We start from the raw sequence: 144,179 nt of genomic DNA, 5'->3' as shown, positions 1-144,179 counted from the left end.
TTGCAGGCTAAAAGATCATTTTTGAGAAAATAATTTTTTATTTTTTATTTTCATGGCTCTGCGTTATAAACTTCTGTGAAGCACTTGGGGGTTCAAAGTCCTCACCACACATCTAGATTAGTTCCTTTGGGGGTCTAGTTTCCAAAATGGGGTCATTTCTGGGGGATCTCCAATGTTTAGGCACACAGGGGCTCTCCAAACGTGACATGGTGTCCGCTAATGATTGGAGCTAATTTTCCATTTAAAAAGCCAAATGGCGTGCCATCCCTTCCGAGCCCTGCCGTGCGCCCAAACAGTGGTTTACCCCCACATATGGGGTATCAGCCTACTCAGGACAAACTGGAAAACAATATTTGGGGTCCAATTTCTCCTATTATCCTTGGCAAAATAGGAAATTCCAGGCTAAAAATCATTTTTGAGGAAAGAAAAATTATTTTTTATTTTCATGGCTCTGCATTATAAACTTCTGTGAAGCACCTGGGGGTTTAAAGTGCTCAATATGCATTTAGATAAGTTCCTTGGAGGGTCTAGTTTCCAAAATGGGGTCACTTGTGGGGGAGCTCCAATGTTTAGGCACACAGGGGCTCTCCAAACGCGACATGGTGTCCGCTAACAATTGGACCTAATTTTCCATTCAAAAAGTCAAATGGCGCGCCTTCCCTTCCGAGCCCTGCCGAGTGCCCAAACAGTGGTTTACCCCCACATATGAGGTATCGGCGTACTCGGGAGAAATTGCCCAACAAATTTTAGGATCCATTTTATCCTACTGCCCATGTGAAAATGAAAAAATTGAGGCGAAAAGAATTTTTTTGTGAAAAAAAAGTACTTTTTCATTTTTACAGATCAATTTGTGAAGCACCTGAGGGTTTAAAGTGCTCACTAGGCATCTAAATAAGTTCCTTGGGGGGTCTAGTTTCCAAAATGGGGTCACTTGTGGGGGAGCGCCAATGTTTAGGCACACAGGAGCTATCCAAACGCGACATGGTGTCCGCTAACGATGGAAATAATTTTTCATTCAAAAAGTCAAATGGCGCTCCTTCCCTTCCGAGCCTTACCATGTGCCCAAACAGTGGTTTACCCCCACATGTGAGGTATTGGTGTACTCAGGAGAAATTGCCCAACACATTTTAGGATCCATTTTATCCTGTTGCCCATGTGAAAATGAAAAAATTGAGGCTAAAAGAATTTTTTTGTGAAAAAAAAGTACTTTTTCATTTTTACGGATCAATTTGTGAACCACCTGGGGGTTCAAAGTGCTCACTATGCATCTAGATAAGTTCCTTGGGGTGTCTTGTTTCCAAAATGGGGTCACTTGTGGGGGAGCTCCAATTTTTAGGCACACGGGGGCTCTCCAAACGTGACATGGTGTCCGCTAAAGAGTGGAGCCAATTTTTGATTCAAAAAGTCAAATGGCGCTCCTTCCCTTTCAAGCCCTGCCGTGTGCCCAAACAGTGGTTTACCCCCACATATGAGGTATCAGCGTACTCAGGACAAATTGGACAACAACTTTCGTGGTTCAGTTTCTCTTTTTACCATTGGGAAAATAAAAAAATTGTTGCTAAAAGATAATTTTTGTGACTAAAAAGTTAAATGTTCATTTTTTCCTTCCATGTTGATTCTGCTGCTGTGAAACACCTGAAGGGTTAATAAACTTCTTGAATGTGGTTTTGAGTACCTTGAGGGGTGCAGTTTTTAGAATGGTGTCACTTTTGGGTATTTTCAGCCATATAGACCCCTCAAACTGACTTCAAATGTGAGGTGGTCCCTAAAAAAAATGGTTTTGTAAATTTCGTTGTAAAAATGAGAAATCGCTGGTCAAATTTTAACCCTTATAACTTCCTAACAAAAAAAAATTTTGTTTCCAAAATTGTGCTGATGTAAAGTAAACATGTGGGAAATGTTATTTATTAACTATTTTGTGTCACATATCTCTCTGGTTTAACAGAATAAAAATTCAAAATGTGAAAATTGCGAAATTTTCAAAATTTTCGCCAAATTTCCGTTTTTATCACAAATAAACGCATAATTTATTGACCTAAATTTACCACTAATATGAAGCCCAATATGTCACGAAAAAACAATCTCAGAACCGCTAGGATCCGTTGAAGCGTTCCTGAGTTATTACCTCATAAAGGGACACTGGTCAGAATTGCAAAAAACGGCAAGGTCTTTAAGGTCAAAATAGGCTGGGTCATGAAGGGGTTAACATCCGCCAACGGATCTCATGTGGCAGTACTAACGTCATATATTACGCCACACGTGGGTGTCCAAAAATTTACATTGGCCTTACCTTAAGGGAGCTGAGGGTGAGAGTGCGGAAGCATGTGCGGGACATTGGCGCAGCCAAGAAGGTGTCCGATCCCTCTGACCTTAAGACTATTCCACGCCACTTTCTACAATATCATAACTGTGATGCCAGGACTTTTATGGTCAGGGGGATCAATGTGTTACATCTTGGTATCAGGGGGGTAACAATAAGAAGATCCTGGCCCAGATGGAAACCAAATGGATGGTGATTCTGGATACTGTGACCCCGAGGGGTCTTAATGAGACATTGACAATTTTCTCCCTTCCTGTGATAAAAATTCCCCATATTGAAGTATTATTACCCATGTACTAGATGGTGGCCCGATTCTAATGCATCGGTTATTCTAGAATATGTATGTATATATGTATATAGCAGCCACATAGTATATACCACAGGCCACGTAGTATATAGGAGTACTACATGGCCTGTGGTATATACCAGGTGGCTGCTATATACATACATACATATTGTAGAATACCCGATGCGTGAATATAAGCCAAGCAGTAAAAAACACTGGCCACGTAGTATATAACACAGCCCACACACTATATAGCAGCCACGCAGTATATAACACAGTCCACATAGTATGTAACACTGGCCACGTAATGTATAACACAGCCCATGTAATATATAGCATAGCCCACATAGTATCTAACAGTGGCTACGTAGTATATAGCATGTAGTATAGAACACAGCCCACATAGTATATAGCACAGCCACGTCGTATATAACACTGCCCACATAGTATATAGTAGCCATGTAGTATATAACGCAGCCCACGCAGTATAGAACACAGCACACATAGTATCTAACACTGGCCAGGTAGTATATAGCAGCCACGCAGTATCTAACAGCCCACGTAGTATATAGCAGTGTGGGCACCATATCCCTGTTAAAAAAAATAATTAAAATAAAAAATAGTTATATACTCACCCGCCGGCAGGATCCAGCGAAGCTCTGGCGATGCGCACGCGGCTGCAGCCATCTTTTATTCCCAGGATGCATTGCGAACTTACCCAGATGACTTAGCAGTCTCGCGAGACCGGTAAGTCTTCTGGGTAATTTCGTAATGCATCACTGGGAACGGAAGCTGACGGCAGGCGCGAGCGCATCGTAGGACTACGTAAGGTGAGAATAGCAGGTTTTTGTTTTTTTTTATTATTTTTAACATTAGATCTTTTTACTATTGATGCTGCATAGGCAGAACAGTTAATAATTTAAGAAATAGAAGTACAGAGAGGAACATAAAGTGAATGTATACTAATGCCAGAAGCCTCGCCAACAAAATGGACGAATTAGAACTAATGTTGTTGGAGCATAATTATGACATGGTGGGGATATCTGAAACGTGGCTGGATGAGAGCCATGACTGGGCTGTTAACTTGCAGGGCTATAGCCTGTTCAGAAATGACCGTACAGATAAGCGAGGGGGAGGGGTGTGTCTATATGTAAAATCATCCTTAAAACCCATCCTGCGCGATAATATAGGTGAATTTAATGAAAATGTAGAATCCCTGTGGGTGGAGATAAGGGGAGGGGGAAAAAATAATAAATTACTGATAGGGGTTTGTTATAAATCTCCAAAAATAATGGAAGCAATGGAGAATATCCTCGTAAAGCAAATAGATGAAGCTGCGACTCAAGGAGAAGTCATTATTATGGGGGACTTCAACTACCCTGAAATAGATTGGGGAACAGAAACCTGCAGTTCCAGCAAAGGTAATCGGTTTTTGACAATTATGAGAGACAATTACCTTTCACAACTGGTTCAGGACCCAACAAGAAGGGGGGCACTGCTAGACCTAATATTAACCAACAGGCCAGACCGCATATCAAATATAAGGGTTGGGGGTTACTTGGGAAATAGCGATCACAAAATAATAAGTTTTCATGTATCCTTTAAAAAGATGTGTAGTAGAGGGGTTACAAGGACACTAAACTTCAGGAGGGCAAATTTCCAACGGATGAGAGAGGATCTTGGTGCAATTAACTGGGACGATATCCTGAGACACAAAAATACACAGAGAAAATGGGAGACGTTTATTAGCATCCTGGATAGGACCTGTGCACAGTATATACCGTATGGGAATAAACATACTAGAAATAGGAGGAAACCAATATGGCTAAATAGAGCTGTAAGGGGCGCAATAAGGGACAAAAAGAAAGCATTTAGAGAATTAAAGGAAGTAGGTAGTGAGGAGGCATTAAATAAATACAGAAAATTAAATAAATTCTGTAAAAAGCAAATCAAGGCAGCAAAGATTGAGACAGAGAGACTCATTGCCGGAGAGAGTAAAAATAATCCTAAAATATTCTTTAACTACATAAATAGTAAGAAACTAAAAAATGATAGTGTTGGCCCCCTTAAAAATAGTCTGGGTGAGATGGTGGATGAGGATGAGGAAAAAGCCAATATGCTAAATGACTTTTTTTCATCGGTATTTACACAAGAAAATCCCATGGCAGACAAAATGTCTAGTGATAAAAATTCCCAATTAAATGTCACCTGCTTAACCCAGCAGGAAGTGCGGCGGCGTCTAAAAATCACTAAAATTGACAAATCTCCGGGCCCGGATGGGATACACCCTCGAGTACTGCAGGAATTAAGTACAGTCATTGATAGACCATTATTTTTAATCTTTAAAGACTCCATAATAACAGGGTCTGTGCCACAGGACTGGCGTATAGCAAATGTGGTGCCAATATTCAAAAGGGAACAAAAACTGAACTCGGAAACTATAGGCCAGTAAGCTTAACCTCTACTGTGGGTAAAATCCTGGAGGGCATTCTAAGGGACGCTATACTGGAGTATCTGAAGAGGAATAACCTCATGACCCAGTATCAGCACGGGTTTACTAGGGACCGTTCATGTCAGACTAATTTGATCAGTTTCTATGAAGAGGTAAGTTCCGGATTGGACCAAGGGAACCCAGTGGATGTAGTGTATATGGACTTTTCAAAAGCGTTTGATACGGTGCCACACAAAAGGTTGATACATAAAATGAGAATAATGGGGATAGGGGAAAATATGTGCAAGTGGGTTGAGAGCTGGCTCAGGGATAGGAAACAAAGGGTGGTTATTAATGGAGCACACTCGGACTGGGTAGCGGTTAGCAGTGGGGTACCACAGGGGTCAGTATTGGTCCCTCTTCTTTTTAACATATTTATTAATGACCTTGTAGGGGGCATTCAGAGTAGAATTTCAATATTTGCAGATGACACTAAACTCTGCAGGGTAATCAATACAGAGGAGGACAAATTTATATTACAGGATGATTTATGTAAACTAGAAGCTTGGGCTAATAAATGGCAAATGAGCTTTAATGGGGATAAATGTAAGGTCATGCACTTGGGTAGAAGTAATAAGATGTATAATTATGTGCTTAATTCTAAAACTCTGGGCAAAACCGTCAATGAAAAAGACCTGGGTGTATGGGTGGATGACAAACTTAAATTCAGTGGCCAGTGTCAGGCAGCTGCTACAAAGGCAAATAAAATAATGGGATGCATTAAAAGAGGCATAGATGCTCATGAGGAGAATATAATTTTACCTCTATACAAGTCACTAGTTCGACCACACTTAGAATACTGTGCACAGTTCTGGTCTCCGGTGTATAAGAAAGACATAGCTGAACTGGTGCGGGTGCAGAGAAGAGCGACCAAGGTTATTAGAGGACTGGGGGGTCTGCAATACCAAGTTAGGTTATTACACTTGGGGCTATTTAGTTTGGAAAAACGAAGACTAAGGGGTGATCTTATTTTAATGTATAAATAACATAGTAACATAGTAACATAGTTAGTAAGGCCGAAAAAAGACATTTGTCCATCCAGTTCAGCCTATATTCCATCATAATAAATCCCCAGATCTACGTCCTTCTACAGAACCTAATTGTATGATACAATATTGTTCTGCTCCAGGAAGACATCCAGGCCTCTCTTGAACCCCTCGACTGAGTTCGCCATCACCACCTCCTCAGGCAAGCAATTCCAGATTCTCACTGCCCTAACAGTAAAGAATCCTCTTCTATGTTGGTGGAAAAACCTTCTCTCCTCCAGACGCAAAGAATGCCCCCTTGTGCCCGTCACCTTCCTTGGTATAAACAGATCCTCAGCGAGATATTTGTATTGTCCCCTTATATACTTATACATGGTTATTAGATCGCCCCTCAGTCGTCTTTTTTCTAGACTAAATAATCCTAATTTCGCTAATCTATCTGGGTATTGTAGTTCTCCCATCCCCTTTATTAATTTTGTTGCCCTCCTTTGTACTCTCTCTAGTTCCATTATATCCTTCCTGAGCACTGGTGCCCAAAACTGGACACAGTACTCCATGTGCGGTCTAACTAGGGATTTGTACAGAGGCAGTATAATGCTCTCATCATGTGTATCCAGACCTCTTTTAATGCACCCCATGATCCTGTTTGCCTTGGCAGCTGCTGCCTGGCACTGGCTGCTCCAGGTAAGTTTATCATTAACTAGGATTCCCAAGTCCTTCTCCCTGTCAGATTTACCCAGTGGTTTCCCATTCAGTGTGTAATGGTGACATTGATTCCTTCTTCCCATGTGTATAACCTTACATTTATCATTGTTAAACCTCATCTGCCACCTTTCAGCCCAAGTTTCCAACTTATCCAGATCCATCTGTAGCAGAATACTATCTTCTCTTGTATTAACTGCTTTACATAGTTTTGTATCATCTGCAAATATCGATATTTTACTGTGTAAACCTTCTACCAGATCATTAATGAATATGTTGAAGAGAACAGGTCCCAATACTGACCCCTGCGGTACCCCACTGGTCACAGCGACCCAGTTAGAGACTATACCATTTATAACCACCCTCTGCTTTCTATCACTTAGCCAGTTACTAACCCATTTACACACATTTTCCCCCAGACCAAGCATTCTCATTTTGTGTACCAACCTCTTGTGCGGCATGGTATCAAACGCTTTGGAAAAATCGAGATATACCACGTCCAATGACTCACCGTGGTCCAGCCTATAGCTTACCTCTTCATAAAAACTGATTAGATTGGTTTGACAGGAGCGATTTCTCATAAACCCATGCTGATATGGAGTTAAACAGTTATTCTCATTGAGATAATCCAGAATAACATCCCTCAGAAACCCTTCAAATATTTTACCAACAATAGAGGTTAGACTTACTGGCCTATAATTTCCAGGTTCACTTTTAGAGCCCTTTTTGAATATTGGCACCACATTTGCTATGCGCCAATCCTGCGGAACAGACCCTGTCGCTATAGAGTCCCTAAAAATAAGAAATAATGGTTTATCTATTACATTACTTAGTTCTCTTAGTACTCGTGGGTGTATGCCATCCGGACACGGAGATTTATCTATTTTAATCTTATTTAGCCGGTTTCGCACCTCTTCTTGGGTTAGATTGGTGACCCTTAATATAGGGTTTTCATTGTTTCTTGGGATTTCACCTAGCATTTCATTTTCCACCGTGAATACCGTGGAGAAGAAGGTGTTTAATATGTTAGCTTTTTCCTCGTCATCTACAACCATTCTTTCCTCACTATTTTTTAAGGGGCCTACATTTTCAGTTTTTATTCTTTTACTATTGATATAGTTGAAGAACAGTTTGGGATTAGTTTTACTCTCCTTAGCAATGTGCTTCTCTGTTTCCTTTTTGGCAGCTTTAGTTTTTTAGATAAAGTATTTTTCTCCCTATAGTTTTTTAGAGCTTCAATGGTGCCATCCTGCTTTAGTAGTGCAAATGCTTTCTTTTTACTGTTAATTGCCTGTCTTACTTCTTTGTTTAGCCACATTGGGTTTTTCCTATTTCTAGTCCTTTTATTCCCACAAGGTATAAACCGCTTACATTGCCTATTTAGGATGTTCTTAAACATTTCCCATTTATTATCTGTATTCTTATTTCTGAGGATATTGTCCCAGTCTACCAGATTAAGGGCATCTCTAAGCTGGTCAAACTTTGCCTTCCTAAAGTTCAGTGTTTTTGTGACTCCCTGACAAATATATGAGGGGACAGTACAAAGACCTTTCTGATGATCTTTTTAATCATAGACCTGAAACAGGGACAAGGGGGCATCCTCTGCGGTTGGAGGAAAAAAGGTTTAAGCATAATAACAGACGCGGATTCTTTACTGTAAGAGCAGTGAGACTATGGAACTCTCTGCCGTATGATGTTGTAATGAGTGATTCATTACTTAAATTTAAGAGGGGACTGGATACCTTTCTGGAAAAGTATAATGTTACAGGGTATATACACTAGATTCCTTGATAGGGCGTTGATCCAGGGAACTAGTCTGATTGCCGTATGTGGAGTCGGGAAGGAATTTTTTTCCCCAATGTGGAGCTTACTCTTTGCACATGGGTTTTTTTTTGCCTTCCTCTGGATCAACATGTTAGGGCATGTTAGGTTAGGCTATGGGTTGAACTAGATGGACATATAGTCTTCCTTCAACCTTAATAACTATGTAACTATGTAACTATGATGCTATTTCATGACGATTCAATGGGACGTCCTGTTAACGAGGTCGTTGGTAAGGTGTCAAACACAGCGATGTGTGCTACCCAGCGGGACCTCAACGATCAAAAAATGGTCCAGGCCATTCCGACACGACCAGCGATCTCAAAGCAGGGGCCTGGTCGCTGCTACGTGTCACACATAGCGAGATCGTTACTGAGGTCGCTGTTGCGTCACAAAACTTGTGACTCAGCAGCGATCTCGCTAGCGATCTCGCTATGTGTGACGGGGGCTTTACACCTGCTTCAGACTGGGCGGCCTCAGCTGATCCCTTCTCGCATGCCGCGGCCATAAGGCCACACAGTCTGAAGAAGGCGGAAGGAGATGAGTGAAGACAGGCGAACATATGCACTGCATATGCCCATCAATCACACCCGCGCAGTCAAAATAGATAAGACAACGAGGGGCGTTGTGTCGGGCAGGGCGGACGCACAGGCACAGCCAGCCAACCAATGATGTCAGAAGACGGGCAGCCCTAACAAGGGGGGTGTTGTATGTCATTAAAAAGGAAAGTCACACCTCAGGGACATTGTAATGGTCTCTAATGAGACACATTTTGTACGTGTTAAGTTCCACGTTGGCAAGGAGAAAAAGTCAGCCACCTTGTACAAATGCAGCAGTACTGCTGTACAAGGTGGCTATTATACATAGAAACACCTGGGGGGGGAGGTTCCCTTTAATTTCAGTTCAGGTGCCTGCATGGCGTTTGCAGGACACGTTGCCGGCTACACAGCAGGGGAACAGCTGGCGGTGCTGAACCCCACTGACACATTGACTGGTGTTTTTCTCTGTGCAGCTAGCACGTCCGGGCAGAAACTGGCGGTGTTAGAGCCCAGGGTCAGCAGGAGGAGGAGAGGAGCAGAGTGTAGGCCGAAGCCTACACTGGTGGCAGTTTTTTGTCTGTTGTGCCAGCGTGGCTTGTGCTGGACACGATGCCGGCTACACAGCAGGGGAACAGCTGGCGGTGCTGAACCCCACTAACACATTGGCTGGTGTTCTTCTCTGTGCAGCTAGCACGTCCGGGCAGAAACTGGCGGTGTTAGAGCCCAGGGTCAGCAGGAGGAGGAGAGGAGCAGAGTGTAGGCCGAAGCCTGCACTGGTGGCAGCTTTTGGTCTGTTGTGCCAGCGTGGCTTGTGCTGGACACGTTGCCGGCTACACAGCAGGGGAACAGCTGACGGTGCTGAACCCCACTGACACAATGGCGGGTGTTTTCCTTTGTGCAGCTAGCACGTCCGGGCCCCAACTGGCGTAGTTAGAGCCCAGGGTCTGCAGGAGGAGCAGAGTGTAGGCCGAAGCCTAATTGAACCAATTTCAAAGGTAACCTTTAACCCACCCTCAGGTGTTACAATGTAGAAGAGCCACACCTTGTGCAGCAGTAATGCTCCACAAGTGAAAGGTTGCTCTTTAAATTTTGCTCATTGCCCACGCAGAATGAAAGACGTACACAATTTTGCCCATTGTACAGTAGAACTGTATTGGAGGCGTGACTTGTGTTTTTAAGGAGACGCAGCACAGGTATCCAAAAATAACGCCTTGGTGCTGGGCGCAGCCTCCTGAGCGTTGTTATTTGCTGTACAGGAGTCTGCGCTATTGTGATCCCTTGGCCATGCGCTGTGAGCGCTGCCTGTATTCTCACATCATTTCATGTTAGCCGGTGCGGTTACCAATGGCCATGAATCCCAGACCCGCAGTGTCTTTTAATAAAGTCACACTGCAGAGCTGGGATTTGTGGCCTTGCGCAGTAAATATGTTCGCCGCTCACACATGTCCTTACACCTGCTTCAGACTGGGCGGCCTCAGCTGATCCCTTATCGCCTGCCATGGCCATGAGGCCGCACAGTCTGAAGAAGGCGGAAGGAGATGAGTTAAGACAGGTGAACATATGCACTGCACATGCCCATCAATCACACCCTCGCAGTCAAAATACATGAGACAACGAGGGGGGTTGTGTCGGGCAGGGCGGACGCACAGGCAGCCAACCAATGATGTCAGAAGACGGGCAGCGCTACCAAGGGGGGTGCTGCGTGTCATTAAAAAGGAAAGTCACACCTCAGGGACATTGTAATGGTCTGTAATAAGACACATTTTGTACGTGTTAAATTCAAGGTGGGCAAGGAGAAAAAGTCAGCCACCTTGTACAAATGCAGCAGTACTGCTGTACAATGTGGCTGTTATACATAGAAACACCTGGGGGGGTGGGGGCAGGTTCCCTTTAATTTCAGTTCAGGTGCCTGCATGGCGTTTGCAGGACACGATGCCGGCTACACAGCAGGGGAACAGCTGGCGGTGCTGAACCCCACTAACACATTGGCTGGTGTTTTTCTCTGTGCAGCTAGCACGTCCGGGCAGAAACTGGCGGTGTTTGAGCCCAGGGTCAGCAGGAGGAGGAGAGGAGCAGAGTGTAGGCCGAAGCCTAATTGAACCAATTTCAAAGGTAACCTTTAACCCCTTCATGACCCAGCCTATTTTGACCTTAATGACCTGGCCGTTTTTTGCAATTCTGACCAGTGTCCCTTTATGAGGTAATAACTCAGGAACGCTTCAACGGATCCTAGCGGTTCTGAGATTGTTTTTTCGTGACATATTGGGCTTCATGTTAGTGGTAAATTTAGGTCAATAAATTCTGCGTTTATTTGTGATAAAAACGGAAATTTGGCGAAAATTTTGAAAATTTCGCAATTTTCACATTTTGAATTTTTATTCTGTTAAACCAGAGAGTTATGTGACACAAAATAGTTAATAAATAACATTTCCCACATGTCTACTTTACACCAGCACAATTTTGGAAACAAAATTTTTTTTTGCTAGGAAGTTATAAGAGTTAAAATTTGACCAGCGATTTCTCATTTTTACAACGAAATTTACAAAACCATTTTTTTTAGGGACCACCTCACATTTGAAGTCAGTTTGAGGGGTCTATATGGCTGAAAATACCCAAAAGTGACACCATTCTAAAAAATGCACCCCTCAAGGTGCTCAAAACCACATTCAAGAAGTTTTTTAACCCTTCAGGTGCTTCACAGCAGCAGAAGCAACATGGAAGGAAAAAATGAACATTTAACTTTTTAGTCACAAAAATTATCTTTTAGCAACATTTTTTTTATTTTCCCAATGGTACAAGGAGAAACTGAACCACGAAAGTTGTTGTCCAATTTGTCCTGAGTACGCTGATACCTCATATGTGGGGGTAAACCACTGTTTGGGCGCACGGCAGGGCTTGGAAGGGAAGGAGCGCCATTTGACTTTTTGAATGAAAAATTGGCTCCACTCTTTAGCGGACACCATGTCACGTTTGGAGAGCCCCCGTGTGCCTAAAAATTGGAGCTCCCCCACACGTGACCCCATTTTGGAAACTAGACGCCCCAAGGAACTTATCTAGATGCATAGTGAGAACTTTGAACCCCCGGGGGCTTCACAAATTGATCCGTAAAAATGAAAAAGTACTTTTTTTTCACAAAAAAATTCTTTTAGCCTCAATTTTTTTCATTTTCACATGGGCAACAGGATAAAATGGATCCTAAAATTTGTTGGGCAATTTCTCATGAGTACACCGATACCTCACATGTGGGGGTAAACCACTGTTTGGGCACATGGTAAGGTTCGGAAGGGAAGGAGCGCCATTTGACTTTTTGAATGAAAAATTATCTCCATCGTTAGCGGACACCATGTCGTGTTTGGAGAGCCCCCGTGTGCCTAAACATTGGAGCTCCCCCACAAATGACCCCATTTTGGAAACTAGACCCCCCAAGGAACTTATCTAGATGCATATTGAGCACTTTAAACCCTCAGGTGCTTCACAAATTGATCTGTAAAAATGAAAAAGTACTTTTTTTTTCACAAAAAAATTCTTTTCGCCTCAGTTTTTCATTTTCACATGGGCAATAGGATAAAATGAATCCTAAAATTTGTTGGGCAATTTCTCCCGAGTACGCCGATACCTCATATGTGGGGGTAAACCACTGTTTGGGCACACGGCAGGGCTCGGAAGGGAAGGCGCGCCATTTGACTTTTTGAATGGAAAATTAGCTCCAATTGTTAGCGGACACCATGTCGCGTTTAGAGAGCCCCTGTGTGCCTATGCATTGGAGCTCCCCCACAAGTGACCCCATTTTGGAAACTAGACCCCCCAAGGAACTTATCTAGATGCATATTGAGCACTTTAAACCCCCAGGTGCTTCACAGAAGTTTATAATGCAGAGCCATGAAAATAAAAAATAATTTTTCTTTCCTCAAAAATGATTTTTAGCCTGGAATTTCCTATTTTGCCAAGGGTAATAGGAGAAATTGGACCGCAAATGTTGTTGTCCAGTTTGTCCTGAGTACGCTGATACCCCATATGTGGGGGTAAACCACTGTTTGGGCGCACGGCAGGGCTCGGAAGGGAAGGCACGCCAATTGGCTTTTTAAATGGAAAATTAGCTCCAATCATTAGCGGACACCATGTCACGTTTGGAGAGCCCCTGTGTGCCTAAACATTGGAGATCCCCCACATATGACCCCATTTTGGAAACTAGACCCCCAAAGGAACTAATCTAGATGTGTGGTGAGGACTTTGAACTTCCAAGTGCTTCACAGAAGTTTATAACGCAGAGCCATGAAAATAAAATAAAAATTTTATTTTCTCTAAAATGATTTTTTAGCCTGCAATTTATTATTTTCCCAAGGGTAACAGGAGAAATTTGACCCCAAAAGTTGTTGTACAGTTTCTCCTGAGTACGCTGATACCCCATATGTGGGGGTAAACCACAGTTTGGGCACATGTCGGGGCTCGGAAGTCAAGTAGTGACATTTTGAAATGCAGACTTTGATGGAATGCTCTGCGGGCGTTACGTTGCGTTTGCAGAGCCCCTGATGTGGCTAAACAGTAGAAACCCCCCACAAGTGACCCCATTTTAGAAACTAGACCCCGAAAGGAACTTATCTAGATGTGAGGTGAGCACTTTGAACCCCCAAGTGCTTCACAGAAGTTTATAACACAGAGCAGTGAAAATAATAAATACGTTTTCTTTCCTCAAAAATAATTTTTTAGCCCAGAATTTTTTATTTTCCCAAGGGTTACAGGAGAAATTGGACCCCAAAAGTTGTTGTCCAGTTTCTCCTGAGTACGCTGATACCCCATATGTGGGGGTAAACCACTGTTTGGGCACACGTCGGGGCTCAGAAGGGAAGTAGTGACTTTTGAAATGCAGACTTTGATGGAATGGTCTGCGGGCGTCACGTTGCGTTTGCAGAGCCCCTGGTGTGCCTAAACAGTAGAAACCCCCCACAAGTGACCCCATTTTGGAAACTAGACCCCCCAAGGAACTTATCTAGATATGTGGTGAGCACTTTGAACCCCCAAGTGCTTCACAGACGTTTACAACGCAGAGCCGTGAAAATAAAAAATCATTTTTCTTTCCTCAAAAATGATGTTTTAGCAAGCAATTTATTATTTTCTCAAGGGTAACAGGAGAAATTGGACCCCAGTAATTGTTGCCCAGTTTGTCCTGAGTACGCTGATACCCCATATGTGGGGGTAAACCACTGTTTGGGCACATGTCGGGGCTCGGAAGTCAAGTAGTGACGTTTTGAAATGCAGACTTTGATGGAATGGTCTGCGGGCGTCACGTTGCGTTTGCAGAGCCCCTGGTGTGCCTAAACAGTAGAAACCCCCCACAAGTGACCCCATTTTGGAAACTAGACCCCCCAAGGAACTTATCTAGATATGTGGTGAGCACTTTGAACCCCCAAGTGCTTCACAGACGTTTACAACACAGAGCCGTGAAAATAAAAAATCATTTTTCTTTCCTCAAAAATGATGTTTTAGCAAGCAATTTTTTATTTTCTCAAGGGTAACAGGAGAAATTGGACCCCAGTAATTGTTGCCCAGTTTGTCTTGAGTACACTGATACCCCATATGTGGGGGTAAACCACTGTTTGGGCACACGTCGGGGCTCGGAAGGGAAGGAGCACCATTTGACTTTTTGAATAAAAGATTGGCTGGAATCAATGGTGGCGCCATGTTGCGTTTGGAGACCCCCTGATGTGCCTAAACAGTGGAAACCCCTCAATTCTAACGCCAACACACCCCTAACCCTTATCCCAACTGTAGCCGTAACCCTAACCACAACCCTAACCGCAACACACCCCTAACCACAACCCTAACCCCAACACACCCCTAACCCTAACCACAACCCTAATTCCAACCCAACCCTAACCCTAAGGCTATGTACCCACGTTGCGGATTCGTGTGAGATTTTTCCGCACCATTTTTGAAAAATCCGCGGGTAAAAGGCACTGCGTATTACCTGCGGATTTACTGCGGATTTCACCTGCGGATTCCTATTGAGGAATAGGTGTAAAACGCTGCGGAATCCGCACAAAGAATTGACATGCTGCGGAAAATACAACGCAGCGTTTCCGTGCGGTATTTTCCGCACCATGGGCACAGCGGATTTGGTTTTCCATAGGTTTACATGGTACTGTAAACCTGATGGAACACTGCTGCGGATCCGCAGCGGCCAATCCGCTGCGGATCCGCAGCCAAATCCGCACCGTGTGCACATAGCCTAATTCTAAAGGTATGTGCACACGCTTCGGAAAACGCTGCGGATCCGCAGCAGTTTCCCATGAGTTTACATTTCAATGTAAACCTATGGGAAACAAAAATCGCTGTACACATGCTGCGGAAAAACTGCACGGAAACGCAGCGGTTTACATTCCGCAGCATGTCACTTCTTTCTGCGGATTCCACAGCGGATTCCGCGCAGAAAAACCGCGGTAAATCTGCCATAAATCCGCAGCGGTTTAGCACTGCGGATTTATCAAATCCGCTGCGGAAAAATCCGCAGAGGACCAGAATACGTGTGCACATACCGAAACCCTAACCCTAGCCCTAACCCTAACCCTACCCCTAACCCTACCCCTAGCCCTAACCCTAGCCCTAACCCTACCCCTAACCCTACCCCTACCCCTACCCCTACCCCTAACCCTACCCCTAACCCTAACCCTAGTTCTAACTCCAACCTTAGTGAAAAAAAAAAAATTCTTTATTTTATTATTGTCCCTATCTATGGGGGACAAATGGGGGGGGTCATTTACTGTTTTTTTATTTTGACCACTGTGATAGATTATATCACAGTGATCAAAATTCACATTGGAACGAATCTGCCGGCCGGCAGATTCGGCGGGCGCACTGCGCATGCGCCCGCCATTTTGGAACATGGCGGCGCCCGGGGAAGAAGACGGACGGACCCCGCCAGGATCGGTAAGTATAAGGGGGGGAGATCAGGGCACAGGGGGGGGAGATCAGGGCACGGGGGGGCGTCGGAGCACGGGGGGGAGGGATCGGAGCATGGGGGAGAGTGATCGGTGTGCGGGCGGGTGGATCGGTGTGCAGGGGGGGTGGATCGGTGTGCAGGGGGGGTGGATCGGAGCACGGGGGGGGATCGGAGTGCGGGGGGGTTTGATTGGAGCACGGGGGGTGTGATTGGAGCACGGGGGGAGCGGACAGGAGGACGGGGGAGCGGAGCACAGGACGGAGGGGAGCGGGCCACAGATCGGGGGGCTGGGGGGGCGATCGGTGGGTTGGGGTGGGGGCACATTAGTATTTCCAGCCATGGCCGATGATATTGCAGCATCGGCCATGGCTGGATTGTAATATTTCACCATTTTTTTAGGTGAAATATTACAAATCGCTCTGATTGGCAGTTTCACTTTCAACAGCCAATCAGAGCGATCGTAGCCACGAGGGGGTGAAGCCACCCCCCCTGGGCTAAACTACCACTCCCCCTGTCCCTGCAGATCGGGTGAAATGGGAGTTAACCCTTTCACCCGATCTGCAGGGACGCGATCTTTCTGTGACACAGCATATGCGTCACAGGTCGGATTGGCACCGACTTTCATGACGCATACGCTGTGTCACAGGTCGGGAAGGGGTTAACCCACCCTCAGGTGTTACAATGTAGAAGAGCCACACCTTGTGCAGCAGTAATGCTCCACAAGTGAGAGGTTGCTCTTTAAATTTTGCTCATTGCACACGCAGAATGAAAGACGTACACAATTTTGCCCAGTGTACAGTAGAACTGTATTGGAGGCGTGACTTGTCTTTTTAAGGAGACGCGGCACAGGTGTCCAAAAATAACGCCTTGGTGCTGGGCGCAGCCTCCTGAGCGTTGTTATTTGCTGTACAGGAGTCTGTGCTCTTGTTATCCCTTGGCCATGCGCTGTGAGCGCTGCCTGTCTTATGACCTCGTTTCATGTTGGCCGGAGCGGTTATCGATGGCCATGAATCCCAGACCCCCAGTGTGTTTTCAATAATTCACACTGTGGGGCTGGGATTCATGGCCTTGTGCAGTAAATATGTTCGCCGCTCACAAATGTCCTTACACCTGCTTCAGACTGGGCGGCCTCAGCTGATCCCTTCTCGCATGCCGCGGCCATAAGGCCACACAGTCTGAAGAAGGCGGAAGGAGATGAGTGAAGACAGGCGAAGATATGCACTGCTCGTGCCCATCAATCACACCCTCGCAGTCAAAATACATGAGACAACGTGGGGGGTTGTGTCGGGCAGGGCGGACGCACAGGCAGCCAACCAATGATGTCAGAAGACGGGCAGCGCTACCAAGGGGGGTGCTGCGTGTCATTAAAAAGGAAAGTCACACCTCAGGGACATTGTAATGGTCTGTAATGAGACACATTTTGTACGTGTTAAATTCAACGTGGGCAAGGAGAAAAAGTCAGCCACCTTGTACAAATGCAGCAGTACTGCTGTACAAGGTGGCTGTTATACATAGAAACACCTGGGGGGGGTGGGGGCAGGTTCCCTTTAATTTCAGTTCCGCTGCCTGCATGGCGTTTGCAGGACACGTTGCCAGCTACACAGCAGGGGAACAGCTGGCGGTGCTGAACCCCACTGACACATTGACTGGTGTTTTTCTCTGTGCAGCTAGCACGTCCGAGCAAAAACTGGCGGTGTTAGAGCCCAGGGTCAGCAGGAGGAGGAGAGGAGCAGAGTGTAGGCCGAAGCCTGCACTGGTGGCAGCTTTTGTTCTGTTGTGCCAGCGTGGCTTGTGCTGGACACGTTGCCGACTACACAGCAGGGGAACAGCTGGCGGTGCCGAACCCCACTGACACATCAGCTAGTGTTTTTTCTGTGTAGACAACACTTCCCGGTGGCAACTGACAGTGTTGAAACCCAGGGAATCAAAGAGGAGCAGAGTGTAGGCCGAAGCCTGCAGTGGAGCAAGTTGAAAGGGAACCTTTAACCCCCCCCCCCCCAGGAATTTGTTGCTGAAAGAGCCATCTTGTACAGCAGTAATACTGCACATGGAAAATGGTGGCTCCTAAAATTATGCTCCTTGCAAACGCTGAAGTACACACTCATATAATGTGTCCCCTCACACTGTTAAACCGTCCCGGAAGTGGGACTTTCCTTTGTAATGTGACACAGCACAGCCGTCATTCCAACCCCCTTGGTGCCGTGCGCCACCTCCTCAACGTTGTTTGGTTCTGTCACGGAGCCCGCGCTGTAATGTTATCCCTTGGCCATGCACAGTTAGCGGTGCCCATCTTCTGACATCATTTAGGTGTCAGGCTGGCAGTGCCTGTGCGTCAAAGCTGCCCGAGATCCAACCTCGCAGTGTCATCTAATGTAATCCTACTGCGGGCCAGGGATCCATGGGCATTCGCAGTGCATATCATCGCCTCTCACTCACCTCCTTCCTGCTTCTTCAGACTATGCGGCGTCACGGCTGTGGCATGCTATTAGGGATCAGCTGACGCCGCCTAGTCTGAAGAAGCATGAAGAAGGGGAGTGAGAGGCTAGTATATGCACTGCGCATGGCCATGGATACCAGGCCCACATTAGACGACACTGCGAGGTGGGATTTCGGGCAGCGTGGACGCACAGGCGCAGCCAGGACGACAACAAATGATGTCAGAGGACGGGCAGCGCAAACTGTGCATGGCCAAGGGATAACATAACAGCGCAGGGTCCTTGACGGAATCAAACAACGCTAAGGAGGCAGCGCACGGAGCCAAGGGGGTAGGAATGACGGCTGTGCTGCGTCACATTACAAAGGAAAGTCCCACCTCCGGGACGGTTGGACAGTGTGAGGGGACACATTACATGAGTGAGTAGTTCAGCGTTTCCAAGGAGCATAATTTCAAGAGCGACCTTTTCCTTGTGCAGTATTACTGCTGCACAAGGTGGCTCTTTCAGTAACAAACGCCTAGGGGGGGGGGACAGGTTCCCTTACATTTTTGTTGTGCCAGCGTGGCGGTCGCATGACACGTTGCCGGATACACAGCTGGGGATCAGCTGACGTTACTGAACCCCAATAACAGAGGAGCGACTGTTGACTGTGCAGACAGCACTTCCAGGCACCAACTGGCGGTGTTAGAGCCCAGGGACAGCAGGAGGAGCAGATTGGAGGTATTGCCGCACACACAGCTGGGGATCAGTTGACGTTACTGAACCCCAATAACAGAGGAGCGACTGTTGACTGTGCAGACAGCACTTCCAGGCACCAACTGGCAGTGTTAGAGCCCAGGGATAGCAGGAGGAGCAGATTGGAGGTATTGCCGCACACACAGCTGGGGATCAGCTGACGTTACTGAACCCCAATAACAGAGGAGCGACTGTTCACTGTGCAGACAGCACTTCCAGGCACCAACTGGCGGTGTTAGAGCCCAGGGACAGCAGGAGGAGCAGATTGGAGGTATTGCCGCGCACACAGCTGGGGATCAGCTGACGTTACTGAACCCCAATAACAGAGGAGCGACTGTTCACTGTGCAGACAGCACTTCCAGGCACCAACTGGCGGTGTTAGAGCCCAGGGACAGCAGGAGGAGCAGAGGAACAGAGTGTAGGCCGAAGCCTGATTGGAGCAAGTTGAAACGGAACCTTTAAACCCCCCCCCAAGACGTTTGTAGCTGAAAGAGCCATCTTGTGCAGCACTAAGGATGCAAAAGGAAAAGGTTGTTCTTTTAATTATGCTCCTTGCAAACACAGAAGTAAACACTAAAAATGTGTCCCCTTATACCGTAAAACCGTCCCGGAGGTGGGAATTTCCTTCGTAATGGGACGCAGCACAGCTGTCATTCCTATCCCCTTGGTGCCGTGCGCTGCCTCCTCAGCGTTGTTTTAAGCTGTCACGGAGCCTGCGCTGGTCTGTTATCCCTTCGCCATGCCCAATTTGCGCTGCCTGTCTTCTTACATAATTTGGTGTCAGGCTGTCAGTGCCTGTGCGTCCACGCTGCTCCAGATCTCACCTCGCAGTGTCGTCTAATGTAATCCCACTGCGGGTCTTGGATCCATGGGCATGCACAGTGCATATCCTCGCCTCTCACTCCCCTCCTTCCCTCTTCTTCAGACTGTGCGGCGTCACGGCCGTGGCATGCTATTAGGGATCAGCTGACGGCGCACAGTCTAAAGAAGGTGGAGGGAGAGGAGCGAGAGCCCGAGGTGAAGATATGCACTGCGCTTGCCCATGGATCCCAGGCTCGCAGTGTGATTCAATCAGAAGACACTGCGAGGCGGGTTCTCGGGCAGCGCGGGCGCACAGGCGCAGCCAGCCTGACACCAAATTATGTCAGAAGACAGGCAGCGCAAATTGGCCATGGCCAAGGGATAACAGAACAGCGCAGGCTCCGTGACAGCTTAAAACAACGCTGAGGAGGCAGCGCATGGCACCAAGGGGGTAGGAATGACGGCTGTGCTGCGTCACATTATGAAGGAAAGTCCCAACTCCGGGACGGTATAACGGTATCAGTGAACACATTTTATAAGTGTCAAGTTCTGCGTGTGCAAGGAGCTAAACTAAAAGAGCTACCTTTTTTTTGTGCAACATTACTGCTGCACAAGATGGCTCTTTCAGTAACAAACGCCGGGGGGGGGGGGGGGGGGGGACAGGTTCCCTTACATTTAGGTTGTTGTGCCAGCGTGGCAGTCGCAGGACACGTGGCCGGCTACACAGCTGGGGATCAGCTGACGTTACTGAAACCCAATAACACTGGGTCGTATGTTTTGACTGTGCAGCCTGCACTTCTGAGCCGCAACTGGCGGTGTTGGAGCCCAGGAATAGCAGTTCAGGTGGTAGAAAGATGAACACATCAGGAGACCTGGATGACACCCAATTACTTAATCAGGCAGAGGAGTGGCAAATTCCTGCGAGATCCAGGCCTGGTTCATTTTCAGGAAAGTAAGCCGGTCAACATTATCGGAGGATAGTCGCATGCGACGGTCTGTTAGTACACCACCTGCGGCACTAAAGACACGTTCCGATAAGACACTAGCCGCAGGGCAAGCCAGCACCTCCAATGCATACTGGCTTAGCTCTGGCCATGTATCCAGCTTAGAGACCCAAAACTTGAAAGGGGAAGAGCCGTCTGGGAGTACAGTAAGAGGGCAAGCCATGTAGTCTGTCACCATCTGACGGAACCGTTGCCTCCTGCTGACTGGAGCCGCCGGTGATGGTGTAGACATTTGGGGAGGGCACACAAAAGTTTTCCACAGTTGTGCCATACTGGGCTTGCCTTGGGCAGAGGCACTGCTTCTGCTCCCTCTTTGTGCAGAGCCTCCCCCACTGCCTCGACGCACTGAGCTGCTTTGTAAAGCACTAGCAGCACTCCTCTCAGTTGGACTGGAGAAGATGATGGAATTCACCAGTGTGTCGTGGTACTCCCGCATTTTACGCTCCCAGGTCAACGCTGGGATGAGGTTTTGGACGTTGTCCCGGTAGCGAGGATCGAGGAGGGTGAACACCCAATAATCAGGCATGTTGAGAATGTGGTCGATGCAGCGGTCGTTTCTCAGGCACTGCAGCATGAAATCCACCATGTGCTGCACACTGCCAACTGGCCCAGAAACGCTGTCCCCTGCTTGAGACATGATCTCTGCCCGCTCGTCATCACCCCACCCTCGCTGTACACACTGACCACTGGACAATTGTCTCACTCCCTCCTCTGGACGGAGCTCTTCCTCCTCCATTGACTCCTCATCCTCCTCACAAAGTGGCCCCTGCGTACCCCTTTGTGAGGAACCACGTGGCGCTGACTCTCCAGAAGCTGATGGAAAAGGTGACTCCTCATCCTACACCTCTTCCACAACATCATCCCTTAACGCTTGCAAAGTTTGCTGAAGCAGGCAGATAAGGGGGACAGTCATGCTGACTAGTGCATCATCTGCACTTGCCATCCGCGTGGAATAATCGAAAGGACACAAAACCTGGCAGACATCCTTCATAGTGGCCCACTCTGTGGTTGTGAAGTCTGATCGGCGCTGACTGCGACTTTTTAGCGCCTGATGCAGCTGGTACTCCATTACTGCTTGCTGCTGCTCACACAACCGCTCCAACATATGTAACGTGGAATTCCACCTGGTAGGTAGGTCACATATGATGCAGTGTTCCGGAAGGCGGAATCGGCGCTGCAGAGCAGCAATGCGGGATCTTGCCAAGCTGGAACGCCGCAAGTGAGCACACTCTAGGCGGACCTTGTGCAGCAGTGCATCAAGATCCGGATAGTCCCTCAGAAAACTCTGCACAACCAAATTGAGCACATGTGCCAGACATGGGATGTGAGTGAGGTTGCCAAGGGCCAAAGCTGCCACCATATTTCGGCCATTGTCACACACTACCATGCCTGGCTGGAGATTCGCTGGCACAAACCACACATCGCTCTCCTGCTTGATGGCATTCCAGAGCTCCTGCGCTGTGTGGCTTCGATTCCCCAATGAAACTAGTTTCAAGACGGCCTGTTGATGTTTGGCCATGGCTGTGCTCATGTCGGTCATAGGTAAACGTTCACGGGTCCATGTGGAGGTGGACTGTGACGGCTCCTGCAGCGATGATTCTGAGGAACTTGTGTATGAGGAGGAGTGAATGCGTACAGACTGGATTCCTGCAATCCTTGGAGTGGGCAGGACACGTCCGGCGCCACTCGCACAATCTGTACCGGGCTCAACAACATTAACCCAATGGGCATTGAGGGAAATGTATCGCCCCTGTCCATGTTGACTGGTCCACGCATCGGTGGTGAGGTGGACCTTGCTACTGACGGCGTTCAGTAGCGCGTGTTTTATTTGTCCCTCCACATGCTTGTGCAGGGCAGGGACAGCTTGCCTGCTGAAGTAAAAGCGGCTGGGCTCCTTGTACTGTGGGACTGCCAATGCCATCAAGTCACGGAAGCTGTCAGTCTCCACCAGCCTGAATGAGAGCATTTCCAGGGACAGAAGTTTGGCAATGCCTGCATTCAGAGCCTGTGCTCGGGGGTGGTTGGCCGAGAATGCCCGCCTTTTCTCCCATGCCTGTACTACCGATGGCTGTAGAGTAGACTGGGAGTGTGAGGATGACTGGGAATGTGGTGCTGTGGGTGGAATTACACTAGGTCTCTGGACAACAGTGCCAGAGGTTCTTCCATGGCGATCCAGGGAGGATGCCAAACCAGCTGTGCGTGAGCTGGAGGAAGAGGCAACACGAGCTGAAGAGGTGGTAGCTGCCGCTGTTGGTTGGCCTAGGTCTTCAGTGTGTTTTTGTAACTCCACCGCGTGCCTGGTCCGCACACGTTTCCACATATTTGTGGTATTGAGGTTGCTGACACTTTTACCTCTTTTGACTTTCTGATGACACAGCTTGCATTTGACAAAACAAATGTCATCTGCAACTGTGTCAAAAAAGGACCAGGCACTGCAAGTCTTGGGAGCGCCCTTTTTGGCTTTTGAAAGAGACAGGCTCCTAACGGGTGCCAAAGTGGAGGCTACAGGCTCCGCAGTCTTCCCCCTCCCTCTCCCTCTTTGGCCCGTTAGGGGAATCTCTTCCTCTGAGCTGCTCCCACCACCTTCCTGTTCCTCACGCCACGATGGGTCAAGGACCTCATCATCTCCACTACCCTCTGCCACCAACTGCTCCTCCTGGGTAGTCTCGGCAGCACAGTACACACCAGAAAGCGGCACCTGAGTTTCATCATCAGATGCGTACTGCGCTGTGGTCACCGCAGGCACTGACCCACCCGCCTCTTCAGAGTCAGAGAGACAAAGCTGTTGGGCATCACTGCACACTGCCTCTTCTTCCATTTCTCCAATACTGCTTGGCTGGCCCCCTGTTTCCAAGCCAAGAGATTCAGAGAACAGAAGTAGAGACGGCTCCTGTCCTGGGCTCTCTGACTGCCTGGCCAATTTGGCAGGTGGTGAAGAGACAGATGGCTGCTCTCCAGTGGTCTGTGCCTGAGAGGATGTGGCACTAATTGAAGTCGATGCCGATGCGTTAGCTGCCATCCATCCGACAACGGCTTCAATTTGATCTTCACGCAGCAGCGGTGCACGGCGCTCTCCGACAAAGCTGCGCATGAAGGACTGTTCCCTGCTGAAACTGAGTGATGACGAGTCACCGGTGCCCGCAGCAGGCACAGAATCACCACGTCCTCTCCCTGCTCCTCTCCCTGCTCCGCGCCCATGCCCACGTGCCTTACTCCCTGCCCTCTTCATCTTGGTTGACAGATAAAGATAAGCAGAAAAGTACTAAGGCCTTAGTGTGCTTATTCCTGAAATGCTCCTCCTAACAGGTGTAAGAAACACTAATGTTGTAAAGTGTAGACTAGATTTTATTATTTATAAAATGTGGCCTACACAAGTGTTAAGTGGTGTTTGGTGAACTTTACTTTTTTTTTCTGCAGATCGGGCTACAGAGCGACTTTAACTCACACGGGGACCGTGCAGACAGCCGTAAACGGCGCTGCAAGGCCCAAAAACCCTCTTCTAGGTTATCCTATGTAGTGTTTTTCCACTATTTAGCTGGAGACGGGTGGAAAGACACTAATAGGAATTTTTAAGAAAAAATTTCAACAGGCTGCACTATTTGAAAAAAAAGGACAAGTTACTCAACGGTATGAGGCAGTGACGAACCCTGAGCTGAATACAATGGGCTGTGGCTGCACACAGACTACAGGGCGAGCTGCACTCACACGGAGAACGTGCAGACAGCCGTAAACGGCGCTGCAAGGCCCCAAAACCCTCCTCTAGGTTATCCTATGTAGTGTTTTTCCACTATTTAGCTGGAGACGGGTGGAAAGACACTAATAGGAATTTTTAAAAAAAATTTTCAACAGGCTGCACTATTTGAAAAAAAGGACAAGTTATTCAACGGTATGAGGCAGTGACGAACCCTGAGCTGAATACAACGGGCTGTGGCTGCACACAGACTACAGGGCGAGCTGCGCTCACACGGAGACCGTGCAGACAGCCGTAAACGGCGCTTCTAGGCCCAAAAACCCTTCTCTAGGTTATCCTATGTAGTGTTTTTCCACTATTTAGCTGGAGACGGGTGGAAAGACACTAATAGGAATTTTTTTAAAAAATTTTCAACAGGCTGCACTATTTGAAAAAAAGGACAAGTTATTCAACGGTATGAGGCAGTGACGAACCCTGAGCTGAATACAACGGGCTGTGGCTGCACACAGACTACAGAGTGAGCTGCACACACACACACACAGAGACCTTGCAGAACGCTGTTAAAACAGCGCTGCAAGGCAAGAGCAAGGTGAACAGTGAACAATACACAGCGTTTTGCTAAATTAGCCTTGGGAAAGCAAAATAAAGCAATTAGCTATCTCAACTGGCCCTCAGTTAGAACACAGCAAAATGGCAGCAGCGTTTTTTATAGTGCAGAGTGACATCATTTCAGCAGCCAATCACAGCCTTGCCAATACTTACATGCCCACCATGCTAAACAGGATGTGCCCACACTTCCATTCATTCCTCATTGGCTGCTGCGTGCAGTTTGAATTCTGGGAACTTCCGATTCCGGTATCCGATACGCGGGAAGTATCGGAATTCGGTATCGGAATTCCAATACCGCAAATATCGGCCGATACCCGATACTTGCGGTATCGGAATGCTCAACACTAGTCATGAGGTTATACAGTACCCCGGATGGACCCTTACTACTAACCATGTCAGATCACATCACCCAAGAGCATCTGTGATTGTGAAGATGCCTTTTCCAATAGGAAGAACTATGTTATTACCATGGGTGTATTATTTTAAATATTTGTTATCCATGGCTGTGCGCATCCATGTGTTGCTCGTGGTGTCCGGCGTGCTGCTGGGCGTCCAATGGCCTCCTACACTCGCACCCGTGCAGTGACGCTGGATGCATTTTCAGCATATGCCGCGACCTTTCGGGCCCACTGTGCATGCGCCATTGATACCACTGTGATTGGTGAATTTCTAACATGTGATTGGTCACGTGGGGCTTAAGAAGGTCCTGTGCATCTAACACAGTACATTCCCTTGAGAAAGCAGGACTTTACACCCGCAAAACATACGTTGGGACTGCTTCACCTGACCAGGGGGGTCACTGTCTTGTTTCTGGGTAAAGATCAGTGAGCGATAGGTATATTATATAGTTTAACTAAATACATTTGCTCCATGGTATGGCACCTTCCCCTGGCACACTACACTATAGCACTTTATTTTATTTTTTTTTTCTTTCTTCCCTCTTTCCCTTTTTGGGTAGATTGCGGGGCATGTGCAATTTTGTAATAGACAATGGTTGCAGGACCTTCATGCCTCAGGTGGGATACATCTTATCAGGTTTTGACACGGTTTTTTGAATTCTGATGCAAATTTTGACACAAATACATATATAGATACGATTTCCTGACATAGTGCCTTTTCAACCCGTATTGGTGCATTGACATAATAACACTGAATCCTTGTGATTGTTTGATATCATGTGCGAGTGCATGGTTATACAACTATAGACAGTGACCTCAATATCGCTGTGTTTCCCTGAATGTGTTTTTTGTATTGTAATGTTTTATATACATATATTTTTTGATAGACAAATAAAATTACAAAAATTGTTATATGCACTTATGTACTCCGTGTCTTCCTATTTTGTTATGTGTGTGTGTGCATACAGGTGTGTGCGTAGGCAGGCATCGTCCGATAGGACTACTAGTCCCATCCGGCTATGCCTGCTATATGACAGGTAGCCGGATGATGGGACAGTAGTAGTCCCATCATCCAGCTACTGTGTTCAAGTGTAAAGAAAACAAAAAACACATACACATACCGTACATACATATAGACATACAGTACATACAACATACAGTATATACTCACCATACAGCTAATCCCCAAAGCCCTCGATCACCTGTAAAAAATAAAAAAAATAAACCAACAGTATGCTCCCTGATCTGATGTAATCCATTTAATAACGAGTGTCCCATGACGATCTCCTGTGGAGAGCTGTCACATCGGCAGATGCGACCGCTCTCCAGGGGCTCCAGGATACACTGATGGAAGGGATCCTTCCGCAATGTATCCCTCCGCTGCTGTGAGTACAGTATAGTTCATACTGTCACTTGCGGCACCACTACATGGGAAAATTCTCATGCAGCAGTGCATAAAGTGAGAGGCCATTGAACCCTCAGTGATAACACTGCAGGAGCCATTGTCTCCTGTCAGTGTGTCAATGGAGGCCTATAGAGTAGTCACATCTCCTAATGTGACAGCTCTGTAGGAGAGATCGTCGTGGGACTGTGTCGGACCAGGGAGTATTTGTGTTGGTTTATTTATTTTTTTTTTTTCCAGGAGATGGAGGGCGTCACATGGATTGGCAGAAAAATAAAGATGGCAAAACTGTGTGGTGTTTTATTTCATTAAAATACTTTATTCTGCATGTGTGTGTTTATGTAACCCATTAACAACTATAGGATTAGTAATGGATAGGTGTCTTGTTGACTCCTCTCCATTAATAAGCCAGTTTGAGGTCACCTTACAATTCAAAGGTTACATTAACCCCCGATTATCCCATTTGCCACCGCTACAGGGCAGTGGGAAGAGAAAGGCTAAGTGCCGGAATTGGTACATCTTACATTTCTGGGTCGGCTGAGTGCTAGTGTTTGTAGCTGGGGTGGGCAATATCCATGGTCCCTTCCTAAGCTATGAATATCAACCCGCAGCTGTCTGTATAGCCTTTTCTGGCTATTACTTATAGGGGAACCCCACATCATTTTTTTTGGGGGGTCCCCCTATTTAAATTGCCAGTAAAGGCCCTCTTTTGAAGTCCACTCTGTCCTCATCTACTCCCCCTACAACCTCCAACTGGCCATCATATACCGACCTCCGGGCCCGACCACTGCCTTTATTGACCAACTTTCCACCTGGCTCCTTCACTTTCTGTCTGCTGACATTCCCACCATCATCATGGGTGACTTCAACATCCCCATTGACACCCACCAGTCAGCAGCCTCCAAACTCCTGTCCCTTACTTCATACTTTGGACTTACTCAGTAGTCCTCCTCAGCCACCCACAGAGACGGACACACATTAGACCTGGTCTTCACCCATTTATGCTCCTTATCTAACTTCACAACCTCCCCTCTCCCTCTATCTGACCACCATTGACTCACTTTCTCATCCCTGTCCTCCTCACCTGTCACCCATGTCCAGCACCATGCGCCACCCACGCAGGAACCTCGCACACCTAGACACCAACACACTCTCTGACTCTATCCTACCACTGTCCTCTATATCCTCACTCCACGACACAGACACTGCCACTGCTTTCTACGATGCCACTCTTGCATCAGTTATTGACACGGTCGCCCCTGTCATGCATAGCAGAGTGCGACGAACCAATAGAAAACCCTGGCACAATAACATCACTAAAAAGCTTCGGCAAGTATCCAGAATTGCAGAACGGCGTTGGAAGAAAACGAATTCACAAGATGATTCCACTGCACTAAAACAAGCAACACTGGCATTCAAATCAGCTCTCACCTCTGCTAAACAGGCCTACTTCACAACCCTCGTATCTTCCTTATCCCACAACCCCAAACAGTTGTCAACACTTTTAACTCCCTCCTCCGCCCACCACTGCCCCCTCCGAGTTCCCTAATCATTGCCGAGGACTTTGCCACGCACTTCAAAAAAAAGATAGACCAAACAAGGCAAGTCTTTGCTGTCCAACTACCACAACCCCTTTGTATGAGAGACCAATGCCCAAACCCCATAACTTCACTCTCCAAAAATCTCTGAAGGGGAGCTTGCTCATCTTCTCTCCAAATCACACCTCACCACTTGTGCACTTGACCCCACCCCATCCCACCTCCTCCCCAACCTCACCACCACACTAATCTCATCCCTAACCCATCTCTTCAACCTTTCACTAACTTCTGGTACCTTCCCCTCTGCTTTCAAACATGCCACAATCACACCTATCCTCAAAAAGCCATCCCTTGACCCAAGCGGTATGTCCAGCTATCGCCCCATATCTTTGCTCCCATTTGCTTCCAAACCCCTTGAGCAGCATGTCCATGCTGAACTTTCCTCTCACTTTGCATCTAACTCTCTCTTCAACAACCTACAATCTGGCTTCCGTCCCCACCATTCCACTGAGACTGCCCTGACCAAAATTACTAACGACTTATTTACAGCCAAAGTTAACAAACAATTCTCTATACTCCTCCTCCTAGACTTGTCCTCTGCCTTCAACACAGTTGACCACTGCCTCCTACTACAGATCCTCTCTTCCTTTGGGGTCAAAGACCTTGCCCTATCTTGGATCTCCTCATACCTTGCCAACCGCACATTTAGCTTTTCCTACGCCCATACTACCTCTTCATCTTGCCCCCTCTCTGTTGGAGTCCCCCAAGGCTCTGTCCTAGGACGCTTACTCTTCTCAATCTATATACTCGGCCTGAGACAACTCATAAGGTCCTATGGCTTCCAGTATGCCGATGACACTCAGATCTACCTCTCTGGCCCAGATGTCACCTTATCCTCCCCTCTTTTGAAGTCCACTCTGTCCACATCTACTCCCCCTACAACCTCCAAATGGCCATCATATACCGACCTCCGGGCCCGACCACTGCCTTTATTGACCAACTCTCCACCTGGCTCCTTCACTTTCTGTCTGCTGACATTCCCACAATCATCTTGAGTTGGTCAATAAAGTCAGTGGTCGGGCCTGGAGGTCGGTATATGATGGCCATTTGGAGGTTGTAGGGGGAGTAGATGCAGACAGAGTGGACTTCAAAAGAGGGGAGGATAAGGTGACATCTGGGCCAGAGAGGTAGATCTGAGTGTCATCGGCATACTGGAAGCCATAGGACCTTATGAGTTGTCCCAGGCCGAGTGTATAGATTGAGAAGAGTAAGGGTCCTAGGACAGAGCCTTGGGGGACTCCAACAGAGAGGGGGCAACATGAAGAGGTAGTATGGGCGTAGGAAATCCCAGAGTGTCTAAAAGCCATATCCTCCTTCTCCTCTCGCTTCCTCAAGCTCAATGTTGACAAATCTGAACTCATTATCTTCCCTCATCACGCATATCTTCCCTACCTGATCTATCTATCAAAATAAATAAAATCACACTTTCCCCTGTCCCCAAAATCCACTGCCTCGGAGTAACCCTTGACTCTGCCCTGTCCTTCAAACCGCACATCCAAGCTCTCGCCACCTCCTGTCGCCTCCAGCTCAAAAATATTTCCAGAATCCGTCCTTTCCTCAACCCACACTCTACCAAAATGCTCGTGCATGACCTAATCATCTCCCGCCTTGACTACTGCAACATACTCCTCTGTGGCCTACCTTCTAACACTCTCGCACCCCTCCAGTCCATCCTTAACTCTGCTGCCCGACTAATAAATCTCTCTCCTTGCTACACTCCTGCTTCACCTCTTTGCAAATTCCTTCACTGGCTCCCAATTTCCCAGCATATCCAGTTTAAATTACTAACACTGACTTACAAAGCCATCCATAACCTTTCTCCTCCGTATATTTCCACACTAATCTCTCAATATCTTCCCTCACGTAATCTCTGGTCCTCCCAAGACCTCCTCCTATCCTCCACGCTTATTCGCTCCTCACTCAATCGCCTCCAAGACTTCTCCCGAATATCACCCATCCTATGGAATGCAGTGCCCCAACACGTCCGGTTATCCACTACTTTTGGATCCTTCAAAAGAAACCTGAAAACCCACCTCTTCAAGTAAGCTTACAGCCTGTAAAGACCACACGGCCACCTCAACACCATTGGAGCTACTGCAACCCTCGACCTACTGTCTCCGTCTCCATAATCCTGTAGAATGTAAGCCCGCAAGGGCAGGGTCCTCTTCCCTCTGTATCAGTCTGTCATTGTTAGTTTTGTTTACTGTAAGTGATATTTGTATTTTGATGTAACCCCTTCTCATGTACAGCACCATGGAATTAATGGTGCTATATAAATAAATAATAATATCTATCTATAGATCTATCTATCTATAGATAGACATATCTATAGATAGAGAGATATATCTATAGATAGATGGATAGCGATATCTATAACTAGACAGATCTATAGATAGATCTAGCGATCTATTTATCTACCTATTATCTATCTATATTTCTGTTTGTAAACATTATTCTTCAATGGAGTATGTAAATAAAGAGATTGGACAGAAATGACATCACAATTTTTTTTTATTCAATAATAGATCTTTATTTAGCTTTCAAAAACGCATACAAATCCGCATGAAAAAAACACATGAAAATCCGCATAAAAAACCGCATCAAATCCGTGCGGATTTTTACCTGCGTTTTCTGCCAAGAGATGCAGAATCTGAGCTGAAAATTCCACAGGCAAATCTGCAACGTGTGCACATACCCTAAGTTTCTCTTAAATGGCCCTTAAGCCATGATTTCTATAGTCCATGTCAGTTTGCAAGGCCAGTGTTTCATCTGCGTGAGGATGAATGATTTGCCTACCCGTTATAGTACAGATTTCTGACTAATCATCTTCTCAATGTGACTCTGAAAATGTTCTGTTTGATAAGTTTAGATATTTATTCTCTTCTAAAGTGGTGAAGGCTACTATGCAAAATGATGATGTTGTGTAGCCTTAAAAAGACAAGAATGTTCACTTTCTGCAAGAAAAAGTGCTAAAACATTGCATTCTGAATCTGTTCAAGAATCTCAGAATACAGTGGGTGGAACCAGACAAAAAAAAATCTAAGTTTACAAGACAATTTATAAAGTAGTCAATAAGGGTCTATTCACACAACGCTTTTGGAGGAGGTTCACTCTTAAACCAGTGTTTAAAAGCATTAAATGTTCAAAAGTTTCAGATTTGTAGCATGTCAATTGTTTCAGCACTTTTGTAAGTTTTTTTTTACACTATTGTCATGGGTTTCTATCAGATAGGTTCATAATCAACCCAAACCTGTTCCTAGCTAGTTTCCCTGCCTCAAGAAGAGATTTTGAAAAGAGGCTTATACAAACAGTATCTCTCACATCTGCAGCTGCCTATAAATCCAAAATGAAATATTATGGCCAAAATTGAATAGAGAGTTGAGCATTTGTGCATATTACTTCTATAGGCCCCTAGAAGTGAATAGTTGGGCACAAGGGACTGTCCTATTAGTTGGACTTCAAGCAATTCTACATTTAAAAGCTATCTTGCAGAAAATGTGTTCAAAGTGTGACTTACCAACATAAAGGCTATGTCTTTATGGGAGCTGGTATCCCTTTGAGCAGCCCACTTAGGCACCTTATTCAGGCAACAAGTAATTTACTTTTTATTACAAAAGTACAAGAGCTAATGGAACTACCGAGGACCAGCTGACGGTACTAGAACCCGGTTACTAAGCAGGAGGTACCTGTGCCAGAAAGCACTACCAAGGACCACCAGACGTTGGTGGAACTCGGATACCCAGAAGGAGGCACCTAAGTCAAATGCTCTGCCCTGAGCTGACTACAACCAGCTGTGGCGGCAGAACAGACTACAGAGTGAGCTGCACTCACACTGAGACCTTGCAGACAGCCGTGAACGGCGCTGCAAGGCAAAAACCAGGTTCTCACACAGCGGTTGCTAAATTAGCCTGGGTAAAGCACAATGAAGCAAATCGCTATCTCTAAACTGGCCCTCAGTCAGAACACAGCATCCTGTCCCTAACAGAATTCACAGTTGAGTGAACCCAAAATGGCGGCGGCGAATTTTATAGTGCATCATGACATCATTTCAGCAGCCAATCAAAGCCATGCCAGTAGTTACATACCTAACATGCAGAACAGGATGTGCCCACACTTCTAATGATCCCTCATTGGCTGAATTAAATGAAACTGGCTCTTTGCATTATGGGAACTTCCGCTTCCGGTATCCGATATACTTGCGGTATCGGAATGCTCAACACTACTGATTATTAAGCACTGATGTGTGAATAAAGCCTTAAATTGGGTATATGGTGCAAAACTTTAACCCCTTCATGACCTTGGGATTTTCCATTTTTCCGTGTTCGTTTTTCGCTCTCCTCCTTCCCAGAGCCATAACTTTTTTTATTTTTCCGTCAATTTGGCCATGTGAGGGCTTCTTTTTTGTGGGACGAGTTGTACTTTTGAACGACATCATTGGTTTTACCATGTCGTGTACTAGAAAACGGGAAAAAAATTCCAAGTCCAGTGAAATTGCAAAAAAAGTGCAGTCCCACACTTGTTTTTTGTTTGGCTTTTTTGCTAGGTTCACTAAATGCTAAAACTGACCTGCCATTATGATTCTCCAGGTCACTACGAGTTCATAGACACCTAACATGTCTAGGTTATTTTTTACCTAAGTGGTGAAAAAAAATTCCAAACTTTGCTAAAAAAAAAAAAAAATTGCGCCATTTACCGATACTCGTAGCGTCTCCATTTTTCATGATCTGGGGTCGGTTGAGGGCTTATTTTTTGCGTGCCGAGCTGGCGTTTTTAATGATTCCAATTCGGTGCAGATACGTTCATTTGATCGCCCGTTATTGCCTTTTAATGCAATGTCGCGGCGACCAAAAAAACGTAATTCTGGCGTTTCAATTTTTTTTTCTCGTTACGCCGTTTAGCGATCAGGTTAATGCTTTTTTTTATTGATAGATCGGGCGATTCTGAACGCGGCGATACCAAATATGTGTAGGTTTGATTTTTTTTTTATTGATTTATTTTGATTGGGGTGAAAGGGGGGTGATTTAAACTTTTATATTTTTTTTATTTTTTTCACATTTTTTTTAACTTTTTTTTTTTTTACTTTTGCCATGCTTCAATAGCCTCCATGGGAGGCTAGAAGCAGGCACAACCCGATCGCCTCTGCTACATAGTAGCGATCATATGTTCGCTGCTATGTAGCAGAAAATCAGGTGTGCTGTGAGCGCCGACCACAGGGTGGCGCTCACAGCCTCCGGCGATCAGTAACCATAGAGGTCTCAAGGACATCTATGGTTACAATGGAGAAGCATCGCCGACCCCCGATCATGTGACGGGGGTCGGCGATGCGCTCATATCCGGCCGCCCGGCCGGATGCGGTAGTTAAATGCCGCTGTCTGCGTTTGACAGCGGCATTTAACTAGTTACATAGTTACATAGTTATTAAGGTTGAAGGAAGACTTTAAGTCCATCTAGTTCAACCCATAGCCTAACCTAACTTGCCCTAACATGTTGATCCAGAGGAAGGCAAAAAAAAAACCCATGTGGCAAAGAGTAAGCTCCACCTTGGGGAAAAAAATTCCTTTCCGACTCCACATACGGCAATCAGACTAGTTCCCTGGATCAACACCCTATCAAGGAATCTAGTGTATATACCCTGTAACATTATACTTTTCCAGAAATGTATCCAGTCCCCTTAAATTTAAGTAATGAATCACTCATTACAACATCATACGGCAGAGAGTTCCATAGTCTCACTGCTCTTACAGTAAAGAATCCGCGTCTGTTATTATGCTTAAACCTTTTTTCCTCCAAACGTAGAGGATGCCCCCTTGTCCCTGTTTCAGGTCTATGATTAAAAAGATCATCAGAAAGGTCTTTGTACTGTCCCCTCATATATTTATACATTAACATAAGATCACCCCTTAGTCTTAGTTTTTCCAAACTAAATAGCCCCAAGTGTAATAACCTATCTTGGTATTGCAGACCCCCCAGTCCTCTAATAACCTTGGTCGCTCTTCTCTGCACCCGCTCCAGTTCAGCTATGTCTTTCTTATACACCGGAGACCAGAACTGTGCACAGTATTCTAAGTGTGGTCGAACTAATGACTTGTATAGAGGTAAAACTATGTTCTCCTCATGAGCATCTATGCCTCTTTTAATGCATCCCATTATTTTATTTGCCTTTGTAGCAGCTGCCTGACACTGGCCACTGAATATGAGTTTGTCATCCACCCATACACCCAGGTCTCTTTCATTGACGGTTTTGCCCAGAGTTTTAGAATTAAGCACATAATTATACATCTTATTACTTCTACCCAAGTGCATGACCTTACATTTATCCCCATTAAAGCTCATTTGCCATTTATCAGCCCAAGCTTCTAGTTTACATAAATCATCCTGTAATATAAAATTGTCCTCCTCTGTATTGATTACCCTGCAGAGTTTAGTGTCATCTGCAAATATTGAAATTCTACTCTGAATGCCCCTTACAAGGTCATTAATAAATATGTTAAAAAGAAGAGGGCCCAATACTGACCCCTGTGGTACCCCACTGCTAACCGCTACCCAGTCCGAGTGTGTTCCATTAATAACCACCCTTTGTTTCCTATCCCTGAGCTAGCTATCAACCCACTTACACATATTTTCCCCTATCCTCATTATTCTCATTTTATGTATCAACCTTTTGTGTGGTACCGTATCAAAAGCTTTTGAAAAGTCCATATACAATACATCTACTGGGTTCCTATGGTCCAGTCCGGAACTTACCTCTTCATAGAAACTGATCAAATTAGTCTGACATGAACGGTCCCTAGTAAACCCGTGCTGATACTGGGTCATGAGGTTATTCCTCTTCAGATACTCCAGTATAGCATCCCTTAGAATGCCCTCCAGGATTTTACCCACAGTAGAGGTTAAGCTTACTGGCCTATAATTTCCGAGTTCAGTTTTTGTCCCCTTTTTGAATATTGGCACCACATTTGCTATACGCCAGTCCTGTGGAACAGACCCTGTTATTATGGAGTCTTTAAAGATTAAAAATAATGGTCTATCAATGACTGTACTTAATTCCTGCAGTACTCGAGGGTGTATCCCATCCGGACCCGGAAATTTATCAATTTTAGTGATTTTTAGACGCCGCCGCACTTCCTGCTGGGTTAAGCAGGTGACATTTAATGGGGAATTTTTATCACTAGTCATTTTGTCTGCCATGGGATTTTCTTGTGTAAATACTGATGAAAAAAAGTCATTTAGCATATTGGCTTTTTCCTCATCCTCATCCACCATTTCACCCAGACTATTTTTAAGGGGGCCAACACTATCATTTTTTAGTTTCTTACTATTTATGTAGTTAAAGAATATTTTGGGATTATTTTTACTCTCTCTGGCAATGAGTCTCTCTGTCTCAATCTTTGCTGCCTTGATTTGCTTTTTACAGAATTTATTTAATTTTTTGTATTTATTTAATGCCTCCTCACTACCTACTTCCTTTAATTCTCTAAATGCTTTCTTTTTGTCACTTATTGCGCCCCTTACAGCTCTATTTAGCCATATTGGTTTCCTCCTATTCCTAGTATGTTTACTCCCATACGGTATATACTGTGCACAGGTCCTATCCAGGATGATAATAAATGTCTCCCATTTTCTTTGTGTATTTTTGTGTCTCAGGATGTCGTCCCATTTAATTGCACCAAGATCCTCTCTCATCCGTTGGAAATTTGCCCTCCTGAAGTTTAGTGTCCTTGTAACCCCTCTATTACACATCTTTTAAAGGATACATGAAAACTTATTATTTTGTGATCGCTATTTCCCAAGTAACCCCCAACCCTTATATTTGATATGCGGTCTGGCCTGTTGGTTAATATTAGGTCTAGCAGTGCCCCCCTTCTTGTTGGGTCCTGAACCAGTTGTGAAAGGTAATTGTCTCTCATAGTTGTCAAAAAACGATTACCTTTGCTGGAACTGCAGGTTTCTGTTCCCCAATCTATTTCAGGGTAGTTGAAGTCCCCCATAATAATGACTTCTCCTTGAGTCGCAGCTTCATCTATTTGCTTTACGAGGATATTCTCCATTGCTTCCATTATTTTTGGAGATTTATAACAAACCCCTATCGGTAATTTATTATTTTTTACCCCCTCCCCTTATCTCCACCCACAGGGATTCTACATTTTCATTAAATTCACCTATATTATCACGCCGGATGGGTTTTAAGGACGATTTTACATATAGACACACCCCACCCCCTCGCTTATCTGTACGGTCATTTCTGAACAGGCTATAGCCCTGCAAGTTAACAGCCCAGTCATGGCTCTCATCCAGCCACGTTTCAGATATCCCCACCATGTCATAATTATGCTCCAACAACATTAGTTCTAATTCGTCCATTTTGTTGGCGAGGCTTCTGGCATTAGTATACATGCACTTGATGTTCCTCTCTGTACCTCTACTCTTTCTTAAATTATTAATTGTTCTAACCCCCCCCCATGCCACCGCTAGTTAATAGCGGCGGGTGAATCGCGATTTCACCTGCCGCTATTGCGGACACATGTCAGCTGATCAAAACAGCTGACATGTCCCGGCTTTGATGCGGGCTCACCGCGGAGCCCTGCATCAAAGCAGGGGAGCTGACCTCGGACGTACTATCCCATCCGAGGTCAGTAAGGGGTTAAGTAGAATAATTTCTTTATTTCTTTATTCTTTTGAGCAATATTGTTTAGGAGGGCAGATTTTATATTTAAGGCTGTCCCCCTTTCAGAAAGGTTGTCCTATAGGCTTTTAACTTTAAAGTTCAGGTTTTTGTATTTTTTTTTTTTTTGTTCCTACGCTCCATAGGTCCAGCCGTATATCTCAAACTACTGCCCTGGACTGTGTTGTGTGGCTGCAGCCAGTCAACAAAAATGAGGGCAACAGCGGAGATGCAGACTGGGAAGGTGAGTAAAAGCAGTAATTAGACCTACCGCTAATTGTGTTTCCAGAAGTCCATCCTAACAGCACTATGGAGGTCGTCCTTCACTATGGAGGTTAAAAGTACCCTCCCACCTCCACCCCTCAGTGTCTTTTCCAAGTATTTCATAAACACACAAACTGCTGTCCAAAGCCAGCATAGGGTAACAAATATAAATCACTGATTGCCAAACGGCAACTAATTCCTAACTCAAGACCTAAAATATAACTTGTAATTGAACTACTAAAGGAAATAGATTAAAACTCGCAATAGTCAGTTTCGTATAGAGAGTACACTAGTATACTCTTCGTTAGACTCACGTCTTATACAGCGGGAATGGAAAGTATTCAGACCCCTTTAAATGTTTCACTCTTTGTTTCATTGCAGCCATTTGATAAATTCAAAAAAATAATTTTCTTCTCATTAATGTACACTCTGCACCCCATCTTGACTGAAAAAAACAGAAATGTAAAAATTTTTGCTAATTTAATAAAAAAGAAAAACTGAAATATCACATGGTCATAAGTATTCAGACCCTTTGCTCAGACACTCATATTTAAGTCATATGCTGTCCATTTCCTTGTGATCCTCCTTGAGATGGTTCTACTCCTTCAGTCCAGCTGTGTTTAATTAAACTGATAGGACTTGATTTGGAAAGACACACACCTGTCTATATAAAACCTCACAGCTCACAGTGCATGTCAGACCAAATGAGAATCATGAGGTCAAAGGAACTGGCCAAGGAGCTCTGAGACAGAATTGTGGCAAGGCACAGATCTGGCCAAGGTTACAACAGAATTTCTGCAGTACTCAAGGTTCCTAAGAGCACAGTGGCCTCCATAATCCTCAAATGGAAGAAGTTTGGGACCATCAGAAGTCTTCCTAGACCTGGCCATCCAGCCAACCTGAGCAATCGTGGGAGAAGAGCCTTGGTGAAAGAGGTAAAGAAGAACCCGAAGATCACTGTGGCTGAGCTCCAGAGATGCAGTAGGGAGATGGGAGAAAGTTCCACAAAGTCAACTATCACTGCAGCCCTCCACCAGTCGGGCCTTTATGGCAGAGTGGCCCGACAGAAGCCTCCACTCAGTGCAAGACATATGAAAGCCCGCATAGTTTTCTTAAAAAAGACATGAAGGACTCCCAGACTATGAGAAATAAGATTCTCTGGCCTGATGAGACGAAGATAGACCTTTTTGGTGATAATTCTAAGCGGTATGTGTGGAGAAAACCAGGCACTGCTAATCACCTGCCCAATACAATCCAAACAGTGAAACATGGTGGTGGCAGCATCATGCTATGGGTGTGTTTTTTCAGCTGCAGGGACAGGACGACTGGTTGTCATTGGAGGAAACATGAATGCGGCCAAGTACATAGATATCCTGGATGAAAACCTCTTCCAGAGTGCCCTGGACCTCAGACTTGGCCAAAGGTTCACCTTCCAACAAGACAATGACCCTAAGCACACAGCTAAAATAACAAAGGAGTGGCTTCAGAACAACTCTGTGACCATTCTTGACTAGCCCAGCCAGAGCCCTGACCTAAACCCAATTGAGCATCTCTGAGAAGACCTAAAATGGCTGTCCACCAACGTTCACTATCCAACCTGACGGAACTGTTGAGGATCTGCAAGGAAAAAGTGGCAGAGGATCCCCAAAGCCAGGTGTGAAAAACTTATTGCATCATTCCCAAGAAGACTCATGGCTGAACTAGATCAAAAGGGTGCTTCTACTCAATACTGAGCAAAGGGTCTGAAAACTTATGACCATGTGATATTTCAGTTTTTCTTTTTTAATACATTTGCAAAAATTACTTATATTTGATTTTTTTCAGTCAAGATAGGGTGCAGAGTGTACATTAATGTGAAAAAAATGAACTTTTTTCAATTTACCAAATGGCTGCAATGAAACAAAGAATAAAACATTTGAAGGGGTATGAATACTTTCTGTACCCACTGTAGATTGCTCATTGTCCTATTATTGTATATAATTTGAAGCGTATGGATCAAGTTGCGGCTGTACCTATATTCCATATACCAACACTTCACTTACCAGTGCTATTTAAAATTTGCCCTAAGCCTCCCTGACAGCACTTTGGAGAATCCCAAAGTATGGCGTTAATGTGGGACCACTGCATGAAGAACCTTCCTACCGAAGGCAACCTGTTGTCCTGAGACTACGTCTAATTTGTAGTGTCTAGAAAAGGTGCTCAGGCTGGTTCACGCTGCGGCCCTACAAATTGGATCTACTGAAGCTCCCCCTCTTTCTTCACATGAAGTGGATACTGTTCTAGTCGAATACTTTTAACGTCTTAAGGTACCTTCACACATAACGATTTCGTTAACGATATCGTTGCAACATCACGCTTTTTGTGACGTAGCAACGATCCCGCTAACGATATCTTTATGTGTGACAGCGACCAACGATCAGGCCCCTGCTGGGAGATCATTGGTCGCGGGGAATGATCAGGACCTTTTTTTGGTCGCTGATCACCCCGCTGTTATCGCTAGATCAGCGTGTGTGATGCCGATCTAGCGATGTGTTCACCTGTAACCAGGGTAAACATCGGGTTACTAAGTGCAGGGCCGCGCTTAGTAACCCGATATTTACCCTGGTTACCATTGTAAAAGTACAAAAAGAAAACACTACATACTCACATTCTGATGTCTGTCATGTCCCCCGGCGTCAGCTTCCCTGCACTGTGTCAGCACCGGCCATAAAGCAGAGCACAGCGGTGACGTCACCGCTCTGCTTTACGGCCGGAGCTTACACAGTGCAGGGAAGCTGACGGCGGGGGACGTGACAGACATCGGAATGTAAGTATGTAATGTTTTTTTTTTTTACTTTTACAATGGTAACCAGGGTAAATATCGGGTTACTAAGCGTGGCCCTGCACTTAGTAACCCGATGTTTACCCTGGTTACCCGGGGACTTCTGCATCGTTGAAGACAGTTTCAACGATGCCGAAGTCGTTCCCCTGATCGTTGCTCGCTAGAGAGAGCTGTCTGTGTGACAGCTCCCCAGCGACCACACAACGACTTACCAACGATCACGGCCAGGTCGTATCGCTGGTCGTGATCGTTAGTAAATCGTTTAGTGTAACGGTACGTTTAGGGGTTGATTTTCCTTCTGCCTCATAAGCCAATCTTATTGTGGATCTGATTCACCTTGCTATTGTAGATTCTTTCTTTCCGCTATTAATTCCCCCATATTGGACAAACAAATTTGAGTCCTGTCTCTAATCCCTGGTAGCTTCCAAGTAATGGATAACTGTCTAACATCTAAAGAGTGGAAAACATGCTCCTTATTATTTTTAGAATGCTGGCAAAAAGAAGGTAAGACAACCTCCTGATTCATATTTGGGACAGTTACAACTTTGGGGAGGAAAGCTGGGTCAAACCTGAAGACTATTCAGACCTCAAGGATCTTAATATATGTATCCCTGATAGACGGAGCCTGTAGTTCTCCTATTCTCTTGGCTGATGTAATAGCCACCAGAAAAGCAGTCTTAAATGAAAGCCTGCCAATGTTTATGTCACTCACCAGCTCGTATGGGTGTTTGCATAGCGCAGTGAGTACCAGGTTCAAGTCCCATGGTGGGACAGATTTCCTCACCATAGGCTTTAAAGTACCGTCACACATAGCGACGCTGCAGCGATACCGACAACGATCCGGATCGCTGCAGCGTCGCTGTTTGGTCGCTGGAGAGCTGTCACACAGACAGCTCTCCAGCGACCAACGATCCCGAGGTCCCCGGTAACCAGGGTAAACATCGGGTAACTAAGCGCAGGGCCGCGCTTAGTAACCCGATGTTTACCCTGGTTACCATCCTAAAAAGTAAAAAAACAAACGCTACATACTTACCTACCGCTGTCTGTCCTCGGCGCTCTGCTTCTCTGGTCTGGCTGTGAGCGCCGGGCAGCCAGAAAGCAGAGCGGTGACGTCACCGCTCTGCTTTCCGGCTGACCGACGCTCACAGCCAGAGCAGGAGGAGAGCAGAGCACAGCGCTGGAGGACAGACGGCTGTAGGTAAGTATGTAGTGTTTGTTTTTTTACTTTTAGGATGGTAACCAGGGTAAACATCGGGTTACTAAGCGCGGCCCTGCGCTTAGTTACCCGATGTTTACCCTGGTTACCAGCAAAGACATCGCTGAATCGGTGTCACACACGCCGATTCAGCGATGTCTACGGGGAGTCCAGCGACGAAATAAAGTTCTGGACTTTCTTCCCCGACCAGCGATCTCCCAGCAGGGGCCTGATCGCTGCTGCCTGTCACACTGGACGATATCGCTAGCGAGGACGCTGCAACGTCACGGATCGCTAGCGATATCGTCTAGTGTGACAGTACCTTTAATCTCTGGACAGCCCTGGAAAATCTAGCTATCCAGGGGTGGGCAACTAGTGGCTAAAAAGAAATATGCTTAAAACCAAAATTTTGACCCTCAAGGTACTTGGACTTAATCCCTTGTTGAATCCTACCTTGCAGGAAATCCAGGATTCTTGGTATTTCTGGATGTGCTGTGTCTACCAAGGATTCCCCGCACTCTGTACAGAAACATCTCCAGATTTTGTTATATATAGTCGATGTTACTGGCTTTCTACGTGCCTGAATGGTATATATCACCTCAGCAGACAATCCTCTTAATCTTAGGACCTGCCTTTCAGGATCCATGCTGAAAGGTGCAGCCTGTCTGTGTTCTGATGAAGAACTGGGCCCTGGAAGAGAAGATCTTCCCTCTGTGGAAGCCTGATAGACTCTCCCATTGACATCTTCCTCAAAAGGGAAAACCAGTCTGTTCTTAGCCAGAAGGACACTATTAGTATTATGTTTGCCCTTTCCTCTTGCACCTTCCTTGGCACCCTTGGAATTAAGGGGAGCAGAGGGAAGATGTAGGCCAGTTCTTCGCTCCAGGTATAACGCATCGATCCCTGCTGGACGGTCTAGGGGATTTAACAAAAAGAAACGTCTGACCTTCGCATTTTCTCTGGCTGCAAAAAGCTCTATTCTTGGGGTCCCCCTGATGGGGTTGAAAGGCTACAGTCGTCATGTTGTTCGACAGAATGTTCACATGCCTGTTTTTGAATACCAACTGGCCCTGGCGCAGGACCTCCCATACCGCGCGCAGCTCCCTGGAATTTGAGAACCTGGCCCGGACATCCAGAGTTCATGTTCCCTGGAAGAATCTTCCTTCCAGATGGCCACCCCAACCTAGTTGACTTGTGTCGATGGTAACCACCATGCAGGGGGAGAGAATCCAGGAGACTCCCATCTGGAGGTTTTCTGGAACAGTCCACCAGACTAGGGAGGTTTTTTTTTTTAACTGAGGTGGAGATGGACATTACGACATCTAGGGATAATTGATATCTGTCCCAGGCTAATAAAATGGGCTCCTGGAGCCCTTGCGAATGGAACTGACTCCACCGCACACACGTGATGCAAGATGTCATTACTCCCAGGATCCTCATCGCCTCGCTGATGGAGAAACAGTTCTATGAAAATTTACAGATCCTGTCCCCTATTGAGGTCTGCTTTTCTGCAGGTAGGAAAGACGTTCTTAGATGAGAGTCGAGGAGAACCCCCAGGAATTTCTTCCTGGTTTCTGGAGTAAGATCCGATTTCTCCCAATTTATCACCCAGCCCAGATTCTGAAGCATACGGACAAAGGCAATGCTCCACAAGCTGTCTTCTGGTGCTGGGTATAATTAGGAAGTTGTCGAGGTAGGGGACGTTCTTTAAATCCAGGGTGCACATCACTGCATCCTTGTCTACCAGGAGAATTGTGGATCTGATTGACCATCTTGAGGGTATGTGCACACGTATCTCTGGGGCCTGCGGATTTTTTCCGCAGCGGATTTGATAAATCCGCAGTGCAAAACCACTGCGGTTTTTCCTGCGGATTTATCGCAGTTTCTATTGCGGATTCCGCTGCGGGTTTACACCTGCAGTTTTCTATTGGAGCAGGTGTAAACCCGCAGCGGAATCCGCACAAAGAATTGACATGCTGCGCAATGTAAACCGCTGCATTTCCACGCGTTTTTTCCGCAGCATGTGCACTGCGGATTTCGTTTCCCATAGGTTTAACATTATACTGTAAATGCATGGGAAACCACTGCGGACCCGCAGCTGTGGATCCGCAGCAAAATCCGCAGCGTGTGCACATACCCTGAATCTCCTGTGTCTTTACTAGTGGTTCAGGGGCTTTAAATTTATTGTCATGTGGCTCTCCACGGTGGGTTTTCTGACCGAAAAGAAGCTCGAATATTTGACACCTGAATCTTTCTTCCTCAGGGACTGGGACTATTGCTCCAATTTTTGGAAGGTCCTGAACATCAGACCACATAGGGGAGGCACTGGTCAGGGACTGGGAGTTCGTTAGGAAAACCTTTCTGGCGGGGGCTGAATAAACTCTATCCCGTAACCTGAAGCGATTACTCTTGCACCCACTGATTTTTTTTTTAAATCTCTTGTCAACCTTCCAGGTACAACCTTAGTCGTCCTCCCACTCTCGTGGCTTTATTGCCTTCCTGGCCCAGTGCCTTCTCTAGAATTTTGTCTACAACCGGGCCGAAGACTCTAGAACCTGAGAAGGGAATGCAACAGAGTTTATTTTTAGATTTTGTATCCCCAGACCACATCTGTAACCAAATAGCCCACCGGCTTCCCTGCTGTACTATCCTGGAGGAAATCCTGTTATATGGGTGCACAATGACCACAATGGGTTTTGGCCCGTATCAATATTTGTATATTATGTCTATTTCATTAATAAAAAATTGGTTACCCTGTCTAAAAGGTTACCCCTCATGAAAGGACTAGACAATATGTTTGTTTGATCCACCTGATTTCTATACTAATATGAAACCAATTAGAATTACATCTCCCTATGGGATATAGTATGCCCCTGCACAGTAGAACACGTTATGTGTGCACACACCCGGAAAAGAGCATCTGAACCGGGGTGGTTTACATGTTGTTTACCGCTTGCATCGGTGCATGGTGTAACGCAATATTCCCCTGGATACAGAGGGAGATTTGTGTGCTGCCGATGCGCGCATGCGCCCGCTAGAGCATTTGCGCTCCAAGAGCCGGGACTGCCTCCAGGTGATGTACCATAGTTGGTGATATGGAGGTGAATCTGTGCGCCTGTGCCGGGTGGACCACATCTGCGTTTCAAGAGTATGGGACGCAGACGCATTGATCCCGGAAGTGGTAAGGCTGGATGCCATAAAGTGAGGGGCTGAAAGGAGGTTCTAAAAAAAACAGCAGATACCGGTTCCTGACACGTGAATATGGCACTATTCCCACGTTGTCTCCCTGATCTATAGACAAGATAGGTCTCCCTCTTTATGGGATATTTATACCAGTATGTTCTCCTGAAGAACCAACTTTTGGGGAAACGCGTTGAGAAATACGCATACTGTCCATTTATTGGTCTATATGGGATAAAATCTCTCTGAATGACTATAATGAATGGAGGGTTCAGATTGACTATTTAATCCCTCTGAGGAATATAACTATTAGCACCTTTGGTCGCTTTGAAAAATTATTATGCATATTATGAGAACTTGATATATGGTCCTTTTTTTTTGGGGGGGGGGGGCAATGTGCAAAACATATATATATATCAATTGAGATATGACACAATGATTGCCTATGATGGATATGCTATGCTGGGACATTATGTATTTTGACACCTATATTGTTAAACCTGACTATGGTGCAATAAGATCTGTATGCTGATGATCTATACTGTTCCAGGTATTAATCCTCTTAAAAGGCAATATGTACCCCTTTTTTTACTGGACAAGGTGCAATACATGCAATATTGATTGAGACATACAACAGTGATTGATTGCCTATGATGGATATGCTGTTTTTTTTTTACACCTATATTGTGAAATGATTATGGTGCAATAAGAATATGATTAGAAAAGTATCTGTATGATCTATGAAGGATACTGTTCCCAGAATTAATTTCTAAAGGGAATATATATCAATTAATATCTGCCTATTTTTCTAATCTCGATTTTGATATTGGTGTTCTGCAATCTTCCCCCCTCTCTGATATATTGCACGTACCATATGGTATATCAGAGGCTGGGTACTTATTCTACTACATATGGCACTATTATGATTTTCTGTGGACCCTACCTGTATAGGGTTGTTTAGGGAAAGGGAGAGTCTACGTTGAGTGGGTGCGCCAATGCGCAGGTTTAGGGTGCCAACCTCCGCTGGTAGGAAGGGTTATCATATTAACTTATTAGGGTGAAATATTCCTTCGTTTTTTCGTACCAATTAGCAGACCCATGTCATTTTATGGGGTGTTGACCGAAAAAATTGTATGATTCTGTATTGAGATTTTTTTATTGAAATCTGTTAAAGGTTATGTTTTATTATATGATTGGAGCACTATTCGGTGATAGTTGTTAAAGTTTAGTGTCTCTACTATTTGAAATCCGGTGAATAACCAAATAGCCCACCAGGCAGCATTTCATAAGGCACTTTTCTTGGCAGCAAATCTGACGGACTGGGTGCTGAAGACAGCTCTTATAATTCTCCCCTGCTCTGCAGGCGATCATTCTTGGTGTCTGTGTTTTCTAACAATGTGACTATGGGGTTAGTAATGGGGGCGTCTTATTGATGCCTCTCCATTACTTACCCCGGGGCATGATGTCACCGGACAATACAAAGGCGACACCAACCCCCCCAACTATCACCCCACTTGCCACAGGGCAAGTGGGAAGAGACGGTCAAAGTGCCAGAATAGGCACATCTAATAGATGCATCTTTTCTGGGCAGCTGCGGGCTACTGTTTTCAGGCTGGGGGGCCTATATCAATGGCCCCTTACCAGCCTGAGAATACCAGCCCCAGCTGTGAGCTTTAGCAAGGCTGGTTGTTAATAGAAGAACAGCATGGGGGACCCCTCTATTCTTGATAACCAACCTTGCTGAAGCTGACGGTTGCAGCCCCCAGCTGTGAGTTTTGCCTGGGTGGTTAAAGAAAATAGGGGAAACCCACGCCGGGTTTTGCATTCATTTATTTCATTATATCGCAGGCGGCTGGTGAGGAATACCCAGATCATCCTCTCCTGCTGTCAGTTATTAGCGGCAACAGGTGACGGATGATGGGAATAATAGTCCCAAAAGCCCCCACCTGCTGTCATCGTTCTGACTTTAATATAACTCATCATTCTCCTCTGCTTGCACCGATCGCCGGCAGAGCTGGGGAGAATGATGAGAGCCGTCTTCATCACCTACTGCCGGGGAACTGCGCTTACTGTAGCGCTTCTTCCCTGGTGCCGATGCGTGTTACACGAATTACATCAATTTGTGTTCTCAGTGTGCAGGGCCTTTGCCACCCATGCTGATGGTAAAAAACGGAAATGTCTACATGTGGGGCACACAGTCCATGGAAACACATTGACATGTGTACAGACCCATTCATCTGAATGGATCTACGTGTGTCAGTCTCTGGTACGTGTGAAAACTCTCACCGCATGTACCTGAGACACGGATGTGTGAAAGAGGTCTTAGCCCGTATTATAGCCGCCAAAGTCTCCTAAGTTCTTTTAAAGATACCATCTGCTTTCCTATTGATGGGATCCTTGAGACTTGATGAATCTTCGAATGGGATTGAAGTCTTTTTTTCCACCTTTGCTACGAGGATGTCAATTTTCAGAACGTTCTCCCAGGGATTAATGTCCTCCGGTTTGAAGGGTAGACGAAGTCTAAAATCTTGGGGAATAATAAGCCTTTTTTCAGCATCCTCCCACTCCTCCATGATAATGGTGCAGATGTGGATGTTCACAGGGAAGACTGTCTCTGGGATCTCAGACCACCAAACATCTTGTGCTGTATAGAATGAGATTTCTGGGTTTCCTCCACCTGCATGGTACTCCTAACTGCATGGAGGCGCTCATCCATATCCTCAGATGAGAAGAGGAATGTATTGCCCTCTTCTGGAGGGGCTGTAGCCGTTTCTCTCTTCCTCCTGATCAGACCCGCAGGAGTGAATTGGGGATTAGCTCCATCTCCCATCTTGGCATGAGGACCACCCTGGAACTCAGGCTGCAAAGCATGCAGATAGAGTAAGCCAGAAATAGAGGCCAGAACCTCTTCCATGATGATGGATCTCATATCTGTTAGAGAACTTCTCCTCCGTAATGACTTTGGCACTGCAGCTCTCACATAGCAGTTTTATCCAGCAACTTGATGCTGCAGATAGCGCAGCTCCTACACTTCCCTGCTTTCTTACAGTCTCTTCAAGGTGCCATAGAGGTGGATGATCCCCAATAAAATACAGTGTATACTATGTGTATTCAATGGGGTAATGGTCTGTCAACGGGCAATTTCCCTACCAGACACTTACGCACGTGACCCAGGGCCTGTTCAGCTGTAGCCGGTCTTGTCTAAATCCTCCATGCTGAGTCTACAGCAGGGCAGCAATACAAATGGTAGTGCATTTATAGAATACCGTGTCTGATGAGGCGCCATCCAGGTTTCCCAGCGATGCCTTCCTGCGTTCCACCGTGGAGAGCACGCTGACCGAAACCCCAGAAGTGTGCAGTCTGGCTGCAATGACCTCACGGGAAGTGCGCTTCTCAATCGTCAACGTGCCACAGCCGAAAGCCCGCCACAGGAGGGAAGCAGTTCACAAACCAGGAGCAGCACTTATCCGGATAAGGCTGAGGAACCGCTTTCAGGGGATGTCAGCCACAGACCACTTGACAAGCAGGTAGGGAGAATCTGCCACCCCCCCTGCTGAGTCTGTCCAGGTACGATCAGGTCTTCCCAAGGTTCCTGTACTCACAGGGACAGTAAAAACCACTGAGGGGTGGAAGGGTCATTTTAACCTCGTGTGTTTTCTGACCCAGCAAGGATAAAAAGGATGACCTCTATAGTACTGTCAGGAGGGATGACCAGGAAATAAGTGTTTTTAAATTGAAACGAGGCTATGGAGAAAAGTTTTCTGAAATGGAATAACCACTTTAAGTAGATTTATTCAACTACAAGTATGATTAAATTTTTTATTTCATCTGCTCAATAATGAATTTTAGTCAGTTAGCTTAGGGTTGTTTAAACAGGAGAAGTTGCAAAGGCCATATCCAGAAGAAACATTAATGGCAAAACAAAGTTGGGCAGAAGTGGACTGATCCTGCAAATGTGTTACTAGAAGCTCAAAAGACATAAAACTCATGAGATAAACAAGTTGTCCAACATTTACCTGGAAGAAAATCCTTCCTACCACTTAACGGGCAATGAAACAAAAAAAAAAAAAATTTTATTTCGCCCAGCTCAACCAAAGTTGGAAACTAGAGGAACTTTCCAAATGAGTATCATTTGGGAATGATGACTCCCTGGAAAGTTAGATACCTTGGCTACAGGGCTGTGGAGTCAGTGTCCATTTTGGTGGAGTTGGTATAAAAATGGACAGACTCCTAAAATATATAATAGTTAGGAAAGTTAAAAAGTGTCCTATAAATGACTGTTCTATTCCTGATGTAAGGATCTTGGCTTTTACTTGAGATGAATCTGTGCTGCATGTTATGTACACACTCAGTAGTGAAGCAGTGCTGTGGAGTCAGTCGCCGAGTCAGGGAAATTGAGGATTTGGAGGTTAGACTCCTCAGCCCTGCTTGGCAACCCCACATCAAATAAATCAATTTAAAAGCAAGATTGCTAGAGCTCTGGATTGCACAAAAGATATTTGTTAGCAGTTACTTTCTTGCTGTTAGCAACTTCATAAGATATTTGGTAAAATGCACAAGATAATATGACTGTCCTTTCACATTCGATGTAAAATACATTATTTCCCCCTAACCTCTTCCCAGTCCTATTCTTTTCATTAAAAGAAAAACCTTAACGGTTTTTTCCCACAGTCAGTAAATGCTACGAGTTGGTCGATGTTACAGAATAGTGGATGAGATTTCAAGAAATCCCATGTCCATTATGCGTGCACCGGCGCCCACGGCTTACCTGCAGAGACAGACATGCGGTTCTTCTTTCCAGACCGCAGCATGTTTATTTATCTTGCGGGGACATCTGCACATACCCCAAGACATTTGAAATCCAATCATTGTGTGCCAAAAGTACTATAACTTTATCACAGTCTTTGAATAAAACTTAAATAAAATAAATATTTTATGCAGATGAAATATTGCATCAGTGCGTCACTCTTGGCGGACAGCTCATTTCTTCAAAGAAGGACCTTGAACCAAACACACTCCTTGTGAGGTGATCTGTAAGAAATGTGATCTGTGTCACTGGCAGGTGTGTGAAATTAGACCTGGAAATACTTCAGCTGTCTAATAAAGACAACGGCAAATTTCACATTTTAAACACTTGTATTCCTCATTATTGACCATTTACAAGTGTAGCCAACTTCCGTTTCATATGCAGCAGAGTGGACTTCTAAAAAGTACTGCGGACAGTAGTGTAAAAATATATCAGGTGATAATATTTAGGAGTAAACCTCTTTAGGCTATGATATTTCAAGTATTCCTTCAGTATTGTAGGGCTATTCACATGTATCGACTACTACAGACCAAGTTAATTGATGGATGGTTTGAATAATAAAGTATCAGGTTTTCTCTGGCTATAGGACAAGCATATACATTTTTCACGCAAAAGTAAATAAAGAAACAACACACATTGCTTTCCTGTTTTTTTTCCCCCTTTGTGTTTATTGCTGTTAATTCAATGAAATAATTTTGCATAAAATCCAAAATCTTTTCTAGAAATATAGGTAACCTTTCCAATACATAACAGTTGAAATATCAAAGTATATGGTAAACATACAAGAAGGTAACGCCTCGCTCTTACAGTACAGTATTGTAGAATCCTCTTATTTTGCCAAGTTTTGTACTACCTTCTTTGTGTTCAATCATATCCAAAAATACCTAGTTTAAAATAAGATATTTTCTCTTAAATTAAAGCTTTATATGAACTAGTAACTAAACACTGTTCTCAGACATCATAATCTGATGCTTTATTTTTATAGACAAAAAAAAAAAAACTCCATTAGCTGGGGAGGACAAAAAGGCATTTTACATAGAGACCTACTTCTTTCAAGTATTGCAATTGGTCTGGAAGCAACTGTACATTTGTTTTTCTAGGTCATGGGCTGTGATGCAATATATGTAGGTTTGCAAATATATTTACATGCTTTGTTATACCGGCCGTGAAAATATACCTCGCCTATGTAAAAAGCATTTTAAAGAATATCCTCCCAGCAAATGATAGGAATGCAACAAAACAAAAAAAACAATACCGACATACAATGCTGGTAAATGACTGCTGCCATAACTTCTAGATAACCTCAGTGCACAAAGGTATAAACATTATCCAGAAGACTGTAGTGCATATGTTGGCGAAAACACAGCAGCAGTAGTCTTTTGACAAGAAGACAAAGTTTCAGACTTTCACATTATGCATCACACTTAGTGGTAAATGTGGAAAAACTAGTAACGCTTCTATACTTCTAGGAGCAAAAATATTCCTAAAATTACCCAGTAAAGGCTTTTAGGCTTAAAAATACTGTCATACATCCTGAGTGAAAATAATTTAGAACTGGGTGTGCGACTTGCAAAAACATTGACTCTCTGGTCCTATGAAAATCCAAAACCGAACAGTGAAGCCTTAACACAATAGTGTAAATCTATCAGTCAGACAAGCTCAAATGAAAACCTTAAAAAAAAAAAAAATGTATCCCTACATTGATAACATTTCAGAGAACAGCTTATTAGCAAAGAACATAATGGAAGAGGACAGGAGTAGTGACTCAAGGGGTATACATACTTTTAAGAGATCATCCATGTCACACTTCAACTCAAATTAGGAGCACACAGATTCATCCCAATAAATATCTGCACTTGGTCTAATAGTGCTGCTGTTGTACAGATTTTTTTCCTTTTTTCACCTAATGCATATTTGCTTACAAACATTGACATTTCCAATGTAAATGAACAGAATAGATTCTCAGTTTACTTCGAACATTTGAAGTTGTTGGACCTACAATGGAGAAAGTATCTACAGACATTCTTAGCGAAAATACAAAATTGCATAACGTTCAGATCCATTAAATGAATAAACGCCATCAAGTCTTCTGCAATATCTATAGTTCGAATCGATGAATTATTTTCTTAGTTTCGTCGTCAGGATCCCATAGAACCGAATATCCAGGCCAAGTTATATAGCCACTCTTCATCATGGCTGCTTCCTATCTTCAAGTTCAACGCTCACATTTCATGGCAAAGTAATGGCAAGAACTTAGCTCCCCCAATGAAAAGGATAGCAAAACTTCGGTACCATAACATTAGACGTGGAGACGGAGTAAATTTATATTTTGAGTGACTTATTTATTTTATGTGAATTGGTTTCAGTCTGCAGAATCCAAAGAATCATTAGAGGGAATATGAGGATACCTCAGCCTGAAAGTGCCTAAAACAGGAAAGAAAACTACTGAGTCAATGAAGAATTATAGTTCAACAAAAATAATTAAACGTGGACAAAGAAGCACAACAGAAAGGCACTTTTTCGAAAAATGGAGAATCCAAATATCGGACAAATGCTTACTGTACAGCCCCATAAACACAGCATGTAAGCTGCTATACTGAATACTTTGCAATTTTGGGGCTCCCATCTTATTCTGCTCTTCATTTCTTCTTTTGGCTAAAGAAGGCCAACACTGTACGTATGCCTTACAATAGACATGGATAAAGAGTTACATAGGCACAAGAGTTGATGACTAGGCACAAAACAGCAAGACGTGGGAATTTACACATTTCTTTTTAACAGGGTTATCAATACAAAATATGGTGACAGATCTGAGCAGATCAGCACCATTGCAGACAGGTGTGAGAGCAATACACATTCACACAAACACACAGCTGAATCCCAGCCATCACGTGGAGGAAAGGAAAGACAATACAGTTAGAAACATGTCCTCTGGGAACTATCACGATTACCTTGCTGACTGGCATCCATTGGTGGCTGTTTACAGTCCATGGCATAATGGCCATTTACCCCACAGTTGTAGCAGGATATATTCCCATTTTTCTTTGTCACAGATCCATTAGAATTGCCTACTACATTTGTGGCTGGGTACATTGAGAACATCCTACCGAAATTTGCCATCTGTTGCATTCCATAATTGGCTTGACCCCCAAGCACAGGGTCATGCATCAGTCCATTAGTGTAAGGAGCCTGATGAAAGAAGACAGGGTATTGTGTCCCATTGCTCTGGTGTGCTTGGCTGAGGTAGGTGTTATTGCAAAGTGATGGAATAAAAAGTTGAGGAACTCTGGTATACATCTGTCCAGTGATTGGGTTAGGATAGTAGAAACTGCCAAAAGGTATTCCCCCACTATTTCCACATCCACATCGACGTCCGCATGACCCACAAGCTCCTTGTCCTACTTGCTGAGGTGGTGGGAGTGCCCCATTTGTGCTAGTATTACCAACTGCAGCACTAATGAAAGAAGTGCTATCACTCTGTGCAGTACTGTGAGTTAATGCAGGACTTGGACTGGGTGCTGGTCCAGGGCTATGGGTAGGAACTGTGGGGGGAATTGACTGTAACTGACCTATGCCACCACTAACTGCTTGAGTGGCAGCAACCGTTGCTGAAGCATTCAGCACATTAGTATTTGGTGACGGCACCATACCACTTGCTAGTGCTGGTGCAGACAGAGCAAAAGGAATCGGTGCAGGTGCTGTGGGCAAGTTTGTGGTTGGGTGATGCAATTTCATCTTTGTACTTGTAGGCTTTGCTCCAGTACTTCCATCCAGTTGAGTTGCAACCTGATTAAGGCTTGCTATTTGTGAAATGGGTTTAGCTAGATGGTCTGACGTAGCAACTGGGGAGGCTGCAAACCCACTTGGACTGTGCATGGATATGAAACCAGCACTAGCAGTCCCTATGCCCAAACTAGTCTGTGCCGATCCGTTAACTATACAGTTTGCTGTTGGCCCCTGAGAAGGTGATTTCATTCTATGAACTGGGATATGCAGAGCGGGGTTGCTGGGTTGATAATTACGAGGAAGAAAAGTGGAAGGAACAGGCAGAGGAGAAGCCAGCATGTCCATGCATTTTTCAGATTCTCCTACAACAGAACCTGGAGGTGGAGCCACAAGTCCAGTAGAATTCTGGTGAAATAGTTCTTTCACAGGAGACATGGATACAGGACTAACAAGTATACCAAGAGTCTTTCCATCTGAGGGTATGGCTGATGGTAGGCCATGTTCCATTTTATCTGCACCACTTGGCATCACACAATGCAATGGAGGCAAAAGATGAAAATGCGGGAATTTGGGATTGTTCACTGTATCAGTAGTACTATCTTCATTGTTAAGGTGCTTAGACAATTTGGCAGTGGAAGCTTTAACTGCTCTAAATGTTGTGAAACCAGAAATATGTTTGGCAGAGTCTTCTGAGTTACTGTCTGTATCTGCAGAGAAGAAAAAAAAAAAGTCACCTCAAAGGAGTATTCTAGACCGTAACAAAAGGCAAAAAAAAAATAAATGCACACTAAAATGGAACATTAACCAGGCACAAAATGCTACTTGCCAAGCAAGACTGTTGTCTACATAAGCATAGACCGCTGTGAAATGGTTTTAATGATTTTTTGCTATGATAGCATTGAGCTTTGAAACAGATTTTTAGAGGATATATCAGCAAAAATCCAGTTATTAAAAAAATTATTTAATTGTATGTACGAGTTTTTCTTGTTTTATTTAAGATAACGGTTTTTGAAGAAGTTAGGATCTAGCTAAAAACTTTTCAACCATATATTAATTTTTCAATGGAAATGTGCTGCCATCTTGTAGCTGGCAGAGCTTTTCATGCAGGTAAGCTTCTAATGCGCATGCATGGGAAGAAGAAACAGGAAGCGCTGCCGCCTCCTGGGCCATAGTTTCACTTTATTAGGAGTGTTTTTTGCTTCTCTGCAGTGCTTTCCTTTCCATCACTGCTTTCTGCTCTGATCAGAGTCTTTTCACACCCAACAGAGCAGAGACCAGTGTGATAGTGATACGTAAGGAAGCATTGTGGAGAAGCTGGGGAAAGTACATTCTCTTTGATGATGGATGAAGTTTGTGGAGTCAGGGTGAAAACTTCTCAAGAAGTAAAGCGATGTCCCCGGCAGCAGCTTGTATAGTATAATTACCTTTTTCAATTTCTCTGCAACAAGCAGTGCGAGCTTGTGATAATTTGGAAGAGATCATTGCTTAGTGAGGAGAGACTGCAGAGGAAAATGATACTACATGTGCTGCTGTTAGGGGTGTCATTCCACAGCTTCACTATCCATCAAAATGAAGTAATTTTCCTTTTGTATATTCGCAGCGCCTCCCTGCCTATCACCAAGACACTGGTCTCTGCTCCGAAGAGAAACCAGCAAAAGTATTACAGGGATCTGCTACAGAGAGGGAGGGAAAACCCATCTGAAAATACCACTATGGACTTGATTCATCAAGCTTTCATGCCAGAACTCTGTAATAAAAGCGCTGAAAAGTGGCAAAATTTAGGTACAACTTGGAATTGGGCTACAATTGTACGACTTGGCATTGTCAAGCCAGATTCTCCCAGCTCCGACAAAATGGGTGGAGTTTGGGCAGGACAGGCAAGTCGCGCAGGTGGGACACCGCAGTTTGGCTTAATAATGACGAGCTGTGACTTTGCCTATGTCAGAAATTTCACTCCAGTATCTGATTTATGGCGCCCGCCACTCGTAGACATTCCAGATTCATGGAATCAGCAGCATCTGACACCAGCAGGCACCTTCATCAACATGGGTCTTGATGAAGCAGGCCCTTTGTCCATGGCAGCACTACATCCATTATCTGTGATGCCACAGCCCTGAACATGATCTCTCTGCTCAGAGCAGATGAATCACATCAGGCCTGTGGAGAGATGCGGTGGTGCTAGGAATGCTGGGAGCAGCTTTCAGCAGATAGTCGCACTGCATACCATGCTTGTGCCCTTCGCCTGGCATGCAAATGCCTTTACCTAACGGTTTATTTTACTCTATTTAGAGAAATTTACTTTTTTATGGGTAAAATAATAAAACAGAGGGGCGATTTCTGAAAAAAGGTTCTCTTAAACCCATCCTTTGCACCCCGTAAGCAACAGAATTAAAGATTTAATAATAGAACTTATGACATACTGGTTACCATACATAATAGTCTGCTCATCTACATCCTGTTCTAGTTTATAACGCTACATTTTACAACAAAAAAGCAAGTATTCTTTCATTATGGAAGCTAACCCCCAACTAGATGCTGACCTCTGTCTTTCTCTTCTTCACTCTCAAAGCTTTCTCTTCTGCTATGGCTTGGGCTAGGTGGGGAACTGTAACTCTCCGAAGAGGTTTCTCCACAAGTTTCGTGCCCAGACCCAAATCCCAACGCAGAATCTAAAAGTAAGAAAACATGTTTGTTTTTTCCACACATGGTCTGGTCTATAGGTCCAGAATTGAAGAAAAATAGTTTAATAGTTGAATAATAAAAAAAATAATTAAAATTCCTAGTTAAGCTTCTTTGGAAAAAGAACACCTCCAAATTTAAATTCAGTAAATTGACATTTACAAAAACAACATTAGGAAAATGTTAAAAAGAGTATGTAGATATACAGATGCTTCTCAAAAAATTGGAATATCAAAAAGTTAATTTAAGTAATTTCAATACAAAAAGTGAATCTCATTATATAGAGTCATTACAAACAGAGTGATCTATTTCAAGTGTTTATTTCTGTTAACGTTGATGATTATGGCTTACAGCCAGTGAAAGCCCAAAAGTCATATCAGTAAATTAGAATAATTAAGAAAAACATCTGCAAACGCTTCCTAAGTGTTTAAAAAAGGTCCCGCAGTCTGTTTCAGTAGCTCCATAATCATGGGGAAGACTGCTGACCTGATAGATGTCCAGAAGGTAGTCATTTACATACTCCACAAGGAGGGTAAGCCACAAAATGTCACTGCTAAAGAAGTTAGCTGTTCACAGAGTGCTGTATCCAAGCATATTATTGGAAAGTTGAGTGGAAGGAAAAAGTGTGGTTAAAAAAAGGTGCACAAGCGGGATAATTGCTGCCTTGAAAGGATTGTTAAGAAAAAGCCATTCAAAAATTCGGGGGAGATTCACAAGAAGTTGACTGCTGCTGGAGTCATTCTTTCAAGAGCCACCACACACAGACGTATCCAGGACATGGGCTACAAGTGTTTGCACTCCTTATGTCAAGCCACTCATGACCAATAGACAACGCCAGAAGCGTCTTACCTGTGCCAAGGAGAAAAAGAACTGGACTGTTGCTCAGTGATCTAAGGTGTTGTTTTCAGATTAAAGTAAATTTAGCATTTCATTTGGAATTCAAGGTCCCAGAGTCTGGAGGAAGAGTGGAGAGGCACACAATCCAAGTTGCTTGACGTCTAGCGTGAAGCTTCTACAATCGGTGATGGTTTTGGGAGCCATGTCATCTGCTGGTGTAGGTCCACTGTGTTTTATCAAGACCAAAGTCAGCACAGCCGTCAACCAGGAAATGTTAGAGCACTTCATGCTTCAGTCTACCGCAAGCTTTTTGGAGATGGAAATTTCATTCTCCAGCAGGACTTGGCACCTTTCCACACTGCCAAAAGTACCAATACCTGGTTTAAAAACAACAGTATCACTGTGCTTGATTGGCCAGCAAACTCCTGACCTTAGGAGGAAAAGGAAGATGAGAGACACCAAACCCAACAATGCAGATGAGCTGAAGGCTGCTATCAAAACAACCTGGGCTTCCATAACACCTCAGCAGTGCCACGGGCTGATCGCTTCCATGCCACACCGTATTGATGCAGCAATTGATGCCAAAAGAGACCCGGCCAAGTATTCAGTGAATTTACTGAACATACATTCCAGTAGGCCAACATTTCGGATTTTCAAATAATTTTTCAAGCTGGTGTTATAAAGTATTTTAATTTACTGAGATAAGGACTTTTGGGTTTTCATTGCCAGTAATAAGCCATAATCATCAACATTAACAGAAATAAACACTTGAAATACGGTAGATCACTGTTTGTAATGACTATTTAATATACGAGTTTCACTTTTTGTATTAAGAACTGAAATAAATTAACTTTTTGATATTCTAATTTTGCGAGAAGCACCTGTAGATACATATTTAATGATACATTATCGCTTCACTATATTCCTTGCTGTGTTTATAGATGCAAACCAGATTTCCCATTTTGCAGAAAATAAAGTCAAAGGTCACAATAAATGTATGCCTTTGTCCTATATGCTTTGAACCAATGCCTGGAATGTCACTAAGCACCCACACTATAGAAAAGGAAAAGAATAGCTAGAAGTGTTGTCATGTTTTTGTTTTTATATTTACACTATAGGGATTTTCAGGGCCGCTGAACACTTTTGTAGATTGTGTTACTCCACAAATGAAACATGACAAGAGGGTACAATTCACATATATCTATACAAATAAAAACTCAGTAACAGGCCTCACAAACGGTTAATTTAGGTCAAGGTGAATATACAAAACACACAACATGCAGACATTGCAATACTTAAGTGTAATAATCACCTTTCCCAGTCAAAGTCCTCAGGTTTGAAGGTGGATTCACATCATTTCCTTTGTATACTGACAGGCCATTTAGCTTATGTGCATTTCTGCAGAGAGAATACCAGCAACAAGATAAGGGTCATCAAAATTACCGTATACATTTTCGAATGAAAAGCCCATCTCACCATTACGGTGTGTAAAAAGATTCCTGTAGTTTCCCATGTACTACTAATACAGTAGTGTAGTTCTAGGAAGTACTTCATGTTAAATGAAAAAGGAAAAAAACAAAACAAATCTGCAGCCTGAAAAGTGAGAAAATCAGGTGCCCACTTTTCAGTTCACGTGGTAACAGAATCAGTTTATCATATTAAATGGTACAGTATCTATTAATGCAAGATCTGTCAGCTAAATGAACACAAATGTAAAAGAAACTGTAAGGCTAGGTTCACATTGCGTTAGTGGGTGTCCGCTAACGGACTCCGTTACATGGCGCAATTGTCGCATTTAACGCTATGTAACGGATCCGATAGCGCACCCATTGACTGCAATGTGCTAACGGATCGCAAACGTATGCCATTTTTGGCGTGCGTCTGCGATGTGCCGTTATTTTCGGACGGACCTCAAACGCTGCTTGCAGCGTTCAGGGTCCGTTCCTCGCTAGCGCAGATTGGCAATCCCGCTAGCGCAGATGCCCTAACACAATCCCTTTTTTGGACATTGCATTAGCGCAATCCGTTAGCGTATCCGCTAAACGGATTGCACTAACGCAATGTGAACCTAGCCTTAACCCCTTAGCGACCGCCGATACGCCTTTTAACGGCGGCCGCTAAGGGTACTTAAACCACAGCGCCGTTAATTAACGGCGCTGTGGAAAAAGTGTATAGCGCCCCCCAGAGTCGGATTTTCTTTGGGGTCTCGGCTGCCGGGGGTAGCCGAGACCCCAGAGAACATGATTCGGGGGGTTTTGTACCCACCCCGCATTTGCGATCGCCGGTAATTAACCGTTTACCGGCGATCGCAAAAAAAAAAAACGCGATCTCTTTAATTTCTCTGTCCTCCGATGTGATCGCACATCGGAGGACAGAGAAAAGGGGTCCCAGGTGGCCCCCCCAATACTTACCTAGCTCCCCCGGTGCTCCTCGTGTCTCCCGGTGGGCGCCACCATCTTCAAAATGGCGGGCGCATGCACAGTGCGCCGGCCAGCCGGCCCCGCGAAAATCTTTGGGGTCTCGGCTGCCGGGGGTAGCCGAGACCCCAAAGAGCATGTTCGGGGTCGGTTTTACCGACCCCTGTTTTGCGATCGCCGGTAATTAACTGTTTACCGGCAACCGCAAAAAAAAAAAAAGTAAAGTGTAATTCTCTGTCCTCTGATGTGATCGCACATCAGAGGACAGAGAAATAGTGGGATTCGGGGACCCTATTATACTCACCTGTGTCCCTGGATCCTCTTGCTGCTCCTCCTGGCTGCCGGCAGAAGAAAATAGCGGGCGCATGCGCAGTGCGCCCGCCATCTGTCTCCATCTGCCGGCCGGCAGGAGGACAGCAGTTGGGGCTAAAAGTAGGGGTAGGGTTAGGGCTAGGGGTAGGGTTAGGGCTAGGGTTAGGGCTAAATTTAGGGTTAGGGTTGGGGCTAAATTTAGGGTTAGGGTTGGGGCTAAATTTAGGGTTAGGCTTCTTTCACACTTACGTCGGTACGGGGCCGTCGCAATGCGTCGGCCCGACATACCGACGCACGTTGTGAAAATTGTGCACAACGTGGGCAGCAGCTGTAGTTTTTCAACGCATCCGCTGCCCAATCTATGTCCTGGGGAGGAGGGGGCGGAGTTACGGCCACGCAGGCGCGGTCAGAAATGGCGGATGCGACGTACAAAAAAACGTTTCATTGAACCTTTTTTTGTGCCGACGGTCCGCCAAAACACAACTGATCCAGTGCACGACGGACGCGACGTGTGGCCATCCGTCACGATCCGTCTGCAATACAAGTCTATGGGCAAAAAACGCATCCTGCGGGCACATTTGCAGGATCCGTTTCTTGTCCAAAACGACGGATTGCGACGGAATGCCAAACGACGCAAGTGTGAAAGTAGCCTTAGGGTTAGGGCTAAAGTTAGGGCTAGGGTTGGGGCTAAAGTTAGGGTTAGAGTTGGGATTAGGGTTAGGGTTTGGATTAGGGTTGGTATTAGGGTTAGGGTTGGCATTAGGGTTACGCTTGGGATTAGGGTTAGGTTTGGGATCAGGGTTAGGGGTGTGTTGGGGTTAGGGTTGGAGCTAGAATTGGGGGGTTTTGATTAGGGTTATGGTTAGGGTTGACATTAGGGTTGTTTTGGGGTAAGGGTTGTGATTATGGTTAGGGTTAGTGATTAGGATTATGGATCAGGTTGGGATTAGGGTTAGGGGTGTGTTGGGGTTAGGGTTGGAGCTAGAATTGGGGGGTTTCCACTGTTTAGGTACATCAGGGGGTCTCCAAACACGACAGCCAGTTTTGCGCTCAAAAAGTCAAATGGTGCTCCCTCCCTTCTGAGCTCTTCCGTGCGCCCAAACAGTGGGTTACCCCCACATATGGGGTACCAGCGTACTCGGGATAAATTGGACAACAACTTCTGGGGTCCAATTTATCGTTACCCTTGTGAAAATAAAAACTTGGGGGCTAAAAAATCTTTTTTGTGGAAAAAAAAAATATTTTTTATTTTCACGACTCTGCATTATAAACTTCTGTGAAGCACTTGGGCATTCAAGGTTCTCACCACACATCTAGATAAGTTCCATGGGGGGTCTAGTTTCCAAAATGGGGTCACTTGTGGGGGATTTCTACTGTTTAGGCACATCAGGGGCTCTCCAAACGCGACATGGCGTCCGATCTCAATTCCAGCCAATTCTACATTGAAAAAGTAAAATGGCACTCTTTCTCTTTCAAGCTCTGCAGTGCGCCCAAACAGTGGTTTACCCCCACATATTGGGTATCGACGTACTCAGGAGAAATTGCACAACAACTTTAGTAGTCTAATTTCTCCTGTTACCCTTGTGAAAATAAGAATTTGTGGGCAAAAAGATCATTTTTGTGTAAACAAAAGCAATTTTTTATTTTCACGGCTCTACGTTATAAACTTCTGTGAAGCACTTGGGGGTTCAGAGTGCTCACCACACATCTAGATAAGTTCCTTAAGGGGTCTAGTTTCCAAAATGGTGTCACTTGAGGGGTTTCCACTGTTTAGGCACATCAGGGGCTCTCTAAACATGACATGGCGTCCGATCTCGATTCCAGCCAATTCTGCATTGAAAAAGTCAAACGGCGCTCCTTCACTTCTAAGTTCTGTGGTGCGCCCAAAAAGTGGTTTACCCCCACATATGGGGTATTGGCATATTCAGGAGAAATTGCATAACAAAATTTATGTTTACATTTCTTTTTTTACACTTGTGAAAATAAAAAAAATGGTTCTGAATTAAGATGTTTGCAAAAAAAAGTTAAATGTTCATTTTTTCCTTCCACATTGTTTCAGTTCCTGTGAAGCACGTAAAGGGTTAATAAACTTCTTGAATGTGGTTTTGAGAACCTTGAGGGGTGTAGTTTTTAGAATGGTGTCACACTTCATTATTTTCTATCATATAGACCCCTCAAAATGACTTCAAATGTGATGTGGTCCCTAAAAAAAAATGGTGTTGTAAAAATGAGAAATTGCTGGTCAACTTTTAACCCTTATAACTCCCTAACAAAAAAAAATTTTGTTTCCAAAATTGTGCTGATGTAAAGTAGACATGTGGGAAATGTTATTTATTAACTATTTTTGTGACATATCTCTCTGATTTAAGGGCATAAAAATACAAAGTTTGAAAATTGCTAAATTTTAAAAATTTTCGCCATATTTCCGTTTTTTTCATAAATAATCACAAGTAATATCGAAGAAATGTTACCACTAACATGAAGTACAATATGTCACGAAAAAACAATCTCAGAATCAGCGGGATCCGTTGAAGCGTTCCAGAGTTATAACCTCATAAAGTGACAGTGGTCAGAATTGCAAAAATTGGCCTGGTCATTAAGTACCAAATTGGCTCTGTCACTAAGGGGTTAAACACCAGTGATTCATACACTGGCTTATGTATAGTGCCTTACACTTTAAAATCAGAAAAGCGACTAAAAACAACAAATTAGGTGGTCATTCTTACCGATCTGAAGTCTCCCGCCCTTTTGGAAGTGAACTCTGTTTATCCAATGGTCGCTATTGTAGAAAACACAAATTTAAAACATTACTAGAGAACGATCTTGCCAGTCATTTTCATTCCTCCTATATCCTTCACAAAACCTCTAACTGGGATCTATGGATGAATGTTGTATTCACAGTGAACTGGTGATTTCCTGACGAGTACCCATGAGAGATGTTTGCAAAATATTTAGACTTCCATATTAAATGTATATATGTATGAAAAAAACTAAAAAATACAAACATATACCAGCACCATAGCAGCCAAGACATCCTTTTGACATCTTTTCAGTAAATGAGGCCCTATAGGTTTGTTGGGCTGAATGAAATGAATGTACAAGATGCGTAGAAACAGATAATAATAAACAGTCAATTTTTATCAAGTAACAAAATGCAGCGAGGGAACAAGAGAAATCTAAATAAAAATTTGAAGTGCCTTCAAGAGAATCAATTTTTCGAGGTACACTTGAACACAGTTTTTAGAGAAAATATAAATAAAAATAGTCAGAGACGTTGCTCCAAACATCTCTGGAAAACTGACCACAGATCTTCTGGGGCTGAAGGTTTGGATAAATCCTTTTGTCTCTTCATGTCATGTAATCCCAGACAGACTCAATGTTAAGTCACTCAGAGGATTGTTTTTCTTTATACTGAAGGCCGCTCTTAAATGACATTGGATGTATGTTTGGGGTCGTTTTCTTGCTGCAGAATAGATTTGGAGCCAGACACATCCCCAATATTATTGTATGATAGATATGCATGGGCCTGTATTTCTCAACATTAAGGACACCATTAATCCTCACGAAATCCCCAACTTCATTGCTAGAGTGCAGGCCCAAACTTGAATGGAACCTTCATCACACTTCACTGTTGCCTACACACACACACACACACACACACACATTTTACCGCTCTCCAGCCTTCTGTTACAGCCAAATATTTCACATTTTGATTTCTCAGTCCAAAGCACCTGCTGCTATTTTTTTTGCACCCTAGTTCCTATGTTTTCATGCATGGTTTTGTCACTTGGCCTTGTTTCCATGTTGAAGGTATAGCTTTTTTTTGCCACAACTCTTGGCGTGAAAAACTCCTCTAGACAAAGTTCTCCAAACACAAGATGGGTGAAGCTGCGTACCATTTGTTGCTTCCAGTTCTGAGCTTATGGCACTGCTACACATTTACGGATTTTAAAGGAAAGCAAGCATGATGTGATCTTCATCTGCTGCAGAAAGTTTGCTTGGCTGATCACTGCATCTACGATCGTCAACATTAAGCGCTTTAGAAGAAGCACCAAAAAATGAGCAAACAGCACATTATAAAAACCCATAGTGCTTTGAAAACTTTACCAAGGAGAGACCTTACAGTATAACTACCTCATGTCTTGTTGCTGTGCTCAGTCTGTGACATGACACTGGTCCCACCTCACCTTTGTAGCAAAACTTGGCTGTTCCTCAACCAGATTAAAGCCTCCTGCACAGATGTTTCAATCTACATACAATGATCAACATTATAGCTATGTGTATGAGAAACCAACTAAGCCAAAGTATAACCCTACAAAGTCTAACAAGTGCAACTGTACCTAGAAGGATTGATGCTGATTGGAAGGCAAATGGCGGTCACACCAAATGGTGATTTGATTTAGATTTCTTTATTCACTTCATTTTGTCAGTTGATAAAAAAAAGAAAGCCCACTTCTATTTATACAAATTCTTACTTGTAGCATTTTTACACACCCGCCTAAAACATTTGCACAATACTGTACATGTTGGGTCACGAAAAAACAAACCTGTTTCTTGCAATGGAAAATGAAATTCATACTAGTAATCAGTTATGGATATTTTCCAGCAAACCATATTGGACCTAGATTCCATGCACCACTAGTGCTGATCTGCGGATCATCACGTGACTGTTGATACAACTCGTGTGAGATTTCTGTGTGCCAATACCTACTGTGCTGTGAATTATCACAACCAGTAAGATGGAGCTGCGCTTCAGACAAGATGAACTACAGTGCGTCTAAATGGTCATCTATGTTCATGTCCAATAAATTATTGCAATACTTTAACCTGTGCAAGCTCCGGAGTATGGCATAAGTAGAAGCGTTTTCAGCACGCCTCGACATTGTTCTGCTGGGATAATTTTTGCAATGACTTCCCTAGATTTCTCACAATCATCTCTTTGATGTCTACAACGACACGTTGTCCGAACATTTTTTTTTTGTATTGGCCATGGATCCTGTTTCATATCACCACTATGCCAGTCCAGAATTGTTTCTGAGAAGGAGTCTGTGCATACATATGTTTCCACTATCACAATTCATTGTTCAATATAACAAGTTGGACACAACACTACTGCTTCCCACAAAAGAGTACCAACTGACCGCCAGGGGTACAATGGGCCTCGTTTATGTCCTACACTGCTTTGGTGAATAGTAAAGGTCTGCTTTCATTAAGGCTTTGGAATGAATTGCAATAAAAGCATTATTCGGTACAAACCTACAAGTTACACAAATATTTTCTTGTGGTTCACCCTGTAAAAAACAGCATTTTTAGTGGTTATTGTCTGATATATGACTAACAAATTACATGCCTTTAAGGCAAGCACCAAACTAAAAATTAAAGGTTCAAAACACCAAAAATAAAAACATCTTTGGCTCTTCTGGTGCACATCAGAGCATAATTACAAAATTCTGAGTTGAAAGCAATCTAGAAACAAATTGTGGAAACCGTTCTGTACTACAAGATGTTCTCACCTGGTGTCCTATGCTTAAAAACCGCTCAGACGTGCAGTCATTCTTAGCGCAATCTTTTCCATTCTGCTCACTATGTGGCTTATGGGTTTCATCACATGGAAAACTGTTTGCTGCAATAAAACTGCTGAGAAAAAATAAATTTATTTTGTGCAACTGCAGAATAAAGTTGTAAGAGTCTCACAATAACAAATACAACATCAGATACTGCACTAAATAGTCAGAGCACTTGCTTCGTTATTACCTTATAGTAACAACTGTATTGTGCATTTACTCAATACCTCACCATCAACCTACTCCAGAATCCAATGCAAAGCCTCATTCCCACATTGTTCTTTTGGCGAGTTTCCTGCAGCATTTATGCACTTATGTAAATTAGGTTGCTTGCAATTTTTCAGTCCTTTTTTTACCTGCGTTTTTATTGCTATTTTTTGTCTCTTGTTGGCATTTTATGTTTTAAACAAAGATGCATTCTTTTTGATACTTTTTAGTATTTGGCTTTGATAAAACTTTATATACTCATGTGTGGATTGCATGAGTTTTTGATGCGTTTCCACAGCAGAAACGCACTAGATAAGCCCCTAATGGCGGTGGCCGCAGTTTATAGCAGCAAAAGGAGGTGACAGATTCCCTTTAAATAATTTTGTGACTGAAAAAAAATAAATAATGAGATCTCTAACTTTTTTATTTTTCAATCGATCTGTATGGAGATTTGGTTATGGGACTTAAGCCTGCGATGTATAGAGTTCAGCTCCTGTTTAAAGCTGTATACACACATCCATGTGACAGGTTTGTGTGATGCCCGGTTTTTCTTGGACAGCACGATGATTTAGTTTTCCATTGATCCATACACATCTATTTTGTGATTGAACTCCTGTCTCGAGTCTATGAGACTCCGAGCGTGTCCTATTCACATCCGTTTTGGGGCTCAGACTTGGCTATTAATGTCTATGGGGTTCAGTATAAAGCACTGACAACATACTTTATACTTCAGAGTTCCACTCAAGGTTCATCCTTTTTTAACAGATCCATGACTAAGTCAATGTATAAAAAAAAAGATAGTCTGACCACTTCAGTGAAGAATAAAACAAAACAAAAACAGACAACAAATGTGTGAGTGCACCCCAAGGGCATATCCCGGAAATCCATAAAAGGCTTGCATTACTGATCATCCACGTTCTCCCGTGGCTTAGTGACTCCTGTTTTTGTTTTATGCATTAAGGAGATAAATATTTGTAAAGCTTCAACTCACTTTGAGATTGGACATTTCCCAGCAGATTTCTTATGAACGGACGTAGGGTGAGCAAAGTCTAGGAAGAAAAAAAAAATTAAGTCAGGTTTTTTCATCCTAATTAACTTCTCAATAATTTCCCAATAGTACCTGTGCCCTTTACTTCATAAGATCTTAGTCACAACAAGGGTGATATTTATTGTGTATGTATATCTCAAAGATCACCATTTCTGCACTCTCCCAGCACGATATCTAGGCATACTTACTGCAGAGATTAACTCATAACACATATATATGTATGTGTATATGTATAATAAATAAAAAAAAAAAGATTGTGAACTCACCGTAAAATCTTTTTCTTCCTAGCCAATCATTGGGGGCACAGGACCATGAGTGTTATGCTGCTTGCCACTAGGAGGACACTAAGTAAAAGAATTAACTCCTCCTCTGCAGTATACACCCCTTGACTGGCCAGTAACGACCCAGTTCGGTAGTAAAGCAGTAGGAGTATAAGAAAAACCAAGACAAGTACCGTAAACTGTCAAACTGAGGAACAACCCACAACAACAACCACCAGCCAATAGGCTAACAGGGTGGGTGCTGTGTCCCCCAATGATTGGCTTGGAGAAAAAGATTTTACGGTAAAAATCTCCTTTACTCCTACGCCTCATTGTGGGACACAGGACCATGGGACATCCTAAAGCAGTCCGTGGGTGGGGAGCAATTGCACTGCTAAAACCCCATGTACCACTGGCTTACTTTTTTTTAATCAAATGTTTTTATTAAACAGTGAGAAAAATATATGCAGATTACATTACTGCAAACAGTACACATCTATGTTTTGCATTTTCAATAAACTTTCAGCCCCAAACCAACCTCCCTCCCCCCCACCCCTGGAGACCTAACAAGAACCACTCCGATCTACCCGAATGTCCATTATTAACCAGGAACAAGAAGGCGTCGTATCAATACTGCTCCCACGGGGATATATGTTCCAAAAGCATGAGCAAGGTCTCCAGATCACGTCGACTCGATCCAGGGATTCCATAACCTACCACTGGCTTACTGAGGTACTGCTGTCTGCAGAATACGCCTGCCAAGGGCGGCGTCTGCCGAAGCCTGGGTGTGAACGTGATAGTGCTTCGTGAAGGTATGCAGACTGGACCAAGTCGCAGCTTTACAAAGCTGTTGTGCTGAAGCCTGGTGCCGAATGGCCCAAGAAGCACAGACCGACCGAGTCGAATGCGCTTAATCCCTGCTGGGACAGGAGTGTTTCTGACGCGGTAGGATTCCTGAACAGTGGAGCGAATCCACTTGGCTAGAGTGGCCTTTGAGGCGGGTAGACCTTTCCTATGTCCCTCCGGAAGCACGAATAGGACATCCGACTTACAGAAGGGAGCCGTGCGAGATATGTACCGCCGAAGAGCTCTAACCACATCCAGAGTATGGAGAGCTTTCTCGATACGATGGATTGGTCCTGGACAGAATGACGGCAAGACAATGTCCTCATTTAGATGAAAGGAGGAGGCGACTTTAGGTAGAAAAGAGTGAGGTTCTCAAAACTACCTTGTCTGGGTCAAAAGTCAGAAAAAGGGGGTCGGCAAGAGAGGGCCGCCAACGCAGAAACTCTCCAGAATTATGTAATCGCCACGAGAAAGACCACCTTCCATGAAAGGAGGGTGAGAGATATGTCCTGCAATGGTTTGAAAGGGGGCCTCCAGAAGAACTCCGAGAACCAAGTTAAGATCTCATGAAGCCAAAGGCATTCTATAGGGAGGGACCACCCGGGAGACTCCTTGGATGAATGTCTTAACCGGCAGTCTGGGAGCGATCTTTCGTTTGAATAGAACAGACAATGCAGACACTTGTCCCTTGAGCGAGCCTAGGGCAAGTTCTGATGAATCCTGATTGGAGAAACTCCAGAATGGACGGAATGGAAAAAACCAGAGGAGAATGTCCATGGGCATTGCACCATGAAAAGAAGATGCGCCAGGTGCGATGATAAATGCGCATGGATATGGGTTTCCTAGCGTGAATGATGGTAAAGAAACCCCTGGAGAGAATCCGGCTTGGGCTAAAATCCAGTATTCAACGGTCACGCCGTCAAAGACAGGGCCCCGGAGTTCTGGTGGCAAATTGGGCCCTGTGAGAAGATCCATGCGATCTGGAAGCCGCCAGGGGACGTCGGCGACCATTTGGACGAGTTCCGAGTACCATGCTCGGCCCGACGAGGATCACTGGTCTCCCCTCTGCCCTGATGATCTTGATGACTCTCTGGAGCAGAGGAAGAGGCGGAAGTATGTATGGCAGCTGGAAACGATGCCACGAAAGGACCAGAGCATCTGCCCCGATGGCGCAAGGATCGCAGGACCGAGCAATCAACTGGGGAACCTGGTTGTTGAGCCTGGAGGCCATGAGATCCACATCCGGCGTCCCCCAGCGAAGACAAATCTGCTGGAAAACTTCCGGATGGAGGGACCACTCGCCCGAGGCAAGAACTTGGCGACTGAGGAAGTCTGCTTCCCAAGTCTCCACACCCGGTATGTGGATTATCGAGATGAGCGAGTGATTGGTCTCGGCCCAGCACAGGATGTGGGAGACTTCGAGCATGGCTGCCCTGCTGCGGGTTCCCCCTTGCCTGTTGATATACGCTACGGCCGTGGCATTGTCGGATTAGATTCTGATGGGTTGGCCTGTGAGAAGGTGGTGAAAGTTGCGTAAGGCAAGTGTGATCGCTCGAATCCCCAAGATATTGATTGGAAGACGCAAGTCTCTTGTGGACCAACGACCTTGTATCGTGTGGTGATTGAAAACTGCGCCCCAGCCCAAAAGTCTGGCATCGGTGGTCACCACTAACCAGCGTACTTGGAGAAAGGACTTCCCTTGGTTCAGGGAGGATTGTATCGTCCACCACCTGAGGGTCTGCCTGACCTGTGGGGACAGGCAAAAATGACGGTCGAGGGAAAACTGACTCCTGTACCAGGCTAACAGCAGTGCCTGTTGCAGGGGACGGAGATGGAACTACGCAAACGGAATGGCTTCCATCGCCACAACCATTTTCCCGAGGATGCGCATCGCGAAGCGAATGGAGTGAGGGACTGGGTGGGAGAGCTCTCGCGCTCCCGGTTGTAAGGACAAGACCTTCTCTGGAGGGAGAATGACTAACCCGCGGGAAGAGTCCAAAATCATGCCCAGGAAGCAGATTTGCTGAGCCGGCACTGGAGATGATTTCTCGAAGTTGATTTTCCAACCCAGGCAAGAAAGAGAATCCATGGTGATACTTACAGACTCCTCGCAGGCAGAATGGGACAGACCCTTGATTAATAGGTCGTCCAGATACAGAAGAACTACCATTCCCCGAGCGTGAAGAATGGCCATGACAGCTGCCATGACCTTCGTGAAGACTATGGGGGCAGTTGTGAGTCCGAAAGGCAAGGCCACAAACTGGAAGTGTTCGTCCTGGACTGCGAAGCGCAGAAACTGCTGATGAGTGTCAAATCGGGATGTGGAGATAATCATCCTTGATGTCTATGGATGCAAGGAACTCTCCTTTTTCCAGGGACGTGACAACGGAACGGAGCGAGTCCATCCTGAAGTGTCGGACCCGTACGAACTTGTTTAGCAGTTTGAGGTCCAGTATGGGCCGTAGAGTCCCGTCCTTCTTTGGGACCACGAAGAGGTTGGAGTAAAACCCCTTGAACCTATGGTCTCGAGTGACTGGAACAATGACACCGTCCCTTTGAAGCGCCTGTATGGCCTGAAGATGTGACGCCCTTGATTTGGGGGGGGGGAGAAGACTGGAAGAAGCCCGGAAGGGGATGGAAGAAAACCATTTTGTATCCGGAAGACACGAGCTCTCTGACCCACTCGTCGTGAACGACCGAGAGCCAATTTTGACAGAACGAAAGAAGGCGTCTGCCTACTTTGTCGGTGTCCACCGGAGACGTCGGCGAGTGATTGTGTAGAAGGTTTAAGGGATGCGGATGCCTTAGGACCAGAAGGTCTCAGTCTGGGTTTCCAGGAACGGTTTGGTCTGTATGAGACCTGGGGATTTCTGTTTTCCCGCCGTCCCGAACCAGGGGAAGAGGAGGACCAACTGGAGTTGTTACGATAGGACCGGAATCTAAAACTGTTGTTGATTCCGAAAAGGCCGGGCAGGTTTTTGCTAGGGAAGAAATTTAGTCTTCCCTCTGGTAGCATCAGAAATGATTTGGTCTAGTTTCTCCCCAAATAAACGGCCAGCTTGGTAAGGTAAAGAACGACGTTTTAGAAGCAGAATCTGCTCGCCAATCACAGAGCCATAGGGCCCTCCTGATGGAGACTGCGTTTGCAGCCGCTTGCGCTGCGCAATTGGCCGAATCTATGGAAGCGTTAACTACGAGATCTCCGGCCTGAGCTATCTGGTTAGCTAGTCTGGCCGCCTCTGGGGGGGAAGATTACTGTCGTGGACGGTAGAGGTTAACACCTCTGCCCAGGCAACCATTGCCTTAGCAACCCAGGTAGCGGCAAAAGATGGAAGGAGAGCTGCTCCTGAGGCCTCAAAGACTGAGCGAGCCAGGTAGTCAATGTGATGGTCAGAAGGATTTTTGACAGATGAACCGTCGGACAGCGATAATAATGTTTTGGATGTGAGTCGCGATACGGCAGGATCCCCAGAAGGAGAGAGAAGCAACTCCATCAGATCCTTGGAGAAAGGATATTTTGCTTCCATGGCTTTTTGAGCCGTAAATCGCTTCTATGGGTGTTCACTGTGTTTTTGGACAATGTCCTGAAACCCAGGGTGATTAGCACGACGTGTACCTGAGTGGATACAGATTCCTCGTCCACCATTAGTGTTTTTTTGACTGCCTCAACAAGGGAGTCAAGTGTCTCCTGACCGATAGAGGAGTCTTGGGTTAAAGATTCCTCCGACTCGTGTTCTGAGTCATGTACGCTGCGACCCTCGGGGGAGGGGGAGCAAGAAGAGGAGCTATAATAATAATCTTTATTTTTATATAGCGCTAACATATTCCGCAGCGCTTTACAGTTTTGCACACATCATCATCACTGTCCCCGATGGGGCTCACAATCTAGATTCCCTGTCAGTATGTCTTTGGAGTGTGGGAGGAAACCGCAGTACCCGGAGGAAACCCACGCAAACACGGAGAGAACATACAAACTCTTTGCAGATGTTGTCCTGGGTGGGATTAGAACCCAGGACCCCAGCGCTGCAAGACTGCAGTGCTAACCACTACGCCACCGTGCTGCCCACAGATGCTGAAGCTCGAGCATGGACGGGAGATGAGGGAAGGGTTCTTTTTTTGACACCGAGATTCCTGTAATACGGTACGCCCCCTGAGGTCGGACGGCCCCGCACAGGCACCAGATTCCGTCGCGGCCGACGGAGGCGAGTTCTGGCTTAAGGACGAGCCCCAGAAAGAGTCCAATGCCTTGACCAAGGAGTCCATTGAACGGGACAAGTACGCGGCCCACTCAGAAGGGTTAGGCTCGACGGGGTCGGTGGAGACATTGGAGGTGGAGGCAGAAGGCGGCTGCGCACAGGCCAGGTCACAGTTCTGGCACAAAGGGTTATTGTGGACATGTGGCAACGCAGAATTGCAAGTGGCACATGAAGTAAAAAACCCAGTGTGCTTTTTATTGCCCCTTTTAGCCTCCTTAGATTGAGACATAGTGTATGTCTATTCTCCAGTAAACTGCTAATAGCAGGGCTATGGGTGCAGAGAAGGGGTTAAGCTTTTCCCTATGGAGTGGAGCAGCTTACCCATGGTCCTGTGCTGGTGTCCCCAGGGAGGAAGAGAGGGAAGTAGCGTTTTCGGCTGTAGTTCCCTACAGCAGGAGTCCCAAGATGGCGCACGAGATTTGCAAGGCTCTTGTTCAGAGCGAGGTAGTACTTACCAAGGAGGGAACCACCTCCAGCTCAATCGATCCTCCCTATGCCGGGGGATGGAGAGCATCCTGATGTGTGCTTGCCACAGGGGACTTACAGCTGTGCCTGCCGCAGGGGGCTTACGGCTACTGTGGGGACTACATGACGCCAACAGGTGAGGGCTTGAGTGCGGAGGAGCCCAGGAGACGCACATAAGAGGTATACTCTATGTGCTCGCCATCTTACAGGGGGGAGATCGGGACCGTATAGGAACCGTCGCTCTAGGGTAGATTAGGCGTGTCCCAATCGTCGCAGGAGAGGTACGGGGAGGTTGATGGTTCGGGGGAGAGCGGACCCTGAGAAGGAATCGGTCGCCCCCTTCACTCCGTTAATTAAAAAATAAAAATTTACAGAAAAAAATAACAAACGTTGGGGTCTGAGAACAGACCCAAGTGCCTCCTACAGACACTAAGCAAGAACTGGGCCGTTACTGGCCAGTTAAGGGGTGTATACTGCAGAGTAGGAGTTAATTCTTTGTGTTTACTTAGTGTCCTCCTAGTGGCAAGCAGCATAACACCCATGGTCCTGTGTCCCCCAATGAGGCGTAGGAGAATATATAATTTATATAATTGAAAGAGAAGGAAAAACGTCCGCAGCAAAGCAGAGGTCCGGCCGAAAGTCAAAGTTGACTGAGAGAGACTGTCGGACTCTAAAGCGAATTGTGAGAGGATAGCAAGACCACACTTCCGAAAATCATTGCTGAGCTCAATGAACACCTACAGAACCCAGTTTCCACGAAAACTGTCGGTAGCTGCACAAATCTGGATTCCACAGAAGAGCTGCAATTAGAAAAACGCTGCTCTCAATGACAAATGTTTCCAAGCACTTAGAGTGGTGTAGAAACATCCAGAATTGGTCCCTCGAGCAGTGGAAACATGTGATTCTCAGACGAATCATCGTTTAACCCCATTTCCGACCTCCGGCCGAGTGTACGTTTGGAGACAGCCGAAAGCAGTCCATCCAGACTGTCTTCTCCCAACCGTAAAACATGGCGGAGGTTCTGTGATGATCTGGGATGCTATTTCGTGGAGATCTGCCGGGCCAATGATATCCCTTCATGGAAGAATTAACAGCCGAGATTATTTAGGCATTTTGGGTGACCAAATGCATCCAACGGTTCAAGCACTGTCGCCATCTTTCAGGATGATAATGCACCAATTCATACAGCTAGAATTGTTAAAGCATGGCACGAGGAACATTCTAATGAAGTTGAGCATCTCATCTGGCCCCCACAATCCCCAGACCTCAACATTATTGAGCATTTATGGTCGATTTTAGAGATTCAAGTTAGACGTCGATTTTATATGGCTGAAAACACCCAAAAGTGACACCATTCTAAACACTGCACCCTTTAAGGTGTTCAAAACCACATTCAAGAAGTTTATTAACCCTTCAGGTGTTTCACAGCAGCAGAAGCAACATGGAAGAAAAAAAATTAACATTAACTTTTTAGTCACAAAAATGATCTTTTAGCAACAATTTTTTTGTTTTCCCAAGGGTAAAAGGAGAAAGTGGACAGCAAAAGTTGTTGCTCTGGTCATCTCCGGCCCTTCGCGCAATGTATCCTTGGGAACGGAGGCCGCTGCTTGCACCGCCGAGAGCTGGGGCCACTCGGAGTGTAAGTATATCCATATTTTTTCTTTTTTTTTTTTACATGAATATGGATCCCAGGGCCTGAAGGAGAGTCTCCTCTCCTCCAGACCCGGTTAATCATCCAGGACCACTCCCTGCACACGCCGTACCCGATGTATAAGACGACCCCTGACTTTTGATACGATTTTCAGGGGTTAAAAAGTCGTCATACATACCGTGTGTGTATAAGACAACCCCCGACTTTTGATATGATTTTCAGGGGTTACAAAGTCACAAAGTCGTCATATACATTGTGTGTGTGTGTGTGTGTGTGTGTGTGTGTGTGTGTGTGTGTGTGTGTGTGTGTGTGTGTATATATATATACATATATACACACACACACATACATACACACATATATACATACACATGTACAGACACACACTGCTCAAAAGAATAAAGGGAACACTAAAATCCCACATCCTAGATATCACTGAATGAAATATTCCAGTTGTAAATCTTCATTCATTACATAGTGGAATGTGTTGAGAACAATAAAACCTAAAAATTATCAATGTAAATCACAACTAATATCCTACGGAGGTCTGAAGTTGGAATGATGCTCAAAATCAAAGTGGAAAATTAAGTTACACGCTGATCCAACTTCAGTGGAAATGCCTCAAGATAAGGAAATGATGCTCAGTAGCGTGTGTGGCCTCCACGTGCCTCTATGACCTCCCTACAACTCCTGGGCATGCTCCTGATGAGGCGGAGGATGGTCTCCTGAGGGATCTCCTCACAGACCTGGACTATAGCATCCGTCAACTCCTGGACAGTCTGTGGTGCAACGTGACGTTGGTGGATGGTGCGAGACATGATGTCCCAGATGTGTTCAATTGGATTCAGGTCTGGGGAATGGGCGGGCCAGTCCATAGCTTCAATGCCTTCATCTTGCAGGAAATGCTGACACACTCCAGGCACATGAGGTCTGGCATTGTCCTGCATTAGGAGGAACCCAGGGCCAACCGCACCAGCATATGGTCTCACAAGGGGTCTGAGGATCTCATCTCGGTACCTAATGGCAGTTAGGCAACCTCTGGCGAGCACATGGAGGGATGTGCGGCACTCCAAAGAAATGCCACCCCACATCGTCACTGACTTACTGCCAAACCGGTCATGCTGAAGGATGTTGCCGGCAGCAGATCGCTCTCCACGGTGTCTCCAGACTGTCACATGTGCTCAGTGTGAACCTGCTTTCATCTGTGAAGAGCACAAGGCGCCAGTGGCGAATTTGCCAATCCTGGTGTTCTGTGGCAAATGGCAAGCGTCCTGCTGTGAGCACAACCCCCATCTGTGAACGTCAGGCACCCAGACCGCCCTCATGGAGTCGGTTTCTAACAGTTTGTGCAGACACATGCACATTTGTGGCCTGCTGGAGGTCATTTTGCAGAGACTAACTGCACATGCGCCCCACAATGTGTTATGATGATTTATTCACACTGCGGGGCTGGGAATCGTGCGCATGCGCAGTTAGTCTCTGCAGCTGTCCCCATCTCCCTCCGCCTCTTTCCTCCAGCGTTATAAGACTCGTCTGCACTGCAGCATTAGCGTGATAAGCTAAATGCTGGTGTGAGGATCAGCTGTGAGTTCCAGGGCAGCACGCACGGCGCATGCCCGAAAAATGAGAGCATAGCGCAGGCGCCGGTGACGTGAATACAAACAGATGCACTGAGGGGATAATTGACGGCTGAGAGGTGGTTGAGTCCAGGGGGAAACAAACATACCCCCGGGACTTAATACAGGTATAGCGTGCAATTTATAAAACTGAATATTTCAGCGTTATTAGGCCATGTTCACACAGTGCGTTTTTTACCGCGGAACCGCGGCGGTTTTGCCGCTGCGGTTCCGCAGCTGTTTTCCATGCAGGGTACAGTACACTGTACCCTATGGAAAACAGGACACACTGTGCACATGGTCCGGAAATTGTTAAAAAAAAGACGCGCTGAATAGCTCCCGGAAAAAAGAAGGAGCATGTCAATTCTTTTTCCGGAGCCGCAGCGGTTCTGCACCCATAGACCTCCATTGTGAGGTCCAAACCGCAGTAAAACCCGCAGATCAAAAATATATCTGCGGGTTTTACTGCGATTTGATGTGCAGAACCGCTGCAGCAGGAAGTGCGGGGAGCGGGCGGAAGTGCGTGGGCGGAGTGTGGCTGCCCCCCCCGTGTTCCGATCCCGCCCCCCCGTGCTCCGATGCCCCCCCCCAGTGCTCTGATGCCCCCCCCGTGCCCTAATCTCCCCCCCTTATACTCACCCGGCGTCCCGGTGTCCGTCCGGCCGTCTTCTCCCTGGGCGCCGCCATCTTGCAAAATGGCGGGCGCATGCGCAGTGCGCCCGCCGAATCTGCCGGCCGGCAGATTCGTTCCAAAGTGCATTTTGATCACTGAGATATAACCTATCTCAGTGATCAAAATAAAAAAAATAGTAAATGACACCCCCCCCCCTTTGTCACCCCCATAGGTAGGGACAATAAAAAAAATAAAGAATTTTTTTTTTTTTTTTTCACTAAGGTTAGAATAGGGGTAGGGGTAGGGTTAGGGGTAGGGTTAGGGGTAGGGTTAGGGGTAGGGGTAGGGTTAGGGGTAGGGTTAGGGGTAGGGTTAGGGGTAGGGTTAGGGGTAGGGTTAGGGTATTTTCAGCCATTTTAACCCTAAAAAAATTCCTAGAAAACACACAGACTCTGGCTAGAAAACTGCATCAAAAAAACGCATCAAAAAACGCATCAAAAACGGACCAAAAAAGGACCAAAAAAAGGACCTGCGTTTTCTGCCAAGAGCTGCAGTTTTTTAAAAAACAGTCAGGAAAAAAAAAGGATGGAAATCCTGAACGTGTGAACATACCCTTAGGGAGCAAAAACGTAAGAGCCACCTTCACAGAATGCAGCCTTAGTGCTGCAGAAGGTGGCTCTTACTTAAAATCGCCCTGGGGTGGTGACAGGTTTCCTTTATTTTTTTTGAGCAGGGTACGTACAGCAGGTACGTACAGTAGGTACGTATGTATGTATGATATTTTTATTTATTTTTTTCTCTATTTTCGGAAGTGCTTGCATATTATAAGGTTCAGTAACCAAAGAAAACTTTAGAATTTAAGGATTGTTTTTCAATATTGAGACTTGAAAAATAAACTAATACCATACTCTTGCATATTGATGAAAACATTCACTGTAGTAATATCGTAGTGGATGTCACCACCTTCATTTCACTCACCCTCCTCCTGACTTGAAGTCTCAGAGCTGTCTTCTTGGCTTTTACAATACTTTGAACCAGGCTGTAAATGACCTGATGAAATATGGAACATCAGAATGACCCGTAGTATAGTTTGACAGTATTTAGTGCCCACCCCTTTCTCTGCAATCATTCACGGAAACAACAGGGAAATGACGACATGGGATAAAACAATAGAAAAGACGAGCAACGTGAAGCAAAACTATCAATATGGGAGAGGGAGAAACAGTTGTGGCCATAAATATTGGAACAGTTCATAGATGAGGAGTGTGAAATTTTTTTGTCCTGTGACAGATGTCTGGTCCAAGATTATAATGCCCCCAAATGGTCTGAAGAGCTTGTTCCTTAGTGGATATAGAAAGATGAAGGAAAACAAGCCCAATATTCACTATATACTTTTACAGGCGAGATCACTGCTGGCTTTTCAGAAAAAAATAAACTAGCCCCTTCCTGACATGGCCAATTTCCATTTTTGCACTCCAGTTTTTTTTCTTCCCTTCTCTATTTGTCCACCACTTTTTTTTTTAGATTTCCACACACAGACGTACACGAGCTTGTTTTTTTGTGGGACTGTTATGTAGTTTTGAATCACACTTAATTTTACTGGAAAATGGGAAAGAAAATTCCAAGTGTGGTGAAGTTGCAAAAAAAAAAAAAAAAAAAAACAACCCTGCAGATTGGACATTTTTGTTTTATTGTTTTTAACAATGTACATTTTGTGGTACAAATGACCTGGCGCCATTAACTTTTCTCACCATTTTCCATGACTATTTCATTTTAGTCGAAGCCTTGCGAAGGACTTATTTTTACGGCGGGACAAGACAACAATTCTATTGATACCGTTTTGGGATATAACATTATGATCATGACTTACTGCATGGCCCCCCAAAAATTGCAATTTTGAGGTTTTGAATTTAATCATTTTCTCTCTAGGCAGTTTACCAGATTAATTTTAGATTTTGATAAATCTAACAAGTATGCAGTAATACCAAATGTGTCTATTTTTTAAGTTTCTACTTTTAATGGGGAAAAAGTGAGTTAATTGAATCTTTAGGTTTTAATTTTTTTTTTTTTTTTTTTATGCTTTTCATGTATTTGTTAGTTCCGTCAGGGTAATTGACCTGTGACTTTCTGTTTGCTGTACTATATACAGCAAAACTTCAGTACTGCTGCATATAGTAAGAATCACACTCTCCACTGCAACCCAGCAGAAGGCTGGGTATGAACGGACCTCCATGACAGCAGGCACAGTGGTCTTCAACAGCTGCCATAGCAACCCATAGGCGCCCAGTGATCACACGGCCAATAGATGCTTAGAATGAAGCTCAATTCTTCCCCCTCTTAAAGAGAGCCTGTCATCAGGATTATGCGTGTCACACTAAAGGTATGGGCATAATAGCGCTGTCATCCTGACTTAGTATAACTCTTATATGCAGCCTGTTTTTTTGTTAAATTAGATGTTTCGGATTCCTAAACTCTTTGTGCATTGGGGCAGGATTGTGGGTAAGGTCTTCGACTCAGCAGTCGACCCTCTGCTGTTTTTATTTTCTTGCTCATCTAAATTTTGCGCTGGCGCCATCTTAACTGTGGGCAGCGCTTTGGTAGATTGATCTGACCCGGTGGGGGGTTTCAGCAAAATGACGCCGGTGGCAGCACAGATTTAGATCTTGACTGAATGATGAGCCGAGATCTCATTCTGCACATGCAATGCCACTATTTCACTGAAGACCACCGGAAGTCAATCAGCGCACAAGTTTTTTTTTTTTTTACCTGTGCAGAGATAATCCCATGTATGTGCCCCTGCTGTGTACTGTGTAATGGCAGTGTGTGACCATACAGGAACATGGTCTGGTCGCACCACTGCTCCTGGGCAGGGGAGGAAACAAAAAGGGCATACAGGCAGGACAGCACGGGTTCACAGCTGCTGTTGTTTATGACATGAAACATTTACCTGCCAGCTTTAAAAAAAATAAATAAATAATTATATATATATATATATATATATATATATATATATATATATATATATATATATATATCACACAGCTTGTAGGAAGAGGAGGTGCTGGCTGGACTGGATGTATCCACGATCAAAAGTATTTAAGCTAAATCAGATGCACTCAGTTATTTGGCGATGCCCCTTCTAGGTCTGGCTACCTGTTCCAAGACCTGAAAATCTTAGTTGTGACACCAAGGAGTAACAATTGAGATTTCAGGTCTTGAACAGGTAGCCAGACCTAGAAGGGTGGCAACGATGTGAAAATAAAGAAAGGGAATACAAACTTTAGCACCCAAGGGCCTTAAGTAGGGAATTATACTTTTTAGTCCATTCATCATGACCATTAAATGTGATCATCATTACAAAACAGTTGCTATCCTTTCCGTTGCATTTTGTCTTCACACCTCAATCAGACTAACAATTTAGTGTGGAATGTTGTTCCTCTTGTATTATTCTGTTTCAGCACACCCTTCTCTGATGAACACAGAGCCCGAGCTATACTTACGAACAGTTCATTCTCCTAACCATATTTTTACCTTTTCAGACTCACTGATACCCACATAACAGGGAGTAAGTACACCTGGTTAGTCCAGCCTCCATTTTGCCCTTATTTTCATTTTTTCCACCCTTTCTTATATTTCTTGTTCATTTTCTTCATTCTGCTCGTTTTCCCTCATATTTTTCTCTTTTTTTCATTTATATTTGTCCTTTAAGTTTTCTTCTCCCCCCTTTCTTTTTTTTGTATTTTATTTTCATATTCATCACCAATTCTTTGTTCACCTTTCCAAAGGTATCATCATTTTACAATCACTGAATTTTTTAACCATTTTTATTTATTAAACTTATTTTTTAGCACCAGCATCGTTCTTATTTTATTCATGTTTATTTTTCCTTTCCCCCTCCCGCTGTGATAGGCACCAATTAATTCCCATTTATATCATATTAAATCAATGAACTGTTTATTCATCATACAATTCTGTCCCGTTTACCTAACATGGCGCAGTTTCACTTTTACATTCATACTAGTTTTTCCCACGTGCTTAATAGCACCTCTCCAATCTTATTAAGATCACAAGATGTCCTGCGATTTGTTTTCTCACCACTGTGCAGTGACCGCATTGCGCATGCGCAATACACCGTGCGCTTCAGACCTCTCTGACATTTGAAACCGGAAGTGCGGCTCCTAGCGCTTATTTAAACTGACCCACTGCCATCCATGCCTCTACACCAACACCGCTTAGTGCACAACCGCACTCCTACACTGGGCTCCCTGGACATTAGATTTCCAAGGTCAGTAATATAATGCTTCACTTCTTTTACCTTCATTCCTGGGCTCTCAAAAAACTGCATTTTTCCTTGCAATCCCCCAGCACTTCAAGCTGAGAAACACTGTTGTACACACCAGGCAGTTAAAGTCAAGTATAGCTCAGTTATTCCTTGTATACCTCTTAACTATATGATTAACCCTTTTCTTGTCATGAGTCTATTAGGCAGATTAGCACATATTTATTATAGACTCCACCTGCAAGCTCATGTCTCTTGTTTTCTTTTATTTTATATGTATTTTGTTCACAGCTGCTTTGAAACTCCATTGTGTTTCAATACTTTATTCTTTTAATGCTTGCTAGCAGCCTTCTATGATTTATTAGTGCATTTCTTTGTATGTTTTACCAATGTTTGTACATTTAATGTATCGCTGTATATTCTATTGATTATGTACTTTATATTATATAATAATCCTTTGTATCTATCTTCACTTGTCTTTTAACTACGTTTAAAAAAGACTGACTGGGTCGAAACGTCACTCGCTACTTGATTTTTTGCCAATCGCAAAAAAATGTTTTATTTATTGTGGTGTAAAATTAACATGAATTAAAATCAAAGATTTTGCAAACTACTGAGAGTGCGGCTGATTTAACCCCTTAGCGACCGCCAATACGCCTTTTAACGGCGGCCGCTAAGGGTACTTAAACCACAGCGCCGTTAATTAACGGCGCTGTGGAAAAAGTCCATAGCGCCCCCCAGAGGCCGATTTTCTCCGGGGTCTCGGCTGCCGAGGGTAGCCGAGACCCCAGAGAACATGATTCGGGGGGTTTTTAACCCACCCCGCATTTGCGATCGCCGGTAATTAACCGTTTACCGGCGATCGCAAAAAAAAAAAAAAAAAAAAAAAAAGCGATCTGTTTTTAATTTCTCTGTCCTCCGATGTGATCGCACATCGGAGGACAGAGAAAAGGGGTCCCAGGAGGCCCCCCAATACTCACCTAGCTCCCCCGATGCTCCTCGTGTCTCCCGGTGGGCGCCGCCATCTTCAAAATGGTGGGCGCATGCGCAGTGCGCCCGCCGGCCGGCACCGGGAGAATCTTTGGGGTCTCGGCTGCCGGGGGTAGCCGAGACCCCAAAGAGCACGATCGGGGTCGGTATTACCGACCCCTGTTTTGCGATCGCCGGTAATTAACTGTTTACCGGCGACCGCAAAAAAAAAAAAAAAAGTGTAATTCTCTGTCCTCTGATGTGATCGCACATCAGAGGACAGAGAAATAGGGGGATTCGGGGACCTGGATCCTCTTGCTGCTCCTCCTGGCCGCCGGCAGCAGAACATGGCGGACGCATGCCCAGTGCGCCCGCCATCTGTCTCCATCTGCCGGCCGGCAGGAGAACAGCAGTTGGGGCTAAAATTAGGGGTAGGGTTAGGGGTAGGGGTAGGGTTAGGGGTAGGGTTAGGTTAGGGGTAGGGTTAGGTTAGGGGTAGGGTTAGGTTAGGGGTAGGGTTAGGTTAGGGGTAGGGTTAGGTTAGGGGTAGGGTTAGGGTTAGGTTAGGGGTAGGGTTAGGTTAGGGGTAGGGTTAGGGGTAGGGTTAGGTTAGGGGTAGGGTTAGGTTAGGGTTAGGGGTAGGGTTAGGGTTAGGTTAGGGGTAGGTTAGGGTAGGGCTAGGGTTGGGGCTAAATTTAGGGTTAGGGTTGGGGCTAAACTTAGGGTTAGGCTTCTTTCACACTTACGTCGGTACGGGGCCGTCGCAATGCGTCGGCCCGACATACCGACGCACGTTGTGAAAATTGTGCACAACGTGGGCAGCAGCTGTAGTTTTTCAACACATCCGCTGCCCAATCTATGTCCTGGGGAGGAGGGGGCGGAGTTACGGCCACGCATGCGCGGTCAGAAATGGCGGATGCGACGTACAAAAAAACGTTTCATTGAACGTTTTTTTGTGCCGACGCTCCGCCAAAACACAACTGATCCAGTGCACGACGGACGCGACGTGTGGCCATCCGTCACGATCCGTCGGCAATACAAGTCTATGGGCAAAAAACGCATCCTGCGGGCACATTTGCAGGATCCGTTTCTTGTCCAAAACGACGGATTGCGACGGAATGCCAAACGACGCAAGTGTGAAAGTAGCCCTAGGGCTAGGGTTAGGGTTGGGGCTAAAGTTAGGGTTAGAGCTGGGATTAGGGTTAGGGTTTGGATTAGGGTTCGTATTAGGGTTAGGGTTGGCATTAGGGTTACGCTTGGGATTAGGGTTAGGTTTGGGATTAGGGTTAAGGTTAGGGTTGTGATTAGGGGTGTATTGGGATTAGGGTTAGGTTTGAGGTTAGGGTTGAGATTAGGATTAGGGGTGTGTTGGATTTAGGGTTTTGATTAAGGTTATGGTTAGGGTTGACATTAGGGTTGTTTTGGGGTAAGGGTTGTGATTATGGTTAGGGTTAGTGATTAGGATTATGGATGAGGTTGGGATTAGGGTTAGGGGTGTGTTGGGGTTAGGGTTGGAGCTGGAATTGGGGGGTTTCCACTGTTTAGGTACATCAGGGGGTCTCCAAACACGACAGCCAATTTTGCGCTCAAAAAGTCAAATGGTGCTCCCTCCCTTCTGAGCTCTGCCGTGCGCCCAAACAGTGGGTTACCCCCACATATGGGGCATCAGCGTACTCGGGATAAATTGGACAACAACTTCTGGGGTCCAATTTCTCTTGTTACCCTTGTGAAAATAAAAACTTGGGGGCTACAAAATCTTTTTTGTGAAAAAAAAAATATTTTTTATTTTCACGGCTCTGCATTATAAACTTCTGTGAAGCACTTGGGCATTCAAGGTTCTCACCACACATCTAGATAAGTTCCATGGGGGGTCTAGTTTCCAAAATGGGGTCACTTGTGGGGGATTTCTACTGTTTAGGCACATCGGGGGCTCTCCAAACGCGACATGGCGTCCGATCTCAATTCCAGCCAATTCTACATTGAAAAAGTAAAACGGCACTCTTTCTCTTCCAAGCTCTGCGGTGCGCCCAAACAGTGGTTTACCCCCACATATTGGGTATCGACGTACTCAGGAGAAATTGCACAACAACTTTTGTGGTCTAATTTCTCCTGTTACCCTTGTGAAAATAAGAATTTGTGGGCAAAAAGATCATTTTTGTGTAAACAAAAGCGATTTTTTATTTTCACGGCTCTACGTTATAAACTTCTGTGAAGCACTTGGGGGTTCAAAGTGCTCACTACACATCTAGATAAGTTCCTTAAGGGGTCTAGTTTCCAAAATGGTGTCACTTGTGGGGAGTTTCCACTGTTTAGGTACATCAGGGGCTCTCTAAATGTGACATGGTGTCCGATCTCAATTCCAGCCAATTCTGCATTGAAAAAGTCAAACGGCGCTCCTTCACTTCTAAGTTCTGCGGTGCGCCCTAACAGTGGTTTACCCCCACATATGGGGTATTGGCGTATTCAGGAGAAATTGCATAACAAAATTTATGGTTACATTTCTGTTTTTACACTTGTGAAAATAAAAAAAATGGTTCTGAATTAAGATGTTTGCAAAAAAAAGTTAAATGTTCATTTTTTCCTTCCACATTGTTTCAGTTCCTGTGAAGCACGTAAAGGGTTAATAAACTTCTTGAATGTGGTTTTGAGAACCTTGAGGGGTGTAGTTTTTAGAATGGTGTCACACTTCATTATTTTCTATCATATAGACCCCTCAAAATGACTTCAAATGTGATGTGGTCCCTAAAAAAAAATGGTGTTGTAAAAATGAGAAATTGCTGGTCAACTTTTAACCCTTATAACTCCCTAACAAAAAAAAATTTTGTTTCCAAAATTGTGCTGATGTAAAGTAGACATGTGGGAAATGTTATTTATTAACTATTTTTTATGACATATCTCTCTGATTTAAGGACATAAAAATACAAAGTTTGAAAACTGCAAAATTTTAAAAATTTTCGCCATATTTCCGGTTTTTTCATAAATAATCGCAAGTAATATCGAAGAAATGTTACCACTAACATGAAGTACAATATGTCACGAAAAAACAATCTCAGAATCAGCGGGATCCGTTGAAGCGTTCCAGAGTTATAACCTCATAAAGTGACAGTGGTCAGAATTGCAAAAATTGGCCTGGTCATTAAGTACCAAATTGGCTCTGTCACTAAGGGGTTAAGCTTAAAAAAAAGCAGGGAAATGATTAACCTCAGAAACCAACAGTTGTGATCCCATGCTGTCCTGTCTGTATACTTTCTTTTGCTTCCTCCCCTGCACTGTCAGATACATCTATTTCACAGTAGGGGCACATTTATAAGATTATCTCAGTACAGGAACATTGTTGTTTTTTTTTTTTGTTTGTTTTTTTAACACATCCAACTGTGGAACTTGTTTTTCTTCCAAGATCTATTGATTAAAATGTACTTTGTTCATGGGACAACTCCTTTAATTTTGTATTATTAATCATTCCTCTGAAACAAAGTGCTGTGGAATATGGCACTATATAAATATTAGAAAAATATTTTATTAAGGATTCTTCATTTGCAGTATTCAATACACCAGGAAAATCTGAATAAAGTGAGAAACATAGAATGTACTGCTTAAACTTAAATTGTAAGAGACCTCACTCCTCCTATATGTTACTTGGTCATTTCTTTAACGTCTGTACATGTAATTGTAAAATGCTGTGGAATATGTTGGCACTATATGGATAAAATTATATTATGGTTTAGAATTTTTTTTATACTTTTGACCCGTAATCTCAGAAAGTGTTATTTCAGACACACAAAAATAACCCAACAGCTAGTAAGTGTCATATTACTTGCAGCCGGACTGCACGGGCTCACATTTCAAACGTTCAGTGTAATGGTCATCTTTTCTAAAATAACAAGGAGAGACATTCCATTTACAATATTTGCTTACTGTTGGAGTTCGTAGTTTCTTCCTGGATATTTCGGAAAAAGTTGTACACCTTTTGGTTTTGAAGAAGAGCCTGGGATGGCGATGAAAAGATCTGCCTTAAAAAGGGAAAATGAAATGATAACTATACAGTTATACATTGTTCTTTATTCTCGTGATCTAAGCAGGGCTGTGGAGTCAGAATAAAAACAGGATTTTTGGTTGCTCATCGTAAAATCTGTTTCTTGAAGCCTCCATTGGGGGACACAGGAACCATGGGTGTATGCTGCTGCCACTAGGAGGCTGACACTATGCAAATAAAAAAGTTAGCTCCTCCTCTGCAGTGTACACCCCACCGACTGGCATTATACTCTTCAGTTAGTGAGAAAGCAGTAGGAGAAAAGAACAAGGTTGAAAAACCATAACCACAAACTTGAGAACTGTAAACGTGAGAACAGTCATAAAACATAACAGAAACATTGGGAGGGAGCGGTGTCCCCCAATGGAGGCTTCAAGAAACAGATTTTACGGTAAGCAACCAAAAATCCTGTTTTCTTTATCGCCTCTCATTGGGGGACACAGGAACCATGGGACGTACCAAAGCAGTCCCACGGGTGGGAAAGACAGACTTCCATCAGGTCAGAGGACTCACCACTGCCGCCTGCAAGATCCTTATGCCTAGGCTGGCGTCCGCCGAAGCGTAGGTATGGACCTTGTAAAATTTGGCGAACGTGTGGATGGAAGACCAAGTTGCCGCTTTGCAAAGCTGTAGGGCGGAAGCCCTGTGGTGCACCGCCCAGGAGGCGCCGACTGCCCATGTAGAGTGAGCCTTAATCCCAGGAGGGGGCACTCTGTTCTTGACCCGGTAAGCCTCCAAAATTGCCAATCTGATCTAGCGAGCAATAGTCGCTTTAGAAGCCGGTTGGCCTCTGCGCGTGCCATCAGGAATGACGAAAAAGGAATCCGTCTTCCGGAAAGTGGACGTTCTGTCCAGATAGATCCTCACCGCCCTGACAAGGTCCAGCTTGTTCAACGATCGCTCCAGAGGATGAGTCGGAGCTGGACAAAAGTAAGGTAGAACGATGTCCTCGTTGAGGTGGAAGGTGGAAACCACCTTAGGAAGAAAAGAAGGTGGGGGCCGGAAGACCACCTTGTCCTGGTGAATGACCAAAAACAGAGGGCGGCAAGACAGGGCCACCAACTCGGAAACGCGGCGAATAGACGTGATGGCCACAAGAAAGGTCACCTTCCAAGATAGAACTGATAGAGGAATCTGTTTAAGAGGTTCAAAGGGAGAAACCCTCAGAACATCCAGTACCAGGTTTAAGTCCCATGCCTCCACAGGGGCTCTGTACGGCGGGACAGCATGGGCTACCCCTTGAAAGAAGGTCTTAACCTGTGGCCGAGAGGCCAAGGTCTTCTGAAAGAGGATGGAAAGCGCAGAGACTTGACCCTTCAGGGAGCTAAGAGCCAGGCCCGAATCCAGTCCTGCCTGAAGGAAGGCCAAAAGAGAAGGCAGGGAAAAAACCATAGGCGGAACGCGGTTGGACTCGCACCAACGGAAGTAAGCCTTCCAGGTGCGGTAGTAGATCCTGGAAGACGAAGGCTTCCGAGCCTGAATCATGGTGTGAATCACCCGCTCCGAAAGGCCGGACGCTTTTAAAACCGCGGTCTCAACAGCCACGCCGTTAAACTGAGCGACCGAGAATTCAGGTGGCAGATCGGACCCTGGGACAGCAGATCGGGCCTGTCTGGAAGGCGCCAGGGAGCGTCCGTGAGAAGGTTGACGAGCTCCGCGAACCAAGCTCTCCTGGGCCAATCCGGGGCGATCAGGATGACCGGCACCCCTTCCGCTTTGATCTTCTTCAACAGCTTGGGAAGTAATGGAAGGGGTGGGAACAGGTAGGGCAGCTCGAACTGTGACCAAGGAATGGCCAGAGCATCGACACCCACTGCGAGAGGATCGCGGGACCTGGAGATGAACTGCGGAACCTTCCTGTTGATTCGAGACGCCGTGAGATCCACATCCGGAGTCCCCCATCGAAGACAAATCTGATGGAAGACCTCCGGATGCAAGGACCATTCCCTTGCCACGAGGCCCTCGCGGCTGAGGAAGTCGGCGGCCCAGTTGTCCACGCCGGGGATATGCACCGCGGATATCACCAAAACCGTTGCCTCTGCCCAAAGGAGGATCTTGGGTACCTCGGCAAGGGCCAAGGAGCTCCGGGTCCCCCCCTGATGGTTGACATATGCCACAGCCGTGGCGTTGTCCGTCTGGATCCGGACTGGAAGGCCCCTGAGGATCCTTTCCCAGTGGCGGAGGGACAGAAAGATGGCCCGAATCTCGAGGACATTGATTGGCAAAGTTGACTCCTGCGACGACCAACGGCCCTGAACCGTCAGGTGGCGAAAAACCGCACCCCAGCCGATCAGGCTGGCGTCCGTTGTCACCACCTGCCAGTGAACTAGAAGGAAGGACCTGCCCTGGGAGATGAGAGGTGACGTCAGCCACCAGTTGAGGGACCGCTTGACCCGAGAAGAGAGTCTGATCGGCCGATCCAGGGAGAAGACAGACCTGTCCCACTGAGACAGAATGGCTTGCTGAAGGGGTCGCGAATGAAATTGGGCGAAGGGAATCGCTTCCAATGTAGCTACCATCCTCCCCAGAACCTTCATGGCCGAACGGAGGGAGGGAGGCCGAGGACCCTGGAGCAAGCGTATGTCCCGACAAAGAGTGGATCTCTTGTCTTTGGGAAGGAAGACTCTGGTCTGACGAGTGTCGAAAAGCATGCCCAGAAAGATGATGCGCTGAGAAGGAATAAGGCAGGACTTCTTCCGGTTGACCAGCCACCCGAAACGGGCTAAGGTGTCGAGAACAATGGACAGGCTTTCGTGGGCCTGAGCAAAGGACGGAGCCTTGATGAGGATGTCGTCGAGGTATGGAAAAAGGACCAAGCCTCTGACTCTTAAGATGGCCATCAGCGCCGCCATGATCTTCGTGAACACCCTTGGCGCGGTTGCGAGACCGAACGGCAGGGCGACGAACTGAAAATGATCTCGTTGCACTGCGAAGCGCAGGAAACGGTGATGTCCGGGAAATATCGGGACATGTAGGTAGGTGTCCTGGACATCTATAGAACATAGAAATTCCTGAGCCTCCATGGAAGCAATTACTGAACGAAGGGATTCCATCCTGAAGTGTCTCAGGCGAACTCTCCTGTTCAGCAATTTGAGGTCCAGAATGGGACGAACCTTGCCGTCTTTTTTCGGTACCACAAAGAGGTTCGAGTAGAAACCCGTGTACCGTTCCTTTTCTGGGACGGGAACGATTACCCCGGATTTGAGCAGAGAAGCGATGGCTGCGAAGAAGCCCGGAACAAGAGCGGGATCTCTTGGAGGACAGGATTGAAAGAAACGATCCCGGAGTCTGGAAGCGAACTCTATCTTGTATCCCGAGGATACAACTTCCCTGACCCAAGCGTCCTCTACTGCGGAAAACCAGACGTCCCTGAAAAGGAGAAGACGGCCGCCCAATCTGGGAGTTGGGCTGGAGTCTTGCCAAGAGTCATGCGGAGGTGGATCTTCCAGTCCTGGGCCTGGAGGATCTACCCTGGGAATAGCGAGGACGCCAGGACGGAGTGGGCCTAAAGGACACCGCCTTCTTCTCTTGACGTGCCTGTGGCCTCTGTTGCTGCTGGGAAAAGGAGTTCGACGCAGCGAAGCGACGAAAAGGCCGAAACTGCCGTCTGGGAGGAGGGCGACAGGGCTTAGCCTGGGGGAGAAGAGAACTTGTACCCCCGGTGGCGTCCTTAATTTGATCCAGCTGGGAACCAAAGAGACGAGAGCCCTGGAAGGGCAGACCGGTGAGGGACTTTTTAGAAGATAAGTCCGCCTGCCAGGCCTTGAGCCAAACGGTGCGGCGGATGGCAACGGCATTGCTGGAGGCCTGAGCCGCACAAGACGCGACATCCAGGGAGGCAGAGACCAGGTATTCACCGGCGTGGGAAATCTGGTTGGCAAGCTCCGCTAGTTGCACGGGGGGCGCCCCGTCCAGGATACCTCGACGGAGCTCTTTGGCCCATTTGGAGATGGATTTAGAAACCCAAGTGGAAGCAAAAGCTGGGCAAATAGCCACTGCAGCCGCTTCAAAAGCTGACTTCGCAAAGGATTCTATAGTCCTATCGTTAGAGTCCTTCAGACATGCTCCGCCGGACAGAGGAAGCACTGTGTTGGTGGACAACCTGGACACAGGTGGATCCACCGAGGGAGAGACCGTCCAATTGGCGGTAAGTTCTGGAGAAAAGGGATATAACACACCCAGGCGTTTTCCCCTCTGAAAACGCCTAGTGGGGTTCTCTCTCTCTCTCTGGACATGATTTCCTCGAATTCAGGATGAGGAGCAAAAAACTTGGAAGGTGATTTGGCCCGTCTAAACGAAACCGCCTGATCTGCGGGTTCCGTAGAGGGATCCTTTATGCCACAAGATTGGTTTACTGCCACAATGAGATTCTGGACCATCTCCCTCATGGTGGCGATTTGGTTAGAATCCAGCTCCGAAATATCCTCGAGGGCGCATCAGAGAATGCCTCGCCTGACTCAGGGGAGGAGGGTCCAGGGGACGCCGACCTCAGGGGAGGGCCGAGTGGCGAGATGGAGCGCGAAGAGGACTCAGACCGACGTTCCTGTCTGGACCTTTTGTGGCTTATCAAGGAGGGCTCGGGCGGCGGTTCCTGCGACCCGCTGGCCACGGCAGGGGTAACCGATCCAGCGCAGACACCAGGGTTTGAGATACCCGTGTTAAATCGGCCGATTGTGACAGAGAGGCGGCCCAGCCTGGGATGGGGGGGGATCACTCTCGGGCGGAACAGCCGAGGGATCCTGGGCGGTGGGAACAATCGGGTTGCTGCAGGACTGACAGCGGGGAGGACTGACCCGAGGGAAGTTTGCTGTTACAGGACGAACATGCAAAGTACGTGACTAAGGCAGAAGAGGAAGAAGTAGGAGGACGAGAGCGACCCCCTTTAGAGTTAGACATTTTGAGAGGTCCCTGAAGATGCCAGTGGTTAGGGGACAGTGGGCAGAGGGGGGTGTCAGTCTGCAGTGCAGCTACTCACGGACCCGGTCCTGGAAGATGTCCCACTTGTCAGCGGAGAACTGTCCTGAGGGGCCGTATTTTGCGCAGATCGCTGAGCTCACAGAAAAACACGTGCGGGCTGAGCTGGTGCTGCGGAGTGCACACCAGAAGAGTGACTAATTCCCTGGAGGAAGTGGGCGGAGCCAGCCACGGAGGCGCCGGTGGGCAGGACAAAATATGTCGGGCGGGAAAAAAGCCCGCCCGCAGACCGGAAGAGAGGGAGCACGCAAACCGGAAGTAGGCCCCGGTAGAAGCCGGGGCCTAAAGTAGGAGCCGACGGCCGAGGAGGATAACCGCGGCGCCGGAAAGATGCGCCAGAAAGGTGCGCCGCCAGAAACACAGGCGGCGCAGCAGCCTACCAGGCTGCGCCGCTAGAAAAAACTGCTGCCGAGGAGCCCCCTGCGGCGCCAGAGCCGTCAAGGCCGCAGCGTCGGAGTGGCCCCAGAAATTGCGGCGCGCCGACCTGTCAGGGCCGCAGCGCCGGTGAGCCCCAGGCAAAAACTGCGGCGCGCCGGCCCGACAGGGCCGCAGCGCCTGTGTGCCCCCTGGAAAAACCGCGGCGCAGAGGCAGTGCGCCGCGGGGAGAAGATGTGGCCCCTACCGAAAGACTGGTAGGAGAAATCGCGGAGCCCACACTGGTAGGCAAACGGCGCGGCAGCCTATAACGGCCCCGCGTCCGTAAGAGAAGGTCTGCAGAGAAACTGCAAGCCCAGGTCGTGCTGCGGGAATCTGTGCAAGCACCGACCCGGGATACGGGAGCCCCTAGTAAGACCCCCCAGGAATCTCTAGGAAGGGATGGGGGGAAACCGCAGCGCCGGAATACTTACCTCAAACATCCCACGCCGGTACTAACCTTAAAGGGACACTATCACCTGAATTTGGAGGGAACAATCTTCAGCCATGGAGGCGGGGTTTTGGGGTTTTTGATTCACCCTTTCCTTACCCGCTGGCTGCATGCTGGCTGCAATATTGGATTGAAGTTCATTCTTTGTCCTCCATAGTACACGCCTGCGCAAGGCAAGATTGTCTTGTGCAGGCATGTACTACGGAGGACAGAGAATGAACTTCAATCCAATATTGCAGCCAGCATGCAGCCAGCGGGTAAGGAAAGGGTGAATCAAAAACCCCCAAACCCCGCCTCCATGGCTGAATATTGTTCCCTCCAAATTCAGGTGACAGTGTCCCTTTAAAAGGGGGATGAGACGTCCAGGGAGCTGATGGACGTCCTCGTCTCCACAACCGACAGGCTCTGGTGGGCAAGTGGGTGGGGGACGGAGCCAGGACCGGACTTCTAAGCACGCTGGTGTGCTAGGATCTTGGTCCTGGAGAAGGATCTATGAGGATACGGGGTGGCTGTACACGCCGTACTCATAGTTCATAATGTGGGACTACAGGTGTGACTGTTCACCCTGTATCCCATCCGGAAACCTGAAAGAAAAACGACGCACATTGAGGTAGATAAGGGTCTAATGAAAGACCCATGTCCACCTCCTACTGACACGAAGCTAAACTGAAGAGTATAATGCCAGTCGGTGGGGTGTACACTGCAGAGGAGGAGCTAACTTTTTTATTTGCATAGTGTCAGCCTCCTAGTGGCAGCAGCATACACCCATGGTTCCTGTGTCCCCCAATGAGAGGCGATAAAGAAATGCAGACGAGGGACAGTACCCAAAAACAGTGCCTGCAAATTGGGATTTAGGCTATTATCCAAAGTCATGTGACAAGGCTCGTTAGAGAGTTGATATTGACTTTTAGGATTGCTACTTCCTATTGGTGGTCCTCTTCCTCTCTGAAGAGAGTCATAAAGGGACGCATACTTTATCATATCAAAACTCACATACAATCAATATAACCAGTATTACCTTTGGAGCCCTTTCTGAACCTACACAGAAATATGTTGCAAAGGGGAACTGCAACCCGACCCCCCTCCTAAATTACATGAGCTGGGAAACAATTGCCTACGCTATTTTCTCAGTTTCATACCATCTCACATCAAATATTCTTTTGCTAAATAATTCTGGTTTCAACTTACTTTACAATAGGCTCCAAGTCACAATGGTGAAGCTCTTCCCTCTTTATCCCCAGTTGTAAGGCTTCTAAAATGGTTTTATCAAGATTTTTATTGGCGAGCTCTTTTGGAAGCTTAAAACAAGACAAGCAAAGTTTGAACATGATGAAATATATGGAAATAAATAAAACATTCTCTCTAGGAATAAGACATTATGTGTACACATACACGACAACAGCTAAACAATCTATTGTAATACCAGATTATGTAAAAATTTAATTTATGCAAAAAGAGCACCCAGGAAGATGACAAAATCTTTTTAGAAAAACTAATTACTAACTACATTTTCTCACATGGCTTACTTGGGTTGTCTCATCAGAGACTAAAGGTACCTTCACACATAACGATATTGTTAACGATATCGTTGCTATTTGTGACGTAGCAACGATATCGTTAATGAAATCGTTCTGTGTGACAGCGACCAACGATCAGGCCCCTGCTGGGAGATCGTTGGTCGCTGAATAAAGTCCAGAACTTTATTTCGTCGCTGGACTCCCTGGAGACATCGCTGGATCGGCGTGTGTGACACCGATCCAGCGATGTCTTCACTGGTAACCAGGGTAAACATCGGGTAACTAAGCGCAGGGCCGCGCTTAGTAACCCGATGTTTACCCTGGTTACCATGCTAAAAGTAAAAAAAAAACAAACAGTACATACTTACCTACAGCCGTCTGTCCTCCAGCGCTGTGCTCTGCACTCCTCCTGTACTGGCTGGGAGCCGGAAAGCAGAGCGGTGACGTCACTGCTCTGCTTTCCGGCTCACAGACAGTACAGGAGGAGAGCAGAGAAGCAGAGCGCAGCGCTGGAGGACAGACAGCTGTAGGTAAGTATCTAGTGTTTGTTTTTTTTTACTTTTAGCATGGTAACCAGGGTAAACATCGGGTTACTAAGCGCGGCCCTGCGCTTAGTTACCCGATGTTTACCCTGGTTACCGGCATCGTTGGTCGCTGGAGAGCGGTCTGTGTGACAGCTCTCCAGCGACCAAACAGCGACGCTGCAGCGATCCGAATCGTTGTCGGTATCGCTGCAGCGTCGCTTAATGTGAAGGGGCCTTTACCCTTGCAGTTATCAGCAGAGGGCCTGACTCCCAGTAGACAGACAATTTTTGTCAGAGAAAGTTGAAGATATCATTGTAAAACGGTTACAGAAGGTCTTAGGCCCCTTTCACACATCAGTTTTTTGTCAATCCGTCGAATTTTGAAAAGAAAAAAAAATGGATCCGGCGACTGATGCCACCAGATCCGTTCTTTTGTCATAGACTTGTATTAGCGACGGATTGCCTCACGTTTCATCAGTCGTTCGACGGGTCCGTCGAAAATTGTTAGTTCGGTGGCCGGAGACAACGGACAAAGTAACGTTTTTTGTGTACGTCGAAAAAACAGATCTGTTGCTATCCGTCGTCTGCTAGAATGGAAGCCTATGGCGCCGGATCCGTCAAATGACGAAATCTGGCGACGGGATTTGTTTTTTTTAACTGAGCATGTTCCAATCCAATTAGCCGGATCAGCTAGTAGGATCCGTCGCATCAGTTTTTCACAATCTGCAACGGATCTGTTGAGCCAACGGATTGTGACTGACAGCAAAAAACTGATGTGTGAAAGGGGCCTTAGTTGTAGCTCAAAAAGGAGGATCCTCCTCTATGCTATCCATATGCTTTAACAGGACTTGATAAGGGGGTTTACACTATTGACCGAGGATTCTCCGATGCTAGAGGTCATGTGGTCGCAAGTGTGTGATGTACATACTCCTGGCTACATTTCGGTATAACTGTTTCCAGCTCAAAACACTTGTCAGAATGCGGCCAGGAACATGAATGTCACATACTTGCTGTCACATGACCGATGCCCCTGGCGCCAAGAATCCTCACAACGCAAGTGATGCAAGGATTCACAAGTCTGCAGTCACATAGACTAAGTGCAGACTTGTAGATTAACACCGGACAACAGCTTAAGAAATTTTAATAAAAAGAGGACATGCCTCACAAATACAAAATGAACTAATTGCACCTCAAAAAATTATTATTGACCTACTGTAACACATTGGGGATTCAGGATCACACAAAAAAATCCCAGTGATGTATAGTCCAACATAAACTATAGTGCTGCCCCGAATAAGCAGTGGTCATATAAAAAGGTTAGATCTCATCCATTCCTCTTGATATCAAACAAGGGTCATCGGGTTTGCTTCTAAGGGCTAGGGTCATTGAGTAAATAGATATCTGGCTAATCTTACTGTGTTAGAAGAGAATCTGTCAGTAGGATCAAACCTCAGAGTGCGGTCTGATTTTCATGGACACATTGAACAGAGAATGTTTTAGTTGTCTTAATTCTCCACATTGAGGAAAATGGACCCTACTCTGATCAGTCTGATCAGCATAATAGGACAGTTTTTCTTAGATACAGAACATACAGTTGTGAGCCTAAGTCGTACATATGAGCATGTAGATCATAAAAAGTTGAATAAAATGGTATCTTAAAATTGGTGATCCGATGTCTTATTCCAGAAGTCTACATTTTTCTTAATGTGTGAACAAGCTGTTAAAGGGAAGCGATCACCAGCAAAAAACGCTATTAACTTGCAGGTATAGGCTTAATCTGTATGTTAATAGCGTAGCTAACCTGCCCGGTGAGCCTGCACGTTACCGAGCGGGGAGAAAATTAATTTTATTACCCCGGCAGCATTCGGTTTCAGTCAAGGGGGCAATGCCGGCACGGGTTCAATCATGTCTCTGAGTGTGCAGAGCAGCGGCTATAACTCCCTGACTTCACACTGGCTCTGTGTTCGGATTGGCTGTCAGTCAGGGCTGGGAACGCGGTTACAGCCGCTGCTCTGCACACTCATGATATGGCTGAACCCACGCCGGCACCGCGCCCTTGACTGAAAACTGAATGATGCTGGGAGGAATTTTCTTCCCGCAGCCCTCTGCTACGTGCAGGCACCAGGCAGGTTAGTAACGCTATTAACCTGTGGATTAATCCTATATCTGCAAGTTAATAGCGTTTTTTTCTGGCGACATTCACTTTAAGATCTATGGCCCAGACATCGATCTCCCAGAGAATCTGCTTCCAAAGCTTGTGTTAAATGAAAAGGGGGCATTAAAAGTGAGAGATCTGTAGATCAGGAGAGCAGACTGTCAGTCATTACACATCACACTGGTTATGCCCCATTTCATTTAACCCCTTAGCGACCGCCGATACGCCTTTTAACGGCGGCCGCTAAGGGTACTTAAACCACAGCGCCGTTAATTAACGGCGCTGTGGAAAAAGTCCATAGCGCCCCCCAGAGGCCGATTTTCTCCGGGGTCTCGGCTGCCGAGGGTAGCCGAGACCCCAGAGAACATGATTCGGGGGGGTTTTTAACCCACCCCGCATTTGCGATCGCCGGTAATTAACCGTTTACCGGCGATCGCAAAAAAAAAAAGCGATCTCTTTTTAATTTTTTGTCCTCCGATGTGATCGCACATCGGAGGACAGAGAAAAGGGGTCCCAGGTGGCCCCCCAATACTCACCTAGCTCCCCCGATGCTCCTCATGTCTCCCGGTGGGCGCCGCCATCTTCAAAATGGCGGGCGCATGCGCAGTGCGCCCGCCGGCCGGCACCGGGAGAATCTTTGGGGTCTCGGCTGCCGGGGGTAGCCGAGACCCCAAAGACCGACCCCTGTTTTGCGATCGCCGGTAATTAACTGTTTACCGGCGACCGCAAAAAAAAAAAAAAAAGTAAAGTGTAATTCTCTGTCCTCTGATGTGATCGCACATCAGAGGACAGAGAAATAGGGGGATTCGGGGACCCTAGCATACTCACCTAGGTCCCTGGATCCTCTTGCTGCTCCTCCTGGCCGCCGGCAGAAGAACATGGCGGACGCATGCCCAGTGCGCCCACCATCTGTCTCCATCTGCCGGCCGGCAGGAGAACAGCAGTTGGGGCTAAAATTAGGGTTAGGGGTAGGGTTAGGGGTAGGGTTAGGGCTAGGGTTAGAGGTAGGGTTAGGGGTAGGGGTAGGGGTAGGGTTAGGGCTAGGGTTGGGGCTAAATTTAGGGTTAGGGTTGGGGCTAAATTTAGGGTTAGGGTTGGGGCTAAATTTAGGGTTAGGCTTCTTTCACACTTACGTCGGTACGGGGCCGTCGCAATGCGTCGGCCCGACATACCGACGCACGTTGTGAAAATTGTGCACAACGTGGGCAGCAGCTGTAGTTTTTCAACGCATCCGCTGCCCAATCTATGTCCTGGGGAGGAGGGGGCGGAGTTACGGCCACGCAGGCGCGGTCAGAAATGGCGGATGCGACGTACAAAAAAACGTTTCATTGAACGTTTTTTTGTGCCGACGCTCCGCCAAAACACAACTGATCCAGTGCACGACGGACGCGACGTGTGGCCATCCGTCACGATCCGTCGGCAATACAAGTCTATGGGCAAAAAACGCATCCTGCGGGCACATTTGCAGGATCCGTTTCTTGTCCAAAACGACAGATTGCGACGGAATGCCAAACGACGCAAGTGTGAAAGTAGCCTTAGGGCTAGGGTTAGGGTTGGGGCTAAAGTTAGGGCTAGGGTTGGGGCTAAAGTTAGGGTTAGAGCTGGGATTAGGGTTAGGGTTTGGATTAGGGTTGGTATTAGGGTTAGGGTTGGCATTAGGGTTACGCTTGGGATTAGGGTTAGGTTTGGGATTAGGGTTAAGGTTAGGGTTGTGATTAGGGGTGTATTGGGATTAGGGTTAGGTTTGTGGTTAGGGTTGAGATTAGGATTAGGGGTGTGTTGGATTTAAGGTTTTGATTAGGGTTATGTTTAGGGTTGACATTAGGGTTGTTTTGGGGTAAGGGTTGTGATTATGGTTAGGGTTAGTGATTAGGATTATGGATCAGGTTGGGATTAGGGTTAGGGGTGTGTTGGGGTTAGGGTTGGAGCTAGAATTGGGGGGTTTCCACTGTTTAGGTACATCAGGGGGTCTCCAAACACGACAGCCAATTTTGCGCTCAAAAAGTCAAATGGTGCTCCCTCCTTTCTGAGCTCTGCCGTGCGCCCAAACAGTGGGTTACCCCCACATATGGGGCATCAGCGTACTCGGGACAAATTGGACAACAACTTCTGGGGTCCAATTTCTCTTGTTACCCTTGTGAAAATAAAAACTTGGGGGCTACAAAATCTTTTTTGTGAAAAAAAAAATATTTTTTATTTTCACAACTCTGCATTCTAAACTTCTGTGAAGCACTTGGGCATTCAAAGTTCTCACCACACATCTAGATAAGTTCCTTGGGGGGTCTAGTTTCCAAAATGGGGTCACTTGTGGAGGGTTTCTACTGGTTAGGTACATCAGGGGCTCTGCAAACGCAACATAATACCCGCAGACCATTCTATCAAAGTCTGCATTCCAAAACGGCGCTCTTTCCTTCCGAGCTCTGCCGTGCGCCCAAACAGTGGTTTACCCCCACATATGGGGTACCAGCATACTCAGGACAAATTGGACAACAACTTTTGGGGTCCAATTTCTCTTGTTACCCTAGTGAAAATAAAAACTTGGGGGCTAAAAAATCTTTTTTGTGGAAAAAAAAAATATTTTTGATTTTCACGGCTCTGCATTATAAACTTCTGTGAAGCACTTGGGCATTCAAGGTTCTCACCACACATCTAGATAAGTTCCTTAAGGGGTCTAGTTTCCAAAATGGTGTCACTTGTGGGGGGTTTCCACTGTTTAGGCACATCAGGGGCTCTCCAAAACGCGACATGGCGTCCAATCTCAATTCCAGCCAATTCAACATTGAAAAAGTAAAACGGCGCTCCTTCACTTCCAAGCTCTGCGGTGCGCCCAAACAGTGGTTTACCCTCACATATGGGGTATCGACGTATTCAGGAGAAATCGCACAACAACTTTTGTGGTCTAATTTCTCCTGTTACCCTTGTGAAAATAAGAATTTGTGGGCGAAAAGATCATTTTTGTGTAAACAAAAGCGATTTTTTATTTTCACGGCTCTACGTTATAAACTTCTGTGAAGCACTTGGGGGTTCAAAGTGCTCACCACACATCTAGATAAGTTCCTTAAGGGGTCTAGTTTCCAAAATGGTGTCACTTGTGGGGAGTTTCCACAACATCAGGGGCTCTCTAAACGTGACATGGTGTCCGATCTCAATTCCAGCCAATTCTGCATTGAAAAAGTCAAACGGCGCTCCTTCACTTCTAAGTTCTGCGGTGCGCCCTAACAGTGGTTTACCCCCACATATGGGGTATTGGCGTATTCAGGAGAAATTGCATAACAAAATTTATGGTTACATTTCTGTTTTTACACTTGTGAAAATAAAAAAATGGTTCTGAATTAAGATGTTTGCAAAAAAAAGTTAAATGTTCATTTTTTCCTTCCACATTGTTTCAGTTCCTGTGAAGCACGTAAAGGGTTAATAAACTTCTTGAATGTGGTTTTGAGAACCTTGAGGAGTGTAGTTTTTAGAATGGTGTCACACTTCATTATTTTCTATCATATAGACCCCTCAAAATGACTTCAAATGTGATGTGGTCCCTAAAAAAAAATGGTGTTGTAAAAATGAGAAATTGCTGGTCAACTTTTAACCCTTATAACTCCCTAACAAAAAAAAATTTTGTTTCCAAAATTGTGCTGATGTAAAGTAGACATGTGGGAAATGTTATTTATTAACTATTTTTCGTGACATATCTCTCTGATTTAAGGGCATAAAAATACAAAGTTTGAAAATTGCAAAATTTTCGCCATATTTCCGTTTTTTTCATAAATAATCGCAAGTAATATCGAAGAAATGTTACCACTAACATGAAGTACAATATGTCACGAAAAAACAATCTCAGAATCAGCGGGATCCGTTGAAGCGTTCCAGAGTTATAACCTCATAAAGTGACAGTGGTCAGAATTGCAAAAATTGGCCTGGTCATTAAGTACCAAATTGGCTCTGTCACTAAGGGGTTAAAAGAAGCTTTAGAGGCCGATTCTCTGAGAGATCCATGTCCAGCCCAAAATCCTGAACAGATCATTTACATATTCAGAAAAATGTGGATTTCTTTGGAAGAAGACATCGGATCGCAGATATCAAGGTATCATTTTATTCAGCTTCCTATGATCTGCATGCCCATATAGACAGCTTAGGAGGGCTGATAATTCTGACAGATTCCCTTTAACCATTTCATGCCTCATGCAATTGCTCCTACACTTACAAGGCCACACCCAAGTTTGCTCCTGCCAATATAAAACTCCTAACCACCCCTATTCCATTCTGACAGGTTTAATTTTCTGCTATGAAGACTCATCAGGGTAGTATATAAACAGAAGGCTCAATAATGATATATCAAAATGGGACGGGGTAACACGTTTGACCTAGAGAGGAGACATCAAAGCTGTAACTTTTAGGTTAAATTGATCCGTGAAATACCAATAAAAGAAATTCCTGCAGCTCCCGATATGATTTTGTCACAGATGTTCTGGAGTTATCAGACCAGTTCACCTATAATAAAGACATAAGATGTCACAGCTACTGTAGTCATGCATTCATCAGCAGAATATCGATTATACCATCTATGACAGGGCTTCTCTACCAGGACAGCACCAGCCATAATGTAATGTCTGGTCCTCATCACCAATGATTGATGTGCATACAAATATTGTTTGATTTACCTTTTACTTGTCTCTTGAACCCAGTGTAATGCTAATATAAGCTCGCAATTAACCAATCGTCATAGAAAATCAAACTAGTTAGAGAAATGCATGTGTGGGTGTAATCACTGCCAGCCTCACTTTACCATATCTAAGGAAAAAAGGGGGCATATGAAGGACCTCACTGATGAAGCCCATGTCACAACTGTCCACACAACTAACTGGGCTGAAAATCTCAGCAGTCTAGCATTCATATTGATGCACATAAAATATTCCAAAATCACTTAGACCCTGGAGGTCACATACACGCTTATCCAGCATGTTTTTAATGGGAGGAGCTGTAGTTGTTATTGGTACTAAAAAGGAGTTATTTTATTTTTTTATATATATATATATATATATATATATATATATATATATATATATATATATATATATATATATATATATATATATATATATATATATATAACCCTTCTAGAATTCTCCTTCGTCATATGCTAGTTGGTATGGTCCAATGTTGTTTTTTATGGTTTTTGCTTGACGTCTCCTCCATACCCACAGTTACATCCTCTCCTCAATTGATAAGGATGCCATCAAACGCCACCATACAGCATTGTTACTCACACCTGCACAGTTGCAGCACAGGCACAGTTTGTTCCTGCTACTACTGGCCTATAAGAACAGGGGAGAGTAAGCAGGGCAGAGCAAAGTGCACACAGGCGCAAGATATGCAGCGCTAGGTGGATGACGTCATCCATATTAATCAAGGCAGGAGAATGTGATTGCGGTGATTGAGGAAATGTCGGGCAAAAACCAAAAATTCCCATCGGCCCAGACCAAGCCAGGGGAATTAGGAAATGCGTTCTTTGGATTTGCAGGGAGAGTTGAGCGCTTATATACAGACTGGGGTATAAGAGGAATTAAATGTGATGGCTTTAGTTTACATTGGGTAATCTTGCCGACAGGTTCACTTTAAAATCTATGCAGTATCCCCTTCATACAGATTTTTCTTCATCATTAATTTTCTGCTTTCTGTTACAAAATACCTGCAGGTTCTTTATCTAGCTCAGGTCTATGCAAAAATATTACAACTCCTCCCAAGCGCCTCTATCCCTCCCTTCTCTCAGCATTAGAGATAGCAGAAAGAAGGAGGGGGTTCAGATTTCCACAGCATGCAGAGGGAATAAAGTATCTTGCGGGTTAAACAAAAAAAAAAAAACAAAAAAAAACAGGCTAGAAAAGGAGGAAAGCATATGAAGAGGAAAAAAAAAAGTAAGATATATGCGGTGTTGATATATGAGCTAATTAAAACTGCAGCACCCTGAATATATGCAGACCTCAAATCCTTCCTAGATGATCTGCAGACCATGAATGAGATGCAAGTCAAAACGGATTGATTGTTCCCTGTTAGTGAGTTTCAGTGCTGGATACAATATGTTGGTGTAATTTTTACTCACATGGAAGAAAGAGGGATTTTTGGTTCTTACCGTAAAATCTCTTTCTTGGAGCCTTCAATGGGGGACACAGGTAACCATGGGTGTATGCTGCTGTCGCTGGGAGACTGACACGATGCAAATAAAGAAAAATAACTCCTCCCCGGCAGTATACACCCTCCGACAGGCACCAGGCAACTCAGTTGGTGCAAAAGCAGTAGTAGGAAAAAGTATAAACAACTCAAACCATGTACCAACCCACAACAATGGCACGTCGGCCAATACGGTACAACATAAAGGGTGATGTGTCCCCCAATGAAGGCTCCAAGAAAGATTTTACGTTAAGAACCAAAAATCCCTCTTTCTCACTTCATTGGGGGACACAGGTAACCATGGAACGTCCAAAAGCAGTCCCCAGGGCAGGATAATAAGAGTAGAGAACTAGGTCGGCCGGTGCGAAACCGCCGCCTGCAGTATCTTCCTACCCAGGCCTGCATCCGCAGAAGCCCGAGTGTGCACCTTGTAGAATTTCACAAAGGTGTGGATGAACGACCAAGTTGCAGCCTTGCAAACCTGCGAGGCCGTAGTTTGGTGACGAACTACCCAAGAAGCTCCCACAGCCTGGGTAGAGTCAGCCCTCACCCCCGGGGGATGCGGTTTGTCTTGAACAAGGTATGCCTCCAGGACCGCCGAACGGATCCACTGAGCAATTGCGGACTTAGAGGCGGGGAGCCTCTTCTGACGACCTTCCGAGACGACAAACAGAGGGTCGGACTGACGAAAAGGAGCAGTTCTGGCAAGGTAGAATCGGACAGCCCTGACCACATCCAAAACTGTGGAGAGATTTCTCCAAAGGATGAACTGGGGAAGGGCACAAAGAAGGATAGTAAGGAGGTGCAACATGACCAACCCCCTGAAGGAAGGTTCTCACCTGGGGGAGAGAAGCAATATCTCTTTGAAAGAGAATTGACAAGGCAGAAACCTGACCCTTTAACGTGCTCAGGAAGAGGTTCGAATCTAGACCCGACTGAAGAAATTCGAGAAGAGAAGGAAGGGAAAAAACCATAGGGGATACACCGCTGACGTCACACCATCGGAAAAAGGTCTTCCAACAACTATGGTAGATAGGGGAAGATGCCAGTTTCCTATCTCTTTTCATGGTTTGTATGACTTGAGAAAAACCTGCATCCTTCAGGATCGCGGCCTCAACGGCCATACCATTAAATTCAGAGACCAAGACCTCGGGTGGAAGAGAGGACGCTGCGATAAGACGATCCGGACGGTCTGGGAGCCTCCAAGGTACGTCCGATAACATGTTCACTAGCTCCGCGTACCAGGCCCTGCAGGGCCAATCTGGAGCTACTAAGAGAACAGGAACCCCCTCTGACTTTATCTTCTTTATGACCCTTGGAAGCAAGGGAAGAGTTGGGAACAGGCAAGGCATCTGAAACTGGGCCCACGAGATCAAGAGAGCGTCGCAGCCGACGGCCGTCAGATCCTGGGATCTAGATACCTACTGGGGAACCTTGTGGTTTACTCGGGAGGCCATTAGGTCGATGTCCGGCACGCCCCACCTTTGGCAAATCTGGTCGAAGACAGCAGAGAGAAGAGCCCACTCGCCTGACACGAGCCCCTGACGGCTGAGAAAGTCGGCTTCCCAATTGTCCACGCCTGGGATGTGGACAGCTGATATGAAGGGAACATGGTTCTCCGCCCACCGCAGAATTTTTGCCACCTCCGTCATGACTTGCTTGCTGCGAGTCCCTCCCTGATGGTTTATGTAAGCCACAGCTGCGGCATTGTCCGACTGAATGCGGACTGCTTTTCCCTAGAGGAGGGGCTGCCAGCGGAGGAGGGCTAGAAAAATAGCCCTGATTTCCAAGAGATTGAGCAGGATGCGTGCCTCTTGAGCAGTCCAGTGCCCGTGGGCTGTGAGGTGGAGAAAGACCGCACCCCACCCCTGGAGACTGGCATCGGTGGTGATGACCTGCCAGCGGAGGGGGAGAAACGATCTCCCGCGCAGAATGGAAGTGGATAGCGTCCACCAAGTGTGAGACTGTCTCACATCGAGAGGGAGGCGAACTGGGTGGTCTAAGGAGAGTGGATTCCTGTACCAGACAGAGAAGAGCCAGCTGGAGAGGGCAAGAGTGGAACTGAGCATAAGGGACCGCTTCCATGGAAGCGACCATCTTGCCCAGAACCCTTCCTGCCGAGCCGTAGAGGTAGAGGGGTAGGACGCTTTAGGGCTTTGATGCCCCTTCGAAGAGAGGAATTTCTTCCTTGGGAGGAAGACCTGAGCCTGAATGGTGTCGAATTCCATGCCCCGGAATTCTAGACGCTGGGTCGGAATCAAGGTGGACTTTTGTTCGTTGGATTATCCAACCGAGGCGGGTTAACGTGTGCGGAGCAATCTGGAGACACTGACCGCTGTCGCGGCGAGCCGGACCCTTTACAAAGAGATCGTCGAAATAGGGGATTACGAGAATCCCCTTCGACTGAAGGATGGCCATGACCGCCGCCATTACCTTTGTAAAGACTCTGGGGGCGGACGCCAAGCCGAAAGGAAGAGTCGTGAATTGAAAATGTTTGTCCTGGATCGGAAAACGAAGGAACATCTGATGCTGAACACAAATCGGAATGTGCAGATATGCATCCCGAATGTCCAAAGAGCACATAAATTCTCTTGATTCCATGGAGGCGATCACCGAGCGCAAGGACTCCATCTTGAAGTGCCGAATCCGGAGGTGGCGGTTCAACCGTTTGAGGTCCAAAATCGGGCGAAGAGAGCAGTCTTTTTTCGGAACTACAAATATAAATTTGAGTAAACAGAAAACCACTGGTTGGAAGGTACTGGGACAATTACCCCTGAGGCGAGAAGGGAATCGACCGCCTGAAAGCCCTGGGACATGGGAGGGCTGTTTGGGAGGGCTGTTTGGGTGGGCGGGAGAGGAAAAAAAAAAAGTCTTCCTGGGGACGACGAAAATTCTATTTTGTAACCTGATGTGACAATCTCCCTGACCCAGGTTTCGTCGACCACCGATAACCAAGGCTCTGTGAAAAGAAGAAGCCTGCCTCCCACCCTGGAAAGATTTCCAGGTGGGGGTGACCAATCATTTGAAGAAAATCTGTGGTCGCGAGAACTGGAAGATTTGGAGGAGCGGCCTTTAGCTCTCCAGTGAGGGGTAGGACTGAAAGAAGTCTTCCTTCGTTCCCTTTGCGTGGAAGACCGGTCATGTTGAGAGGCACCACCTGAGGAGACGAAGGAGCGAAAGGAATGGGGTCCCTTTCTATTGAAGGGACGTCTAGGCTTAGATTGCGGAAGAGAAGTGCTCTTACCGCCCGTGGTGTCCGAGATCATTTTGTCTACCTGCGCTACAAAGAGCCTGGATCCCTGGAAAAGCAAACCTGTGAGGGGAATTTTTGGAAGCGGGTTCTGCGTTCCACACCTTCAGCCAGAGGACACGGCGAAATGGCGACAATATTGCTGTTTGCCCTTGCAGAGCAAATCCGCTAGCTCCTGTGCGGGAGCCGAAGCTACAATGCCTCTGCGAAGGTTTTTGGCCCAGGCCGACACAGATTTCACCACCCAGGTAGATGCAAAATTGGGGCAGAAAGAGGTACCAGAAGCTTCAAAAGCCGATTTGGTTAGTGCCTCAATTTGTCTGTCCGTGGGGTCCTTTAGAGACGCCGTGTCAGGAATGGACAGCACTGTCTGTGAGGATAATCTAGACACAGGTGGATCTACCTTAGGAGATTCGGACCATTTGCTAACAAGGTCTGCAGCAAACGGGTATAAAACGTCTATACGTTTCCTCCCTGGAAAACGTTTACCAGGGTGTTCCCAGTGTCTAGACGTAGTGTTATCAAATTCCTTATGATTGGGAAAAACTCTAGAAGGACGCTTCATCCGATTGAAAGAAACAGAGATGTCCTGAGAAGCTGCCTGTCCTCCTTAGGCTGCCGTCACACTAGCAGTATTTGGTCAGTATTTTACATCAGTATTTGTAAGCCAAAACCAGGAGTGGGTGATAAATGCAGAAGTGGTGCATATGTTTCTATTATACTTTTCCTCTGATTGTTCCACTAATGGTTTTGGCTACAAATACTGATGTAAAATACTGACCAAATACTGCTAGTGTGACGGCAGCCTTAAGCTCAAGCATTTGAATAATGGCGGAGATAAGGCTGTCCTGCGTTGCGGAAGTCTGATCTGCATCTGAGTCAGAATCCAACTGAGAGGATACATCTGACCCGACGTCCTCCCGCGAAGAGGGGGGTACGGGTAGAGAGCGGTATTCCGGCTGATGCAGCAGGCTCCGGAGAAGTGGATGAAGAACTAGACAGAAAACGCTTTCTCGTTCTTTTCTCAACCATGCCCCTGTGAGGGTCTTGGACAGGTGCGAGCGAATCGCTGTGAGAAGCGTTTGTGGCACTGGTGGCAGTAGTCAGCAGTGGAATACGTTCTAGTACCTGAACCAGCGACTGAGACACTTTAGTCAGGTCGGAGACTGACAGACATTGCAACAGCCCACTCCGGGGGAGTGCACTCATGCCGAGCATTAGGGGCCTCCTGAGAGACGGACATGATGGAAGGACTGCAGGACATACAGAAAGGCGATGGCTGGCCTGAAGCCCGCTTTTTCTTACAGCGGGCACAAGCGTAGTGAATTACAGTAGGGATAGAGCCGGGGGCCCCTGCGGGGTTGGGCATAGGTAGTGAAAAAGGTACCTGAAGCAATATGCCAGCAGGCGATGTTGCCTGGAGGAAAATCAGCCTGGGGATGGAGAATAGCAAAAAAATCTACAGACCTGGCGAAAGCGCAGTTACACTGTGTCCCCCACCTATGGAGAGGTATTCCAGAGTACGAGATGCACAGGAGGTAGCTGGCCGGGAAAGCGCAGGCTGCGAGAACGTGCCAAACAGTGGGGCGTGGCTGGCTGAAGAGAAACCAAGCGCCCGATAGGCCGGCAGGGAAAAAGGGGGGTGTGGCCCACCAGAGCGCGGCCAATACCAGCGCTGGGCTGCAAGCGAGGTGTGTCCAGCGCTGGGAATGAGGAAGAAGAAGGGGCGCAGCCTCCCGGGGCAGAGACTTGCCAGAAATGAATATGTGGAAAAAGTGCGCTGCGAGGCGCAAGATTTAAATAAAAGAGCGCCCGATGGCCCCGAATCCCCTAGCCCGTGCAGCGGCGAGTGCTGCTGGATAATAAAGTTAAGTGCCCCTGCATGGAGATTGCAAAAATGCAGGGACCGGGGTTAGGGGGGGGGGGGGGGGTGGGGGTGGAGGGGGTCTGGGCTTTTAGGGGCTGCTGTTGCTTGAAGATTTTCCTACCTGAAGATCATACAGGAAAGATATATATCTTGGTACCGTGTTAGCCAGTAGATAGAAAAATATTTAGAATTTGGTAACAAATTGCAAGCTTTCGAGACTACACAGGTCTCTTCAACTGTGTAAAGAGACCTGTGTAGTCTCGAATGCTTGCAATTTGTTACCATCTTTTCAGTTAGCCATTAAAAGGTATCAACCACTGAGGACTCAATTCTAAATATTTTTCTACCTGAAGATGAGAAACGCATCAGGATCCCTTGATGGCAGAAAGGATCCTAGGAGATGTGGTCCTCCTTCCCGCACTATATCAACCGGCGCAGAAGACTGTGTCAACCCCTTAAAAGTCCTGCCCAGCGGATCCGAGAGGGTGCGATGTGGGTGATACCACACTGCTCTCTCGGTTGCTTAATGCAGGGAATCAGAGTGAGAAGAACTGCACCCTGTAACCCCCAGAAGCATATCTGGAATGAAAGGGAAAAGGATTAACTAACACACACAATCCCTGAAAGAAAAAGAAATGCGGATTTTGTGTTAGATCCAGGTCCGCCTCCTACAGACACTAAGCAAAAACGTAGTTGCCTGGTGCCTGTCGGAGGTTGTATACTGCCAGGGAGGAGTTATTTTTCTTTATTTGCATAGTGTCAGCCTCCTAGCGACAGCAGCAGACACCCATGGTTACCTGTGTCCCCCAATGAAGCGAGAAGGAAAAGTTATTTTTTAGCAACCTCTGCCATTTGCTGGATTTTTTTTCGCATTTATACAAAACATACACTCACCTCAAAAGTGTATTCAGAGTTCTTGTCAGCCCTCCTCCTTTGTACATGCTTAATACTTATACTCTCAATGTGAACAGCTGCAAAACACGAAGCAAAGCGTTACAATGGACATGTACCGACGGCAGGCGCGGTCTAAGATATTAAACCTATTGTACTTTATTAAAAAAAAAAAAATGCTCCCCAACCCTGATCACGTTTATTACTTTTTAAAAATCTTAATTGGAGGTCATTCTGCATGATTTTATGGCGGGGTTTCAGAAAGACAAACACACCAGTAAACATCACTAACCCTTAACATCTAATGACGGACAGAGTCTGTCATTGGACGCCTCCCCGTTTGGTGCTGGCTCCGGCGATGAGCCCGCACCTTTTCCGGCACATGACAGCTGATCTGTGACGCTAACAGCCGCGGTTAGAATCGCGAACCCCCCGCAGCTGTTAATATGTTAAATGATGCTGTCAAACTGACAGCAGCATTTAGCATGTGTCACATGCGCCCGTGTCACATGATCGCAGGTAGTCGATGGGTCGGCATTACAACCAGAGGTCTCCTGGAGAACTCTATGGTTGTCACTGACGGATTGCTATGAGCGTCGCCTGGTGGTCGGCGCTCATAGCAAGTGTATAATTCTACTACATACAGGTGATCTGATCATCACCTCTATGTAGCAGAGCAGATCGAATAATGGCAGCTTCTAGTCTAGTTAAAAAAAAAAAACAAGTGTGGGATTGCACTTTTTTGCAATTTCACTGCACTTAGGATTTTTTTTCCTGTTTTCTAGTGACATGGTAAAACTAATGGCGTCGTTCAAAAGTACAACTCGTCCCACATAAAACAAGCCCTCACATGGCCATTTTGAAAAAAAAAAAAAAAAAAAAAATTTTGGCCTTGGGAAGGAGGGGTGGGGGAGCAAAAATTGAAACGCAAAAACCGAAATACCACTGGTCCTTAATGGGTTATTCTGTTTGCAAAGGAAGTACAGGGGAAACCATTAAACTCCATCAGAACAAGTCACTCGATAAATTAAAAGGTTTTTTTTTTGCTTTTTGCACTTCAAACTGTCTACTGGCAAGTTGATATCGACCAAAAAGAACCAAAAAATGCCCCTAAAATATCACTTTTATTGTTGCCCATCCCTGGATACACTGCGACTGATGATACCTGGTTAATCTGACGATTTAATTAATCAGAAACAGTGGATCCTTTTCCTTCTTTGGCTATAGTGAGAGGTATGAGATGTATTGTTGATATACTCCATAAATGCACCTCTTTGGGAGTATTACCCCTCATTGGTTGAGTTTTTGCATCTTTATTATGAGGTAATGTTTAATGATTTAAGATACGGCACAATTAGTAAAACCTACTGTTAAAAGATCATTTTAATCTTTGCTCACAGCTGCACCTTAGTTATAAAATGTATCAGGACTCATAAGCAGAAATCCTGAAAAAAGAAAAATTGGTATATGAAAATATTGGTATATACCTATGAAGGTGTTATCTAGCACTTTTAAAGCACATTAGCACTTTAATTATACTGGTGTTGGTGATGGTGCTTCTTTGTTAGTCCCCCTTAGGGTCTTAAGGGAGAGCTGTCGTCGAGTGGGGGCGCCATGTCCAACTTAGGGTGCCAACCTCCGCGGTAAGGTAGGGTGAGGAAGGGAGAGAGCACCCCCTCACTTGTTATACCTCTATCCTTTTTAGCGTTAAGTTATATTGTTAAGATTAACTATTGTCTCCTGACCCTTTATTTAGGTCATTTTTACCTAATATAACTTTTATTCTATTTTAGGGGCATTTTTTGGTTCTTTTTGGTCAATAACAGTTTATATGCTCTGTTTCAATTGTTTTTTGGTTTATTTCTACTGGCAAGTTAAACTGGAATTGACAGCAAAGTGCCTGCAATGTGCCTATTATACACTGGCACCTAGTTTATACTTGTGCTTCACTTACATTACCTTACTTCTTACTGCTGCTCTATTAATGACATTTCTGCACTTGCGCCACAGCAGAACATATAAAGTAACTGAAGAAAATCCGCATTTAAAAATCTGTAAATGCTTTTAGACCTGGTTTTAAACTAGGAACATGTAAGTGAACTGAGGGAACTTTGTGCAATCCCAGTAATACTGGCCGACCAATACAGTGTAATTCAGGCAGCAGTGCTCTATATGCTGACGGAGCAGAAGAAGAGAAGAGATGATGCAGATGAAGCGGACATCTGGATGAAACACTTACCGTCTTGCTGAAGATTGTGAGCCGTTGCTCCAACGCCATTGTGAGTACCTGTACTGCCATCACTGCTGGGTAAATATTCATGAATATCTTCCTACAGAAGAGAAGTGCAAATATTAACTCCGCAAACAGCTCCATTTCCTACTGCTAAATAAACAAATGTAGGTTATGTAATCTCAGGGAAAGCAATCTGAAGGAAATAAAGGAATGAAGGCTCATGTCAGTGAGGACTACTGAATAGTGCATTTTATACTTTTCACTTTGCGATAATTTTTAAGTAACATCACAGCTATTATTGCTTTTGCAGAGTACAACGTGAGGCAGTGAATAAGTTGTGTACATGTAACCACTGATGTACCAATGGTCTCATGAATTTATTTGTACATTTTTGGATACATAGGGGGAAGGGGGGTCAGGAACTTCTGCATACTTCCCTTCATACTGCCACAGAATTAAAGCTCTACTTTTAGTTAACCCCTTTCAGTCGAGGGGTTCAAGAGAGGCCTGGATATCTTCCTGGAGCAGAACAATATTGTATCATACAATTATTAGGTTCTGTAGAAGGACGTAGATCTGTGGATTTATTATGATGGAATATAGGCTGAACTGGATGGACAAATGTCTTTTTTCGGCCTTACCAACTATGTTACTATATGTCGTAATAATACATCCTTGTGCCCTGGGACTATCTGACTAGGGACGTATTATTGTATGGTGATCGCCCGCGTACATGGGCTAGGCGTAGGCGATCACCACCGGGTGTCAGCTGATTCTAACAGATGGACACCAGCACTAAGTGCCAGGAGCGGTCACACACTGCTCCTGGCACTTTAACCCCCTAAATGATGCAATAGAAAGCGATCGCAGCATTCCGTGGGTCGGCAGAGGGCTGCCTTTGGATCGGAGACCCCTTGGCGTGACGCAAGATCCCAATCGTTGCCATGGCAACCCGATATCGTCATGACGACATCTGGGTCACCAGAGCTAGGAAAGTTGCTGATCATGCGCAGTGAATCATCAGCAACTTTCCCTGTCAATGCAGAGCTGACATTCTACAGCATGGGGATGCTGATGATTCCCCATGCTGTACAAGCGATCAGACTGCAAAAAATGATGGTCCCATAGCGGGACAAAAAAAAAAAAAAAGTTAATTATTTAAGTTAATATTAAAAAATATCCAAAATAAGTAGAAAGATATTGTATCTGTAAATACATTTTTGTATGAAAAAAACAATAAAAGTACACATTTAATATCACTTCGTCCCCAATGACCTGACCCGACCTATAAAACTGTTCCACTAGTTGACCCCTTTTTCTCTCAAAAAAAAAAAAAAAAAAAAAAGGAAAAAAACCAATGCTTTATCATCATACTGCCGAACAATAAGTGGAATAAAACACGATAAAAAGTACGGATATAAATAAAAATGGTTCTGCTGAAAACATCATCTGTCTTGCAAAAAACAAGCCGCCAAACAGCTCAGCGGAAGAATTAAAAAAAAAATAAATAAATTATAGCGCTCAGAATAAAGCGATGCAAAAACAATTATTTTTCTATAAAATAGTTTTTATTGTGGAAGAGCACAAGAACATAAAAAATATTAATGAGGTATCGCTGTAATTGCACTGATGCCCTTATCAATTTAACACACACAGAACGGCATAACTCCCCCCAAGTTGGTTGGTCCAAATAAACGCAAACTGGATGGAACAGCATGCCGCTGCAAGATGCTGTGGTAGCAATGCTGGTTCAGTATGCCTTCAATTTTGAATAAATCCCCAACAGTGTCACCAGCAAAGCACCCCCACACCATCACAACTGCTCCATGCTTCACAGTGGGAAACAGACATGTGGAGTCCATCCGTTCTCCTTTTCTGCATCGCACAAAGACACGGTGGTTGGAACCAAAGATCTCAAGTTTGGACTCATCAGACCAAAGCACAGATTTCCACTGGTTTAATGTCCATTCCATGTGTTCTTTAGCCCAAACAAGTCTCTTCTTCTTGTTGCCTGTCCTTAGCAGTGGTTTCCTAGCAGCTATTTTACCATGAAGGCCTGTTGCACAAAGTCTCCTCTTAACAGTTGTTGAAGAGATGTGTCTGCTGCTAGAACTCTGTGTGGCATTGACCTGGTCTCTAATCAGAGCTGCTGTTAACCTGCGATTTCTGAGGCTGGTGACTCGGATAAACTTATCCTCAGAAGCAGAGGTGACTCTTGGTCTTCCTTTCCTGGGGCGGTCCTCATGTGAGCCAGTTTCTTTGTAGCGCTTGATGGTTTTTGCCACTGCACTTGGGGACACTTTCAAAGTTTTCCCAATTTTTCGGACTGACTGACCTTCATTTGTTAAAGTAATGATGGCCTCTCGTTTTTCTTTACTTAGCTGCTTTTTTCTTGCTATAATACAAATTCTAACAGTCTATTCAGTAGGACTATCAGCTGTGTATCCATCAGACTTCTGCACAACACAACTGATGGTCCCAACCCCATTTATAAGGCAAAAAATTCCAATTATTAAACCTGGCAGGGCACACCTGTGAAGTGAAAGCCATTCCTGGTGACTACCTCTTGAAGCTCATCAAGAGAATGCCAAGAGTGTGCAAGGCAGTCATCAAAGCAAAAGTTGGCTACTTTAAAGAACCTAGAATATAAGACAATTTCAGTTTTTTTCACTTTTTTGTTAAGTATATAATTCCACAAGTGTTAATTCATAGTTTTGATGCCTTCAGTGTGAATGTTCAATTTTCATAGTCATGAAAATATAGAAAAATCTTTAAATGAGGTGTGTCCAAACTTTTGGTCAGTACTGTATGTCCATGAATATTGGAACAGCTCATAGATAAGGAGTGTGAATGTTTTATTGTCCTCTGATTGGGGTCTGGTTCTATGTTATGATGCCCCCACACGGTCTGAGGAGCAAATTCCTTAACTGATGTAAAAGACATAAATCCATGCGATACATTCATTCCTGTACTGAGTGTGTCAAAGGTCATCGTCCGCTTATATTCCCAGACTCTTCTGTCTCTCTGAGATTTGAAGTTACCGTTTAATACAAGTAATTTCATGTCCATAATGCTATAATAATGCTGTATCAGAAGCCAATCGACCGCCCAACATACCTTAAATGGGACAGTTTCCATCAAAAACACAAACTATTATCTACAGTCAAGCCATCAGATACAATCTTATATGTTCCAACCCTATGGATAGAGATGAACACCTTGGTCACCTCAGAAAGACCTTTTTGAATCAGGGCTACCATCCAAGAACAATTAAAAACCAAATTACAAGAGCAACTGGAATATCAAGGAAATCACCTGCTACATTACAAAGCTAAAGAAAATAGTCGGGTGCCTCTAGTAGTCACCTACAATCCAAATCCGGAGGTGCTAAGGGGAGCTGCACGGAAATTACAACCTTTACTACAAAAAGATGCCCGCTTACAATCCATTTTTCCAGACCCCCCACTAATGTGTTTTAGGCAGCCCCCAAATCTAAGTATCATTGTCAGAAACCCTGTCCTCTCAAACAGCTGCAGGAACCCTTCCTTGCAACCAGAAAAAAAAATGTAAAACCTGTCCATTTATAACGACCACGGACAAGACAAAGATCCCCAATTCACTTCAGGACTGCAAAATCCCAGGAACTTTCAGCTGCATCACAGCTAATGTGGTGTACCTAATTAGTTGTACTAAATGTCCAACTGGGGGTCTGTATGCAAGGGAGACAGGGCAGAAACTGAGAACAAGGATGAACTCTCAGCCATACAATAAGAGAAAAAAGAATGGATCTACCTGTGGCAATACATTTTTGTCTCCCTGATCATAGCATTATGGACATGAAATTACTTGTATTAAAAGGTAGCTTCAAATCTCAGACAGAAGAGTCTGGGAATATAAGCTGATGATGACCTTTGACACACTCAGTGCAGGAATGAATGTCTCGCATGGATTTATGTCTTTTTACATCAATTAAGGGATTTGCTCCTCAGACCATGTGGGGGCATCATAACATAGAACCAGACCCCTATCAGAGGACAATAAAACATTCACATTCCTTATCTATGAACTGTCCCAATATTTATGGACATAACTGTTTATCACTAACATAATGGTAATTCTGCTTCACGTCACCTGTCTTATCTATGGCATTTTTCAGTGCTGTGTAGTGCATAAATATGTGATTCTTCAGAATATCTATTAGTCTATGCCTGATGAATGGACCGGAGTAGTCTCGAAAGCTTGCAATTTGTTACCATTTTTTCAGTTAGTCATTAAAAAGGTATCAACCACTGGGGACTCAATTATAAATATTTTTCTATCCACTGGCTAACACGGTACCAAGTTATATATCTTTCCAGAATAACTCTGTTCATTATAGTGAATGGATCCCTTGGGGTTTCACTTGAATCACATCATTCAGATTTAGATGGAAACCTCAAAGTAAGTGGTCAGTGTAGAGCTCTGGATAAATGTGATCCCAAATGTTATGTAAAATGTTTCCAATAAAAGCTTCAACTCAATCCACAAACAAAAGCAAGTCCCCGCTCAGGTCCGTCATCTGTTAACGGAAATATAGGGGGCTTCCACGTTACTGGTAGCACAAAGGCTCTGGAAAAGCGAAATGGCTCCTCACCAGCCAAAAGAAATTCAGTAAATTCACCTATCCCAAACACAAATGCCCCCCGTCCCTTTGGAGCCCAGTAGTGTACCTAAACCACATATGGCATCCACATTTGGCATTTCTGAAGCGATGAGAGCCTGCCTAACTTATGAGTGCATGCCTGCAGAAGCACGGGCCGGGCATAATGTACTGGTGACTACAACATACTGGTCACTACAGTGTACTGGCCACTTCAACGACAGTTTGCAATTTCCACTCTGCAACATTCACTGCTGCTTTGTTTCTTGAAAACGCCCATGGAGTCAAAATTGTCACTACATCTGTAGATAAATTCCCCAAGGGGTATAGTTTCCAAAATGGGGTTACTTGAGGGGGGATTGTGATCTACCAATTAGGGGCTCTGTATATGGAGACCGAAAACTGTTTTAGGAACATCTGCGCTCCAGGAGGCAAATAGCGCTCAGTTCCTCCAGAGTCTCTCCGTATGGCTAAGTAGTACTGTACAGCCACATATGGGATATTGCCACGCTCAGTAGAAATTGTGGGACAAATTTTGGTGCCATTTTTTAACCACTTGTGTGAAAATTAGTGATGAGAGAGAGTGTGCTTGTTAATAGAGTTTTCCGAGCATGCTCAGGTGTTCTCCGAGTATTTCGGGCGTGCTCGCAGATTATGTTTGTGTCACCGTAGCTATATAATTTGCGGCTGCTAGACACATGCAGGGATTGCCTGTATGTTAGGGAATCCCCACATGTATTCAGGTTTAGCAGCCGCAAATCATGCAGCTGGGGCGACACAAAAACAATCTACGAGGATGCCCAAAATACTCGGAGAACACCAGAGCATGCTCGGAAATCTCAAGTAACTAGCACACTTGCTCATCACCGGTGAAAATGTAAAATCTGGGGCTAAAACAAAATTTTGGTTGGTAAAAATGTAGTTATTTTGGTATAAAAGTCGGTGACACACCCGTAGTGTTCATGTGATCACTGCACCCCTAGAGGAATTCATTGAGAGGTGTAGTTTATAAAATGGGGTCATTTATGTGGGGTTCTGCTGTTCTGGCACCTCATGGACTTTCCCAGTGGGTCATGGCACCTGCAAACGATAACAGTAAAATCTGGCACTCCTTCCCTTCTGAGCTTTGCACTGTGCTTGAAAACTATTTACTGATTACATGTAGGGTATTGACGCACTCAGGAAAAATGGACCTCAGTTTGTTGGGAAAAAAATTCCTATTAGCCCTTAGAAAAATTAAAAGCTTTGGGCTAAAAACATTTTAGTGGTAAAAATTAATTCAATGGGGAGTGTAGTTTGTAAAATGAGTTCATATATGGGGGGTTTCTGCTGTTCTGGTACCTCAGGGGCTCTGCCAATGTGACATGGCACCCTCAAACCATTCCAGCAAAATCTGAACTTCATTCTGAGCTTTGCACTGTGCCTCAATAATAGTATTCCCCCACACATGGGGTATCAGCGTACTCAGGAGAAGTTGCACAACAAACTGTGGTGCAATTTCTCATGTTACCATTATGAAAATGCAGAATTTGGTGCCAAAGTAACATTTTTGTTGGGAAAATGTGTTTTTTTTTTTAATTTTCACAGCTCAACATTATAAACTTTTGTGAAGCACCTGAGGGTTCAATGTGCTCAAAACACATATAAATCAGTTCCCTGAGGGGTCTAGTTTCCAAAATGGTGTCACTTAGAGGATTTTCACTGTTTAGGCACATCAGAAGCTCTCCAAACATGACATGGCGTCCGCCAATTGCTGCAGCAAATTTTACATCCAAAAGTCAAATGGTTTTCCTTCCTTTCCAAGATCTGTCGTGCACCCAAAATGAGGTTTTCACCCTCATATGGGGTATCGGCATGCTCAGGAGAAGTTACATAACAAATTTTGGGGTCCATTATTTCATGTTACCCTTGTCAAAAAAATAAGAAAAAATGGATATTAAGTAATTTTTTGTGGAAAAAAAAACTTCAATTTTTTTCCCACATTACAAAAATTCCTTCCTGAATGTGTGGTTTTGAGCACCTTGTGTTTTTTCCCCCACATTACAAAAATTCCATCCGGAATGTGGTTTTGAGCACTTTGAGGGGTGCAGCTTTTAGAATGGTGTCACTTTTGGGTATCTTCTATCATATGTGATGTGGTCCCTCAAAAAATGATTTTGTAAATTGCTGGTCAACTTTTAACCCTTATAAAATCCTAACAAAAGAAACATTTTGTTCCAAAATTGTGCTGATGTAAAGTAGACATGTGGGAAATGTTACTATTTTGTGTGACATATCTCTGATTTAAGGGCATGAAAATTGAAAGTTGAAAATTGCAAAATTTTCGCCAAATTTCCTTTTTTTCCCACAAATAAATGCAAGTCATGTCAAAGAGATTTTACCACTATCATGAAGTCTAAGAATCACCGGGATTTGTTGAAGCTTTCTAGAATTATAACTACATAAAGGGACCGTGGTCAGAATTGTAAAAATTGGCCTGGTCATTAACGTGCAAACCACCTTCGGGGTAAAGGGGTTAAATTGGTATTCCCATCTTATAAATATATTAGAAATGTACGTCATTGTCCATAAATGTCTGAAATGGGAACACCCATTTATCATCGGCTCTACAGTCAGTGAAAGAAAAATCTTGTAAAATCTTTTCAATTCCTTTTCAGTCTAGGTTCACAAGAGTTTTCTGCTTTATGTTGGCTCTACAACTGAATATTTTTATCATACTGTATTCAATGATATAATTGTATTTAACAGAACTGTTGTGAGGAATGATAGAAATAAATGGGGGGTTTCTTTCCTGAAATGAAACAGTATGTGACAAACATAATAGGGGCTCTGAGGGGACAGATCTGCCAGCTGATCCTTACATATTAGGACACTGCATTCAAATTTCCCTCATAGGAAAAAAGACGTGCAAACCTGAGCTTATAGGAACCCCCCTTCACTTCTGAATGGGTTCAGACTTAATAGTGCCCTGCCCAGTTAAAACCTCCCGTGTTTCCTCTGGCTCCATATAATAGGAACAGCTGGGGTATCCATTATACCGTTCTAAAGTTTAGGGTCACTTAGAAACTTCCTTATTTTTTAAAGAAAAGTACAGCTATTTCCAATGAAGCTAAAATTAAATGATTCAGAAATACATTCTATACATTGTTAATGTGGTAAATTAATATTCTAGCTGCAAACGTCTGGTTTGTAATGCAATATGTTCATAGGTGTATAGAGGCCCATTTCCAACAAAACCATCACTCCAGTGTTCTTATGGTACTTTGTGTTTGTTAACTGTGTAAGAAGGCTAATGGATGGTTAGAATACCCTTGTAAAAGTATGATAGCACAGGTGAAAACAGTTTGGCTGATTAGAGAACCTATAAACCTGACCTTCCCATGAGCTAGTTAAGAAGCTAGAGCATTACATTTGTTTGTTCCATTAAACGGTCAAAATGGCCAGAAAAAAAACTTTCATGTGAAACTTGACAGTCTATTCTTGTTCTTAGAAATGAAGGCTATTCTATGTGAGAAATTGCCAAGAAACTAAAGATTTCCTACAACGGTGTGTACTACTCCCTTCAGAGGAGAGCACAAACAGGCTCTAACCAGAGTAGAAAAAAAAGAAGTTGGAGGCCCCGCTGCACGACAAGACAAGTACATTAGAGTCTGTAGTTTATGAAATAGACGCCTCACAGGTCGTCAACTGGCAGCTTCATTAAAGGGTACCTGTCACCCCCCCCCCCCTCCTGGAGTTTTTAATTAAAAGCCACCTTGTGCAGCACTAATGCTGCATTCTGTGAAGGTGGCTCTTTTTTGGGGTCCCTTCCAACGCTGCAATATCACTTTTTATAATTTGCCCGCCATACCTTTATTCTGTCCGGGGGGCACGTCTTTTCCCACCGGACACAAACACCTCCCAGCCATCACTCAGCCCCTCCGTGTGCCGCCTCCTCTGCATTAACGTCCCCGGCGCCTGCGCTGTAAGTTTCCATCATGTCATGTGAGCCGAAGGGCAGCGCAAACTGCACATGCCCAGAAAAGGAGCTTACAGCGCAGGCACCGGGGATGTTAATGAAGGCAAATGAGGCAGCGCACGGAGGGGCTGAGTGATGGCTGGGAGGTGTTTGTGAGGCAGCGCACGGAGGGGCTGAGTGATGGCTGGGAGGTGTTTGTGTCCGGGGGGAAAAGACGTGCCTCCCGGACAAACTAAAGGTATGGCGGGCAAATTATAAAAAGTAATATTGCAGTGTTGGAAGGGACCCTAAAAAGAAAAAAAAAAAAAAAAGCCACCTTCACAGAATGCAGCATTAGTGCTGCACAAGGTGGCTCTTAATTAAAATCACCGGGGGGGGGGGGGGGTGACAGGTTCCCTTTAAATAGTACACACAAAACGCCAGTGTCAACGTCTACAGTGAAGAGGCGACTCCGGGATAATGGCCTTCAGGGCAGAGTGTCAAAGCAAAAGCCATATCGGAGACTGGCTAATAAAAGGAAAAGATTAATATGGGCAAAAGAACACAGACATTGGACAGAGGAAGATTGGAAAAAAGTATTATGGACAGATGAATCCAAGTTTGAGGTGTTTGAGACGCAAAGCAACTGAAAAGATGCTGGAAGAGTGCCTGACTCCATTTGTCAAGCATGGTGGAGGTAATGTGATGGTCTGGGGTTGCTTCGGTGGTAAAGTGGAAGATTTGTACAAGGTAAAAGGGATTTTGAATAAGGAAGGCTAAATAAATAAATATATATACATATATACACACACACTAGATGGTGGCCCAATTCTAACGCATCGGGTATGTCTACATAGTATATTGCCCAGCCCACGTAGTATATTGCCCAGCCCACGTAGTATATTGCCCAGCCCACGTAGTATATTGCCCAGCCCACGTAGTATATTGCACAGTGACGTAGTATACAGCACAGAGCCACGTAGTATATTGCACAGCGACGTAGTATACAGCACAGAGCCACGTAGTATATTGGCCAGTCACGTAGTATATTGCACAGCGAATTAGTATACAGCACAGAGCCACGTAGTATATTGGCCAGTCACATAGTATATTGCCCTGCTACGTAGTGTATTGCCCAGCCAGGTTTGTCACAGGTTAAAAAATAAAAAAAAACATATACTCACCTTTCCGAGAGCCCGTAGTCCACGGCAGCTTCCGGTCCCAGGGTTGGTATGAGAGCAGGACCTGTGATGACATCGCGGTCACATGACCGTGACGTCATGGCAGGTCTTTCTAGCACAGGCCCTGTGATGACGTCGCGGTCACATGACCGTGACGTCATGGCAAGGTCCTTCTCCCATACCATCTTTGCCACCGGAACCTGCAACGGAAGATGGCGGCCGGCGCGAGCGACTACGGAGGGTAAGTATAGCAGGTTCTTTTTTATATTTTATTATTTTTAACATTACATTTTTTACTATTGATGCCGCTTAGGCAGCGTCAATAGTAAAAAGTTGGGGACACACAGGGTTAATAGCAGCGGTAACAGAGTGCGTTACCCACGGCATAACGCGGTCCATAACCGCCGGCATTAACCCTGTGTTAGCGGTGACCAGAGGGGAGAATGCGGGCGACAGGCATTGACTGCGGGGAGTAAGGAGCGGTCATTTTCTTCCGGACTGTGCCAGTCACTGAGTGGTCGCGGCAGCCATGATAGGCAGCTGGCGAGACCAATCAGCGAATGAATAACCGTGACAGAAAGACAGACAGAAGGACAGATGAAAGTGACCCTTAGACAATTTATATATATTTAGAATAATATATATATATATATATATATATATATATATATATATATATATATATATATATATATATATATATATATATATATATATATATATATATATACACACACACACACACACACACACACACACGGTACAGACCTAAAGTTTGGACACCTCATTTAACCCCTTCAAGACCCAGCCTATTTTGACCTTAAAGACCTTGCCGTTTTTTGCAATTCTGACCAGTGTCCCTTTATGAGGTAATAACTCAGGAACGCTTCAACGGATCCTAGCGGTTCTGAGATTGTTTTTTCGTGACATATTGGGCTTCATGTTAGTGGTAAATTTAGGTCAATAAATTCTGCATTTATTTGTGATAAACACGGAAATTTGGCGAAAATTTTGAAAATTTCGCAATTTTCACATTTTGAATTTTTATTCTGTTAAACCAGAGAGATATGTGACACAAAATAGTTAATAAATAACATTTCCCACATGTTTACTTTACATCAGCACAATTTTGGAAACAAAATTTTTTTTTGTTAGGAAGTTATAAGGGTTAAAATTTGACCAGCGATTTGTCATTTTTACAACGAAATTTACAAAACCATTTTTTTTAGGGACCACCTCACATTTGAAGTCAGTTTGAGGGGTCTATATGGCTGAAAATACCCAAAAGTGACACCATTCTAAAAACTGCACCCCTCAAGGTACTCAAAACCACATTCAAGAAGTTTATTAACCCTTCAGGTGCTTCACAGCAGCAGAAGCAACATGGAAGGAAAAAATGAACATTTAACTTTTTAGTCACAAAAATTATCTTTTAGCAACAATTTTTTTATTTTCCCAATGGTAAAAGGAGAAACTGAACCACGAAAGTTGTTGTCCAATTTGTCCTGAGTACGCTGATACCTCATATGTGGGGGTAAACCACTGTTTGGGCGCACGGCAGGGCTTGGAAGGGAAGGAGCGCCATTTGACTTTTTGAATCAAAAATTGGCTCCACTCTTTAGCGGACACCATGTCACGTTTGGAGAGCCCCCGTGTGCCTAAAAATTGGAGCTCCCCCACAAGTGACCCCATTTTGGAAACTAGACGCCCCAAGGAACTTATCTAGATGCATAGTGAGCACTTTGAACCCCCAGGTGCTTCACAAATTGATCCGTAAAAATGAAAAAGTACTTTTTTTTCACAAAAAAATTCTTTTAGCCTCAATTTTTTCATTTTCACATGGGCAACAGGATAAAATGGATCCTAAAATGTGTTGGGCAATTTCTCCTGAGTACACCAATACCTCACATGTGGGGGTAAACCACTGTTTGGGCACATGGTAAGGCTCGGAAGGGAAGGAGCGCCATTTGACTTTTTGAATGAAAAATTATTTCCATCGTTAGCGGACACCATGTCGCGTTTGGATAGCTCCTGTGTGCCTAAACATTGGCGCTCCCCCACAAGTGACCCCATTTTGGAAACTAGACCCCCCAGGGAACTTATTTAGATGCCTAGTGAGCACTTTAAACCCTCAGGTGCTTCACAAATTGATCTGTAAAAATGAAAAAGTACTTTTTTTTCACAAAAAAATTATTTTCGCCTCAATTTTTTCATTTTCACATGGGCAGTAGGATAAAATGGATCATAAAATTTGTTGGGCAATTTCTCCCGAGTACGCCGATACCTCATATGTGGGGGTAAACCACTGTTTGGGCACACGGCAGGGCTCGGAAGGGAAGGCGCGCCATTTGACTTTTTGAATGGAAAATTAGCTCCAATTGTTAGCGGACACCATGTCGCGTTTGGAGAGCCCCCTGTGTGCCTAAACATTGGAGCTCCCCCACAAGTGACCCCATTTTGGAAACTAGACCCCCCAAGGAACTTATCTAGATGCATATTGAGCACTTTAAACCCCCAGGTGCTTCACAGAAGTTTATAACGCAGAGCCATGAAAATAAAAAATAATTTTTCTTTCCTCAAAAATGATTTTTTAGCCTGGAATTTCCTATTTTGCCAAGGATAATGGGAGAAATTGGACCCCAAATATTGTTGTCCAGTTTGTCCTGAGTACGCTGATACCCCATATGTGGGGGTAAACCACTGTTTGGGCGCACGGCAGGGCTCGGAAGGGATGGCACGCCATTTGGCTTTTTAAATGGAAAATTAGCTCCAATCATTAGCGGACACCATGTCACGTTTGGAGAGCCCCTGTGTGCTTAAACATTGGAGATCCCCCAGAAATGACACCATTTTGGAAACTAGACCCCCAAAGGAACTAATCTAGATGTGTGGTGAGGACTTTGAACCCCCAAGTGCTTCACAGAAGTTTATAACGCAGAGCCATGAAAATAAAAAAAAAAATTATTTTCTCAAAAATGATCTTTTAGCCTGCAATTTTTTATTTTCCCAAGGGTAACAGGAGAAATTTGACCCCAAAAGTTGTTGTCCAGTTTCTCCTGAGTACGCTGATACCCCATATGTGGGGGTAAATCACTGTTTGGGCACATGCCGGGGCTCGGAAGTGAAGTAGTGACGTTTTGAAATGCAGACTTTGATGGAATGCTCTGTGGGCGTCACGTTGCGTTTGCAGAGCCCCTGATGTGGCTTAACAGTAGAAACCCCCCACAAGTGACCCCATTTTGGAAACTAGACCCCCAAAGGAACTTATCTAGATGTGTGGTGAGCACTTTGAACCCCCAAGTGCTTCATAGAAGTTTATAATGCAGAGCCGTGAAAATAATAAATACGTTTTCTTTCCTCAAAAATAATTATTTAGCCCAGAATTTTTTAATTTTCCCAAGGGTAACAGGAGAAATTTGACCCCAATATTTGTTGTCCAGTTTCTCCTGAGTACGGTGATACCCCATATGTGGGGGTAAACTACTGTTTGGGCACATGCCGGGGCTTGGAATTGAAGTAGTGACGTTTTGAAATGCAGACTTTGATGGAATGCTCTGCGGGCGTCACGTTGCGTTTGCAGAGCCCCTGATGTGCCTAAACAGTAGAAACCCCCCACAAGTGACCCCATTTTGGAAACTAGACCCTGAAAGGAACTTATCTAGATGTGTGGTGAGCACTTTGAACCCCCAAGTGCTTCATAGAAGTTTATAATGCAGAGCCGTGAAAATAATAAATACGTTTTCTTTCCTCAAAAATAATTATTTAGCCCAGAATTTTTTATTTTCCCAAGGGTTACAGGAGAAATTGGACCCCAAAAGTTGTTGTGCAGTTTCTCCTGAGTACGCTGATACCCCATATGTGGGGGTAAACCACTGTTTGGGCACACGTCGGGGCTCAGAAGGGAAGTAGTGACTTTTGAAATGCAGACTTTGATGGAATGGTCTGCGGGTGTCACGTTGCGTTTGCAGAGCCCCTGGTGTGCCTAAACAGTAGAGACCCCCCACAAGTGACCCCATTTTAGAAACTAGACCCCCCAAGGAACTTATCTAGATATGTGGTGAGCACTTTGAACCCCCAAGTGCTTCACAGACGTTTACAACGCAGAGCCGTGAAAATAAAAAATCATTTTTCTTTCCTCAAAAATTATGTTTTAGCAAGCATTTTTTTAGATTCACAAGGGTAACAGGAGAAATTGGACCCCAGTAATTGTTGCGCAGTTTGTCCTGAGTATGCTGGTACCCCATATGTGGGGGTAAACCACTGTTTGGGCACACGTCAGGGCTCGGAAGTGAGGGAGCACCATTTGACTTTTTGAATACGAGATTGGCTGGAATCAATGGTGGCGCCATGTTGCGTTTGGAGACCCCTGATGTGCCTAAACAGTGGTAACCCCTCAATTCTAACTCCAACACTAACCCCAACACACCCCTAACCCTAATCCCAACTGTAGCCATAATCCTAATCACAACCCTAACCCCAACACACCCCTAACCACAACACTAACCCCAACACACCCCTAACCCTAATCACAACCCTAATTCCAACCCTAACCCTAAGGCTATGTGCCCACGTTGCGGATTCGTGTGAGATATTTCCGCACCATTTTTGAAAAATCTGCGGGTAAAAGGCACTGCGTTTTACCTGCGGATTTTCCGCGGATTTCCAGTGTTTTTTGTGCGGATTTCACCTGCGGATTCCTATTGAGGAACAGGTGTAAAACGCTGCGGAATCCGCACAAAGAATTGACATGCTGCGGAAAATACAACGCAGCGTTCCCGCGCGGTATTTTCCGCACCATGGGCACAGCGGATTTGATTTTTCATATGTTTACATGGTACTGTAAACCTGATGGAACACTGCTGCGAATCCGCAGCCAAATCCGCACCGTGTGCACATAGCCTAATTCTAAAGGTATGTGCACACGCTGCGGAAAACGCTGCGGATCCGCAGCAGTTTCCCATGAGTTTACAGTTCAATGTAAACCTATGGGAAACAAAAATCGCTGTACACATGCTGCGGAAAAACTGCACGGAAACGCAGCGGTTTACATTCCGCAGCATGTCACTTCTTTGTGCGGATTCCGCAGCGGTTTTACAACTGCTCCAATAGAAAATCGCAATTGTAAAACCGCAGTGAAATGCACAGAAAAAAAGCGGTAAATCCGCCATAAATCCGCAGCGGTTTATCCGCAGCGGAAAAATCCGCAGAGGACCAGAATACGTGTGCACATTCCTAACCCTAACCCTAGCCCTAACCCTAGCCCTAACCCTACCCCTAACCTTAACCCTACCCCTAACCCTACCCCTAACCCTAACCCTAACCCTACCCCTAACCCTACCCCTAACCCTAACCCTACCCCTACCCCTAGCCCTAACCTTAACCCTACCCCTAACCCTAACCCTATTCTAACATTAGTGGAAAAAAAAAAAATTCTTTATTTTTTTATTGTCCCTACCTATGGGGGTGACAGAGGGGGGGGGTCATTTATTATTTTTTTTATTTTGATCACTGAGATAGATTATATCTCAGTGATCAAAATGCACTTTGGAACGAATCTGCCGGCCGGCAGATTCGGCGGGCGCACTGCGCATGCGCCCGCCATTTTGGAAGATGGCGGCGCCCGGGAGAAGACGGACGGGACCACGGCTGGATCGGTAAGTATGATAGGGTGGGGGGGGACCACGGGGGGGGGGGATCGGAGCACGGGGGGGGGAATCGGAGCGCGGGAGGGGTGGAACGGAGCGCGGGGGGCGTGGAACGGAGCACGGGGGGCTGGAATGGAGCACGGGGGGTGGAACGGAGCACGGGGGGGGGTGGATCGGAGTGCAGGGGGGGTGATTGGAGCACGGGGGGGTGATTGGAGCACGGGGGGAGCGGACACGAGCACGGGGGGGAGCGGAGCACTGGACGGAGGGGAGCCGGAGCAGTGTACCGGCCAGATCGGGGGGGTGGGGGGGCGATCGGAGGGGTGGGGTGGGGGCACACTAGTATTTCCAGCCATGGCCGATGATATTTCAGCATCGGCCATGGCTGGATTGTAATATTTCACCCGTTATAATGGGTGAAATATTACAAATCGCTCTGATTGGCAGTTTCACTTTCAACAGCCAATCAGAGCGATCGTAGCCACGAGGGGGTGAAGCCACCCCCCCTGGGCTAAACTACCACTCCCCCTGTCCCTGCAGATCGGGTGAAATGGGAGTTAACCCTTTCACCCGATCTGCAGGGACGCGATCTTTCCATGACGCCGCATAGGCGTCATGGGTCGGAATGGCACCGACTTTCATGACGCCTACGTGGCGTCATGGGTCGGGAAGGGGTTAAAGATTTTTCTGTATTTTCATGACTATGAAAACTAAATTCAACACTATGAACACATGTGGAGTTAAATACTTATAAAAGTGTGAAACTAAAAAAAAATGTCTTATATTCTAGGTTCTTCAAAGTAGCCACCTTTGCTTTGATGACTGTTTTGCACACTCTTGGCATGCTCTTGATGAGATTCAAGAGGTAGTCACCAGGAATGGCTTTCACTTCACATGTGTGCCCTGTCAGGTTTAATAATTGGAATTTTTTGCCTTATAAATGGGGTTGGGACCATCAGTTGTGTTGTGCAGAAGTCTGGTGGATACACAGCTGATAGTCCTACTGAATAGACTGTTAGAATTTGTATTATGGCAAGAAAAAAGCAGCTAAGTCAAGAAAAACGAGTGTCCATCATTGCTTTAAGAAATGAAGGTCAGTCAGTCTGAAAAATTGGGAAAACTTTGAAAGTGTCCCCAAGTGCAGGTGCAAAAACTATCAAGCGCTACAAAGAAACTGGCTCACATGAGGACCGCCCCAGGAAAGGAAGACCAAGAGTCACCTCTGCTTCTGAGGATAAGTTTATCCGAGTCACCAGCCTCAGAAATCACAGGATAACAGCAGCTCAGATTAGAGACCGGGTCAATGCCACACAGAGTTCTAGCAGCAGACACATCTCTTCAACAACTGTTAAGAGGAGACTTTGTGCAGCAGGCCTTCATGGTAAAATAGCTGCTAGGAAACCACTGCTAAGGAAGGCAATAAGAAGAAGAGACTTGTTTGGGCTAAAGAACACAAGGAATGGACATTAGACCAGTGGAAATCTGTGCTTTGGTCTGATGAGTCCAAATTTGAGATGTTTGGTTCCAAACACTGTCTTTGTGCGACGCAGAAAAGGTGAATGGATGGACTCTACATGCCTGGTTCCCATCATGAAGCATGGAGGAGGAGGTGTGATGGTGTGGGGGTGCTTTGCTGGTGATACTGTTGGAAATGTATTCAAAATTGAAGGCATACTGAACCAGCATGGCTACCACAGCATCTTGCAGCAGCACGCTATTCCATCCGGTTTGCGTTTAGTTGGACCATCATTTATTTTTCAACAGGACAATGACCCCAAAACACACCTCCAGGCTGTGTAAGGGCTATTTGACCAAGAAGGAGACTGATGGAGTGCTACGCCAGGTGACCTGGCCTCCACACTCACCAGACCTGAACCCAATCGAGATGGTTTGTGGTGAGCTGGACCGCAGAGTGAAGGCAAAAGCGCCAAAAAGTGCAAAGCATCTCTGGGAACTCCTTCAAGATTGTTGGAAGACCATTCCCGGAGACTACCTCTTGAAGCTCATCAAGAGAATGCCAAGAGTGTGCAAAGCAATCAAAGCAAAAGGTGGCTACTTTGAAGAACCTAGAATATAAGACATATTTTCAGTTGTTTCACACTTTTTTGTTACCGTATATAATCGAGTATAAGCGAACCCGAGTATAAGCCGACCCCCTAATTTTGCCATAAAAAAACTGGGAAAACTTAATGACTCGAGTATAAGCCTAGGGTGGGAAATGCAGCAGCTACTGGTAAATTTCAAAAATAAAAATAGATACCAATAAAAGTAAAATTAATTGAAACATCAGTAGGTTAAGTGTTTTTGAATATCCATATTGAATCAGGAGCCCCATATAATGCTCCATGCAGTTCATTACGGCCCCATAGATGCTTCATATAACAATGTGCCATATATAATTCTCCATACAGTTCATTATGGCCCCATAGACGCTCCATATAACAATGTGCCACATATAATGCTCCATGCATTTCATTATGGCCCCATAAGATGCTCCATATACAAATATTCCCCATATAATGCTCCATGCAGTTCATTATGGCCATATAGATGCTCCATATAACAATGTGCCACATATCATGCTCCATCATTATCGCCCCAGAGATTCTCCATACAACAATTTGCCACATATAATGCCCCATGCGGTTCATTATGGCCCCATAGATGCTCCATATAACAATGTGCTACATGGAATGCTCCATACAGTTCATTATGGCCCCATAGATGCTCCATATAACAATGTGCCACATATAATGCCCCATGCAGTTTATTATGGCCCCATAGATGCTCCATATAACAATGTGCCACATGGAATGCTCCATACAGTTCATTATGGCCCCATAGATGCTCCATATAACAATGTGCCACATGTAATGCCCCATGCAGTTCATTATGGCCCCACAGATGCTCCATATAACAATGTGCCACATATAATGCTGCTGCTGCTCCAATTAAAAAAAAAAAAAATTACACACTCACCTCTCGTTGCTTGCTGCCCCTCAGCGTCCCGTCTCTCTGCACTGACTGTTCAGGCAGAGGGCGGTGCGCACAGTAATACGTCATCGCGCCCTCTGACCTGAACAGTCACTGCAGAGGATGCGCGGATGACTGAGCGGCACCGACGCTGGAACGAGGAAATGTGAATATGAAATACTCACCTGCTCCCGGCGCGGTCCCTGCTTCTCCCAGACAGATTGTCTCCGGGCGCGGCAGCTTCTTCCTCTGTCAGCGGTCACTGGTACCACTCATTACAGGAATTAATATGCGGCTCCACCGCTATGGGAGTGGAGTCCATATTCATTACTTTAATGAGCGGTACCACGTGACCGCTGAACAGAGGAAAAAGGTGTCAGAGACCATGGACATGCAGGGACCGCGTCAGGAGCAGGTGAGTATATGACAGTCGTTGCTCCCCCTAACCCGCCGACCATGACTCGAGTATAAGCCGAGTGGGGCACTTTCAGCCCATTTTTTGGAGCTGAAAATCTCGGCTTATACTCGAGTATATACGGTAAGTATATAATTCCACATGTGTTAATTCATAGTTTTGATGCCTTCAGTGTGAATGTACAATTTTCATAGTCATCAAAATACAGGAAAATTTTAAATGAGGCGTGTCCAAACTTTTGGTCTGGTGTGTGTGTGCGTGCGTGTACACTGTTCCAAATAATTATGCAAATTGGATTTAAGTGTCAAAGATTTAATTGTTTTGTTTTTCAAATAAACTCATGGATGGTATTGTGTCTCAGGGCTCAATGGATCACTGAAATCAATCTTGAACACATGTGATAATTAGTTTTCCAGGTAATTCTAATTAAAGGAAAACTACTTAAAAATTATGTTCCACATTATTAAGCAGGCCACAGGTTTCAAGTAATATGGGAACTAAAAAGGATCCCTCTGCTGCTGAAAAGCATTAAATAGTGCAATGCCTTGGACAAGGTATGAAAACATTAGATATTCCACGAAAGCTTAAGAGTGGTCATCATACTGTGAAGAGATTTGTGACTGAAAAAGAGCACAGAGAGTTCATGCAGATAAAGGCATAATGAGGAAGGTTTCTGCCAGACAAATTAATGGGATTAAGAGAGCAGCTGCCAAAATACCATTACAAAGAAGCAAACAGTTATTTGAAGCTGCTGGTGCCTCTGGAGTCCCTCGAACCTCAAGGTGTAGGATCCTTCAAAGGCTTGCTGGGGTGCATAAACCTAATATTCAGCCACCCTTAAACAGTGTTCAGAAGCAGAAATGTTTAAAGTGGGCCCAGACATACATGAACACTAATTTCAAAATAGTCTTGTTTACTGATGAGTGTCAAGCAATCCTGGATGGTCCAGATGGATGGCGTAGTGGATGGTTGGTGGATTGCCACCATGTCCCAACAAGGCTGCGACGTCAGCAAGGAGGTGGAGGAGTCACATTTTGGGCCAGAATCACGGGGAAACAGCTGGTAGGACGCTTTAAAGGGACTCTTGTCACCTGAATTTGGAGGGAACAATTTTCAGCCATAGGGGCGGGGTTTTCGGGTGTTTGATTCACCCTTTCCTTACCCGCTGGCTGCATGCTTGCTGCAATATTGGATTGAAGTTCATTCTCTGTCCTCCATAGGCTTGTACTATGGAGGACAGAGAATGAACTTCAATCCAATATTGCAGCAAGCATGCAGCCAGCGGGTAAGGAAAGGGTGAATCAAACACCCAAAAACCCCGCCCCTATGGCTGAAAATTGTTCCCTCCAAATTCAGGTGACAAGAGTCTCTTTAAGGTTCCTGAAGGTGTGAAAATGACCTATGCAAAGTATTTAGAGTTTCTGACTGAACTTTCTTCCATGGTCTAAAAAGCAGAAACGTGCCTTCAGGAGCAAAATCATCTTCATGCATGACAATGCACCATCTTATGCTGCAAAGAATACCTCTGAGTCATTGGCTGCTATGGGCATAAAAGGAGATAAATTCATGGCGTGGCCACCATCTTTCCCTGACCTCAACCGTACAGAGAACCTTTGGAGTATCATCAAGCAAAAGATCTATGAGGGTTGGAGGCCGTTCACATCAAAACAGCGGCTCTGGGAGGCTATTCTGACTTCATGCAAAGAAATACAAGCATTTTTTTAAACTGCTCTACAGTTGCAGAGATATGGGTTTGTTTGGTTTTTTGTTTGTTTTTTTTGAGGGGGGGGGGTGTTTATTTAGTGCAAATCTTCATTGTCTTCACCAATGGGGTGCGGCTAACAATTTTTTGGGGTCCGTCTTTTGAAAGACTTAAAAATTTTCACCAACTAAAAAGGCTCATATCTCCAGAACCGTGTGGCAGAAAAAACAAAAAAAATTAATAAAACAGGGAAGCAATGAGAAAGTTAAGAGCAAAAACTGGCCATTTTTGACCTGGCGACAGGTCCTCAAAGGTATTTCTGTATATTTTTTTTTCAGCTTCATTGTCTCCTGCTGCTTGATCCAGTGCCAAAGTTAGTAGCCCTGGTTGCCGGGATGGGAGCCGTGTAAAATGCCTCCTACATGTCGACATCACTGGCTCTTCGAATTACTAAGTGCAAAGTTACGCGAATGTCAATGCCACAACAATTATGTCGGACCGGACCTTCAAATCAAACACGATGGGAATGCCAGAAGGTGGTTTGCAGGGCTATCATCCAAAGACTACTGACGTGACCAATGGACCAGGGTGCTGCAAACCAATTTAATCTATACTACTCCTTTTTAAAGCACTTTGCAATGTTAGCCATCTAATATAATCAGAGCATACCTTTAAAAAGGTATTCCTGTCAGGGGGTCTTTCAGGTACTAGCATAGCAGGGGACAATATGCTGGGTTGTAGGCTGCCATGCAAACTGTTTCTGCTGTATGAGTGGCTTGTAGGCGATAGTGGTCACTGGGGATCACCTCATAGCTCAAGATACAAGTAGAAAGTATGCACTTTGTGTTAGAGCGAATCTGTCAGTAGGATCAACCCTCCTAAGCATGCAGGTCATAGGAAGCTGAATAAATGATACCTTGATATCTGCGATCTGATGTTTTATGCCAGAGAAATCCACATTTCTCTTTCATGTATATGAGCTGTTCAGAGCTATGGGGTGAACACTGATCTGCATGAGAATCTGGCTCTGGAAACTTTTTTTTTTTTTTTAAAGGGGGGGTTTTACCAGTGTGAGACCTGTAACTAACACAGAACAGTAGAACTGAACTTTGTCTTCTTGCAAACATTTTTTGCAGCTCTTGAGCTCTGCTGAACTGTAAGGGTATGTGCAGACAATCCGAAAGGGTTCGCTGCGTCCAAAGCGCTGCAGTCTATTGAACGCTGGTGAAACCGCATGTGTTTATTGGACGCGGTGAATCCGCATGGTTCACTGCATTCTATGGGTGAAATTTCTCTTCTGCAGATTAGTGTCTTCCAATGGCGTGGTGTGAGGAAACGCCAACACAAACTCCCTACTATATTATATATTTTTTAAATATATTGAGAGATCTATATTTACTTGCCATAGGTACCGCTTGTTTTAACATATCAACAGGGAGAGTGAGGATTACATTTTTGAAGGGCAAGTAATGTATAAGCACTTTACTACAAATGATAACCAGTATTCTGACTTCGACCGATGCCATTACTCCACACATATCCCCTCCTCACCAGTATCACTTACCATTAGAGAAAGAAGAGGATACAGTCCTCATTTTGGCCATATATACTATTGTAATACAGAAGGGATGTATTAGAGTTTCTTGTGGCATCTCCCCTTTGAACAAGTAACAAGCAGAATGTCTAAATGTACTGTGTTTTTAATATTAAATAAAAATTGGATATTTTATCTGAATACATCCCTTCATTTCCCTGGGTTTACTTATACTAGGGTCCTAGATTCCATATATCTAATGAATCTTTGCAAACTCCCACTCCAGAAATCATGTAGTACTGAATAATACAGTAAGGCTGGGTTCACATTCGCATTCATAAGTTCTTTCTTCCATTTCCATTATAGAAATGGAATTCATGTCCAATACGGCTTCATGCATAGCAGACGCAGAGGCGGTCCATAGAGGCAGTTTTCTGAGCAGTAACAAAAAGCACATCTCCCAGAATGTTGTTCCTATCTAAAAGAGTGTATCATAAAGGAACCCAGACACGCTGCTACCAGTTGCATTTGTAACTGATCCCATTTTGGACAAGAATTCTAGTTTATCATTTGTTCCTAGAACGAGACCGACAAATGAAATTCCCTAAAGCCAATGTGAACCCAGCCTAATAAAACCCTCAGGTCATCTAATAAGAACGGGTTAAAAAAAAAATGATAACTGTCATGTAGAGCAGTGTTGAACAGCCTGGCATCTTTGTAAGAATGTTTTTATTCCACTCCATAAAGTGGAAAGAATGAAGGAAGGTTAGGCCCAATATCAACAGTGTGTTCCTGTGCGCTGTTATGTCACAGGAGGATTCCCTGTTCTCAGACAGCTGGAATGCAGGAGGATTCTGGCAGCGAGCAGTCCGCACAGTCAGCTGCAGATGTTATTTTACCACCAGTCACATTTACAGGGGCTATAAGAAGGTATACAGAATTCACATTGGAGTCTGTGGAAGGTGAAATTAGCACCAGAGCATGTGAAGCCCTGATGAGCCAGCAGAACCTGGAATCTATTCTGAAGGCAGAGCTATCCTACCTCAAAGATGATGAAGTGGACAAACTAGGAATAGTTCTAGAAAGGCTCAAGATGGATGATGACAGCTTTATTTTCTTCGTCAGAGTAACACCAAGACTTGGCTGCCTATGGAGTTATAGCACACATACTCAAGCACTGCTCCAACCAAGCCAGTTCATGGCGGGGCCTCAGTGATCAGACACTGATCACTCATCCTGCAGATTAGTAAGAACCCAGTCTTTGGATTTTAAGGTGATCTATCGTCAGAAAACATTCAGAGAAGGGCAGGGAAAGGTGCTGGCTGTGTCAATTAACATGGAGCACAGTAGTATTGGGCTGCTCTATGTACAACTGTTAGGCCAGTCATACATATTAGATGGATGTTCGTGCAACGCAGGGATCATTACTGGTGATGGTGAACCAGAAGTGGCTCAGTGGTTAGCACTACAGTGCTGAGGTCACTTACCACCAAGGAGTTTGTATGTTCTCCCCGTGTTTGTGTGAGTTTCCTCCGGGTTCTCCAGTTTCCTCCTACACTCCAAAGACAAACTGACAGGGAATATAGACTGTGAGCCCCATTGGGGACAGCGATAATGAATGTAAAGCGCTGCGGAATAGCGCCATACAAGGGAGAAAAATACGGTATATAACACTGTCCAGTGTATGGGCACAAAACCATCAGTGAGCAGGATTCTGCCCTCCATTGCATTTATACTGCTGGGACCCGAAACTACAATGTTATTACTGATGAAATTAGGTTTTACTCACATGCCAACATTTTTTTTTCCACTGAAATTATACTCCGATGCTATTCACATGTCAGCTGTTTTTGCTTCTGGCTTAATAAAGAAAAATAAAAGACACCCCAAGACGTCTTGTCTTATTCTGCTCTGCTTTGTGCACAGCCATTCAGGCAAACGGGTTAGTGACAGATGCTGCACCAATGGCGCCCATGTGTGTCTTTTTCATGGCTGCCAGTAGAGTCAGTCCAATTTGTTTCGCATGTCCCATTCCATAGGCCACGGCAGTAATCTGTGGTAACTGGACAGGAGCCGGAGCACCACCTCTTACCGAATGGCACCAGAGGCTCTTCACTTCATTAGTTGGCCAGCACCAATTACGGTTGGGCAATCTCTAGAGCCGCCACTGATGCCGTCCGGTAAATGGTGGTGCTCCGGTCCAGCGGTTACAGATTACTGACCTGGCTGATGGAATGGGACTGGTTGCTAGGGGAAACCACCAGCTTCTCTTCCACTAGGCTAGGTTCACATTGCGTTTAGGTGAGCCGTTTTACGGATGCCTTACTTAGCGGCATTAACGCTATGTAATGGATCCATTAACGCGCCCATAGACTTCCATTATCGTAACGCATGTCAAAATCAGTGTTACTTTGGGACGCACCCTTGAACGCAGTCCAATTCGTTTTCGGGTACATTAGGTCTAACGCACAGATAACAGACGCGGTCGCTGTGCTCTATTGCTCACGCATGCCAACGCAACGGTACCATGTGTTAGTGTACGTTCACATTAGCGTTCCGCTAATGTGCGTCGCTGTTGCGTCGGCGACGCAGCGGCGACGCGCCCCTATGTTTAACATAGGGGACGCGTGCATTTTTTTGGTCGCGTTTTTCGACACGTGCGTCGTTTCCGACGCTAGCGTCGGACGCAAGAAAATGCAACAAGTTGCATTTTTCGTGCGTCCGATTTTCGTCAAAAAACGACGCACGCGTCGCAAAACGCAGCGTTTTTGCGCGCGTTTTTTGTGCGTCGTGTCGCCGACGCACCGGCGCGCAACGCTAATGTGAACGTAGCCTTAGCGCGATTGTAGTAAAAAAGAGATTTTGTGCATCATCCGTTAAACGGATGGCACTAATGCGATGTGAACCTAGCCTTATTAGGAGGAGACGGTGACACTCAGTCACTCCTTGCTGCCTTCCCCGGCCACAGCCGGTCTCAGTGATCGGGCAGCCAGCGCTGAAGGGGTTAGCCGGCTCGCGCACATGTGGCCTCCTTACCTCAGGACAGCTTCTCCTGCCCATGGCCTCCCGCAGCCGCTGCAGGCGCTCCCGCAGGGTGACCCGCTGGTGGAAGGAGAAGGCCGGGTGCAGGGCCGCCATGGTGAGCAGCAGCTCGTCCTCCTCCCAGCCCCCCGGCTCGGGCTCCATGGCCGGCAGGAGCAGGCGGTACAGGCGGCCGGCCACGTCTCGGTTCTCCGAGCTGAGCAGCGCCAGGCAGACGATGAGGCGGGAGCGGGAGACGGGATCCCCGAGGTCGCCCAGGAGCGGCCCGGCCGGGCTGTTGGCTCTGCTCTCGTAGTCCCGCAGGTAGTGGCAGTCCTTGCGGGCCAGGTCCTCCAGGCAGGAGCCCACGAAGCGCAGCTCCAGCGGGTTACACAGGTCCAGCAGCCCGCAGGCGAACTCCAGCCTGTGCGCCGGGCCCAGCGTCCGCACGAACCACTCGTACACCGCCTCACGCCGGAGGGCGCCCTGCCCGGGGACCCCAGTGCTGGCGGGGCAGTCCCGGAGGGGACAGGGGCGAGAACACATCCCGAGCCGCGCTCCCTCGTCCTCCTCCGCCACCCGGTGCCTGCTCTTCCTCTGCGGCAGCTTCATCCTCAGCATTCTCAGCACAGATGCTGACACAGGGCCGGTGCCATGGCCGCCCCACCGGGCGCTGTACCAGAGCGGGCGCTGGGCGTGTGAGGGCGGAGCAGGAGCCACTTCCAGAACGCTCGTTCTCTTTCCCCGGGTTCCACAGTCTGAGCTGTGACGTGCTCCTTCCTGCACGCTGATTGGCTGCCCGCGGGATCCCCCGCTGCCCCGCCTCCTTTTTCGGCGGCGTGATACGGAACGTCACGTAGTGTATTGCGATAATGAGGGCTGACATCGCGACAGCTCGTGTGCCGCCAGGTCTGTCACAGACAAGTCATGCTGGACTAGCGGTAATGGCGACGGGATTTCCCGCGCTCCGCACAGACTGCTGAGGATAGGGAGAAGTGTGCGACAAGTGACCGTGGCCCCTCACAAACATGGCGGCCTCCGGGCTCCACTACTGATCAATGTGATTAATAGCAGGAACGCACCGAGGCCACGTGTAACTCCCAGGAGCTCGGCTAGAGGGGCTGCCCACCACCGTGATACTGACGACCCCCAGATAGATGGTCAGTATCAGATTGGTGGGGTCCAGCTCCCCAACCAGAGGTTCCCGCACTGCTCACATCTGGTAAAGGCTGAGGGGTGCCAGGAGTTATGCCCCCATTAGTGTAGAGGGTGGGGTGCCAGGAGTTATGCCCCCACCAGTGTAAGGCCGGCCTCACACTCAGCGTATAAAAATATGGTCCTTTATTTACGGCCGTAATACGCAGAAAAGTCCCAAAAATAGTGGTCCGTAGCTCCTCCGTAGGCAGGGTGTGTCAGCGTATTTTGCACATGGCATCCTCCGTATGTAATCCGTATGGCATCCGTACTGCGAGATTTTCTCGCAGGCTTGCAATACAGACATACAATATATCCATGGGTTCAAATAATCGTAAAAACATATATACTGTCTATATATATAGATGTCAGTGAGACACATATATATTAATTTATCATACAGCGCTAGATAGCTTAAAAGCCGGTAATTCAATTGCCGGCTTTTCCTTTCTCCTTCCCAAACCCGACATGATATGAGACATGGTTTACATACAGTAAACCATCTCATATCCCTTTTTTTTGCATATTCCACACTTAATGTTAGTAATGTGTGTGTGCAAAATTTGGGCGCTCTAGCTATTAAATTAAAGGGTTAAATCGCGGAAAAAATTGGCGTTGGCTCCCACGCAATTTTCTCCGCCAGAGTGGTGAAGCCAGTGACTGAGGGCAGATATTAATAGCCTGGACCCTCCATGGTTATTGGCCCCTCCCTGGCTAAAAACATCTGCCCCCAGCCACCCCAGGAAAGGCACATCTGGAAGATGCGCCTATTCTGGCACTTGGCCACTCTTCCCATTCCCGTGTAGTGGTGGGATATGGGGTAATGAAGGGTTAATGCCACCTTGTTATTGTAAGGTGACATTAAGCCAGATCAATTATGACACCTATCCATTATTAACCCCTTCATGACCCAGCCTATTTTGACCTTAAAGACCTTGCCGTTTTTTGCAATTCTGACCAGTGTCCCTTTATGAGGTAATAACTCAGGAACGCTTCAACGGATCCTAGCGGTTCTGAGATTGTTTTTTCGTGACATATTGGGCTTCATGTTAGTGGTAAATTTAGGTCAATAAATTCTGCGTTTATTTGTGATAAAAATGGAAATTTGGCGAAAATTTTGAAAATTTCGCAATTTTCACATTTTGAATATTTATTCTGTTAAACCAGAGAGATATGTGACACAAAATAGTTAATAACATTTCCCACATGTTTACTTTACATCAGCACAATTTTGGAAACAAAATTTTTTTTTGTTAGGAAGTTATAAGGGTTAAAATTTGACCAGCGATTTGTCATTTTTACAACGAAATTTACAAAACCATTTTTTTTAGGGACCACCTCACATTTGAAGTCAGTTTGAGGGGTCTATATGGCTGAAAATACCCAAAAGTGACACCATTCTAAAAACTGCACCCCTCAAGGTACTCAAAACCACATTCAAGAAGTTTATTAACCCTTCAGGTGCTTCACAGCAGCAGAAGCAACATGGAAGGAAAAAATGAACATTTAACTTTTTAGTCACAAAAATTATCTTTTAGCAACAATTTTTTTTATTTTCCCAATGGTAAAAGGAGAAACTGAACCACGAAAGTTGTTGTCCAATTTGTCCTGAGTACGCTGATACCTCATATGTGGGGGTAAACCACTGTTTGGGCGCACGGCAGGGCTTGGAAGGGAAGGAGCGCCATTTGACTTTTTGAATCAAAAATTGGCTCCACTCTTTAGCGGACACCATGTCACGTTTGGAGAGCCCCCGTGTGCCTAAAAATTGGAGCTCCCCCACAAGTGACCCCATTTTGGAAACTAGACGCCCCAAGGAACTTATCTAGATGCATAGTGAGCACTTTGAACCCCCAGGTGCTTCACAAATTGATCCGTAAAAATGAAAAAGTACTTTTTTTTCACAAAAAAATTCTTTTAGCCTCAATTTTTTCATTTTCACATGGGCAGCAGGATAAAATGGATCCTAAAATGTGTTGGGCAATTTCTCCTGAGTATACCAATACCTCACATGTGGGGGTAAACCACTGTTTGGGCACATGGTAAGGCTCGGAAGGGAAGGAGCGCCATTTGACTTTTTGAATGAAAAATTATTTCCATCGTTAGCGGACACCATGTCGCGTTTGGATAGCTCCTGTGTGCCTAAACATTGGCGCTCCCCCACAAGTGACCCCATTTTGGAAACTAGACCCCCCAAGGAACTTATTTAGATGCCTAGTGAGCACTTTAAACCCTCAGGTGCTTCACAAATTGATCTGTAAAAATGAAAAAGTACTTTTTTTTCACAAAAAAATTCTTTTCGCCTCAATTTTTTCATTTTCACATGGGCAGTAGGATAAAATGGATCATAAAATTTGTTGGGCAATTTCTCCCGAGTACATCAATACCTCATATGTGGGGGTAAACCACTGTTTGGGCACTCGGCAGGGCTCGGAAGGGAAGGCGCGCCATTTGACTTTTTGAATGGAAAATTAGCTCCAATTGTTAGCGGACACCATGTCGCGTTTGGAGAGCCCCTGTGTGCCTAAACATTGGAGCTCCCCCACAAGTGACCCCATTTTGGAAACTAGACCCCCCAAGGAACTTATCTAGATGCATATTGAGCACTTTAAACCCCCAGGTGCTTCACAGAAGTTTATAACGCAGAGCCATGAAAATAAAAAATAATTTTTCTTTCCTCAAAAATGATTTTTTAACCTGGAATTTCCTATTTTGCCAAGGATAATAGGAGAAATTGGACCCCAAATATTGTTGTCCAGTTTGTCCTGAGTACGCTGATACCCCATATGTGGGGGTAAACCACTGTTTGGGCGCACGGCAGGGCTCGGAAGGGATGGCACGCCATTTGGCTTTTTAAATGGAAAATTAGCTCCAATCATTAGCGGACACCATGTCACGTTTGGAGAGCCCCTGTGTGCCTAAACATTGGAGATCCCCCAGAAATGACACCATTTTGGAAACTAGACCCCCAAAGGAACTAATCTAGATGTGTGGTGAGGACTTTGAACCCCCAAGTGCTTCACAGAAGTTTATAACGCAGAGCCATGAAAAAAAAAAAAAAAATTATTTTCTCAAAAATGATCTTTTAGCCTGCAATTTTTTATTTTCCCAAGGGTAACAGGAGAAATTTGACCCCAAAAGTTGTTGTCCAGTTTCTCCTGAGTACGCTGATACCCCATATGTGGGGGTAAATCACTGTTTGGGCACATGCCGGGGCTCGGAAGTGAAGTAGTGACGTTTTGAAATGCAGACTTTGATGGAATGCTCTGTGGGTGTCACGTTGCGTTTGCAGAGCCCCTGATGTGGCTTAACAGTAGAAACCCCCCCACAAGTGACCCCATTTTGGAAACTAGACCCCCAAAGGAACTTATCTAGATGTGTGGTGAGCACTTTGAACCCCCAAGTGCTTCATAGAAGTTTATAATGCAGAGCCGTGAAAATAATAAATACGTTTTCTTTCCTCAAAAATAATTATTTAGCCCAGAATTTTTTATTTTCCCAAGGGTTACAGAAGGAATTGGACCCCAAAAGTTGTTGTCCAGTTTCTCCTGAGTACGCTGATACCCCATATGTGGGGGTAAACCACTGTTTGGGCACATGCCGAGGCTCGGAAGTGAAGTAGTGACGTTTTGAAATGCAGACTTTGATGGAATGCTCTGTGGGCGTCACGTTGCGTTTGCAGAGCCCCTGATGTGGCTTAACAGAAACCCCACACAAGTGACCCCATTTTGGAAACTAGACCCCGAAAGGGACTTATTTAGATGTGTGGTGAGCACTTTGAACCCCCAAGTGCTTCACAGACGTTTACAACGCAGAGCCGTGAAAATAAAAAATCATTTTTCTTTCCTCAAAAATTATGTTTTAGCAAGCATTTTTTTAGATTCACAAGGGTAACAGGAGAAATTGGACCCCAGTAATTGTTGCGCAGTTTGTCCTGAGTATGCTGGTACCCCATATGTGGGGGTAAACCACTGTTTGGGCACACGTCAGGGCTCGGAAGTGAGGGAGCACCATTTGACTTTTTGAATACGAGATTGGCTGGAATCAATGGTGGCGCCATGTTGCGTTTGGAGACCCCTGATGTGCCTAAACAGTGGTAACCCCTCAATTCTGCCTCCAACACTAACCCCAACACACCCCTAACCCTAATCACAACCCTAACCACAACCCTAATTCCAACCCTAACCCTAAGGCTATGTGCCCACGTTGCGGATTCGTGTGAGATATTTCCGCACCATTTTTGAAAAATCCGCGGGTAAAAGGCACTGCGTTTTACCTGCGGATTTTCTGCGGATTTCCAGTGTTTTTTGTGCGGATTTCACCTGCGGATTCCTATTGAGGAACAGGTGTAAAACGCTGCGGAATCCGCACAAAGAATTGACATGCTGCGGAAAATACAACGCAGCGTTTCCGCGCGGTATTTTCCGCACCATGGGCACAGCGGATTTGGTTTTTCATATGTTTACATGGTACTGTAAACCTGATGGAACACTGCTGCGAATCCGCAGCGGCCAATCCGCACAGTGTGCACATAGCCTAATTCTAAAGGTATGTGCACACGCTGCGGAAAACGCTGCAGATCCGCAGCAGTTTCCCATGAGTTTACAGTTCAATGTAAACCTACGGGAAACAAAAATCCCTGTACACATGCTGCGGAAAAACTGCACGGAAACGCAGCGGTTTACATTCCGCAGCATGTCACTTCTTTGTGCGGATTCCGCAGCGGTTTTACAACTGCTACAATAGAAAATCGCAGTTGTAAAACCGCAGTGAAATGCGCAGAAAAAAACGCGGTAAATCCGCAGCGGTTTAGCACTGCGGATTTATCAAATCCGCAGCGGAAAAATCCGCAGAGGACCAGAATACGTGTGCACATACCCTAACCCTAGCCCTAACCCTACCCCTAACCCTACCCCTAACCCTACCCCTAACCCTAACCCTATTCTAACATTAGTGGAAAAAAAAAAATTTCTTTTTTTTTTATTGTCCCTACCTATGGGGGTGACAAAGGGGGGGGGTCATTTATTATTTTTTTTATTTTGATCACTGAGATAGATTATATCTCAGTGATCAAAATGCACTTTGGAACGAATCTGCCGGCCGGCAGATTCGGCGGGCGCACTGCGCATGCGCCCGCCATTTTGGAAGATGGCGGCGCCCAGGGAGAAGACGGACGGGACCCCGGCTGGATCGGTAAGTATGATGGGGTGAGGGGGGACCACGGGGGGGGGATCGGAGCACGGGGGGGGGGAATCGGAGCACGGGAGGGGTGGAACGGAGCACGGGGGCGTGGAACGGAGCACGGGGGGGCTGGAATGGAGCACGGGGGGGTGGAACGGAGCACCGGGGGGGTGGATCGGAGTGCAGGGGGGGGTGATGGGAGCACGGGAGGGTGATTGGAGCACGGGGGGAGCGGACAAGAGCACAGGGGGGAGCGGAGCACTGGACGGAGGGGAGCCGGAGCAGTGTACCGGCCAGATCGGGGGGCTGCGGGGGCGATCGGTGGGGTGGGGGCACATTAGTATTTCCAGCCATGGCCGATGATATTTCAGCATCGGCCATGGCTGGATTGTAATATTTCACCAGTTATAATAGGTGAAATATTACAAATCGCTCTGATTGGCAGTTTCACTTTCAACAGCCAATCAGAGCGATCGTAGCCACGAGGGGGTGAAGCCACCCCCCCTGGGCTAAACTACCACTCCCCCTGTCCCTGCAGATCGGGTGAAATGGGAGTTAACCCTTTCACCGGATCTGCAGGGACGCGATCTTTCCATGACGCCACATAGGCGTCATGGGTCGGATTGGCACCGACTTTCATGACGCCTACGTGGCGTCATGGGTCGGGAAGGGGTTAATCCAATAGTATGAAATGGTTAAAAAAACACACACACATTATTACAAAGTATTTTAATGAAATAAATACACAGGTTGTTGTAATATTTTATTATACGGGTAATGCACCTGAAGACCCTTGTCACCTGGAACAAATGTAAAAAAAACAACAATATTCCATACCTTCCGACGATCAGTCTCGTCCCACGCTGTAATTCCATCTGAAAGGGTTAACTAATTTTACAAGCAGAAGCCTGCTAATGCAGCCGCGCCTGCCTGTAAAAACCCGGAGAATGAATGGAATGTAGGTGAATGACCTGTAGAAGCGGGGCTTCTGACCTCGGACGTACTATCCCGTCCGAGGTCAGAAAAGGGTTAAATGTATCTACTGTCATTGTCACAGTAATTTTGTCACTGACAAAATATCTTGCAACTGATGGCTGCAAAGTTCTCTGCTCCTTTGTTTGGCTGGAAGAGCTGGGCACTGGTTCATTGGTTTGGATGCAGTCTTTCTCATCCACTGCTTTCAGTACTTCTGGATGAAAGCACTGTAAATGTCTCTTTAGATTAGAAGCTCTGGTATGAGCATTTTTATCTTTGCCTGAATATGCACTGATCTTGGCTTCACAGCATTTGTTTTCGTCTGGATCATTTGTCATACACTGAAAGACATAATGTTTTCTATCTTGAGTGATGGTGAAATGGTCAAATACAGCTGATTTAATGTGATGCTTCTTTGACATTCTCAGGTTTTTAATTCTGCATTCACAATCCAACTGACAATTGTTTTTCCTAAAAACAATTGTACAAAATCAGTAATACTGTTATTCCTGATGTACTCACAGTTAACTGATGCAAAGTTTGTTGAAAGGATAATACTTCTTACAGTCTTCTGAGTAGCAGCTATGAGATGCTTGGAAGATACACACCAAACATCTAGTCTAGAGGAGGAGCTTTACTACTAAGAATTTGCAACACATTTTCACTTTCAGTTTCATACATTGTAAGTAGGGGGGGTTGGGGCAGCATGAGGTTAACCAAGTATAAGATTAGATAAGGGCAGTGGAGAACAGTGACACACAAGAAGTAAGGCTACTTTCACACTAGCGTTAACTGCAATCCGTCACAATGCGTCGTTTTGCAGAAAAAACGCATCCTGCAAAAGTGCTTGCAGGATGCGTTTTTTCCCCATAGACTTGTATTGACGACGCATTGCGAAAGATTGCCACACGTCGCATCCGTTGTGCGACGGATGCGTCGTGCTTTGGCGGATCGTCGGGAGCAAAAAACACTACATGTAACGTTTTTTGCTCCTGACGGACCGCTTTTTCCGACCGCGCATGCGCGGCCGGAACTCCGCCCCCACCTCCCCGCACCTCACAATGGGGCAGCGGATGCGCCGGAGAAATGCATCCGCTGCCTCCGTTGTGCAGTGCGTCAAACGCTAGCGTTGGAATCTCTGCCCGACGCATTGCGACGGGGAGATTCCGACACTAGTGTGAAAGTAGCCTAAGAAATGTCTCTATCTGCAGCAGAATTGCTTATCACTGTTGTTCATAGTTTGATAGAACATATATATTTGAGTAACATTAATAAAATTCATATGAAAGTTCAATTATGAAATATTAATACTTTTTTTTTTTAAAGCTGGAGTCGGAGTCGGTACATTTCTACCGACTCCGACTCCAACCAAAACTAACTCCGACTCCACAGCCCTGGTGTAGACATTTATCTTAGCTATTCTATTCTAACCTGGCAGTGTGATTTTACTGTACACCGCACTGAATTGCTGGCTTTTCTATAGAACACCGCTGCGTATTTCTCGCAAGTCATACTGTTGGTCCGTGTGTAATCCGTATTTTTCTCGCCCCCATAGACTTTCATTGGCATTTTTTTTGCGCAATACAGTTACAAACGCAGCATACTGCGATTTTCTACGTCCGTAGAAGACCGTATAATACGGATCAGTAAAATACGGCAGATAGGAGCTGGGCCATAGAGAATCATTGTACCGTATGCAATCCGTATTTTCTGCACCTCTCATACGTTCGTAAAACTCGAAGCCGGCCTTAAGGGTGGGGTGCCAGGAGTTATGCTCCCACCAGTGTAGAGGGGTGGGGTGCCAGGAGTTATGCCCCCACCAGTGTAGAGGGGTGGGGTGCCAGGAGTTATGCTCCCACCAGTATAGATGGTGGGGTTCCAGGAG

General features: G+C 45.4%; 1 protein-coding gene across 4 annotated transcripts; it reads right to left on the bottom strand.

The window, feature by feature from the left end:
* Window positions 1–50,324: 50,324 nt before the first annotated feature.
* On the bottom strand, window positions 50,325–135,687 carry ZCCHC2 (zinc finger CCHC-type containing 2). 4 transcript variants are annotated; one of them, XM_069730635.1, is made up of 14 exons: window positions 134,960–135,687; window positions 109,904–109,994; window positions 107,668–107,744; window positions 99,908–99,979; window positions 92,487–92,596; window positions 85,345–85,439; window positions 77,160–77,231; window positions 66,418–66,475; window positions 65,169–65,292; window positions 62,382–62,434; window positions 58,239–58,324; window positions 55,951–56,079; window positions 52,636–54,117; window positions 50,325–52,108 (listed from the first exon to the last, which is right to left on the bottom strand). In XM_069730635.1, exons 1-14 carry the CDS (start codon window positions 135,563–135,565, stop codon window positions 52,047–52,049), a joined length of 3,117 nt encoding a protein of 1,038 aa, XP_069586736.1. In that variant the 5' UTR covers window positions 135,566–135,687; the 3' UTR covers window positions 50,325–52,046. The 4 variants fall into 4 exon arrangements, with proteins under 4 accessions (XP_069586736.1, XP_069586737.1, XP_069586738.1 ...); XM_069730636.1 differs by having other exon boundaries at window positions 65,169–65,289; XM_069730637.1 differs by lacking the exon at window positions 77,160–77,231.
* Between the last annotated feature and the right edge of the window lie 8,492 nt (window positions 135,688–144,179).

This window comes from Ranitomeya imitator, chromosome 6 (assembly GCF_032444005.1).
Source record: "Ranitomeya imitator isolate aRanImi1 chromosome 6, aRanImi1.pri, whole genome shotgun sequence".
Taxonomy (NCBI): domain Eukaryota; kingdom Metazoa; phylum Chordata; class Amphibia; order Anura; family Dendrobatidae; genus Ranitomeya; species Ranitomeya imitator.
The sequence above is the reverse complement of the archived record's forward strand: the minus strand, read 5'-3'. Positions and strand labels throughout refer to the sequence as shown.

Coding starts and splice junctions, on each gene's coding strand:
- ZCCHC2 (XM_069730635.1), bottom strand. CDS start 135,565: ATGCTGAGGATGAAGCTGCCGCAGAGGAAGAGCAGGCACCGGGTGGCG. Junction 99,980..107,667: donor ACTCTGAATACACTTTTGAG/GTGAGTGTATGT, acceptor TCTTTATTATAG/GTGAACTGGTCTGATAACTC. Junction 66,476..77,159: donor GACTTCAAGTCAGGAGGAGG/GTGAGTGAAATG, acceptor TTTTCTTCCTAG/ACTTTGCTCACCCTACGTCC.